At 41.5% G+C, this 135708-nt stretch overlaps 12 protein-coding genes across 14 annotated transcripts in view; 5 read left to right on the plus strand and 7 right to left on the minus strand.

Annotated features, from left to right (window-relative positions):
* The first annotated feature begins 1411 nt into the window (after positions 1–1411).
* imp3 (IMP U3 small nucleolar ribonucleoprotein 3) lies at positions 1412–4498 on the plus strand. Its single transcript, XM_085377971.1, has 7 exons — positions 1412–1588; positions 1723–1830; positions 2019–2093; positions 2967–3046; positions 3153–3204; positions 3333–3405; positions 3537–4498. The coding sequence occupies exons 1-7, from the start codon at positions 1452–1454 to the stop codon at positions 3561–3563; spliced, it is 552 nt and encodes a 183-aa protein (XP_085234097.1). The 5' UTR covers positions 1412–1451; the 3' UTR covers positions 3564–4498.
* A 1984-nt stretch (positions 4499–6482) lies between these two features.
* LOC146613711 (vesicle-trafficking protein SEC22b-B-like) lies at positions 6483–9610 on the minus strand. Of its 2 annotated transcripts, none has more exons than XM_085377879.1 (5): positions 9536–9610; positions 7283–7392; positions 7042–7202; positions 6796–6939; positions 6483–6634 (listed from the first exon to the last, which is right to left on the minus strand). In XM_085377879.1, exons 1-5 carry the CDS (start codon positions 9608–9610, stop codon positions 6483–6485), a joined length of 642 nt encoding a protein of 213 aa, XP_085234005.1. The 2 variants fall into 2 exon arrangements, with proteins under 2 accessions (XP_085234005.1, XP_085234006.1); XM_085377880.1 differs by having other exon boundaries at positions 6483–6619; positions 6781–6939.
* Positions 9611–12100: 2490 nt separating this feature from the next.
* On the minus strand, positions 12101–15849 carry LOC146613712 (vesicle-trafficking protein SEC22b-like). Its single transcript, XM_085377732.1, has 5 exons — positions 15697–15849; positions 14277–14386; positions 14015–14175; positions 12845–12991; positions 12101–12655 (listed from the first exon to the last, which is right to left on the minus strand). The coding sequence occupies exons 1-5, from the start codon at positions 15769–15771 to the stop codon at positions 12501–12503; spliced, it is 648 nt and encodes a 215-aa protein (XP_085233858.1). The 5' UTR covers positions 15772–15849; the 3' UTR covers positions 12101–12500.
* Positions 15850–15947: 98 nt separating this feature from the next.
* Positions 15948–24276, plus strand: LOC146613713 (uncharacterized protein C1orf21 homolog). Of its 2 annotated transcripts, none has more exons than XM_085378249.1 (6): positions 15948–15978; positions 17265–17409; positions 20027–20106; positions 21418–21488; positions 21565–21628; positions 23420–24276. In XM_085378249.1, exons 2-6 carry the CDS (start codon positions 17319–17321, stop codon positions 23456–23458), a joined length of 345 nt encoding a protein of 114 aa, XP_085234375.1. In that variant the 5' UTR covers positions 15948–15978; positions 17265–17318; the 3' UTR covers positions 23459–24276. The 2 variants fall into 2 exon arrangements, with proteins under 2 accessions (XP_085234375.1, XP_085234376.1); XM_085378250.1 differs by lacking the exon at positions 15948–15978 and adding an exon at positions 16250–16302.
* A 2459-nt stretch (positions 24277–26735) lies between these two features.
* On the minus strand, positions 26736–27670 carry tsen15 (TSEN15 tRNA splicing endonuclease subunit). Its single transcript, XM_085378532.1, has 4 exons — positions 27578–27670; positions 27413–27494; positions 27113–27248; positions 26736–27016 (listed from the first exon to the last, which is right to left on the minus strand). The coding sequence occupies exons 1-4, from the start codon at positions 27638–27640 to the stop codon at positions 26845–26847; spliced, it is 453 nt and encodes a 150-aa protein (XP_085234658.1). The 5' UTR covers positions 27641–27670; the 3' UTR covers positions 26736–26844.
* Positions 27671–37361: 9691 nt separating this feature from the next.
* On the minus strand, positions 37362–40434 carry LOC146613715 (Krueppel-like factor 9). Its single transcript, XM_085378322.1, has 2 exons — positions 39653–40434; positions 37362–37865 (listed from the first exon to the last, which is right to left on the minus strand). Exons 1-2 carry the CDS (start codon positions 40137–40139, stop codon positions 37621–37623), a joined length of 732 nt encoding a protein of 243 aa, XP_085234448.1. The 5' UTR covers positions 40140–40434; the 3' UTR covers positions 37362–37620.
* Positions 40435–43151: 2717 nt separating this feature from the next.
* Positions 43152–85781, plus strand: apoltp (apolipoprotein lipid transfer particle homolog). The gene is made up of 73 exons (XM_085378570.1): positions 43152–43206; positions 43364–43414; positions 43549–43715; positions 43816–43886; positions 44125–44290; positions 44401–44538; positions 44814–44988; positions 45439–45581; positions 47163–47266; positions 48912–49077; positions 49174–49359; positions 49469–49621; positions 49849–49993; positions 50690–50848; positions 51032–51150; positions 51238–51435; positions 53461–53619; positions 53716–53900; positions 54010–54192; positions 54506–54597; positions 54850–55019; positions 55125–55278; positions 55372–55448; positions 55543–55723; positions 55805–55960; positions 56551–56684; positions 56808–56966; positions 57114–57297; positions 57456–57667; positions 57891–58079; positions 58324–58466; positions 58553–58712; positions 58811–58894; positions 60007–60144; positions 60336–60452; positions 60552–60644; positions 60786–61000; positions 61137–61330; positions 61419–61673; positions 61769–61998; positions 62149–62313; positions 63294–64403; positions 65390–65758; positions 66107–66460; positions 66612–66947; positions 67022–67153; positions 67240–67392; positions 67689–67805; positions 67900–68073; positions 68194–68398; positions 68720–68874; positions 68966–69078; positions 69185–69266; positions 69431–69568; positions 69933–70095; positions 70237–70352; positions 70568–70714; positions 71215–71328; positions 71483–71599; positions 71688–71846; positions 72116–72277; positions 72732–72894; positions 72983–73170; positions 73258–73350; positions 73491–73695; positions 74065–74252; positions 77600–77697; positions 77994–78178; positions 80554–80753; positions 80827–80995; positions 81075–81184; positions 85305–85412; positions 85638–85781. The coding sequence occupies exons 1-73, from the start codon at positions 43152–43154 to the stop codon at positions 85779–85781; spliced, it is 12492 nt and encodes a 4163-aa protein (XP_085234696.1).
* Positions 84619–90314, minus strand: LOC146613717 (V-type proton ATPase subunit d 1-like). The gene is made up of 8 exons (XM_085377441.1): positions 90185–90314; positions 89756–89927; positions 89292–89470; positions 87988–88067; positions 87681–87758; positions 87400–87576; positions 87228–87305; positions 84619–86681 (listed from the first exon to the last, which is right to left on the minus strand). The coding sequence occupies exons 1-8, from the start codon at positions 90312–90314 to the stop codon at positions 86508–86510; spliced, it is 1068 nt and encodes a 355-aa protein (XP_085233567.1). The 3' UTR covers positions 84619–86507.
* A 3707-nt stretch (positions 90315–94021) lies between these two features.
* Positions 94022–102797, minus strand: asip2b (agouti signaling protein, nonagouti homolog (mouse) 2b). The gene is made up of 4 exons (XM_085377443.1): positions 102692–102797; positions 102444–102566; positions 100268–100341; positions 94022–94189 (listed from the first exon to the last, which is right to left on the minus strand). The coding sequence occupies exons 1-4, from the start codon at positions 102795–102797 to the stop codon at positions 94022–94024; spliced, it is 471 nt and encodes a 156-aa protein (XP_085233569.1).
* Positions 102798–108493: 5696 nt separating this feature from the next.
* Positions 108494–113013, minus strand: LOC146613719 (sorting nexin-16). The gene is given in 7 exon segments (XM_085378571.1): positions 108494–108697; positions 108804–108909; positions 109000–109137; positions 109215–109283; positions 109389–109537; positions 110216–110302; positions 112876–113013. Coding segments are annotated over 6 exon segments (663 nt in total). The 3' UTR covers positions 108494–108697; positions 108804–108827.
* Positions 113014–113328: 315 nt separating this feature from the next.
* ripk2 (receptor-interacting serine-threonine kinase 2) lies at positions 113329–122540 on the plus strand. Its single transcript, XM_085378472.1, has 11 exons — positions 113329–113560; positions 114376–114529; positions 115082–115237; positions 116006–116157; positions 116707–116756; positions 116852–117013; positions 117119–117204; positions 119703–119798; positions 120049–120145; positions 120307–120510; positions 121863–122540. The coding sequence occupies exons 1-11, from the start codon at positions 113367–113369 to the stop codon at positions 122240–122242; spliced, it is 1731 nt and encodes a 576-aa protein (XP_085234598.1). The 5' UTR covers positions 113329–113366; the 3' UTR covers positions 122243–122540.
* A 3579-nt stretch (positions 122541–126119) lies between these two features.
* LOC146613721 (Y+L amino acid transporter 2) overlaps positions 126120–135708 on the plus strand; it is an 11875-nt gene continuing 2286 nt past the window's right edge. The window contains exons 1-8 of the mRNA XM_085378470.1: positions 126120–126243; positions 126488–127020; positions 128553–128678; positions 128760–128904; positions 133768–133891; positions 134125–134228; positions 134340–134436; positions 134537–134686. Of these exons, the coding sequence (XP_085234596.1) occupies positions 126501–127020; positions 128553–128678; positions 128760–128904; positions 133768–133891; positions 134125–134228; positions 134340–134436; positions 134537–134686 (1266 nt within the window). The 5' untranslated portion in view covers positions 126120–126243; positions 126488–126500. The remainder of the gene's footprint in view (positions 126244–126487; positions 127021–128552; positions 128679–128759; positions 128905–133767; positions 133892–134124; positions 134229–134339; positions 134437–134536; positions 134687–135708) is intronic.

A 135708-nucleotide genomic window follows, 5' to 3' on the forward strand; every position in this document is an offset into this window, starting at 1 on the left:
GAGAATTCACTACAACAGGACAGGGTAGCACAGCACTGGCAGAACTTCCAAGTCAGTGTGAAGAAATGAAGTCTAAAGTGGAGCTTTGCTCTGCTGATATCTTGAGAAAAGGAGTAATATTACATATAGTGACGTGGAGCAGAGCTGACCTCCATCACCAGAAAACTTTGACGTATTTGTTTGGCGGTAGTTAAGCTGAGCAAACATCACACTCGTAAGGATGCGGACCTGTTGAAGGGCAAACCCACATGTGAAGGGAAGGTGTGAAAGTTAGAGTGAGTGAATGTATGTGCTGGTTATGGTTCCCCCAAATGTTGCTGATAGTGAAACACGGTGTCTCTGAAGGCATCTTCACAGATTTAAAAAGGAAGCAGAAGGTGTTCACTGTTAAAGTTAGCCACAAAAGATGTCTCCGCAGACAATCGGATGTTTAACAGGCTTTTTTAAACAGCAAATTCTTATCTCGGTGAAACTTACCTGTGGGTCTGGAGCTAAGCTTAGGGTGTAGATGACAGGATGTGGGCGCCCGCACTCTTGATGGTCCTGTCCTCGCTTTCTCTTTACTAAAGATTGACTCTCATGGCGCTAAACTAACAGTCAGCATAGCTGTCTCAGCTGTAATTCACGGCACGCTTTTGATTTTTACGCATATAGCAGACGCGGTGCCTCCTCCTCTGGAGGCTACACTCAATGAATGAACCCACGTGTAGCTGAGAAGGACTCAGTTTAGAAGTTTGGTGACACCTGCCGAAATATGACAAAGTAAACAAGAATACACCGAAGGGGGAACAGTTTCACACCAAAGGCCCCTCTTTTGTCCTCAACATATGTAACATATTTTTTAAATATACATAATAAAATGTAATAAATACCCCTAACAAAGGCTAATCACTAAAACGATATTCACATGCACAGCTTTACACCATATTTCGCTGGAATAGTTATTTAAAGCACTTCAATTCCCCTCTGATTCAAGAGCTATCTGTTAACATTTACTGGGCTGTAAAAAAAAAAAAGAATTCAGATATTATCAGTAATTTAAAAATTCATACATCGAAGGAACTTGCTTTAAAACAGATTTGCTACATAAGTACATTTATTCTTTAATTACTGTTATTTCTACAAATGGTAAATAAATGGTAAATGGTCTGTATTTATCTATAACTCTAATAATAACAACCTAGAGTGACTTTCCAATCACATTTGATATTTGTGAGTAAGCAAACGATTACGATTACATTAGTATTAAAAATTATTATTTTAAAAAACCACGAGGTTTCTGTTACAATAAAACACGGTAGCACAGATTTATCATCTGTGCTACCGTGTTTTGTTAGGTTGCGGGGTGGGGGCGCTGTTGCGGGCCACCACCTTCAGTTCTCGATGACGAAGAAGAAAAATAACAGCACGTGCTTCCTGTTTCTCCAGAAGTGGCGTGAAACGCTGTGAAAATGGTTCGTAAATTAAAGTATCACGAACAGAAGTTGTTGAAGAAGGTCGACTTCATCAACTGGGAGGTAGACAACAACCTGCACGAGGTCAAGGTGTTGCGGAAGTATCACATCGAGAAAAGGGAGGACTACACCAAGTGAGTCTGTGGCCGCTAGCTAGCTTTTAGCATCGGTTATTTACACTGTATAGACGTATAAACACATTTTTATACCATATTTCAGCTGATATTTACAAATCACACAGACACCATTTTTTCCTCCTGTGTCTCAGGTACAACAAGCTTAGTCGGAATGTCAGAGACCTGGCCAGAAAAATCAGAGACCTGGATGAGAAAGATGGCTTCAGAGCACAGAGCACACATCAATTACTGGAAAAACTGTAAGGTTTTGGATATTACAGTTATTTAATATGGATAAAATCCTCTTAATGTTAATTCAAGCTGACATCTTTTAACTCTGCGCTTGTTTCCTGTGTGGTTTTGAGCAGATTTTGATTGCTGTGTTGTTTATTGTTTTCTAAACCTTTGTTGATATTACACAGAGAATCTTTTTCTTCCTTCACCTCAGATACAGCATTGGTCTCATCCCCACCAGACAGAATTTGTCCCTCACAGAGAAAGTCACAGCTTCTTCATTCTGCAGGTACATTTATGTGTATATCTTAAACTCATAAAGTGTACTGTACTGTGGAAAAGTCTGGAGGTGCTCCTCATTTTTTATATTTTGCTTCTGAGGCGCCAGAATTTCATGTAATTTTTAAAGTGGTCTTGTGCAAAGTTCTACAGGCTTTCTGAAAGTTCGTTATTGGAGATTGGCTGCTTTTTCACTCATTCTTAGTCCAGTGCTTGTGCCTGATCATTTTGTTTTGCTAAGCCACTTAAAACTGACTTATGAACTGTTCAAGCATAAAGGCTCTTTTGTCACTCCTGGCTTTGAGGCTACATTTCAGCCAGTGGTGTTGGGGATCTTGTCAAATTTCATTTAATTATGAACACAGAAAACTACCATCAGATTTTGATCCACCATGCAGTACCACTTGGAAAACAGGTGATTGGCAATGGCTTCATTTGCCATTCAAGGCTTCTATCCATACCTGGATAGAAGAACACACTATGCAACAGTATCAGTCGTTGATTGGCCTCCCCAGAGTCTGGATCTCAGTGTGTGATCATCTTGATAGAGAACAGAACAAACGTCAGCGAACATCCAAGGAAGAGCTTTGAATGTTCTTCCAGAAGCAAGGAGAAATATTCCTGAACACAAAGAAATGACAAGCAAGCTATGTTGAAGCATGAAGGTGGTCAAATTTTGAGTTTCAAGTTTGTTAGAATTGTACAGACTGTTTATTATATACTATATTTCAATGCATGTTTGGACATGTTTCATTAAATCTCTGCATGTATTTCTCATCTTCCTAGCAAAATATAAAGAAATGAGAGGTGGCTTGAGGCTTTTATACAGTGCTGTGTATAAATGCAAGCCTCTATGTATACTTTGTCTGTGTGATTCCTGCAGGAGGCGGCTGCCCAGCATCATGTTGAATCTTCGTATGGCTCAGAACCTGAAGACGGCAATTACTTTCATCGAACAAGGGCGTATCCTTGACTGCTGTGTTACTGTAAATTGTTATGCTTAACACTTCAGATTTGTCTTCATTCAAGGATTAAAACAGATTCAGTGTTGTCCTTGACTCAGTCACAGATGTGCGTGTTGGCCCGGATATTGTTACAGACCCAGCGTTTCTAGTCACAAGGTTGGTCTCCGGGTATTTAGTCTTCTCACAATATCTTTACCAACACAGAGGGCCTTTGACACAGATGCTTCACTATACTGCACATGTGAAAATGCTGACACTATTACTGTAACTTTTTTAAATGTAAGAAATATGGAAGATTTCGTCACGTGGGTGGACTCCTCGAAGATCAAGCAGCACGTGATGAATTACAATGAAGAGGTGAGTGATTTGTCAGAGTTTGTATGTACATATTTCAGTTACGAATGATTATCTGTTACTTAAATCGACAGTTTTCAGGACTGAATCCGAATTCTGATGCCTTGAAGCTCATCACTGTGTTTCTTTTGCAGCGGGACGACTTTGATATGATGGCATAAATCTGTTCTCCCAAAGTCATTCATCACACTGAGCGATGGAAAGAAGATCTCTGCTTTTTTTACTTTGCTGAGGAAAAACTACAGTGTGGGTTCCTTTTATTATGTAAACTGGGGAAAAAGTGAAAAGTGCTCCTGCGTCCCCAGAACCCAGGACTTACTCGAGCAGTCCGGAGAACAAAGAGGAATTTTACTATTGTCACACTTTGACAGAAGCTCTTGTATTTGAACGGCAGCTGTAAAATGTGTGTCAGTGAGTGTCCAAGTATAACTGATTGTAAAAGTTGAGGTGAGTCTGTATTGTTGTCACTAAAGCTGCAGAAACGCCACTACCACAAGATTTTGTAAACTTTTTTTTAAAAAGATGGGCATACCCTAAACCTACATTTATTCTAATGACCAGCAGGGGGCGACTATGGTGTTTGCCAGTTTTATAGAAGTTTATAGGAAAATGCCTCTTAGCGCCCTCTTTTTGTAACCTCAATAAATGATTCCCTGATGCGTTCATGGACTCAATCACCAGTTCTCAGCCTTAGTTAATACAGCGTGTTTATTTTGTAAGTCATGGTCCTTGTTGGTGTCCAACATCCCTCAGTTTTATTGTGTGAAGGGCAAATGGCAATGGCGAAAAAAGCGTAGCTCGAATTTTAAAAAATAAAAAAGCTTTTCGAACTAGCAGATCATGTCACATATATACACACACACACACACGTACGTCTTTAATACAGCAGTAAGCCTTTGTCGTCTTTGTTCATTTGGGGATCATAAAGAGCAGCTTAGCCTCTGGTCTGACTCGCTTTTTTGTTTTTCTTATTTGTTCTGTGTTTGTGTAAACACGAGCTCCTTGGTTTGTCTATACAGGGATTAACAAATTTATTAGACCCTTTGTACTAAAACAAATTACAAATATTTTAGAAATTTGACAAAAACCTTTTTAGTACGACAAACAAAACATTTTTATTTATTAGGCAAATGCACTCAAACATTCAAAACAGAATTTTTTGTTCAGGAATGCAAGTAATTAACTGTAATTTGACATCTTTATCACAAAATAAAGTGCTCGTCTATTTTTTTCTGATTTTTATTTGTAAAATTGAACTGGAAAATGTGTTTAGTTATATTTATGCACCTATGCATACTGGTGGATAAAAAGTTACAACAAACATATCAAAGATGATTTTGGGAATCACCAGTACTCTTCCTGATATTCTGGGGGGGGGGTTCGTATCAAACAAATGTAAATATCAGACAAAGATAACACAAGTAAGCACAAAGTGCAGTTCCTAAATGCTTAGTGTGAAGTGGAAAAAAATCCAAACCTACATGGCCCTGTGTGAAAAGTGATTGCCCCCTAAACCTAATAACTGGTTGGCTCAGCCATAGAAGCAACAACTGCAATGAGTCTTTCACGTCGCTGTGGGGGAATTTTGGCCCACTTATCCTTGCAGAATTGTTCTAACTCAGACACACTGGAGGGTTTTCCACCATGAACTGCCTTTTTAAGGTCATCCACTCATGATCTTAAAATCGGATTCAGGTCAGGACTCTGACTGGGCCACTCCAAAGTCTTCATTTTGTTTTTCAGAGGCGGACTTACTGGTGTGTTTTGGATCATTGTCCTCTTGTAGAACCCAAGTGTGCTTCAGCTTGAGGTCACGGACACATGGCTGGATATATTTCTTCAGGATGTTTTGGTAGAAGGAAGTCATGGTTCCATTTATCACAAGTCTTCCAGTCCTGAGGCAGCAAAAAATCTGCAGACCATCACACAACTACTGCCATATTTTAATGTTGGCATGATGCTTCTTTTCGTTTGGTTTCCTGTTCTTCGTTTTCGTCTTGCAACTGTGCCATGGATGCCATTTTTGCTCAGTCTCTTTCTTATGCTTGAGTTATGAACTCAGACAAGTGAGGCCTGCAGTTCTTTGGATGTCGTTCTGTCTCTTGTGGTCTTTTGTAATCTCTTGTATGAGTTGTCGCTGTGCTCTTAGGGTAATCCCCCCACCTTCATTTAGAAACTGCATTTTGTGTTTGCTTGTGTTATCTTTGTCTAACACTTAAATTTGTTTGACAATCTGAAACATTTCAGTATGACAAACATACAAAAAAGAAAACCAGGAATGGGATAAAAGACTTTTCCACACCACTGTATAAACAGTGTGTAAAATAAGTGTTGAACATGTCACCAATTTTCTAAGTAAATACATTTCTAAAGGTGCTACTGACATGAAATTCCCACCATATGTCAGTAAAAACCTGTCCAATCCACACAAGAACATCAAACCACAGATGGTCATAAATTATGTGTAGTAATGGGAATGATAGAGGGGGAAAAGTGTTGTACATACTGAAAATAATTGAATGCTTTGTACAAAAGCCTTCGTTGGTGATTACAGCTTCAAGATGCTTCCTGTGTGGGGAAACTGAACAACACATGGTGAGAATTTCATAGCAATAGATCCGCTAGAAATATATTTACTTAGAAAATTAGTGAGGTGTTCAATACTTATTTTACCCTCTTTGTGTGTATATAGAAAGGGCCTGCAACCTTCATGATGTTCACATAAACTGTCATATATAAAACTCAAACAGATTGATTTCTTGGTAAATATTCAACATTTTTAATAACACTTTCTCACACTTGTTTAAACTTTAATTACAAACATCACAGTTTTAAGACTCTAACATCTGGACATGCTTACATGGACTCTCCATCAGTGCTGAAATGCTGCCAGAAGCTCCACCAACCTGTTTATGAGGGAAAGCCAATGTGAAGCAAGTTGGCTAAAAAGGAAACTATTCTGTAACTTTATATGTTTATCACTGGTCCGGCTCACTTCACATCAAAGTGGGCTGTATATGGCACACAATGTATGATTAGTTTAGGTGCCGGTCGAGGAGACGTCCTTGTCCCAGCGTCTATCAGAGCCACCAGAAACGCATGTAGATGATGAGTGTGATGAACACAGCCACAGCTACAGCCTTAGCATAGCCGGGGGAGGTGTTGACATCTTTGGCGTTGCTGCGACAACTTTTTGAAAAGCTGCTCAGGTTGCTGACTTTTTTGGCAATATCTGAGGGGATAAAATCGAAACATTGGGATGAACTGAACATCTCTGAATACATGTACATTGTAATTTGTAAATTGGAATAATAACAAATTGTCTACATAATTCTGAATAGAATCAGCACCTCCCATTTGATGGGATGTGTTACCAACGCCTGCTACACTTACCACAGAGAGGGTCTCTCTGCATGACTTCAGCAATATTTTCCGCCATTATTTTCTGAATATCTTCCAGCTCTTTTTTAGTACTTGCCAAGGTCTTCCGGAGTTTGGTCGACACAGATGGCTTATTCACTTTTTGGATATATGTGTCTGGAACAAGATGTAAGATGCTATAAAAATGTTCATTTTATTTGTTTACAGGGATTAGCGCCATGTCTCTGTGTGATAAAAGATGTTGGACTTCAGTCTTACCAAACTCTATGAAAGAGTAGGGCCTGGATACTGTGGGTACTTTTTTTCCATACTGGACATAAAACTCTTTGCTGAGGTCTTCGAGGTATTCAAAAGCCATCGTTTTGGGAAAAGAAGCCTCGCAGAGGATAATGTAACACACACCCTGGGATATTAAAAAACTGAAACGAGGCCTAACCATTAGTTATATTTGACTCAAGTTAAACCTCACCAAAATTATCAACAAAATGTGTGATCTTACTGAAAGTTCTTGTCCCCGGTATCAAGGGTACAACGTTCTGGACTCTGAGCGTCCAGTTTACGGCACAGCTGCTTGGCCTGGCTCTGGTACAGCAGGAGGTCCCTTTTTGACTGACAAAGGCAGATAAAAACAGATTTGAGCTCATTCTTATCTCACTTAAAGTTAAAATGATTAGTCATTTATGCATTCATCACCAAGTACCCACACAGTGTAAACAGTATAAAATTCAAGAAGCAATGCCTACAAACTCAGAAACTTTATTATACACCTTGCTAGTACCATGTTGGATCCTTTTACCTTTCAAACTGTTTTAATTCGTTATGGTGCAACGTCAGAAGGTGCCGGAAACTGTCCTCAGAGATTTTGGTCCAAGTTGACATGACAGCAACTCAGTTGGTTGCTCAACCATTATGTGACTCTTCTGTTGTATCACATCCCAAAGCTGCTCTATTGGATTAATATCTGATGTCATGTTCAAGAAACCAGTTTGATATGAAATGAGCTGGGGGACATGGTGTGTTATCCTGCTGGAAGCAGCCATCAGTAAATGTGCCAATAAAAGGGTGAATGCAGTTAGCAACAATGCTCAGGTGGTGTTTAAACGAATCAGAATCAATCAAGCTTTATTTGTCACAAGCAGGTTGCCGTGCAGTGAAAATGGGACCCCCCTCCCCTCCCCGACCTTACACACATAACACAGACATCACATGGGGTTACAAGTCGGAGATCGGTAGCGTTACAGAAAAGAACACTGAAATGTACACAACAACGGGAGGGTACAAGAGGAAAAAAAGAGACCTCCACTCATGCTGTGCTTCCATGGTAGGACAGCACGAGAACAGGAAACAAAAAAACTCCTCTGCACAAAAAAAAGCACATGAATGGCCACAGCACAACATTATGACAGACATGACAAGCCACAGGGTTGGGTAGGGGATAGGCGATGCTCAGCTGTGCCAATATTCTCAACATTACACCACCACCAGTAGAATAAACCACTGACACGAAGCAGGATAGATCTATGCCTGCATGTTTTTTATGCTAAATTCTGAGCCTACCATCTGAATGTTGCTGCAGAAACAAAGATTTATGAGACCAGACAACATTTTTCATCTTCTGTTGCATGACTTTGGGAAAGTTTTGTGTAAATTGTAGCCTCAGTTTCCTGTTCTTAGCTGGCAGAAGCAGCACCCAATGCGGTCTTCTGCTCCTGTAGCCTGTCTGCTTCAAGATATGATGTTTTGTGCATTCAGAGATGCTTTATTTCATACTATGAATTTGAAAAACTGTTATTTGAGTTTCTGTCGCCTTCCCTGTCAGCTTGAGCCAGTCTGATCATTATACTGCTCACTGGCTATTTTTCTCTTTCTCTGGTCATTCTTTATAATCCTCTCCCGTGTGGGGAAATCCCAACAAATAATCAGTTCCTACAATATTCAGAGCAGCCTGTCTGACAACAACAATCATTCAACATTCAAAGTCCCTTAAATCACCTTCCTTCCTCATTCTGATGCTCGGTTGTCATCTTAACCATGTCTAAATGCATAGAGTGCATTGAGTTGCTGTCATGTGTTTGGGTGATTAGATATTTACATTAATGAGCAGTTGAACACATGTACATAATACACTATCTGATGAGAGCATGTATACATTATTCTCATCAGAGAGTCGTTCACACGTGGAACCTGCAAAATGTCTGTGTGGAGGAAAACTGAGATACATTTCTTTTTCATGCTTTTCCTTTTAAAGCTTTTTGTGTGAAATTACAAAATATTTACAAAAATATTTGCTCTCATTCACTGGAAAATCACAGTCTGGTAGTCTCTCTATCTGGATTATTTGCATAATTAAACCTGATAATGGGGTACTTTATAAAGAGGTAACGGTGTGATCTGAACCAGCCTTGTTAATATTGCATCTGATTATTTCTTGTAATAAAATGATCCCCACAGTTACAGGCAGAGATAGACTCCTAAGTTTCGCATCATGTTATTAGCACATATTCCATCACATTAGTACTTTTGCAGGATTTTCTGGGACCAGAAAATCTTATATTCAGCTCAACTTTCAGTCGCTTCTCATTTGTAAAACATCTTACACCTAGTGCTGCTCAATAAATTACAACTTGAGCTGAAGCTGCAATAAACTCATGGATCATCCCCTAGAGCACCAAGTGTAAGAAACAAATCCTTTTCTAAGAGGAGTTTGGTGTGCAGGTATCTTCATACTGGGGTCCTCAGCCTTCATTCATACCTGTTCATCCTCCTGTACAGACGCAGCGAGCGGAAGTCCATCTGCCACACGAGTGATCATTGTCAGCAAAATCATGGTGTTTTAAGTTGAGGATCTGCCGTCAGCTAGGGGAGTTTATTATCCAGCCGGGAGAGCGTATTGACTGTCCGATGGAAATCGAGGGATGGCTCGTCTGCCTGCAGTGAGCTCTGCTGTCAGTCAGAGGCAGTGTGCAAAGTATGTGATACAACTGGTTTATCACCTGTACCGATGGTGGTCCATCACCCAGCAGCGGAGAAGAGAAAAAAGTTACACTGTGCACCAGTTATTATTGTTAGTTTTTATTGTTTAAATTCTATCTCTCTATCTACAGTTTCCTCACATTTCTTAAGAACACACAGTACACCATGCTGAGGCCAAGTTTCTAACTAATTGCTCTTTAGGAATCACCTTGTTGGTGCAAAAATACTATTTTATGTTTGTCAGTCTTGACAATCTTTGATATTTTTCACTGATTCATTTATTCATTATATTTCTTTGCAACAGGAAGCTGTAACAAAGTGCCTAAAGATATAATTTAAAGTTGGTTCCTTGGAAGCAAAATAAATACAAATGAGGAATGTCTCGAGAGTTTTGCACAGTACTGTAAACACATACCAAAGTACTCATAACTAATGACATCCTGCTACTGCAACAGGAAGTATATCAGGACGTTTTAAGTACTTTGGCACACATACAGACTCAGAAGGTGAAAGACCAACGTTGCTATCACAGCAGGCAAATAAACAGTAGATGAGACTATTTATAAATTCAAACAAATTAATGAAGCATATTAATCAAAAACATTTTCTGCAATAAAAAGAGGATATTTAAACGTCTCTACAACCGATTAACGAGGCCTTAATATTATGTTGGCACAAACTTACAACTTAGTCTAATTAAAGAACAGGAAACCAGAGGGTGATGCCACAGTGGCTGGCTGTATATCTTTTATATACAGTTTAAAAATGAACAGAGTCTTTGTTGTCTTTCTTCATTTACAGTCAGAGCTCAGTGATTTTCATAAAAGTAATCATAAAAAGCAGCTCAGCCTCGCTGGTCCGACTCGCTTTTTCTGTTTTTCTTGTTTGCTCTGAGTTTGTGTAAACACGAGCTGCTTGGTTTGTCTAAAGAGGGATTAACAAATTTATTAGACGCTCTGTACTAAAAACAAGAAAGCACAAATACTTTAGAAATTTGTTAATTGTTTAAACCAAGTTGCAAACTTGTATGTGATCAATTGAAATAGCAGTTAAAGTCTTTACAGTTCTGAAGAAATTTATTAGATGACCTGACCTAAAAATAAGAAAGTACAGTTTATGAATCTGTCAAAAACTTGTTTAAAATTAAACAGAGGAGAGAGAAATCAATCAACCACAACAATTAATCACAAAAGCACAGCTGGATTTTATCAGACTACCTCCAGAATTGGGAGTGAAGAAGATGGAACAACCTGCCCGAACTGATCGTAGTATCACCACGGGCGTGTTGTTCGTATGAGAGTGACCAACACAACCACACTGGCTGACACAGTTGGATTGATATCTGGGTAATTTGGAGGCCAAATCAACACGTCAAACTCACTGTTGTGCTTCTCAAATTCCTGCTTTGTGGCAGGGCGCATCATCCTGCTGAAAGAGGCCATAGCCATCAAGGAATGCTGTTTACATGAAGGGTGCACATGGTCTTCTACTTAAGAAGGTAGTACGTGTCAAAGTGACATCCACATGAATGACAGGTTTCCCAGCAGAGCATTGCCCAAAGCATCACACTGCCTCCACCAGCTTGCCTTCCTCCCATTGTGCATCATGCTGCCAGGTGTTCCCTGGTAAGTGATGCTCCTTGTATTCAGACACGGTTCTATCAGGACCAGCATGAACTTTTTGGGTAATTTGAGCTACAGTAGCATATCTGTTGGATTGGACCACAAGTGCATCAGTAACCCTGTCGCTGGTTCACCACCGGTCCTTCCTTGGATCACTTTTGATAGATACTAACCACTGCAGACCGAGAACACCTCACACCTGCTCATTTTTCCAGCTTTGAGGACAAAATGTTCACTAGCTCCCTAATATATCCCCACCCACTAACAGCTGCCACGATGAAGAGATAATCAGTGTTATTCACTTCATGTCAGCACTGAAGCCTTGAAGATTTTCACATAAATTGTGTCATATAAAGAAAAGTCAAGCAGATTGATTTCTTGATAAATATTTAACATTTTTAATAACACTTTCTCACGCTTGTGTAAACTTTGTAAACAAACATTCACATTTGATCACAGTTTTAAGACTCTAACCCCTGCACATGCTTACATGGATTCTCATCAGTGCTAACACGCTAACAGAATCTCCAACATCAGTGTGTAGAAACACGAACTCTTTCTGCTCTTAAAGGTGACCTGTCATGCTTGTTTTCTCTTGTATATATAACAGTGCAGATCTCTAATCTGGTCACCTCGGGCACACAGCTCTGCCTGTGAGCACAGACCCACCTGCTAATGAGCAGCAGCCAATGAGAAAAAAGTCAGCTAAAAAAGGTGAAGCTTGCATGAAATTTAATTGAGGCCCAGCGTAAGATCAAGAAGCTTCATTTGATCTTTGACTCACGCAAAACTGCTCTGAAGCTATAAATATGAAACCATAAATGAGCCTGATGGGTCCCCTTTAATGTTTCCAGTATGCACATTTACTATATATAAAAGCCTTTCTATCACACAAAAGCCCATTAAACATCCCAATAAAGACTTACAGCTCAGCTTCTATTGTATAACCCACGACTGAGTAAATCACAGAAAGAACGTCTACATTCAACACAGGTCCGTAAGACTGAAACAGTCTTTAAGACTGTTTCAAGGCACCCTGGTAATAACAGACTGTAACATGAGTTTAAGTGCTCTTCGAGGAGAAACTCCAGCTTCGTGTCGAAATCCTTGTCTGGACGTACATCAGAGCCACCAGAAACGCACGTAGAAGATGAGCGTGACAAACAACACTGCCACAGCCGCAAACTTAGCATAGGTGGAGCGAGTGTTGAGATATTTGGCATCCTTGTGGTACTTTTCTGCCATGTTGGAGAGATTGCTGGCTTTTGTGCAGATAGCTGAGAAACAAATAGGATGAAGGAAACATTAATTTTGTTCTGATTGGTAATTTTGATCAGAATCTCCCATTTGATGGCATGTGTTACCAGCACTGGCTACACTTACCACAGAGAGAGTGTCTGCAGGACTTCATCAATATTTGCCACCATTATTTTCTGAATATCATCCAGTTCTTTTTTAGTACTTACCAGAAAGAGCTTCTCCTCTCTGCAGGACCTCCTCAATATTTCCAACCATAATTCTCTGGATGTCCTGCAGCTCTGTGTTAACACTGCTCAAGGTCCTCCGAGCTCTGCTGTCCACATATGACTTCTTAACTTTCTGGATGTAGGTGTCTGGAACAACATGTAGGATACTATAAAAATTTTCTTTCTTTTTGTAGAAAGTGAGTAGTGTCACTTATTTGTTTGCGATGCATCCAGAAAGTATTCACAGCACTTCCCTTATTCTAAATTTTGTCACATTACAGCCTTATTCCAAAATAGATTAAATTCATTTTCACCTCAAAATGACATAATAGCAAAGTGAAAAAAGATTGAAAGTCCTGAAAATTTGTAACAAATAAAACAATCTAAAAATAACACACATAAATATTTGCAGGCTTTGCAATGACTCCCAATTTTGAGCTCAGGCGCATCCTGTTTCCACTGACCATCTGTTAGATGTTTGTACACCTTGATTGGAGTTCACCTGTGGTAAAGTCAGGTCATTGGATATGATTTGGAAAAGCACACATCTTTCTATATAAGGTCCCACACTTGACAGTGCATGCAAGAACACAAACCAAGCCATGCCCAACTCCAAGGAGTTGTCTGTAGACCTCCAAGACAGGATTGTGTCGAGGTACAGATCTTGTGAAGGGTGCAGAAAAACAGATAGACAAAGCTCCAGCATTGCTCTGTGGGGAGGGGGGAATCTTCCAGAAGGACAACCATTTCTGCAGCACTCCAGAAATCAGGACAGATTGGTAGAGTGACCAGAGGGAAGCCACTCAGTAAAAGGCACATGACAGCCCACCTGGAGTTTGCCAAAATGCACCTGAAGGACTTTCAAACCTTGAGAAACATAATTCTCTGGTTTGGTGAAACAAACATTGAACTCTTTGGCCTGAATGCCAAGCATCATGTCTAAGCATCACCTGGCCAATACCATCGCTACAGATTGTCGCTGCTTTAAATTTCTGTTGCAGACTTTTTTCACTTTGCCATTGTGGGGTATTGTGTAAAGAATTCTGGGGTGAAAAATAAAGTTAATCTATTCTGGAATAAGGCTGTAACATGAAAAAATGTGGAACAAGTAAAGAGCTGTGAATACTTTTCAAATGTACTGTATTAAAGGATTTTTAACACCAGTCTCACCAAACTCTATGAAAGAGTAGGGCCTGGTTACTGTGGGTATTCTCCTTCCATACTGGTCATAAAACTCATTGCTGAGGTCTTCGAGGTATGCAAAAGCCATCTTTCTGGGAAAAGAAGCCTCGCAGAGGGACAGGTAGCACACACCCTGGGATATTAAAAGGCTGAAAATGAGGCCAAACCATTAATGATTTTATGACCTTTGTGATTCAAGTTAAAGCTCACCAAAATTATCTACAAAATGTTCTATGCTGAGTGATCTTACTGAAAGTTCATGTCCCCAGCCTCGAGGGTGCAGCGTTCTGGACTCTGAGCGTCCAGTTTACGGCACAGCTGCTTGGCCTGGCTCTGGTACTGCTGGAGATCTCTTTCTGACTGACAAAGACAGATAAAAACAGACTTAAGCTCATTCTTATTCATATTTAATTACTTTAGTCGTTTGGTCATTGCATATTACCCACACAGTGTAAACAATATGTTCAAAAGGTCATTCATTGATCTGTAGTTTCATTACAGAATCACATCCACAGAAAAGCCTGTAGCTGGATACAGAGAATTAAACCTAACAACCACTGGTGATGCGGCCTGCTCTCTGCAGTAATCAGGGGACTCAATTCAGGTTCACAGTTCAGGGATATTCAATTACTGTTTGGACCTTGTCCCTTTCCTCCCTATTACTTATGTGGATCCATGAGAATGTAGGAATTTAGTTATTGTCCTGTTCTGTCGCTGTAGTCAATGTTCACACGTGCTCACGTCCAAACATTCAACAACTTGCTGAATGTTTGTTCACGGTATTGCAGCTTCACCAATGTTCATAAGTTGTCTATTGCCATAGAGTGGAGATTTCGTTTTCTCCTTAAGTAAAGCACGCTAAAGACAGAAAGAGTTTGCATTTGTGCACTTTATACTGCGTAATCCATGCCATCTTATATTGTTGCCTTGGTTTGCTGTTTTTGGCTGACAGGAGTGGTACCCAGTGGGGTCTTCTGCTGCTGTAACCTTTTTGCTTCAAAGTTTGACGTGTTGCACGTTCAGGGACGCTCTTCTGCATAACATGATTGTATTAATTATACTGTTGCCTTACCGTCAGCTTGAACCAGTCTGGACATTCTAACAGTCACTGGATATTTTATGTTTCTCTTTTAATTTCTTGTTTTAAAACCTAGAGATAGTTGTGTGGAGAAATCTCAGTAGATCAGCAGGTTTTTAAAATCCTCAGACCACCCCGTCTGGCACTCCCACGCCACGTTAAAAGTTACTTAAATCACTTTTTTTCCTCCTGCATTTGATGTTCGGTTTTTAAATACAGCTATTAAATAAAGTATCACTTTAAAGTTCAGATCCCCACAGTTGCATACAGAATAGTCCACCACATTAAAATCTAAACTAACAGGTTTCACAGTTAAATTTAAAAAGACATGACATTAGCACTTTGTAGACATTTTTCTGTCGACTGGGACCAGAACAAACTGCTCTTATGTTCAACTCAACTTTCAGTTGTTTGTATAAAATACGATACACTCAGTGTTCCTCAATAATTACAACTTTAGCTAAAGCTGAAATAAAATCGCGACATTATCTTCTAGAGCACCAAGCGTGTAAAAAAAAGCACACTATTATTGTTTAAAGAACAGTTTGATGTGCAGGTATCTCCATACGAGGGGCTCAGCTTTCATTCATACCTGTTCATCCTCCTGTACAGACGCAGCGAGCGGAAGTCCGTCTGCCACACGAGCAACCATTGTCAGTAAAATCATGGTGTTTGAGGTCGGGGATCTGCTGTCAACTGGAGAGAGTCAACTTTATAACTTTGTACGTCTTTTTTGCCTGTTCGATAACGCAGGATAAACGCTAAATGCGTTGGACGGAAGCTTACGGTGCGCCCGCGAAATAGGTCCGACTGGCAACCGGCAACATTCACAAGACCGCCCTACCCGGAGTCGTCATTTTTCAGTCGCGTAGAGGTATGCTGTGGTTCCTGGGACGCTAACTGGGTTTCTTTGTGTGTATTTCCCCTGAAAAACAAGCCCGCATGAGCCGTGTTTTGAGTCGCCGGTGTATCCCCTGCCGAGCAGGCGCTGTTGGGTCACTCTGAGCGGGTATGGGGTCACGAGCTCCAGCAGCGCGTGCAGTAGACAGCTGGCAGACGGAGCGCCTGCACCTCCACTGCTGATGCCCGTGTGTGCTGGGCTCAGACATGCAGATGCGGTCTGGCTGGCTTCTCCGTCTAGACTGAAGTCTCCCTGAACTAAAAAAAAAAAACAGAGAAGCATGGACACACCAGAGAGGTAATCTAGCTCCGAGAGCGCAGCACTTACAATCTCATTTTTTGCTTTATTTTTATTTTATCTGTCTGAGGTCGTTTTCCTGTTGGCCGTGGAATCGTAGGTCCCCCCCCCCCTATTTGTATAAGTCCCCTGGATGAGAAGATTGTGGCTATTCTGCGGCTTTAAAAGCAGTTCTTCTCTATTTGCTTGTCTACAACTAAATGTGTCGCGAGGAGATGTCGCTTTTTAATTTTTTTTATTGTATTTATTTATTTATTTATTTTTATCTGTGTAAATGTGCAAATTAAAGCCAGTCGTAAGAAGGCTTGTTTAGGGTGCGGGAACAGCTGAGTCCCCTACAGCTGGACCCCGCAGGATCATTCATAACATAAGGGGATGAAGCACTTTGTATTTTCCAGAGCCTAATGCAAAGCACTTAGCGTGCGATCAAGTGATTAGGTGTAACAGACTGTTAGCCATATTTCTGTGGCTCCTATAGCCCGGTGTAACGGTGAGGATGGGAACATTTGTGCGCAGTCGCTTTAATCCTCTGAGCGCCACAGAAAGCCCCCATTCGCTAATAAAAATGACCCGGCGGCTTGGCACAGTGGCATCCCAACACCCTGAATGGCCTTATTGTTGCGGTGCAGCTGGCACCGCCGTGCGCACGCTGTGGCTGCCAGAGCGACGTGTGCGTGATTCATAACCAGGAGAAACCATCCATTATACTGTCTCTGGTAGAATAGTTGAAGATGCCCGCGTGTTTTAATTCTAGGGTGGGGCGCTTCATGACTAATTGATTATGGAAACAGTGATTCTCATGGCTGGAGTTCGGGGACATTAAGGCTAGTTTGCATTTCTTTCCTGTGCACTGATCGTGATCCCCAGAGACAAAATCTTCAGTTTCCCCCCTCCTGTGTGATCCCTTCGCCTTATCTAAGTATGGGTCGTCACTTCCTCATAACTGTCCTCCGCTACCCCAGGTGTGCCTGTCATGCTCGGGGCTGAGGTAAAGAGCAGCTGAGGAGAAGAAGGAGATGGGCTGCACTTCGGCCAAGCAGGTGTCTGCCGTGCCCAACGGTGAGGAGGAGCAAAATAAAGCCTACAGCAACGGAGACCTCCTGTCTGGTGAGTCTGTCTATGCAAAAATTACCTTTACATTCATATTTCTCACATACCTGTTCAGGTACTTTCTGAAAATACTGTAATTTCTAAGATGACTTTAGGTCTGTTAGGAATAATAATAAGACTGTCAGCGAATGTGCCACAACATTTTACTAACAGATCTGTAAAATGTGAAAAATACATGCTATTAAGGGTTATTATAGTAACAATTTTTTTAAATGAAATGCTTAAAAGAAATAAAGATGAACTACCTTTAAGTTTATCCTTTATTGACACAGCAAGCATGAGGAAGCTTTGCCACATTTTCTGAGATTCAGGATGTTTACCTGACTGGGAGTCTTGTGTTTGTATTGTAATGTGTTCTGAACTTTAGTATGTGGCACTGACAAACAGCAGTTTGGTACAATAATAATGTAACAATAACTTAACAACAACAACAACAACAATTTATATAACAATGTCACAAGGTGCTTCAAATAAAAAGTTTAAAACAAAATCAGAGAACTAGTTAAAAACATGAAATAAAAAGGCAAGGCTAATATGAACATACTAGAGGGGGCTAACAACATTTATTAAACATTTTCAATTAAAACATTTTAAGAGGTTTTAAAGCAAATTAAGACATTTCCATTCTCATCTCAGACAGCAGACTGTTCCACACTTGGCAGCAGCCCTCTGTTCTTTATTTATTAGTTGAGGCCTTGGAATAACCAGCAGAGCCGCATTCACCGATCTAAGTAAACACTCAGGCACATAAGTGGTTAATATGTTTCTGATGTACTTTGGAGCAAAGCCATTTAAAGCTTTAAAAGTTATAAGTAAAATTTTAAAGTCAGTATGACTTTGAAAAGGCAGCCCAGCTCCAGAGTGATGTGTTCCCATTTCTTGCTTCCTGTTACGATCTGAGCAACACCGTTCTGCCTCATCTGGAGTCAGTGAAGTGAGCGCTAAATGATGGCACTGTAAAGAGCCTTGTAATAATTAATGCAAGAAAACAAATGCATGTGTAGGTAGCAGATTTTTTTCACATCAAAGCTGCCATTGTTAGCTTTAAAAAGAACATAGACAACTAGTATATGATATAATTAATGCAGATGAATAGATTTTTAAGTCTGATGGGTTATTGTACAGCAGGAAGACATAGACCTGTGTGTCATTTGCATATCAGAGTTAATGACTCTGTCACTGTGAACGATCAGGCTGAGAGGAAGCGCGTTCCTTTAAAAAAAGACGTGGGCTAAGGACCGAGCCCTGAGGAACGCCACAGTTAAAATCAGTCACAGAGGCATCTACATCACTTGCATGTAAATGCGCCTCAATAACAGTTTTTGTTGACCTGGGTTCCACAGGAGGTCTCGTCTGAGCTCCTCGTCCATGTAGACATGATTACATCACATCGCTCCTGCTGAATCCCCCCCCCCCAGTTATAGCACTGCAAACGTGGCCAGCAACAATACCCGGATAGGCTGTGGCATCCAAACTATGGCTGAGTGGGTTTTTAAGGAGCTCAAAATACGCCAAGAAAACATTCTCCACTTCATTACCCCACCAGCAGCAGCCTTTACACAAGGCAGGCCTGGTCCACTGATTCATGCTGTTGACACCAAATTGTGACCCTCCAATCTGAAGACTCAGCAGAAATCAAGATTAAACAGAGCTGTAATGGTGTCTGTGCCTGCTGCAGTTTTCACAGTAAATATTGGTTATCTGAGATTCTGTAGCCATTCAATCACAGTCTGGCCATTGTCCTTTAATCACTCTCATCAATGGAGAGTGATTAAAAGCTGGAGCGCATGGAGGATGCGCAGTGCAGGACAGCTGCTCATTGGATGGGTTTTTAATTTTCCAAAGCATGCTGGGTAAACAAAGACTTGTGTTGAAAATCCTCGAAGATCAGCCGTTTCAGAAATACAAGCCAGTCCATCTGGCACTTACAAAAATACAGCGTTTGTGAAATAAGTGAAGTGATCTGCATCAGCACGAGCTAATGTATTACACTGCAGCCACACGATCCGGCTGATTGGGTAATTACATCAAGAAGCAGGTGTACAGCTTTTCCTAATAAAAGGTGTATTGGTTATATTAAGGTGTATATATAAGTAAAGGTACAAAACATGTCACATCTGTTTTTGTAACAGTCTAAATTAAAAAATTTAAATAAAGAAGTTAGTCAAACCTGTAGTCAGGTAGCTGTATGAAACCTGTAACACGCAGGTTATCGTCTTACATCTGAATTAATGTGATTGCTTCTATAGATGAACAGTAACAGTCTATGTGCCATATCTATATTTTCATTTCTTCTTTTCCAAATGTGCAGCGTGGGAGAGGTTGAGAAGAGGGGGACTGCTCATGTGTGAGGCAGAAAATGGAGAGGAGAATCAGGCTAACAGCTCGTGTGTTTGCAGCTTGCCAGCCATTGTTAAAAGAGGATTTAGTCTAGAGTGTGAGAATTCAACCACATAATTACTTTACCAAGTACTGAACTGTGAGAACTATTAACCTCGGAGGATTGTGGTGATCGGAGCGGCCATGAGTGGGTCATCCTCTGCGTGCCTGCTGTCTGCTGCTGCTGTCGCGTATTAATCAGAGATGTGCTCCTCTGTCTCCCACTCTGTCACAGATGAGTACAAGATGAAAGGAGTGGAGAAAGTCAAGTACATCAGCGGAGAAGAGGCGGGAGAGGACGGCCAGGAAAGCACGGTGCGTGGTTTTTCTTTTGTCCTCTGTGTTTTTTATTTTGTCTTTAGTGGAGTATTTAATGGCGGCTTGTAAAAACACAGTCAGTTTGTTCGGGGTAAGTTGTGACGCGAACCTCAGGATCACACGAACTCAGCTGAGGCTTTAGAGCACCGTGCAGCATCGATTTGCATGTTAATGAGGAACTACTGTAACCCAATAATGCAGGAGGACAGAGGAGCTTCCATATATACTTGGCACCGATTATATAAAAGTGATACTTTTGGATAGAAAGTGTTTTTTGTTACATTTTTTCATTATTTGACAGGCGATATGGACATTATGAAAATTTCTTAATACAAAATAAATAAATGAAAATCAACATTAAACTGAATGAGCTGATATTTTAATTTAAATTTACTTAATCTCCCTATTTATCTTTTTATGTTAACTTCCTTATTACTCCCATTCTTTTTATGATTTTAAATGCATTTATTTCTGAGTTATGTAACCCTTTTCATTTTCTTTCGCTTTCCTAAAATACATTTATTTCTGTTTTTCTTTATGCATTTTTGCTCCATAATGTAAATGACAAGGCTACGTGTCACTTTGTTAACCTTTCACCCAGTTTTACAGTCATCCTTTGTTCCCACAACACTAACCACTCAGATGATCACAAGAACTGAGATACTGTATCTAGCCAACAGAGGAAAAACTGCATATATAAATAGGTATAATACAGTGGCCCTCATAGGTCAAGCGCACAGCAACTTAAGAAAACATCTGCAAATAGAAAAATGCTTCCAAAGCACACAAAACACAATGGAAATAGCAAAACTGCAGCAAAAGCTAAACAAGTGATAAAAATCACAAAAAATGGAAGTATTTCTGGGAACAGATGGACCAGCTGTGGAAGTGGTGAACACTTCTGGTATGTTTTGGGGGATTGAAATATATTTATTTAGTTATTGGTGGCGCTTTATTCTGTTTGCTGGTGTTTTCTTAAGTGTCAATGCGTTTGACCTTTCAGGGCTACCATAGTAGGTAAAGGAAAGTTACAAATCTGAAAGCAATAGCATAAAATTAATAAAAATGCAAACAAAAACAAAAGCAAACATTTATTTTCAGTTTCCTTCTATTGCTTTTAAGTGCATAATAATTTCATTGTTGAGTCAGTCATTTTTACATTTTAGCACACTGGGATCTCCATAATTCAAAAATGATTTAGTTTTGCATTTCTGTGTTTTTCAGGCTTCTTTATAAAAGAGCAGAGGTGAGCATTTGATGGTGTTGTTCACTGTCCTCAATCATTTATCTGTGTGTTTGATACTGCAGGAAGTAAGTGCTCTCCTTGATAAAGCTCCGCACGGAGATGAAACAGGATCAAATGGAAATGGAAAAATTCTGTAAGTGACTGACTAATGGTTTTGTTTGTGCTATCATGCTGTCAGCCTCTAACCTGGTCTCCTTCCCTCCTCGCAGGAGCATCCACTCCTCGGAAAGTCAGCAAGAATTCTTCCGGATGTTAGATGAAAAAATTGAAAAGGTAAAGAATGACAAACCTTTACTGGAGATCTATTTATGTTTTTGTGTCTTTGTAAGGAAAAAAACAGGTTAAATAACATAATGGAAGTTAATCCTATTGGTGCTGCAAATCTGTAGCAAGTGAGGACACAGCAGACGAGATAATGATACTGCAAAACAATCTCAATCTGTCACGTCCACTCTATTCTCCCACTGTGGTTATTTAAAGGGATATTGGCTGTGCTGCCAGATCCTGAAATATTATACCACTGTGTGCCACAGAGCTCAAAAATACTTTAAAAACCTATACGAGAACATTTACGTCACTCTTTTGCAAAAGAACTGTGGTTTATTTTGAGATTATCCCACTGTCCTGCTGCTGGAAAAACTCATAGAGACCAAAATAACTGTTAATGTGTAGCTGAAAGTCGTCATAAACGCCTGCTTCAGTAAGATTTTCCAAAATGTAAAGAGGCCTCTTTAAGTGCGTGCCTGAATTTCCGCTGCTTGACTCCATTTAAGCTGAAAAAAGTCATTTCCTTTCATTCATGTTTGACTGAGACCTTGCTGCAAATATTTCAACAAAATGCTGCGTTATCTTTGCACGGTGGGGCTGCAAAATAATTTAGCATTCCTCCTTGTCAACACATGCACAAATGAACCGATTAGTTGTGTGCATTAGTCATTTTTTTGCAGACTGAAAGCATAACTTTGTGGTGACTGAGTCAGACTCTAGGGAATTTGCAGTGGCATTGTTGTTACTCCAAAACTTTGTTGCTTGTTGCTAAACACTTAATTGGCTGAAAAAGCTGAGAGGAGACAGCAGCTCATACTCATAACACTAGAAAGCTAGAACAAGAAAACTAATTAAAAGGCATTGGCTTTCACATTTTTTATACCTTAAAGCAGAGGTGTCCACCTCCAGGCTTCAAGTACCAGTGTCCTGCAGGTTTTAGATCTCTCCCTGGGTCAACACACCTAAATCACATGATTAGTTCATCACCAGGCCTCTGGAGAACTTCAAGACATGTTCAGGAGGTAATTTAGCCATTTAAATCAGCTGTGTTGGATCAAGGACACATCTAAAACCTGCAGGACACTGGCCCTTGAGGCTTGGAGTTGGACATCCCTGCCTTAAAGCATGCTGGTAAATACCCATAACTAACTGGGAGCTTTTATTTTGAAAAGCAGTGACTCTTAAGATGTAAACTACATGGTTTTATTTTGAAAATACCGTAGTGTCAAAGCATCTTGATGTCTAAAGAGTAATTGGATGTTTTATGGTGAAAAGAAAAAAAGTGACTTTAAAGCACTTTATTAGATTTTATTTATTTTTTAAAATCAGATTTCATCCTAACAGAGGTGCTTTCTGCTGCCCCCCTTGTATTTCAAGGGGTTGCCACACTGGATGAATGTGCATATTAATTTGGAACAGACGTTACCAGATGCCCCTGGGACCGGCCTAGGAGTGCATTAGCTTGCGACCACTAAGGCTGGACGTGTTTCTCGATCTTTGCATGTAAGGTGAATGTGTTTACCACTACAGCTCTGAGCCACCAGCTGTGGGCACCTTGGTATTTTCCCATATATATAAGTGAGGGGTTCTGTCATTTCCACAGCTGGTCCATCATGTTATTGTCTCCCCAAAATCTCACAAATACAGTTTGTGAGATTTTGGGTGTTTTTTCTACTTCCCTTGTGCATTTTACATTTGCCCCACCACGATACATGTCGGTTTACACAAAATGTTATAACTGTAAAACTAGTTGTATCTGGCTAATACCTGAATACTCTGCGCGTGTGTCGTATCCAGGGCCGGGATTACTGCTCAGAAGAGGAGGATATGACATAATCCGGTTGTCACAAATCCACACGTCCCAGTATGAGAAACTGTCCAGCATTATGGATAGACTGTGTCCCAGAGGACTCTTTGATGTATGTGCACGCCCGAGAAGGAAGGAGTATTGAAACTAGCACTTTTTTCTTTTTGCCCTCCTGCCACTACCCACTCGTCTGACCAAGTTCCAGAAAGATCATGACGGAAATCAGCGCCGTGGTTCTCCCAAGAGTGACATGAGATTTGAAGCCATTACAGGGTAACGGAGGATCTAACACTTTTCTTTCCTTGCTGGAATTTCTCAGTATAAATAGCTGTCACCGAGACTTACTATACACATGTGAAAGACGCAGACTGCTGTCAGTGTGAATTTCCGGCAACAGGAACAACCACTGCTCTTGTGGACACTGACTCAAATAGAAAATAATGCCCTTGCATCGTTTAATCCTTGAAAGCCTCTGCGACAAGTCAACGGGTTGGAAACTTCCTGCATTCCAAGACGCAGTACAGACCTCTTTTCTACAGTATGTTGGCCACTCCAGTGTTTGTCTGCTCATATTTGTTTCTGTTCTGATGTAGAGTATTTATGTTGAATAAGGCTCAGGGTTGAAGTGTTGTAATCTTTGTCTCATGTAGTTAAGTCTTTCCCCTCATTAGAACACTGTTACACCATTAAAAGACGCACACACACACGCTGTCACACATGGGTTACAGATAGAGCCCTCTCTAGTGTCTGATTCATATAAGCCTAAGAGGTGAACACCACAACTTCACACAAGTCTCATTATGTATCTGATTCACCGGTGTTATGTTGTTGTGTTCGGTTTCTTTGTTTTGGGGGTTTTTTTTTGGTTTTCTAGGAAAAATAAAAGTGATTTAAGTAATTTATTCCCATTGTTGTGTTGTTTTTAAAACAACCTGATGGCGATAGCCATGATGAATTATTTTACGCGATGTATTCATTACCACATTACTATGTCAACCACTTGTAGTAAATACAACCGTACTATAAAAGTGCACTGTAACTAGTGAAAACACTGGAATTGGGAGATACAATCATTTGTAGACAGCTCTTTGAGATGGACTCAGTGTTGAGAGTTATTGCAGTATATAGGAGCATCAGTACTTCTCTGTAAAACCATTTTCATCCACTCGTCTTTACAACATTGCTTCAGTTCATGAAGGTTTAGTCAGGTTGAGGTCTGGACTTTGACTTGGTCATTGCAACACCTTGATTGTTTTCTTTTTCAGCCGTTCTGTTGTAAATCTGCTGCTGTGCTTGGAATCATTGTACTGCTGCGTGACCCGTTTTTTTGCTGTCGCTGAGATGGCCACGTTTTACTATAGTATACTTTGGTGGAGTTCATGGTCGACACATCAGTGGATGTAAGGTGCTCCTGTAGCTACAAAATAAGCCCAAATCATCACCCCTCCACCACCGTGCTTGACAGTTTGTAGGCGGTCTCTGTGCTGGTATGCCGTTTGGTTTTCAACGTGTGGAAAAATATCTCCACTTTGGCTTCATCTGTTCAGAGGACGTTGTTGCCCAAGTCTTGTGTTTGTTCAGATGGAGCTGGGCTGGCATGTTCTGTCAAAGTGAGCAGGTCTTCTGCCAACTTTTCCAAACAAGCTGTACTTGGTCAGTCTGTTTCTAACTTTACTGTCATGAAGTTTAACATGTTACACGCTGAGGCTGATGTAGAGTCTGAGATTGCACGGTCTGAGTTTACTGAGATGTCCACTGCTTAGATCGAATCATTATGCATCTTTCTCACAGGAGGAGGATGGACATCAAAGTGTTTGTAACTCTTCCCAGATTGATGAGCAGCAATAATTACTTATTTAATATCACTGTCGACATCTTTCATTCTTTGCGCTGACAAGATCGTCAGTGCTCTCTGGTGGACACAATATTTAATGGCCTCAATTTCAAAATCATTGCAAGCACAACTTGTGCTTGTTTTTTAATTAATGGCAAACACACTACATATACACCAATACAGGCATTTCTGCACTGCACTCCAAAATTAATAAAGGAATTTTTTTGTTACTTATAAAGTCTACAAACTGAAGCAGGAAACAATTTGCCACTTTTATCGACAAGCTGAGTTAGTTGCTAACTCAGCAGCCATTTTTGTTACTAACATTAACAAAAGCTCTGCATTTAGTAACACCTGTTTACTTACCATTTCCAGCCAAAATGCCTGCTGTGGAAAAATACCTTTAACATTCATAAAATCCCTCAAATCACACTTCAGCGTTGGCACCAAGTTTTTAAAGAATAAAACAGAATGTTTACCTTAGGTCCTTTAAAAAAAATAAATAAAAAAAATTAAGAAAGAATACATTTGAAACTATTAGTCTTTCTCACACCTGATGTTTATTTCAAAATAAGGCACAATTGTTTTAAAAAATAAATAAAACAATCACTGACATTTATAGTAGGTCTTAATAATTGTGTTTAAGGGATTATTGTCAAAAACCAATGTGCTGACATGGATTACAAACCATAGGCGTAAATTTCAAGGGGACACGTGCACCTCCCCAAAATATTAGACTTGAGACACTATGACCTTGTGTCTCCTTTTTGTGTTGTTTTTTTACACAAACAGAGACATTTCCCTCATGAACAGATGCAGAAAAGTTACAGAATGAACCAGAAAGTAATGAAATGAAGTGTCCGATCTAACCAACTGGACAGCTTTGGAAAATTCAAGGAGTGCATAGATTATGAACTTTTAGCTGTATTTTCATAAGTGTTACAGCTTTTCCATTCACACATCAAAGTAATTAACTTTCAGATAAACAATTAAACGACAAATAAGTTTCTGTTTTCCTACTATCTACTATAGAAATGTCTGTTTTTGTTTTACAACAAACAAATAAAGATCATTTTCCTTGAATTAACAAAAAATGGATATTTTATATTTGCAGGACAGTCTAGGTAATGAACTACCTTTTCAGGAACTACTTTTCCTGTAATTTATCACATATACTCACTGGCAAAGCTGTAAGCTTTGTGGATGCTGACTCATCCGGCCCCATTGAAAGGTTTCTTTGGAGGCATGGAAACGAGATATGGCATCCCTGATTTCATTGTGAAAGCTTCTAGTCAACTCTGTAGTGTGCATACACCGCAGCAAACAAACCAAACCACTCCATATATTGTAACAGGAGCTCAACTGTCATTAAAAAAGGAATGTTACTTCTAATCTCTGCACCCTTTTCTTAAGGTTAATTTTATCTCTTTTCGCCTTAACCTCTCAACATGCATCTGAGGTGAACTTCACGATGCCAGAGGTTGCCACAAGGTCATCCTAACAATCACATACTCCCCCTGAAGGGGTCCTGTGGGGCTCTTTTCCATCTTTGAGCGATTCATCACATTCTCAGTCAGCTGCTCAGCGCTGCTGCCGCCTCTTCCGGTGCTGCCGGCGTCCCATATCTTGAAAAGGTCCTACAGGAGGGTCTGGTGTCACCAGGCCATCCGTCATCCTCTGGTAGACCAGCGTGGAGTCAGCTGCTACTGCACACAGCAGCACAGGAAAGCCCCTGTCCAGGACGTGTCGTATGCTGCATAGCAGAGAAGGAAGAAGCCGTAAGATTCAGAGGTTTGGCAGGGTAACCTGTGAGGGTAAAAGTGTGGGAGCTTGACCAGTGTCTTAACACCTTTTGTGAGTCACAGACTGGTGAGCGGGCAGGGGGAGGATCGTCAGAGTGGGCGCTCCTTCCTTCTCCCTTGCTTCCAGCAAAACCACCTGCAGCTCAGAACTCTTCACGCAGGACACCTCCTTCCAGCGCCGCACTGCAGAGAGCAAGAAGCTCAGTGTGAGTGTGAGCCTAAGTTATGACATCAGGTTTTTCTTCCTGTAAGAAAGGAATTAGAGCTGGGAGATGTAAGGAGTCCAGGATACGCTACACAGGGAATCTCAAACTGACTCCCGTGTTTCAGAACCCTGCCAAACTCACCCTCAGTAAGATCCATGTATACAAGAAAAGCTGCATGCACCTGAGCGCTGTCCTCAATCTGCAGGTCCTTCATCTGCTGGTACTGACACACACACACACAGATTACTCACAGTACGTTCCTGGCAGACTCCCTGCCTGCACACACAGAGCTGCTCTCACACTCACCGCGGGATGCTGCAGGATCCAGTTCGGAGGAGGACGTTTCTCTCCGCCTGACGCTCCCGACATGTTCGTTACTAAACAAAGCTGCAAGCGATCACCGGCTCAGTTACCACTACATGACGCCATGCTGTTGTAACGGCACGCTCTCACCCAGTGCGACTGTTAAAATCGTCCGTGCGGAAACGTTTTTGTTGTCCGTGCAAAACACGTACGCAGACAGGAGACCGCTCTCCTTTCTATGGGGCGCCGTTTGTAAAGTGAAACATGCTGAAATTAACGGCAACATTTTTCCACATTTAGCTCAAAACAAGTCATTTTTTACAACATTTAGTAAACCGGAGGTTTTCGGGAAGCTTTTATTTTGGTATTTCCGTTGATCCGTACAATAAATTTGCATATTAGCCTAAACATTTAGATTTAACATTTAACATTTAGATTTAAATATAATATTTAGATTTAACATTTAGATTTAATATTTAACATTTAGATTTAATATTTAACATTTGATGAAAAGTTACAAATATTTTACTAAAATATTGTAAAAATTTACAATTTACAAATTTTTTTTTTGTAAAAAATTACTCGAAAAAACAGGTTTTGAGCTAAATGTGGAAAAAATGTTGCCGTTAATTTCAGCATGTTTCACTTTACAAACGCGCCCCATACCTTTCGGGGTCTGTATTCAAGTCGGTCATTTCTATTCATCATGCTAGTCCTAAAATTAACTTATAGGTAAATACTGGGCAAAAGTTTTGAGCCACACATCCTTTCTTTGTATTTTGCTTCCGAGGAGACTGACATTTCTGTTATTTTGAAAGTGGTCCTAACAAGACTTCCCCAGACTCTCTGAAAAAATTAGCAGTTTTAATTTAATTTTATGTATGTATGCAAAATATAAAAAGATGAGTGGTGACTCGGGACTTTTGCTCAGTACTCACTAGTTCCTGCATCGTTATAATTACTTTACGTATTACTGACATCTAATAAACTGACTTCCACCAACCGATCTTATAGAAAGAAAGAATAAAAACTGCACTTACAGCTGCCAGATGACTTTATTCATTTTAGCGAGACATTATCTCATCGAAAAATAATAAACAGTAACATTAATGGTGATATTAAATCTGCAGACTCGCAAAGCCTGGTGATCTTTAGATGTATGAGTGCCACTGCCACAAACACTATTAGAGACATTATTGTTAAATGACCTGGAGCCTCTTATCCACACACTGACAGAGACATTACGATAATTCTGCTTAATGTGGTTGATTCCGTAACCAGAGTCTTTATTCAGTCTTTGATCACTTTTTCATTGAATCATATTTTGTCATTTTTGGTTTCGCAATCAGAGCCCATGCATCGCTCCCGTGTCACTTGCTCTCTCTTCACCCTTTCCTCTTATACACAATAAATTCTCCTGAAACCAAGAACCTGTGCTTAAAAATAGATTTACTGTATTCCGGTGTTTAATGTCAGTTGTGTGTCCAGTTCACAGTTTACAGTTCTACGAATACTCCACCTTAAAAACAAAAATCCAACAACATTTATTGACATCATTTAAGGCTGGGGAAACTGGAAAGCCACTTATTCGCCTGAAATCTGAAACCAGTCTTAGACCAAAGGGAGAGGATGTCATCCATAGCATTAATGCTACACTGACAGCTGCGAATGGCAAGTGTGACATTTGAAAATCTCATAAATGTGAGCACACATTTTATCCGTAATAGTAAAAATGCCCACAAGATTTCTGGATTTCTGATAAAACTGGTACCAGTTGGAAGTTTTTTTGACAGTTTGAAACTGGGTGCTGATGAGTTAAGTTCCAGAGGAGCACAGCAGACAGACCTGGCTAAGAGAGCTCAATCACTGGCTGGAAGGTGAAGCTTGAGAAGTTCTCGTGCATATTGTCATACTGGAAAGTCCGGCCTTCTGGTAGGTAGTGAAGAGCATATGAATCTGAGAAATGCAGATTCATAGTATAAGGCTCTTTTGGGATAATTCTGTTCTGATCATTTGTGCGCTGGAAAAGCCATTAAAATATGTTTTTAAAAATGTATTTGCTTGCTCACATTTTTCACAGTCCTCCTCTCAGCTGCAGGCTGTGGCTATAGACATTCAGACGGTGACTGTGACTATAGCTGAGGTCGTCTGCTTCCTCTGACACTGCAACATCTGGAAGCACGTGCAGACTTAAACTGTGCACTGAGGACTTTCATTGTTAAAAACAGCTTCCCTATAGTCAACAGGGATGGACTTAAAATGATGATGGCTGCTGTCGCCCTCTAGGTGGTGCAGCAAGAACTGCAATAGGTGCCCCCCACCGCCCCCGCGAGCTTCTGAGGAAGTAGGATTTCGACATGTGGCTCATCATGAGTCCCAAATCCACCTCCTCTGTGATATGAACTCTGAGGATGTTTACGTGTGCCATGTTGAACTCACTGCCTGGGCTGCGGCCCCATTTAACTCTACTCATTTCCTTTCCTGTGTGGTGTGTGTGCTTTTTCTTCTGAGATGGAACGCTGTCTAGTCCCAGCTTCAGATATCAATAAAAATAATATTTGTGTACAAACCTTCCTGGAGTGTCGGTGTGAATTCTTTTTTAAAAGGGGACGAAAAAAGAAAACGTTTAAGAGCCATAATTATATAAACAGACCAGCTGATCCAGAGTCAAGTCAGAAGTTGTTTGAGGACTTCCTAGTAATCCTGGCTTCCACACCTCAAGACTGGCAAATCATAGTGTATGAGTTTTTCCAAAATAAAGTTTGCTTAGGAACAATATATTGTGTGTAGCCATGATTAAACATCCAGCCAAGTTTAAGTGATAAATGCCTGGAAGTGCTCCTCAGAGTTAACATGCAGGAACATATGGCAATGCAGAAGGGTGGCTGTCAAGAAGTCATTCTTAAGGAAGGAAAACAGGGAAAAAAGGCCGAAATATGCCAAATTGCACAATAACTGGTCTGGAAATCAGTGGGAACAGGTGCGATGGAGAGATTACTCTAAATTTACAAGTTTTGGTTGAAATCATTGTCATTGTGTATGGAGGAGGCCAGGAGAGAGCTGCAACAGTGGGTGTCTACAGCCATCTGTAAAACACGGTGGAGGCTCTGTCATGGTTTAGAGCTGCATTTAGTAGTGTTGGAGATCCTGTTAATATTGATGGAATTATGAATGCAGAAAACTTTTTAAGGTTGACGGTGACAGAAACTGAGAGACTATATATAACCTACATTCAACCTTTGTTAGAGCTATAACGGAAAATGAAACAACGGGACCTCTTTTTTTTTTTAACTATCTTTACAATAATGTACTTCACAAACTGCTTTGAGACTTACTTTGAACGCACCAAACTCTGTGTGTTCAGGTGTGACGTGTCCTCTGCTGCAAAAGTGCTGAGAGCATTGTACATAATGGAGTCAGTAACATGGCCCAACCTATATTTGTGTGGGGCTCTAATTATGGGATACTGATAATATATAGCATCATAGTTTCCTTTCGTGTTATGTAAAGATCTACTTATAGGGAGAGAAGTATCTTTATTAAAACATGAATTCCAAGTCTATTATTTTCTGTTTTATTTAATCTGGTGTGATAACTGTAGTAATGACAGTCAGTTTGTTTTATTAGATAAAGGCAAGAAACATAGCTGTTATAGATGCTGTGTTATAGAAGTCTATTATAATTATATTATAAATATAAAATCAGCAGTTAAAGGAAGCAGATGTTTTTGCGTGGCGGCGACACTATGAAAATGCATTATTGGAGTGAACTATGCCAATTCAAGAGAAAAAGCTCTCTTGGAGACAAGAAGGAGTCCTTGATCATATACTACAACTCCTCTCCTCACAGTAACACCACATTTAATACCACGTTCAAATGCCATGTTAGCTAGAGCACTGAGTCACGGGAGGTACACTGCTTTGCTTAAAGCCACCTGAACTGTGACCTTTAATTGAGGTTTCTGCTCACTGAAATAGTTGACATTTCATAAAGTATGACATGCTCTTTGAAAACCTTCAGGGAAATACTACAGTCATATACTGCTATTAACCTATGATTAGCATGCCTATTAGCATATTAAGCTATGTTTTTAAGTGTAGTTGAAAGTAGCTTTAGCATCATAGTTTTTGAGAAGTTATTGCTACATTTGAGTTGTGTTGTAGTTCATTTATAGCATAAAGATATGTTTAACAAATCTGCTGATTAACCTGGAAAAAAACATATTCTGTAACAACAAATGTGCTTGAGTTTGTATACAATACATGGACTGTATGTAGGTACGCGTATGTAGATGGAGTTATGATATATTCAAAGTGAGCATCAGAATGGGGAGGATGGTTGCTGGTGCTGGACGGTCTGAGTATTTCACAAACTGCTAATCTACTGGGATTTCCCCCACACAACCGTCTCTATGGTTTACAGAGAAGAAGAAAATATCCAGTGAGCTGCAGTTTGCTGATGCTAGAGGTCGGAATAGAATGGCTTTAAGCTGATAAGAAGGTAACAGTAACTCAAACAAGCACTTATTAAAGTCTGTGAGAGACCATCTCTGAAAGCACAGCACGTTGAACCTTGAAGCAGATGGGCCACAGCAGCAGAAGACCACAGCAGTTGTCACTCCTGTCAGCCGAGAACAAAATGAGGCTGCAAATTACACAGGCTCACCAAAATTGGATAAAAATTAGAAAAATATTCTGTTGTATGTTGAGTGTCAATTTGTGCTGTGACATTTGGATGGTAGCTTTTGGCATAAGAAACACAAAAGCATGGATGCATCACATCTTGTATCAACAACTCAGGCTGGTGATATTTTCTTGGCATACTTTGGGGTACAAACTGAGCCTTGTATGAACACCAAAGCCTACTTGCCAAAATCCATTCCTTTATGGCCACAGTCTTTCCATCTTCTGCCGGAACACAATGTCATAAATACTCTCAAACTTGTTTCTTGAACAATCTTGAGTTGAGTTCACTGCACTCAAATATCCTCCACAGTTAACAGATCTCAATCCATTAGAGCACCTTTGGGATGTGGTGAACCAGGAGATTTTCATCACGGATATGCAGCCAACAAATCTGCAGCTCAGTTCTATTCAATTCAATTCATATAGCACTAAATCACAGCAGAGGTCATTTCAAGGTGCATTACATTGTAAGGTAAAGATCCTACAATAATACAGAGAAAACCCCAACAATCAAGCCACCATCTCTGGACGAGCACTTGGCAACAGTGGGAAGGAAAAACTCTCTTAACAGAAAGAAACTGCCAGCAGAACCAAGCTGGGAGAGGGGCAGGCATCTGTCCCAAACAGCTTGGGATGAGGGGAGGAAGACTATATGGACCAAAATCTACAGGGAAGGTTTCCAACACCTTGTTGAATCCATGCTACAAATAATTAAGGGCGAATGAATGAAAAGGAGATTTGCAAAGTGCACCTATTAAAGTGGGTAGTGAGCCTGTTTATCCCTAAAGGGAGGGTTGCTCATAATATCATTTTAGTGTGAAAGGCATTAACTTAGTTAGTTGGATACTAGTTAAAATATAATATTTTAAATCTTTTTAGGCGAGTTAATAATACCCTAAATGGTCCGCAGAACAAAGCACATTAGGACCATAATTCATGTAACATATTTACTATCAACAACGAATAATTAGGAAGCTGATTTAGATCTCAAATAATGGCAAACTACTGGTCATACAGAATAAGCGCTATATAATACAGCCAATGGGCTACTAATAATTCACACTAACTAATCCACCAGTGTGTGAATGTGAGTGAATGAATAGTGGAATTGTAAAGCGCTTTGAGGGTCTCGAAAAGCACTATATAAATGCAATCCATTATTATTATTATTATTAATACTAATAATATGCAATAGCTAACAGTTATCACTTGTAGCATACAATACAGTATTGCTAAGTTATTTATATAATTTACACCGTCTTCATTAGACAGATGAAAAAAAAATGCACAAATAAAAGATGAACTTAATTTTTATTTCTTAAAAATAGCACAGGTCAAGCAAACATTGGAAACATTTAATATTAGTACTGTTCCATATCACAAAATGAGTTATGAAAAGAATAATTAAACCACACAAACCATATAAGTTTTTCGATATGTAATAAATTAATCAGCATAACATAAGAAACAAAACCATGCTTTGTACTTCTGTGTCGCACAGGAAATATTGAAACTCCAATGCCGAAAATTTAAGACACCTGAGAATATAAATATCAAAACAGCTTGCTGCAGCAATTATTTAGTTCCACGGTTCCTCCCATTTACCTTAACTAAAGCTTTGATAAGAGGACTTTTTAAAAAATTACATTAATGTAAAAATTAGCATCAATTTAAAAAAAAGAACATCCATTTCTGTACAATGTGCATATCTGAGATAGTGTGGTGACAAGAAAAAAAGAAAATGCCTTTTTGCCCCCAGCTCTTGGTGAGGCGGCGCGGCAAAAATTAAATCCGAAATGGACTCAACTCCAAGCCACATTCAGTGATGTGAGCAAACAGATTTTGGATTGAACATATTCAATCATCATTCTCAGTGAAATGACAGTCTGCAAATATTTTTACTTTGTATTTAATTGCCCCCTTTTTCAACTTCTGCTCCAGCGAGTAGTGAAGTTTAACCCTTTGTAGATCTGAGCTTTAATGACTATGGAGATTAAACTGCTACTGTCTATTCACAACAACAGGTCACTGAGGAAAAGAAGAAGCAGCTACACAGGTAGTAAAGGTGTTGCATATTGAGTCAGTAAGGACGAGGGTACGTAACAGGCCATCTGGCTGATAAAAACAACTCTTTTCTTAAAAATCCAAGGCTCGATGGTTTTATAGGAATTTCTGAAAGACTGGTTGGATGGATTTTACACAGACACTGCAGAAAAAAAAACAACTGTTTTGACTGTGAGGTATGTTCTTCTTGTGACAATATAGCTTGAGAGTCTATATCAGACGCGTTTGCTCTTCTGATAAACAGTCCACTCGTTCAAGGTCACTGCCAGCAGCAACCGAAAACTTTCAAAAGCTCGGCATTCACTTCAAAGAAAACAGCTCCAATTAAAATGAAATCGACGGGAAAACGAAGACGGCGTGACACGAATCAGCGAGACAATCGCGCCGATCTTAATGTGGAGGAAAGCGAAACAGATCTGGGGAAGCCAATCCCATCTAGACACATTACACAACAAAAGAGATGGCCTGGATGACTGAGAAAACACAAAAATAAGGAAAGGAAAAGGCAGGGTTTTTTTTGTTTTGTTTTTTTAAAAACCACTGGTTATCAACACAAAGTTCCACAGTGCCCACTTGGAGTAACACAGTAACAGTGCAAGCCATTACACTATCCAGCAAAATATACCTGTGAGAAAAAAGTGCTTATTGCATAATGAGTTTCTGTTATGCGCCTGCAAGAGGGCACACATACCTATACAATGATCCAACTGTAAACATGGTGCAAAGTAGTTATGACATAGTTTAAGGCTTTCAAAGTTTCCTGAAGAAGTGTTCACTGAGTTAAAGGAATATGTCCATAAGCGGGACAAACAGTGGAAATATTAAAAAAAGAAATAACACATGCACACACACACTCTCTATTCAGACCTGGACACTACAAGTGGGTCATAAGTACATAAAATACATTACAGGTTTGACTGATTTGGTAAATGGTGGATCTAATATTTTGGATGGGTTCATTCCTGAAATCGAAACTGATCATTTCATATAGATTTAGGTGCCAGCGTCCCTAAATCTACCGAACAGGTTCCGATCAAATCCACATTTGTGTATCACTATTCAAATCAAACACCGGTGGAACTTTTATCATCAGGGATGCACTGATATACAAGCAAAAACTGTGACTGGCCGATGACCGATATAAGACTGAATCTACCGATAGTTATCTGTTGTGTCAAATTAACTGGGATCTACTTTGTTTCCAGGGCATAAAAGAGTTCATAAACAACAACAAAAACTAAACACAAGAGTAGAAAAAATACTGGGCTTGGATATCGGGGAAATTTTGTGTTTTTCCGACATTGGAACCGACCTGGAATTTCACAATCAGTGCATCCCCAAGTATTATTAATGGCTGCTTCAGTGACACGACTGCACAGCCCACATTTATAATGTGTAGATGAGGGGAAAAAAAAACGTTCCACTGATCTAATCTTCTCAGAATTTCTTTTTGGTTTCCACATAATCAGTTACAGTAAGATTTTGCCCCACCCCTCTCCCGATGCTACTCATAAGACTCTGATTTATCTGCTGTTAAAAGAAATAACTGGCACGTGTCTATATTTTGTCATCTTTCTCCCTCGATGAGGAAGTGAATGCTTTTACTTTGAAGGCAGCAGGCTTAAAAACAAAACGAAAAAAAAAATAAATTAAAAAAAATCAACTTGCATACAAAACATTTCTCATTTCTGTCAATACAAAAAAAAAAAAAAAAAAAAAGGTAAATCTAAAATAAACCGCACACACCAACACTCACAGGCAATGCCATTCTATCAAGCATACGTACTGTATGTTACCCCTAATATAAGGACTACAATTCATCACGTGTATTATTCTGCTAGTAGCATTACCATTTTTTTTCTACATTAAAAGCTTAAAGCTTACATACATTTGCATCAGGTTTAGACATAATACTGCTGTGTATTATGTGTCAGCATTTCATTGATGATAACTGGTGGAGCCTTAATGATGGCGTGCAAACAACTCTTCTACATTGAAATTCGATCCACTTTCAGGCTAAAATGAGTATTTGATCTACACTTGAATTGGATATATGTGAAAAAATATTGACTTCAACGGAGATGGTTACTGAAGCCGTATTAAAAAAACATGAAGGAATGTGTCACCGCTAGAACTTAATATCAGCAAAGCTACAAACAAACAAAGATTTTTAACAAGCGTCTATCCATCGCCTCACTATCTAACATCCCAATATTGTGCTACTCATGGTAAATAAAGGTTACTAACAAGGTAGAAATGAACCACAAGAAAACCAGAGGATTATTTGGCTGATGATGATGATGAATGTGCAGATTTGTACAGACAATAATATAAAGAAATCCCTGCAATCTGTGAAAGTGTTTCAGTTTGAGACGATGAGGTTACCTTCAGGGTTGGGTTTGATTTTAATCGACTGAAATCTGCTTCGCGATTCTCGTTCTTATCGAATCCTGAGATCAAAATTTTACGAAAGGCAGAAAAAAGAATTCCTGTGATAAACGTATGCTGCCATCAGGTGGATATCCACAACGAGGTATTCTTGATTTGATTTTTTGGTTTAAACGAAATACAATATTTGTGCTAGCTGTGTGTGTTTCACTTCTATGGCAGTTAAAACCTACTGATTTTTATTTCAGCAGGCTATGTTGCAAAACACCGTTTAGTACTTTTCCAAGGCATGCTGGGACTTTTGCAACTTTTATGTGATATACCTGGCATTAAATTCTTGGGATCTCATCCACAAAACTCTTTTGTGGTCTAATATCACTGCTACTGATGCAGGACAGTAAAAACTACATTCTCAGATCATCCTGCAGTAAGTCTACCTTCATGCCTCTAACTTTCCTTAACTGCAGTGATTACATTTCACTCTATCATTATTGGGTTTTCTGAGGCTTAGCCTAGTCTGCCATACTGTAAACATCACACACACACGCTCATGTAACTGCCGATGCAAATGGAAGCACAGTAGGTCCAAAGTCTTGCTTTCAGGAAACGACAAGTGGAACCAAAAGCCGCATTTCTTAACGAGTCCCCGGTTCTCTTAGGTTCGTAACAATTTTCAAACCCAACCCTGGTTGTTGTTGAGTGGGTGGACAGTGTTCATGTGACTCAACTGTGTGGACACAGAGACGCATCCAGCTCTGCGTGTGTATGTTTGTGTGTACGTGCACATTTGTTTTTAGTGCAACACAGCAATGCTAAGTCCTAACTAGTGGATCTGATTGTAGTCGGTTCACTTGAAACTAACGTTGACCGTCTTGTGCTCCCGTCAGTGCACAGCAAACCCACGCCACCCTAATTGTGCACGTCCGGATCAGAAGCTGAGGACGCGACCCTGTTGCGCCCCAACATGGATGGCTTGAAGTCGGGATGACGGCGGGCGTGCTTGATCAGGTGGTCGCTGCGCATGAAGCGCTTGTTGCACAGCGGGCACTGGAAGCGTTTTTCCCCTGTGTGGGTGCGAGTGTGGCGGGCGAGCTCATCGGAGCGGGCAAACTTCTTCACACAGTTAGGCCAGACGCACGGAAAGGGCCTCTCACCTGGACACGAAGGCAACAGAGAGCAGAGAGAAATCAGTCGCCAGGTTTGCAGAGAAAGCACACAAGACGGTGTTTCATGACTAAACAGACAAACACACGGGAACAGAAATGCTACTCCCTTCTCTCTGACGAGAATCGGTTTTACAATAAACAACTGCATACATAAAAGGAAACAAAAATGCACTATTTTCACTGATCTTTGATCTATGATTGGTTAAGGTGCAAATTTCTGCAACTAACAGCCTAACTATGAAATAAAACGTCAGAAAAAGTGAACAGTTCCTGCTGCCAAAAATGCCCCACGGCCTCGGGTCATTAAACCTCCACATTATTCAATAATGTATAAAAAACAAATGTTTACATGTGAAAAGGTAAAACCATGAAGTATGGATTGAAAATGTCAAAGTAAAAGCTGACAAAATTTAAACTCATGGACTGTTTTGGATTAATTCACTTTCGTGTCATTTCAGTTCGCACGTGTGCTTTATTTTGCCTCTAATACATCACATCAAACTGATTCTTCATATCTTTTGTGTAGTCCTCAGATATAAGTCGCTGTTGAAGCCCACATTATTCTGTGCTTTCAAATGAACTAGGAAGGGAAAAACAGGTTTTGTATGCTTACAGTTTGTGTTATTGCACAATGAAGGAATCTGTTAATCTGATTACTTAAATCAGATCGACTTAAACACAGTGACACAAATGTAACACCTGCATTACCACTTTTCACGTATATTTAGATACGTGAAAAAAAGATATAGGATCTAGATGGCTAAGATTAGCCTTCCTGGGCTACTACTAGGCTTAATCTCCGGCAGGCAACACGAGTCAAACCCAGGATAAGCGAGTGGGATGCTCGGTGCCATTTGCAAGATCACAAAGCCTGGCCACGTTGTTGCTGCAGAACTCTGTGGGCGTTCCCACAACACCGTCTTTGAGCCGTTTCCTGCCCTTAATCCATTTGCGCCTGCTCAGTGACACTGGACACGCCAAATCCAATGATTTGCGAGAAAAATCACACTTAAAGTCACTAATAAAGTTACGCTATCGTTCTGACGGATGAACTATTCACAACCAATCTGCCTTTATTACATAATTAAAACACATGGGTGAGGTGTATGGTGACGTGTAATTACGTATTCACTCAGAAAACACCCCAAATGCGTTGAAAAACCTATATATGGCAAAGGGGTGGCGCATCCAGAACTGGATATCAATACATTTGATCAATAATTTACACATCGCGGAGGATTGATTTCAACTTGTCAGCATACGTGAGGGTGAGAGTGTGATGCCCAGAGAAAAACTACACAGCGCCAAGCACTTGCTGAGGCCTTTTACGTTGTCCCACTATCATTTTCAGCGCTTTCAACTTTAAGGTTTCGTCTTACGTTCATTTCATATGCAAATCCAGCCGAGAGGAAGACTTTCGTCACAGGTTTTAACGTCCAGCCCAGTTCTTTTGTTGGTTTACTTCTTTGTCAGACTCCGAGGGGAGCGTTTCCCCCTTTGTTTGGCTAAATTACTTTAACAAGTTCTAAAAAGAAAAAAAAATCATAAAGAAGCAGCCAGCAGGCACGCTTACAGTAGTTAGTGAAAGGCACAGCACTCCCACCCCTCATATAGGTCTGATTAAACGATAAAACCGTCTGCTTACATGGCACCGAGGAAAGCAGAAGTTGGGGGTACAAAGTTGAGCTATGCCAAGGGTCTAGCTAAGGCTGTGTAAATACATGACATGTGAACTGCTGACATGACCGATGTGTTGTGGTCGTTCCCCTCCATACCTGTGTGCGTCCGGATGTGTGCCTTCAGGTGGGAAGATTTCCCATAAACTCTGTCGCATCCGTTAAAAGTGCACCGGTGTCGCTTCACCCCTCCTCCTGCTCCCCCGGCCCGCTGCTGGTGCTGCTGTCCGGGGACCGGGGTGGCGGTGGGGGTCATGGTAGGGGTGGTCGGGTCGGACAACGTGGTGTAACCGCTCTCCCCACCACACGAGGAGTTGCTGTTCTCCGAATAGGCCGACATGGGGCGGAACTTGCCGTGTAGGTCGGTGAGGATACCGGCCACCGCCACCACGTTAGCTCCCTCCAGCCTCAGCGTGTCCCGCACTTCCCTGTCCTCACTCGACCCTTCGGGCTCCCCGGGGAGCAGGCCCACCGAGGCAGGCTGGTTGGCGGGGGCGACCGGGGTGGGTCTGTGTAGAACAGGACCGCTAGATATCGATACCAGACACTCGGCAGCGAAATAATCAGACGACGCAATCAGCGACATCGTTATCTACTTTGCTTTGTTGTATTTAGCTAAAAAAAAAAAAACAACAAAAAAAAACAAGAGTTAAAAAACAATCGACCAGGAGGGGCTAACGGTAACGTTCGTCTGATCCCGACCTCGTTTTCATCAAACTGGACGAACAAACCGCTTCCAGCAGAGCCTTGTTACCGCCATACAGCGTCTCAGCAGCTTGAGAATCACTGGATAAAACAAAGAAACGGCACGTTTACATGCAATAACACACTAAGACCGTGTTAATTCTCCCGGTCCAACATGCGTGCCCCTCACTGTCTGACGGTTCATTGTGTCTGAGCCTCCCAGAAGCCGGTCAAACCTACGCCCCCTGGTCCCGGACTGACGATGCGTTCGGGCTCATCGGTGAACGCCTTTTGGTGGCGTACACTGGTACAAATGTCTACAAAGCTCTGGATAATTCTCTGATTTTGTTGTTACAGATACCCACATCCGTGTCATTTAACAGATATGGCAAACTCACCCATGTACTGAAGATAAAAACTGACATAATTTGAAGATATCATCGTGTAGGTACACCTGTGAACGTGTCATTTTTTAAACGCTAAATCATACTTGTGGCTATAAAGGTAACAAGCTAAATAGTTGTGCAAAGTCATGCCTGAAATTTGCGGCAAAAGGCGGTTAATGTCTATATTTTTTTACAGGAAGTTGTAAAATACGATTTTTCAGAGTCTTGAATGCCGCGCGGACCAGAATCTCGCAGTGACTGACGTCGCAGCACGGGCGTGGACCGCGGGGTTGGGTGCATCGTGGAAAGTAGGTGGCACTGGAAGCCTGCCTGTTAAACGATGGGGGAAGGAGATGGGGATGAAAGGCGTGTTGTATAATTTAGTTTGAGCTCAGTCTGAGAATAAGGAACGTGGCCGAGTGGTGGGGGTGAAAATTATTCTGTAAAAACGCCATCATAGCTGCCAGAGCCTCTACTTCCCCACCTGCTTGTTATCCATACCACACAAACACTAGATGTCCCTATTTTCATGCGTTAACTACTCTCAGCTGTGTTTCTTTGTCTTCTGAAAAGTTTGTAGATCAGCTTTTCAGTTCACTAACAAGTGTTTAGTGTATAAGTATAAGGAAATTATTCTTCTGAAAGTCCTTTTGCCTAGGTTAGCACTCCTGTCTGATATATATGTGTCAGAAATGTGTGTGGCTAAAGGGGGGCATGGGATGGCACCACTCCCATCTAAAGTTTGATTACTCCTCCCACTAGTAGCTACGCGAGCTGTGCAAAAGTCTTCCGCCACCCCTCATTTCTTTTTATTTTGCTTCAAGTGAGCCAGACTTTCTTCTCTTGAGCAGTAGTTCTCCAGGATGCCTGAAGGTCATTCAGAGTTATTCTTTGGACAGTGGCTGCTTTTCACTCATGTTCAGTCCAGTCCTTGTACCTTTCCATTTTTAGAGGAATGTTTTTTGTTTGTTTAAAGCTACTTAACACTGACCTATGAATCATCCAAGCACGGAAAAGGCAACGAACACAAGGGATGAACCCGTGTTCTGTGTACACATAACAGGCAACTTAGCAAAGAACCAGTTTTAAATTGTATCTTTTGACACTTTGTTAGTAGCAGCCTATCACAAAAACATAATTTGTTACCATTCCATTAGTTAGATCTATAAAAAATGCCAAAGATAACAGAAAATAGTATTTTTGCACTAACAAGGTGATTCCCAAAGAGCTATTAGCTAAAAGCTTGCCCTATCTCAGGATGCATAGTGTGTTCAGGCCTAAAAACCTACAGTAGATGAACAATATCTGAAAGCATGTCCTTCAAAAATAGCAAAGTCCAGCAAAGGCCTGATGCAGGAAATGAGAGATGCAACTACTCCTTCAGTTGATCCATCTACTGTTCATTGAAGCTTCATCAGAAATGGTCTCACTGGAAGGGTGGCTGTCAAGAAGCCATTCTGAAGGACTGGAAACAAGGAAAAAATGCTGAGATATGCCAGATCACAAAATAACTAGACTGAAAATCAGTGACAACGTGTCTGATGGAGTGTTGAATCCAAATTTGAAAATGTCAGTTCGAATTATCATCAATATGTACAGAGGAGGTCAGGCGAGAGTTACAACAGTGAGTGTCTATAGTCATCTGCAAAACATGGTGGAGGCTGTGTCATGGTTTTGAGTTGCATTTCGGTCAGTGATGCTGAGATGTGGAGATCTTGCTAAACTTGCTGGACTTATAGAATGGAATTAACACAGGAAAGTACCATCAGGTATACAATCTGGAATCTGTTTGAGCACGACAATGATCCCAAAAACACTGCCAATGCAGTAAAGCATACCTGGGTAGAAAAACACACAATGGTGCACTATCAGTCATGAATTGGCCTCCGCAGAGCCCGGACCTCAACATTATTGAAGCAATGTGGGATCACATTAACAGAGAACAGAACAAAAAGCAGCCAACATCCAAAGAAGAGGCCTGGAGGACTATTCCTTAAGATTACTTAAAGAAATTACAGGAAAGCTGTGTTGAAAAATAAAGATGGTCACACCAAATATTGACTTTCAGGCTTGTTAGAGGCTTTCAAAAAATGCCATACAGAGCTTTGAACCACACCCTACCAATTTTAAGTGGTTTGGTATTTATATTTCTTACTTAGTTACCTGTGTGCCGCCCCATTTTAAAAATCCTGCAAACACCCCAGTCTCCAACTCAGTATCCGTGCAGCTGCCAGCTTTGCAAAGAAATTCTCTCTTTACGTGGTTCATGTCTTATGTCTGTCCAAGTCAACAAGGGTGTAAGAAAACTTGATGTTTTGTGAGGCCCGGTGTTCTGTCAAGTGATTGGCTCAGTGAATGTTTGTAGCTTCAGTCTTGGAAGGTATTTCCTGATTGGTTGCTGTGAGCAGTATGGGTCACAGAGGAAGCCCATGTACAAGCCTGGTCATTCAGTGGCTGTGAACAGTGCTTGGTTTTCATCTCACTCATATGTGGAGGATCGGAGGCAGCCAGACCTGTAGTGGGTTGCTATGGCAGTATTGTTGTTACTCTTCAATGGTGTACTTATTTTTCTCCTGCTACATGGTAAGTTTTATGGTTTGCTTTGTTATATTAATTCTTGAAGAGTGAATTCATTTTCCAGTCAAAACAGGGTTTGGCTGTAGTAGATGTTATGTATAGAAGTTTGACAAGGGCTGTAATGTTCTGTCGATATGCCTGAGATGTTTTTTTTCCTTTTCAGTAGGTGATTGCCTACAGGGGAAACCAAATCTCTGTGATTTAAGTTGTTCTGGTAAGATCTTTGTTACTTAGTCTAATGGATCTCAGATTTATGGATGCATGCACACTGACAAGGAGGGTTTTTTCCCTCAAAATTTCCTTTTCAATTTTTTAATTGTGTTTTATTTGCTAAATTATTTTCACTAGGATTTCCTACCTCTGAATTACTCTATCAGAAAGGGGTGAGATACACTTACAGGTATAGCACGACAATTACCAGCACCCTTCACGGCTCCACTGGTGGCAGGAATGGTCTGGCTTTGGACTGTCTGGTTGATATTGACGTGGTCTCCAAGTGTCACCTAATGATGCAGGTCAGCTTTAATAAAATAGTTTTTGCAAAAAACAACAATAAAAACGCATTATTAAATAACAAAAAATCTGATATTTAATGTGCATGTTTGATCTCTACAGATAAGGAATCCACAGATAAAACGGCTTTCCCCTCAAAAGGAGCACTCTGTGCAGCATTTAAAAAGTCTGAGGTAAAGCCAATGTATAGATTTAATACAGTCCGGTGTGTTTTCACAGATGATGGCGAGTGAATGAGTGCAGAATTCCTTCTCTTCTGTTTCCTTTTGCATGTGTGTGTATGCCATTCTGTCCGCTCATTTTGGAATGCTGCAGATGTTTTTCCTGTGAATCTGATTCCCCGTTCAGATGCTCCACTTGTCTGTGTTCCCTGGTCTTGTGGGGGCCTCATCTGGTGTTTTTGTTTCCCAGGGAGTCACTGGAGAGAACACGCCTCAAGTTCTCCCTCCAGAGGGGGAAGGTCACGGCCCTCTGTCTGCAGGAGGGGGAGCAGGTGTGGGCTCTGAACATTAAAAGGGCTCTACTGAGCATGTTCCAGACGTCCCCCATGGCTTCCAAACTGACATTAGAAAATGAGGTGGGTTAGTGGAAACCGAATTTGTTTCCATTCATTTCCTAAATATGCATGTATATGAAGAAATTCTTCCCAGGCGTATTTAACTTTCGTTCACTCTTTCTTTTCCTCAGACGGATGTGTACGGCACCTGCATCAGCAGGTACGAGAGGCGAGGACTCATACTGCTGAAGACCAGGGATCTAAAACAGTGCCATCAGTCCAGGCTGGCAAACTTCTGGCCTCATTCAGTTGCTCTGAGTGAAGACACAGTAAGATTAGGGATCTTTCTCAACAGTGTTTGGAAATGTTGATATGTCATTAATTAGTGACTGACAAAGTTGGGAATAAACATGCACATGGTGGTATTTTATGGTGTAATTCCTGTAATTTGGAATGAATACTTCTAAGGAAAAGGCAGAAAAAGGAGTGATGGTGCTAGTCCTCTGCACAGCTGAATTAGAACATATATTAAAGTGTGCATTTGAGTCATATTCTAATGATAATGAGTTTGTTTCTTCTTTGTCTTTTTGTTCTTTTTTGCTAGTCAATGCATTTGGAGCTACAGTGTGCTCAGCGCCATGGCTCTGTAATGGAAGAGGTTAACTGTACTGAGGCTGTATCCATGATGACATGGTCCAGGACTACAGGGATGGTGAAAACCCAAACAGTGTCTAAGCTACTCTTGCTCAGAGCCCAGCCAGGAAGTCCTCTAGGAGCAGGTCAGAAGACTCTGCAGTCACCTTAATCGAATCTAATCCCACTCACCACCCTATGTCCCAAACATGTCACCTGTGTGAGTTAATGAGGGTTTGATAATGGCATTCATAGGAATGGGTCAGCACTGACTGCTATACCAAGCATCTCTCTGATTTCATGAAATCTTGGGGTTCCGTTACTCCACCCATGGCTGTTTGTTTACTGTTTTATAATACACTAACCCCATGTTTGCCTCAAAATGCTGTGAACTGTGGGTCTTTCCCTCACATGAAGTCTGCAGAAGCACAAAAAGTTTGGTAAACTGGGCTCAAAATGTCTGCTAAAGAACTCTCTTGCACTTGACAATTTAACAGCGTGAGCGCATCCATGGTCTTAGCCAGTGCGCATCTCTGTGGCATTGGCTCTTACCCTTTCAGAGACCTTGATTCGTGTTCTCCTCATTGTCCCTGCAGATTCCTTAGGCACTCGTGTGCCAGCTGACCTTCAGTTTGAGGATGAAGGAGCTGCAAGGCTGGGAAAAACTAGACCAGCAACACCACAGGAAGTTGGTCAGACTGTCAGGATGTTATGCAGCCTCACCTCAGACCCACAACTGGTAGGCCATAAATGCAGCAGGTCACAATCTTTTAATTATATCAATTATACTGCAGCCCTCTTCAGCAGTGACTGTGAATAGCTTACATTGACTGCACCATGTCAGATCATTGAAGGTGTGTTTGTATATGTAATTCATGGCTGGACATCCACTGAAGGTTTTGGTGCAATAGCTCAGAGAGTGATTACTATGAATATCCTTTCTAAAGGTTAGTCTTGCTCAGCCTGGCAACTTGTTTACATGGGAGGTTTATAAAGACTTTCCCCAGACCAGCGGTTGGCAACCTGCGGCTCCGGAGCCGCATGCGGCTCTTTAGTCCTTTAAGTGCGGCTCCGCATGGTTTGGGAAAATAAATTAGAAGTATTTAGCTGAAGTGCATTTTATTTATGTTAGTTTGGAATATTTGTGATATTGAAATATAAAAATAAAAATATATTCTATTCTATTCTATTTTTTCATCGCTCAAAATAAGCGTCACACTCGCGGAAGCCGGTATACCCGCCGAAACGCCGTGCATTTATCGAGACTTTCCACTCCAGGTAGGTCAATTATGGATCTTCGGATCAACATTATGTCAGCAGCTATTCTCCACCGTGAACTATGTTAAAAACAAACACCGCTCACGCCTCACAGATGGCAGTTTACAGTCCTGCGTAAAGATGAAGGTGACTTCATACAGCCCCGATTTGCAGACGCTGTGCACAGAGGTTCAGGAGCAGAAGTCCCACTGTAAACATACCACGGCAGACCCGACGATGTCTCCATGAACATGCTTTTCAGCGTCTCTTTATTGACCACTTTTAACACACGGTTTCTGTACGCATACAGCCCGACACATACCAACACAACAGCATAGATGGTACAGACGTTAAGGCGACAAGGCGTGATTGCGGGTACCGCTTAGGTGCGTCCGCCTCCCCTGCAGTGGCGCTGCAGACCACGCCCCGCCACACACATTAACCAGGTAAAATACATATTTAGGCAGAATTTTGCAAATATCTGTTTTTAATTTTTTAGCAGCATAGTGCTTTTTTTCCAATTATTTTTTAAAAGCCAGGTCAAGGCTCCAAAAGCCCAAAGGTGATATAAGGGTGGCGGCTCACAACAGTTTTTGTTTGCTACATGGATCATTTTAGTTCAGCTGGGTGTCTTTCCTTTTGTTATATTTCTTTAAGAGTTCAAAATGTGTTAATTACATAAATAAAATGTAATTTTCTCTTTCGCACTTCATGGATTTCATAAGCAACAAACCATAGTTGTTCACACAAAGCATAAAGGTAAAAAACAATATATACAGTGTTATCTTGATTTTAGATGTCAAAAAGTATTTGCGGCTCCCAGTGTTTTCCTTTGCGTGGAAACCGGGTCCAAATGGCTCATTGGGTGTTAAAGGTTGCTGACCCCTGCCCCAGACTCATTAAAATGATAAACTTATAGTGTGAAGATCAAGTGATTGGTTCACAGTTCTATAAGGGTTCATTTTTCTACTTTAACACTTTTGAAAAGCTGATACTTGACATTCACTATATGTTAGCAGCAACTTTAGTCCATATTATATATGTTTGGTTTTTCTGCTCCAAGGTATCACAAGAGTTTATTCAACTGGTGTTCCAGCTGAAAGATCTGACTATCTCTCAGCTCAAGACACTTTGGCAAGAAGCTTCTTTCAAGTGCCGCAATGACTGGTCAGTATATCCCAGAAGTTTTATAAATGAGTATCTTTTGGTTGCTCCTTGAGTTCCCTGTCAATCTACCGCCAGTACAAAATTCTGTAAACATATGAGTATACAGAATCTATAGGCCAGGAACAACACTTTTGATACTGAAAGCTTTATGGTTCCTCTTTTCAGTCCATTTGTGGACTGAGTTCTTTTGTTCTCAGAGACTAGATCAGCAGACCACTAGCCCATGGGAGTCCAGATTGTCTCCACCATGACTATTGCACGTGTCAGTTAATAAAACATATTTCCCTTAACTGCTAGTTGGAGTAAAGCTAAAATAACAGCCAACTTAATTAGACAATATTCTGTGACTGAAATGACCCAGCGGGCCCAAGGACAGGGTCACCTCCTTGTCTATTAAACATATCAAATCTGGCCTTATCACAGTGGATTAATGATTTATTACTCACAAGAGTAACAGAAAGCAATTAGCAAGGAATTGCCAGTAAGGTGCGGCAAGAACAGATAGTGTGCAGTGTGGTTTAGTGCATGACTTCATGGCAATATAATATTATTACAATACTTTACTCAAGATATAATAATTTTGCAATTTTTTGTCATTTTCTGATATGCTGAGTATTGTAATAACATATGTGTGATTTATCACCTTTTTATGCAAATTATGTCCTCAAAGGTCAACTGTGTCCATGTCTGTTTTATATCTAATGAGATCAAATTCAGTTTGTTTGTTTTTACTGCAAAATGAGATGGTTACTAAAACCTTTCATAATTGTTGCTATAAGACACAATCAGTCTAATATCAATCTGTGTACTTTAAGGTTAACGGCCTTCCTGTTCCACAGGAATATAACCAGAAAACAATCCCCTGGCACCCAGCTGTGCTCATTTACAGTCTCATTCAGACTCATGGCAACATGCTGACAATCTGTCTGCATTTAGAAATCAGACAACAATTACAATCACTCTCAGACAACCACTCTGAGAGTGATTGCAGTAACTCCAAGTCCGACTGCAACTATTTGCAGAAAGGTTGCCTCCTATCAGGCGACCTGTGCAATAGCTTTGTAATAAAAAGTGATTCTGAGTGTGCAACACCAACAAGCTCTGGGCAACCATTTACTCACCACCCCGGAATAGGGAACACATTGAGTAGGCAACCACCGATTTTAAATGCAATGAGGTTGCTGCCCTATTTTAATCAGGGCACTCAGGCATTAGCTTGCTCTGAATTAGGAGGTAGCTTTGTCAAGCTAAGTGTTCCCAGTGCTGGATGCTTTGTTTTTGTTTTTTTGGCTGAACAGTTTACTAACTAACATAATCTCAGGATGGCATTGCATGAAATAAGCCATCTTGTTCATAGAATTCTCTGAGTATTTCAAATTATTTGATAAAATATTGATCTTTAGTGTCCCTGTACTGATACAATATCACCACAAAAAATATCACAATACTATGCTGTATTGATTTTTTTTGTCACACTCCTAATTTGTGAAATGTGAAATTTGGAACTTTGTGAGGAAGAATAATAAAAATGATGACCTAAAATATTTTGGTGCCCAGTGAAATGTCCAGTTAGTTATAGCTTAAGTTAAAATAATCAGGTATATATGAGCAGTTTGATACTGATGTTGATTAATTGTTTGGACAGGCAGCCGCTGTTGGATGCACTGCCGGCATGTGGATCTGAAAACTGCATCATATTACTGACTGACCTGATGAGGAACAAAGAGGTGGAAGAAGAGCAGGCTCTCTCTCTCCTTACCACAATAGCCCTCGTCCCTCATCCTTCGTCAAAGATCATCTCCTCCATCAATGTAGGAACCTTCTGATGACACTCATGATGACCTAAGTCTCTCATCAAAACTCACATGAAATAGGTTAGTTACCCAGATGTCTGCTCTTTGTGTTAGGCTTTAACAGAGCTCCCAGAGCTGCGGTCCAAGACTCTGTTGGCTGGATCATCTCTAGTCTATCAGTTGTGCCGGAGGTCTCAAAACTCCTGCACTGAGCTTTCTCAGGTACAGACCTTTATGCAGATCCTTGAGAAAACCCTTCAGGAGGGCTGTGAAGGAGAAGAACCCACTCAGGTGCAAGAGGTAATGCAGTGACCTAGAACTTCATCTCACTCTCCATTTAATGCACAATGAATTGTGAGAGGATTTACATAAACAATGCCCAATTTGCATTTATTATGTTGCCCACCAGGTTCTTTATGCTTTAAAATCAGTGGGAAACACTGGTGTGTCTGCTTCTGCCTTCATTCCCCTGCTAAGCCGTTGCATGCTGAGCTCCTCAGCAGCCCTGCAGCTTAGGCTTGCTGCAATCCATGCCTTCAGACGCTTTCCCTGCTCAGCTGATGTGAGTTAATTCAGAGTTAATATTTAAGCCAGCAGTTGAATAAAATTGTGCTAAAAGATCATAAGAAACCACCCTTGGTGTTCTTTATGCTCACCATATTCTTAGACAAGCCTTCATGAGCTGTATGGTTAAGTGAGGCGATAATCTGTGAGCTGAGGTGGAGATGACAAGGTGAGGAGGTGAATAGGAGCCGAACGTCAGTACTGACAGAGATTTCCTTCCCTCAGAGGTCTGTGCTGTTGCAGCTGTACAGCTCTTCCCAGGAGGATACTGAGGTCAGAATCGCCGCATACCAGCAGCTCATGCGTTGCTCTGACCTGGATGTGTTTGAAGTGGTGAAGACGACCCTGAGGAGTGAGACTTCCAGTCAAGGTGGGGTTTGTGGAAGAGATGGCCGTAACAGCTTCTGCTATCAGAAATGTTTAATGGTGGAAAACAGGAAAATAGTGAAGTGCTGGACAAACAGCAGAATATTTGGTGGTCACTAAATCTCAGAATATTTCTTAGATATTCTCTGAATATAAATATTAGATCATATTTATCAATTTCCATATATCACATTAATACTGTATTCTTGAAAAAAGCTGTTTCATGTGGGAACCAAAGAATGAAGTTTTCAGCAGTGTGATCTACTCCCATCCCGAAGCAGTAAAGTCTGGGTCTGACCATTAAATGAAGATGCAGGTTAAAGAACTGTGAAGCATCTGTTTCTGAAACCAGAGACTCCGATGCACTTATCTTCCTGCTGAGCTGGACAAGTGGCGAGGGTCACAACTTCTCTTAGAGACAGTTTTCACAGTTCTGTGAAGAAACTGTTACATATAAAAAATAATTTTTTGAACATTCTGTCAAAAAACAAAACAAAGTCATTTAGATATAACCCCAAACTCTTGAGTGATGGCACAGATTGAATTCCTTTCTGTGTATCTTAGAGGCGCATGTTTGATTTATGTTTATTTGCTAGGATTTGTTAAGGAATGTAAGGGAATGCAATAATGTTTCAGACTTTTACTCGGCTTGTCTGTGACCTGGCATGTCTTGAGCTCTTCCCTTATTCTATTTCTCTAGTGGGCTCATTCGTGTGGAGTCACCTGACTAATGTCCTGAGGAGCGAGGACCCCGCAAAGCAAGCCCTCATTGAGTCGCTGCCCGACGACATTATCAGCAGAGATTTTGAAGCCGAGTTTTTAAAATATTCCTCCTATTCAGACTATACTGTCTCATCAGGTATTTCAATTTTAAAACTGTAACTCATTTTCATATATCTGCACGATACACTTCAGATTTGGAAGCAAATAAAATGAGGTGCTGAGCAGTGTCACTATACCAGGAGGGTGATAATGCATTTAAAGGTGCACAAATATATGTCTTCTTATATTACTTTATTTTCTTCTTTTGTATTTGTTTTAGCCGTCGGAATCAAGAATGTGGAAACATCTTTAATTTTCTCCCCAAAATCATTTCTACCAAGATCTGCTTCTGCCAACTTGACCGTGTATTTTCATGGCAGAGCCCACAACCTTCTAGAGGTGAGTTTAATGCACATCTTATCTTTTACACTTTACGGTCTTGAAAAGTGATATTTCGAACGACTATATTTTGTTCCCTGACTTTAGGTGGATCTTCATGTTGAAAATGCTGAACCATTTTTAAAGAGCATCTTTGGGCAGCAGCAGACAGAGAGAGAAAACACAGCTCAAAGTGGAAAGCACGAGGCCAGGAGCACAGGGAGAAAGACGGACGATGGGCGTAGAGGAGAAAAAGAGACGTGTTTATCGAGCACGGACAGCTACCTGAACCAGGCCCGAGAAATGGTGAGGTCAAACTGTTAGTTTAGAGGTGTAAGTCATAACGTATGATCTGAGCTTGCTCAGGAAGATTTTTGTCTGAAATCCAAAGATACTCTGTTTATAAAAGCAGACCAATCAACTGTCAAACTCATCCCCTGACCCTTAATCAGTGGCAGGTCTACAGGACACTCTTCATACTCCCCGTACCTCTTTCCAGCTTTCAGTCTGTGTGTTTGCACTTGAAACGTTGTTGGTTGGTCCAACTAAAACATAAAACTTAGCACTAAAAACAAGGAAATTTGTGTTTGGTCGATTATTTCTTTGTTGTACTGATGCTTCTTAGCAATAAATCTTATATCATTGGAAAGCCTGTTTATCTGGCCTTAAATGGCGCCACATTCATAGGAAAACTTACAATTATGGGTTGAGCAACAGAGTCGAGTATGTAAACAGCTTATTCTGCTACTGGCTCTTGTTTATAGTGTTGGATGATTGAAGTATGAAGAAACAAGATATACTAGCAATTTAACAATTTATTCATTTAACAAACACGGGCCTCAGCAGCGTGTGGCCACACACTGCTGTGGTATGGCATCCATCAGCATTTGTCACAGGGCAGCCAGTACATGTCACAGATACAGATACACCACATCCAAGTGCTGTATCCCATAAGTGTTGATGTTGAGCTCAGGACTGCAGACAGGCCATTCCATCCTCTCCACTCCAAAATTCTGCAGGTAGTCTCTGATAAACCAGCTCTGTGATGGGAAGCTTTGTCATCTTGCAGGATAAAGTTCAGTCCCAAACGCTGCACTTACTGGATTGAAAGAGAGCTGTCTGTCTCTAAACCCAGACAGCTTGAGGTTGCCCTATGGCACGGAGCTCTTTGTTCCAAATGTGGCACTAGTTAAGGGGAAATAAACAGGCTCTCCAACAGTATGAGATTTAGCATTAGTACAACAAAGAAATAATCAGCCAAACGCAGATGTCCGTAGTTTTTGTGCTAAACTTAAATATAGAGTCCAATGTAAAAGCTATCAATCATTCTGTAGTCTCCAGAAAAAGTGGAAATAATGAAGTGGTAATTTTAAATGAAATAAGGTGTATTCAGTAAATAAAAAAACAAAACAAAATGCTGGATGGATGGATGGATGGATGGATGATGGATGGATAAATGGATGGATGGATGGATGGATGGATGGATGGATGGATGGATGGATGGATTGATAATGGATGATGGATGGATGGATGGATGATGGATGGATGGATGGATTGATGATGGATGGATGGATGGATGAATGGATGGATGGATGGATGGATGGATGGATTGATGATGGATGGATGGATGGATGGATGGATTGATGATGGATGATGGATGGATGGATGGATGGATGGATGGATGGATGGATGGATGGATTGATGATGGATGATGGATGGATGGATGGATGGATTGATGATGGATGGATGGATGGATGGATGGATGGATGGATGGATGGATGAATGGATGGATGGATGGATGGATGGATGGATGGATTGATGATGGATGATGGATGGATGGATGATGGATGGATTGATGATGGATGGATGGATGATGGATGGATGATGGATGGATTGATGATGGATGGATTGATGATGGATGGATGGATGGATGGATGGATGGATGGATGGATGATGGATGGATGGATGGATGGATGGATGGATGGATGGATGGATGGATGGATTGATGACGGATGGATGGATGGATGGATGGATTGATGACGGATGGATGGATGGATGGATTGATGACGGATGGATGGATGGATGGATGGATGGATTGATGATGGATGGATGGATGGATGGATGGATGGATGGATGGATGGATGGATGGATTGATGACGGATGGATGGATGGATGGATGTATGGATGGATGGATGGATTGATGACGGATGGATGGATGAATACAAAATATGAATATAAAAATTGTAGTATGAGAAAGTAATCACATTCACTGCCGGTGAGTCAGTAGCTCATATCTTTGTTACTTTATGGAGTTTTGGGGTGTTTTTGCAGTTGTCTGGAAGAAAGAAAATGGATGCGAACATGCCCAACTGCTGGGTCGGTGTGAAGGTGTTTGGGAATGAGCTCAGCATGTTCACATGTGAAGATCTCTACAATCAAATCAACCAGGTGTCGCTGAGCATGGCTGGACTGGCTGTCAGACTGCTCAAGGTGGGACCCCTGTTGTCATGTGTTATTACAGTCTGTTATCGCCGACTCTTTACCTCCCGTTATCGCCCTGATTGTCTCTTCCACTCTAACCTTCAGGGTCACGAGGTGCAGCTGAACCACAGATCCATGTTGATGACAGAGGAGCTGGCTTTGCCATCTCTGTCTGGTTTACCCATCAAACTGGGCGTCAACATGACCTCTCTTCTTTCACTGCATCTGAAAGGCAGAGTCAATTACAGGGATTATTCCCATTTCTCCCTGAATGGATACATCAAACCCAAGTACTTAAACGTTACCAAATGTCACATGGGCTCATCTTTCTTCACGGTCTGTTTTTTTTGGTTGTTTGTTTTTTAGTGTGTCAGGTGAAACTTGTCTGTTTGTTCTCAGTGCCTATGTGAGTCTCGCGGCCAGGATGGGGGTTGACGGAGCTCTGGGTCAGGCTGCGGTGGAGTGGGTGGCTGAGCTGAGGAGCTCCACGAATCTGGACGGCAGCATCCAGCTGCAGGAGGGGCAAGATTTCAGGGTCACGCTTAATACACCCGAGGACTTAATGGACATCTTCTCTCTCAGGTACACATTAAAAAATTTCCCCTAATAAATCCCCTGTTTTAATGAACGTGTGTGTTTTTGTGTGTATTTACTTAATCAAAATCCTTGTTAAGCATTAGGAGACAGTTTAGAGAGGGTTGAAGTGTATCGTGTGTATGATGCACTGTAAAATCTGTCAGAATTACAGGATGGACTCAGGATTCCAGCTGATTAATGGCATTACCGTAAAAATTATTTAAAAAACATGAAATACAACTAAAAATTTGTTATAGTTGCTTTGTTAAAATTTAAAGACGGGATTGAGAATGAGTGATGATCTTTTTATTGTTCTTAGCTCGAGAGTGTTTCAGCTCAGCGGAGACCACAGAGAGGAGATAAAGGGGCCAAAGAGTCGAGTACAGAAGACCACCTGCACACCGAAAACCTGTGAGTTCTACAAAAGCGGTGCACTTTTATACGTGTGTGTGTGTGTGTTTGTGCGTGTGTGTGTAGTTTAATTAAGGAAGTGCACTTCACTCTCCTTTGTTCACAAAATCACAATCATATATTATATGTTTATAAAATTAATCTAAAGTTGTCTGATTCAGTTCATTAACTGCCTTTCTCTGATTATTGTACGTTATAATATTTAGTAAGTAATAGTTATAGTATTATAAGTACATGTCTGGTTCCCTGCAGGGTCCAAGATGGTGGGTTGGCAGCTGTGCTCCAACACCTCTTACCCATCCCTTGCCACAGGTGTTGCTTTCCTCCCCTCTGGACCAGTGCACCTCTCCTTCAGACTGCTGAAGCTGGACAGAGGCCTCCATTACTATCTGCTTGAGGCTGCTTATTCAGTACATCATCAGGTGTCAGACAGCATTAAGATATGCATGTGAAGCCCTTCCACTGAGTTTATTTTATCTGAATAAAGCTGATTTTGTTATTTAGTCTCACAGTGGTTTGTGTTTCAGAGAGGGACCTGGCTTCCCAGGGAGGCCTCCATCCACCTCCTGCTAGCCACTCCTCAGTCCTCCATCCCAAGAGACATGTCTCTGGATCTGGCCTTCAGCCCTCGCAGACTGCTGCTGAAGATCATTCATCCTCTGAAAAGCATCCATATACATGGTCAGCCAGACGAACAAGCTAAGACCACACCCGGTGTTTGGATACATTTATGAAAATGTGTTTTGTCCTGTTTTTTTTGTGTTTTTGTTGCAGGTCAACTTGAGCAAGAGAGGAACACTAAGTCAGCAAAGCTGGAGCTCATGATTGATGGTGTTCATCATTACATCATGGTAAATATTGTTCTCAAGTTTTCAAAAATACATTCGATCAGTTTTATCTTAAATAATTTCCCAGTTCTAAAAACATGTATATCATCCACTGCAGGGTTTGATGGACACCCAGACCTTCCTGTCGGAGCAGAGGACTCGCTACCACCTTGAAGCCAAGATGGCCCCCGATCGACATCCCATGATCCTCTCTGCTAATATAACTCGTGGGCTGGGGGGCAAAACAAGCTTTTCTGCCACTGTGAAAAATGTCTTCAGAGAGCCTGCATCACTGTTGGGTACTTTTATAGTTGTCTCTAAAATCTCTGCTACAATAGACAGTAGACAGCAGAAAACATGCAAGTGATATGTGCTTTTAGTGGCCCTGGAACGCAGGCGGGATGGCAGCAGCAAGCAGTACTCTGTGGAGGCGGAGCTCCTCCTACCTGGTGTAGTCGGCAGCAAGACGCTCGGGGTGATGGAGCAGAGGGGCTCACTGTGGAGCTCTGTGCTCAGGCTCAAGTATGGTTTGGGAGGTGAGGTTTCGTTTGCAGATGGTACAGGACACTTCAAACTGTTTATACCCCAAAACACACAGTCTTTTAAAAACAGGAATATCTACTTTCATCAAAAGTTAACAAATATCGCAGATACGCCGCTTTTTAAAGCTTTGTTTTTATACTGTTTAGATTGATTTGTAATGTGTTTGGTAGCGTTCATGTGCCTGACGTTTTTTCTGCAAACACAATAGCCCAAACAGTTTTGAATGAATTGTGATCAAACTTTGTAGGTGTGCAGAGTGGAGTCATATTAACAATCCATTCAAATTTGGCTAACATCCACCCAAGCCTTCGACGTCAACTCAATGACTTATTGGTCAAAAATTGACAAAAAGCTTCTAACTTACAAACTATGATTCTTACAAGAGTAAGAAAATACCATATAAAGATTTAAAACGTCATGTCACATTTGACCTTTGACCTCTCCATCAAGCTCAATAGATTGATCTCAAGGTCAAAATGATAATAATGCTATATAGAGCTATTTAAAAGCAGGAAGTAGTTCTTATCAATACAATATGTCTGACAGGTCATCACTTTCCTATTTTATTTGGGCTTCCCTGCAGTTGATGCTCGCCACCTCCATCAGGAGTGCTACACATCTCAGAGAGTGAGGAGCGAGAGGGATGCAAACCTCACATACATCATGAGAGCCGATCATGAATTCTACTGCACCAGCACCGCTCCTATTAACCATAAGGTACCCGCAGACACATTTAATTTGAAGCCGCTCTGCTTCATGTATTACAAACAGCATAAGCTGGCGGCGCAAGTTATCTCCAGGTGATTGAAAGCATTCCGGTTGTTTGTGCGTCCTTCTCAGATCCACCTCAGGCATGAGGAAAGCTTGAGCCATGTTAAATCATCTTTGGATATTAGCTACGGCAAACACTGGGATGAGATAAACAACAAACACACGCTTCTCCTGAGCCAGTCTTTCAAAAACCAGTCCACAGAGAATCACACCCACTACACTCTGGAGGTAACCCGACCTGAATTCAGAGCTTCCCGTTCTCTCTGTTAGCCCGGGGGAGGCTTTTTATCCCAGATGACTTCCAAAGCAGCAGATTAATATTTTCTGTGGTCAGAATTAATACGGCTACCTTCCCTTTCCTTAATCTTATTCCAGTTCAATCTCCAGGCACCGGAGAAAAACATGAACTACAGGACTCAGCTGCTACACTCTCACCTGACACAGCAAGGCTCTGAGAGAAGCACTCATTTAAAAATCAATTACAACAATCTGATGCCGCTGGTGGCTGGATTACACTGGAAAAACCCTCCTAAAGATGCCCTGCACAAGATATGGGAGGGTAAAAACAACTCACAGCCATCTTACATTACAGCATGCTTAAGGTCCACTTTCTCTTTTCATATTCCTACGTTATATTTCTTTGATATACTAAATTATTTTTTAAAGTTTGCAGGAAGTTGACTATCAGGATTACTTATTTTTCTTATTATCGTTTAGGATCGTTTAATATGGACACACCATGGCTGTACATTTACACTGCACATAAGTTAAACCAGCTGCAGAGCCAAACGCTGCAGCTGACCTCTGAGCTGACAGCCAGCAAGTGGCTGACCATCCGTAACCTGGTCCTGGAGGGTTTTTACAAGGACAGGGGGAGAGAGAAGGAGGCCCGATTGGAGCTCTACACGTCAGCAATCACCTACATCCAAGTAAGGAGAGAATAAAGTGCTCTGCCTGAATATCACCATTTAGTTATTAATCAAATAAAAATAGATTTTTGAATTTGTGGGTTAAAAAAAGTGTTCAAGGCGACGCTTAAATAAAATCACTTCCACACTGGAGTGAAGTAATTATAAAGATAAAAAAAAATATTGTGTGTTTATGAAAACTCCACCTTTAAAAACACACGCCTCTTCCTCTGCCCTGCCTCAGGCGTGGGGCTGGGGTTTGCTGGGGAAGCGGAGTGTGAAGGCCTCGTGCTCCTTGAGCTCGCTGTGGACTCCTCCCCTCCAAGGAGACATTTCTCTGGAGGCCTCTAAATTCAGCCACACCCTGCAAATGGCCTCCACCTATGGCAAGCAAAATGTAACCCTCGCTGCTGCCCTGACCGCTGCTGATAAGGTGGGTGGAGACGCTGGGCTGCTTTTGTGGTTTGGGCGTGTTAAATGTGTGTTTAATTATAGAATGAAGCCATCATATTGTGTTGATTGTAAAAGTCTGAGATCACAACAAGCATGAGAGATAACCCGTAACCACCAACTGTATTTAAAAGGCCAAAATCGCACATTTTGATAGCGTAGGGCCTGAAAAGGTTAAAGGTTGTGCTGTAGTAACAAATCTGCCCTTTCATTTGGATGTGATGAAGAATTTGAAAAAGAGGCAAGGGATTCTGAAGATGACCTACACAAATCCAAAGAGTCTACCCACTGAAGTGGAGCTCGAGGGAGTAGTAGAGGAGCTGAAGAACGACAAAAGGATGTATAAGAAAACTGCCATGCTCCAGCTCAGGTCTGTGCCGTAACTTACAGATTACAGATATTTTGAGAAATGACCGCAAGAACATTGCTGACTTTAATAGTCTCCTTCTTGCACAGACAGCCCTTCCAGACCTTTCCTCCAACTCTCCTCCTCCGGGAGACTTTCACCGTCGACCTCCTCAATGGCCTCTACGTCCTAGAGTCCAAAGCTGGTTTCAGTGACAACAGAGAGGTCGTCCACACCCTGACCCTGGGCTACCGACCACCGAGCCCTTTTGTAAGTGCTGTGTAAGCTAATAATTCACCTGGGCATTTGAAAGAGTGAAGTGGGCTGTAAACAGTGATCCTCATCTTTAAATGTGATCTCATATGTAGGTTTGTTCTGCACTCATCCACCCTTTCAGCGCCGACGCTATTCCATCAGACTCGGAAATCTGTGTGACCGTAACCAGCAACCAGGTAACCTGCCAACCTTTAAAGGAAAAAAACAAGATCTAACATAGAGGGTAATCAGCTGAACCCCAAGAGAAGGCCCATTGTCTGTGACTCCAATGGGTCCATCACTGCAAGCGCTCCACACTTTAGCATAATTGGTAAATCAAGATCTGAAATGATGAGTGAAAGATTATGTGACATTTTAATTTTTCTGTCATGTGACTGTAACTGGCAATGTGAAATTTTTGCAAACACTTGATTAAGATAACTTTAGAAAGAGAACAAGAGAGCATATTACTCCCATAGTAGCCTCTCTTCATTGGCTCCCTCTTAAATCCAGAAATTGGCTTAAAATCCTCTCCTCACATAAAAGGTCTCAAATAATCAGGCCCATCTTAAAGACCTCATAGTACCACGTAACCTCAACAGAGCACTTTGTTCTCAGACTGTTGGCTGACTTGTTGTTCATAGGATATTTTAAAAGTATCCTAGCCCCTTTAGGCGCCTCTTCTATAGAGCCAGCTCTCAGTTTGGATTCGTGACACAGACGCTGTCTCTGCTTTTAAGATTAGGCTTAAAAGGTTCCTTTTTGATCTGCCTCTGAATCCTTGATTTGTTGTGCTGCAGTCTGAGACTATTGAGCATTTCTTTTTTCACTCACTATGTTTTTAAATCCCTCTTTACGTTTAATTATTAGTTACTATTAATCTCTGGGTCTCTTCAATGATGTATGTGTTGTTCTCGCTCTCTCAGCACTCTTTTTCCCCCCTCACCTGCCCCTCCCTGAGGTTTCTTACTGTTAAAAGGGAGTTTTTCCTTCCCACTCTCTCCCCATATGCTTGGTCATAAGGGGTCATCTTATTGTTGGGGTTTTCTTTCTAATACTGTAGTGTTTACCTCACAATATAAAACACCTTGAGGTAACTGTTATTGTGATTTGGCGCTGTATGAATAAACTGAACTGAACTGATTGTATTTGGTATTTTTTAACTTTATCCAGTATCTTTTGAAACACAAGTGCCTGAAATATATAAGTTTGGCAATTGTGCCAAGAATAGTGTAGATGGATAATAGTGGAACATACTGGCAACATTGACGTATTAGATGTTGTTTCGGTTTTGTGCACTCTTCTTCAGAACCAGAGAAATATACAAGGGAGGTTACGAGTTGGAAGCAAGGAGAGACTGACTTTCTCAGGGCAGCTTCAGCTGAACCCTACGCATTCAACTCACCAAGCAATAAAAGTTAAAGGCAACTTTTTCCATCAGCTCCAGGTAAGCGGGCTTCGCTCTATCCTCAGAAAAGTGTTTAGGTTAAAGAGCCGCGTTTATGTGCATGATGCACTGGATGGTGACCGCAGTCAGCAGTGCAGTAAATGATGTACGTCTGCTGCTGACAGTGAACGGTGTGGTTTACAGTAACGAGGCCAAAGTTATGACCGGTTAATCTGTTATTGCTTTTACAGCTGCAGCTCCCCTCCTCTGCTTTAATAGAGGGAGATGTACTTTGGACCCCAAAAAGCAACAATGACTTTGATTACCAGGCCAAAGGGAAACTAAGAATAGAGCGGCAAGAGTGCCAGGTGAGTAAAGCAAACACCTTGTGCATTTGATGAGCCGACATTTTTTAATTAATTTCTGGTTTCTAAGGCTTTCGTGTTTGTTTTTGAAATTCCTGTCAGCTTTCTGTGCAGCTGAATGGAACATCAGGCAGAGTTGGTCTGTATTCATCTCTTCGTCATCCCTTCAAATCAAAGATTCCCAAAACATTGGAGGTGGGCTGATTTGCATTATTTTTCCTTTAGCGTTCTAAAAATACACATGTTAAGATCTTGCAAAAAATTCAGGTTATGTGAAACATTTTCATTTTGGGGTATTAGTTCAGTCGATGTACTGTTTGACCTGTCAATATGAAGGCGTCTGCAGACATGTCCATGGTGACTGGCAAAGGGAGCAGCTCGGTGCATGTGAGGGCTGACGGGAAGGACAAGCTGAAGCTGAATGCGGACATGTCCCACTACATGCAGACGGGAGACAGAGCTGTAGGGCTGAGGCTGAACTTATCCCAGAGCCTGCTACCTACAGCCACGGATCTACATGTAAACATAGCAGGGAACGTGTCCTCAGACAGGTTTGTCTGTTATGTTATTTTAAAAAAGCCTTTAGTCTAGTCCTCAGTCACACAGTAACTAACTCTAAAAAAACCTGCTTTCTCTTATGGACCTTTGACCTCTTTTCCATGATCATCTTCCTCCTGTCTCCTCCAGTGTCTTTCTACGTGGCTCCTTCACACAGGGAATGCAGGCTCTGCTGGCCCAGCTCAAGGGGTCTTTAAAACACTCACAGGGGATCCAGATGGCTGTGACAGGGGACTTGAGGCACACGGTGACCAGCCTAGATTTCTTGCCTCCAGTCCTCGGGTTGGATGGAGCATTGGGGCAGTCTGACAGTTTAATCGAAGGTAGACCATAACTTGTGTCCTTTACTTTAAACTTGCCTTTGCCTGTAAAGCGTCACAAATGACGTGTAATGCATGCGTGTTGTTGCAGGACAGCTGAGAGTTAGATTGATGGAGACAGTGTACAGCGTGGAGCTGCGACACCAGCGAGATCCCGGAGCAGCTTTGGAAGGAGACGATGAAGAAGGGATGATGGAAAAGAGGTCCCACAGGACCCACGACTGGCTGTGTGTTTGGTCCGGGGAGGAGCATTTGTGTGTGAATGCAAGCCATCAGCAGGGGAATCAAGGCACAGGAGAGGTCTACACACGACTTTCTCACTCTTTCCATGTGCTGAGAGCCACAGGTGATCATTGCAATAGCCAAAGAATACATACGCAGCACTTTCTACACATGTATATATGTCCCTGTCTGTGAGTTTCCCTTGTCTTCTGAGTACAGGTGTACCTCCTAACAGTAGTCTTGAGGCTAAATGGGCCCAGGAAGGTGATGGATTATCAGTCCTGGGAGAGCTGCAGGTTGGACTTGAACGTCTTAGAGCGGAGTTTCATGGAGGCAGGACAGACCACACCAACCCCCAGTGGGTATTCTCCTCTAGGCTGCAGCACCAAGTCGAAGCCCTGCTTAAAAGAGGCCTGACACCCTCCTTTGAGGCTAAAGCGCATTACCAGGTGCAGGACTGTCCTTTATTTTTTAATTCTTGCCAAGAGCATAAAGTAGTCGGGAAGCAATTGCATTAATAAGTTCTCTTTCTCAGGATATACGGTGTATAGCTGTAGGCTGCTTTCCTTTATTCTTATATTTATTTTTCTCTCTCTTAGTCAGAAACAGAAGGACTGGACACAGGCTTGGTCCTTTACATGGAAGATGTGAGAGTTGCTGACATCCTTTTAAAAGTTGGATCAATAAATACAACACCTATTTTGGTAGTGTCTCTATGGCAACAGATGATGCTGCTCCAAGGACTCGTACCCACTTCCTTACAGGTATATTTATTTAACACCGTTTACACATGTACACTCACAGAATCGGGCTATCACTGTAAAAGGAAAACTGTGATTACTTCTTTGTACCTACCCATGATCTTTAAATATGTGAGCATCCAAAAGGTCGATGATCTATGAATCTATATTCAGAGAAAGATTACAGATACAATCATTTAAATTAATCTCAAAATGGATAAATGCAAAAAGGACACAGATATGGATCTGTGATCTTCACTTACATTGTTAGTTCCCTAAGATAAACAGGACCAGCTATCTGTCCATTTTCTTAACAGCTTGTCCGTGTTAGAGTAATGAAGGTGTTGGGGTGGAGCACATGCCTGATGGGTCACCGGGCCATTACAGGTTACTATAAAGAGAGAGACAGTCACAGCTAAGCCAAGTTTAGACTCACCGATTAACCCGACATGCAAATCTCCCGCTAAACGCTGCACCTCCGCTCGCTGTGTGACAACAGCACTTCTCCAGAAGCTTTTGAACCCATTAGTTCTTATTTGTTCCATGAATGAAAAAAGGTACAGTAAAACAAATCTTTGACGTGCCAGCAGACAGTTTTTGTTTCCACAGGAAAGAGCCAGACTGGCTGTCTGTAGCCCTTGTGCTGAGCTGCGCAGATGCTAGATGTATCTTTATGTGTGGAAGGATGAAAGATTGAAGGATTTTCTAGCCTCACTCTCAAAAACAAAGAGTGATTTTTTTTTTAATCAAATGGCAAATATTGTTGTATACAAGGCAAAAGTTTATTCTGTTACAACTAAGAGCACTCAGTGATCATTAGTGTCTTAAAAAACACAGAAATGCTGTTCAACACTAAACATATGTGTTCCATAACAAGGGCTCAGATTATTATGTTATGGCACTGCAATATTTTTATGTGGCTGGTCTAAAGTTCAGTGATTCCTCTTCCATCTCCTCCTTGAAACAAAAAACAAACTTTGCCAACGGGGGTTTTGTTTTCACAGATGAACTGCACAGGGGACGTCACCACAGACAGGCTCTCCGCTCACTGCTATGGAAATGTGGCAGACAGCCCGGTGGAGGTACGAGCCTTTCGCTCCTATAGACCACACAACAGGCTCTGCTATGGCCTCTCGCTTGCTCACTTAAGGCTTAGTGCTCATGCTAAAGCCTGTTACAGTTCCAGTGGCCGAAAGGAGCTCAGAGCTAACCTCACTCATTCTTCTGTGCTCTTACTTACATATTTGGGGGTTCCCACCACATCTGGTGTTAGGTTCCTCCTCCGGCCTGGCCCTGAGAGGTGGGTCCTGGGGATGGGGATAGTGGTCAGTCTGTGGAGAGCAGATTTGAATGTGGGACTGAGGTTGGAGAGACCTGGGCAGTATTGCTGGCACGGGCTTCTTGAGTATGGAACCCACAGTGCTACTCAAAAGGCTAGAGTGACAGGACGGATGAGCCTAGAAAGGTGGTGCCACATCTTGGGAGATGTTCGTGTAGTATGGGACTCTCTGAGATCCAGTCTAGTCGTGTCCCTTCGATGCACGGGGGTGGGGCGGCTGGTCTGGAGGCAGGTTAAAAGCATAGAGGGGGGTAGATCGCATAAAGCCTCTTTAACTGTGCATGCACAGGGAGGAAAAGATGGACTCAGAGGATCTCTGAGCCTTCAAAACCAGCATGACTTCCTCCAAGGTCTCTTGTCTGTATCCCTAAAGAACCATAAAGCTGAGCTGGGTTGGAGACTCCAGCACCAATGGGCCTACCTTGGAACAATCATCCCAAACAGATTGGACTGTCATGGCTCAGGTGAGCTTCTTGATACCTCCCTTGCTGGAAGCGCTCGAATCTCTGTCAACACCCGCTCTGCACAGATGAGGATCACTGCTGCCTGGGAGCCCTTCACCTCTTTCAGAGCTGTACTTCAGCAAAACCTGCTAGCTACTGCTCGTGTACCACAGGAGCTCACTGTTAGCATGGCGACCTCAGCAAGGCAAGCCCAGTTTGAGGTGGAAAGTGACGTGTGCTCCATGCTTCTCCTGACCAGTCAACACAGAGGGGGAACGAGCAGGAGGAGAGGGTGGATGCTTTTTGCCCGAGAGCGATGTGTCTTACTAAAGGTTAGAGAGGAAACAAGGAGCAGTTGAAGGAAACTTGTTTCCCACCTGAAGGAAAGCAAAAGAAACATCTTCACTTTGGAGATGACTCTTTGTTTTCCACTGCAGTGTGAGCTGCATTGAAAACACCAACAATGAATAAAAAAGCTCAGTGGCTTCAATGAATGGTAACTTTCTAAGGACTGGTCACTCACAGGGCAACATAAAGCTTTAGCTGTGAAAGTTAAATCTACCCCCATAAAATATGTTGCAGATATTTATAGTCCTCTTGGGATCTATTTTTGATTTGATCAATTTAACCTTTCCTCTAATGCTACCATCAACTGAAAAATAAAATGTAAAATTAGAGAAAAGGTGTATCCATGGGTACAATCATAGAGCAGTATATCCTGTGTATCCATTTAAAAAAACTGAAATTCCTATAGAATATAGTAAATTAAAAAAAAGACTTTTCTGTCATTTAATTTTGTAATCATTACTTAATTACATTTGGTGTGTCATGAATAGCCACTGGGAAGGCCTTATCAGCAATGATACGGATGTAAAACTTATAAAAACACAGTTAAAAGTCTGAATATCTGCCTTCCTTCACATTTTCCAAAGCTGTCCAGTGTGGCGGGATTGGAGTATTTGCCAGGCCGATTCTGGCCCCTCCGTCTTATGTTTGACACCCGTGGTCTAATCCTCTAGATATGACGTCCACCCTTCAATTAAACTCTGAGAGGCTTGCTGTACTTACACTGGGCTAATGAAATCCAGCAGATATCTGCCTTTTAGCTGAAATATTAAACCACCTAATCAAAACTTTGATGCAGCAAAGTATTTGCTCTTCTCAGTTCTGTGTCCATTTGAATATATTTAGGCTACATTGTTGGACTGAGATTTTAGGACTTTGCATACACCTCCTTGTATAATTCACATTTTTTTGTTATTAAATATTTGAACTGAAGGATTTCTATAAATGTAATCTTTTATTCCCTCCTCTGTAGGCTCTCCTGCCTCCACAGACCTCATTCAACGTCTCCATCACTCAGTCTGGCTGTTCCACAGATCTCAGCACTGTCCTGCAGGCTGAAGGAGCACAGAAAGGCAGTCTAAACCTGTCTCTAACTTGTGATCCTCAGCTTAGTCTCCGGGCATCTGTACAGCACTCAATTGAGCCAATAAAGAAGCTGCAATTTCCTACCCACGGAGAGCTATACCTAAACGTCTCAACTGCCCTTCTGCCTGGTGTGGAGGTCGGCCTGGAGGTCGGACGTTGTTTCTTTAGGGGTAACGTAGGGAAAGTCAAGGCTTCACAGACAGAGACTGAGCAGACTTCTTACACTGTTAATGTGAGCAGCTTCTGTCCTCTGCAGGTGAGTAAATCTGTCAGTTGTGTTTAATACAGCTCGTGGAAACCTAAACCAATATGTTGAAGTTGTTGAATCTCGCTGTCACCTTGTGGTGATACATACATACATGTTTCTTTCATCACAGTTAGAAGAACTGGAATTTCCTCTGTAACTCACTCATGTTTATGTTAATGTAGTCTCCATTGAAATACAGTTTCCAGCCCATTAGAAGATCAAACGCGAGCTTGTCATAGCAGCAGAGCAGAACAACTCCACTGATACAGCTACAAGCTTGTAAAGCTATAAAAACATTTTGAAGGGTATTCGTCTCTCAGAAGTAATGATTATGCTCCACCTGTGTTTGTGCCTTAGGGAATGAAACTCCCTGTGTCCCTGGCTCTGCGGGGCTTCCTCAAGGTTATTCCTTGCCAGCTGACTCTGTCCGCCTCTGTGAAGGCGGATAATCAGAACCTCTCTCTAGACATGAGCCAGTCCTGCAGGAGTCCAAACCTCTCTGGGGCCCTTACTCACTCCTTTCTCTGGCTGAGTGGTCAGGGTCTACCACAGATCATTTCTATGGATGCTAGTGCTCCTGAAGGCCCTGAACAGCCTGGAAGTCTCTTCATCAAAGTTGGGACGTGTCACATTAGAGCCACTCAAGTTGTGGAAACCAGAGGACGAACAGAGTGGCTACTGGCTCTGGAGTCTATGTGCCCTCTGTTACAGGTTGGATCTTTTGAATGATTAATAAATCATTTTTGGATTTTGAAAGCTGCATGAATTGCTTGTTTTTGATTTTTCTATCAATACAGTCAAAGACATATTAGAGAAAAAAGGAGTTTGACTGTTGCTCACAATGATTTTTTATTCATTAAAGGCTAATATAAATGGGTCAGTACAGCAGGATCCTCGGGGTATCTGGACACTCATGCTGGGCACTGATATGGAGGGCAGAAGGGGTTTTCTGAGGCTTAATGCAAGGGCCTGGCCAGAGCTCAGTGTGGATGGTGAACTCAGCCATGACCTTCCTGCTCTCAGAGATGTGCCTAGAAACAGCAGACTGAGACTAAGCACCAGGTCAGGAAAACTACGATTTGACGCCGAAGCCCTCGTTCAGATGGAGGAGTGTGCCGTCACAGCCAGTGGAGCTGTGATGTCCCAGCTGGGCCTGCAGGGGTCGTTGATGTATCACAACAACTGTACAATGATTCAGGTACATACTTAATGATGCACATAGAAAAGTATTACTCATCAGATCTTTAATTACTTCCTGTTTGTTTTTTATAGGAGTTAGGCAGTCCAGACAGGATGCAGGCCTCTGGGTCCCTGGTTGTGTCCTCAACATCTGCTGAATCCCAGCTCTCAATGGCGATCGACAACGCCAGGTTGCAAACTTTAGTGTTGATCAATAAAACCAAGGTGTGGGAATATGTCATAGAAATTCAGGAAGTCTCAGAAAGTTCATGGGACATAAAGATGTCTAATTACTTTTTCTTATGTTGAAGGACGAAAATGAAGCGACTCTTAATCTAAACCACTCTGTGCCCCTGTTGAAGAAGCTGGGTCTCCCGCTAAACGCTGCAGTGACAATGAATTCTGGGAGTCACAGGAATGGTTCACACTTTTACACATTCAACAGCAGTGCAGGAAATCAAATGGTGAGTCCAGAATGAACGCACAAAAACTGTTATTCAGGTGAAATCAAGGACAGCCATAGTGGCTCAAAGCTGCCAAAGACCCAACATATAGATTAATATACCTTTACTCGAAACATAAATAATATAAAACATATATATGGAGACAAAAACAACAGATTAAAGAAAATCAGAGAGCTCAGATGTTTATCTGTGTGTGGTGCTCAGGTGTTAGTGGAAGACAAATGATGAATTAAAATGTGGTATTTCTTTGAATTTTTATAAAAAGTGTTGCTGTTCACATTCTGAATTCTCTGCAGGTAAGTCATGCTGTGTCTGTGGCAAAGACGTCTGACACAGTGAGAGTAAACAGTCATTTTAGACACACAGTGAATTGTCTGAAGAAGCTGGGAGTCTCCGTCAACAACAGCATCCAGGTAGGAGACTAAAAAGGATACATGACCGTATATCACGGCACCTGATTTAACCGAGATGAGCGTGCACTAAACCCTGGATGGTGACTGTGTCCAGGTGGAGTTTGGTTCTGCTGAGGGGAAAGGCATGAGCTTACAGTCCCAGTTTGGTGGTCAGCTGGCAGGACTGAGGCTTAAGATGAAAAATGTTCCCATGACCAAAGAAATAAGAGGAACCATGTGGCACAGCTGGTCATGGCTACACGACAGAGGCCTGCCATCTAATATAGAGGTACCTACCTAATGGTTCTACAAACAGACACAATGTTAACCAGAATCAGAACATCCTATTAATTCATGAGATGAATGACAAAAACAAGTTGCTTTCTTCTTTTACTTTCTTCTCTGCTAGGGTCTTTGCTCCATCCAAGGAACCTTCTCTCAGCATCGGTCCAGGGCTCAGCTCACTGTGGAGGGACACAAGCTGCTCACATCTGGCTTGAATTTCAGTGGCACCAATGGACATTTGTCTGTTCTCCTCTCCTACTCTCCTCCAGCTTTCAATCAAACAAGAACTCAATGCCATCTGGACGCCGTCCTCACTGCTCAGTTCAAAGGTCAGACAAAAAGTCGGGTTTAACGTTGTTCTTTTACTTTAGTCATCTATTTTATTTTAATCTTCATCCCAGTTTCATAATTTCATGCACTTCTTGCTTCGTATTTTCCCCGTTTGGCTGCTGACCGCTTTTGTCTTAAATCCTATCCATGAAGTGCAATACTGCACAGTGACCAGCAGATGTCAATCTTTTACTTCATAAATTGTTTTATGGCCGTACCTCCTCTCCTGCAGGAGCAAAAAGATGCTTTGGCTAAATGTTATTCTCATGAAGGTGTGAGGACTCAACCCTGAGGCAGTGATGCTCTGATATCCTCCGCAGGTCCTCTGAGGAGCGCCTTATTAGACATTCGAAGCCAGGATTGGAGGGTCAGAGCGGTGGGGGATGTTGGTGGTTGGGGCGCACATGGAGGAACTAAGGAGGCCAGAATCACACTGAAACAGACAGTACAGGGACAAGCCACTCCTGCTTTTCAGGTAAGGTCAGCACGCACCTTTAATCCCAACATCTTCGTTCTTCTGTGCTCGCAGTCTACTCTCATATTGTTATCGCTGAATGTTGTTGCAGGTGGAGGCCTGGGGAAGACTTACTGAGTCACAGCTGAGGTGCTCCATGGCTGTAAACCCTGAACTCAGCACCTCACTTGCACTCATTGTCCAGGGACACCATGTCCCTCATAGGTACTGTTAATACACATCAGTCACTCACTAATTAAAAAAAATTATTGTAAGTTGTCTTTGTGCACATTGTGCACACACTGAAAGTGATAGATGTCCTTTTGTTTAGCAAGGACCTGATGGTGAAGGTGGTCCAGAATATCCCCACAATGCTGGTCTACCTGCCTTCTCAGATCAATGTCCGAACGCAGGCGAGTTTTTCAGTTCTCAGAGGAGCTCCTTTTGCATTTAACTGGAGCTCAAATAGACACACACTCTGCAAAACACAATCTGTGCATCACTGTCCAAATCCTCTGTCAAATTACAAATGCACTGCTTTTGTTTGGCTAGCCTTCTTCTCTCTTTCCGCCTCCAGTTGAACCACTCTCAGTCCACTGTGGTGGGATTGGTGGAGGTGATGTCAGGCAGGAGGAAGCTGTGGGCTGTTGGAGAGCTGGCAGCGATAGAGAGCGGATACAGGCAACTTCTAGAGGTCAAAAACTCGTACCCACAGGTATTTCTGAGCTTAAATGCCTCTTCACTAGGAATACAGTGTGTGCACAAGTTTACTTAAGAGTTTTATCAAGTCACTGGTTACAGACACTTTTCACTGGCAGTGATGGATGGTTGTGCTAGAGGGTTATCATATATTTGCGTCCTATTGTTTATAGACAATAATAATAAAAATAATAATGCAATGGCCTCTACGTTATCAGTGGATGCATTTCGCCTGATTTTGGGAACCATTAAAAAATAAAACTAATGAAAAAATTGACTTTCTGGGTCAAAATCTGAATGTTGTTTCAGTCCACACCCTCAACATGAACCCTCATGTGGAACATGAATGTTCCACATCCTAAATATGATTTGTTGTGTAGTTGAAGCCACTCCCCAGGACTGCTGCAGTGAGGACAGTGTACGAGGCTCGGAAATGGAGCTACCAAGTTCAGCAAGCTGCTGTGTGGGGAAGCCAGGAGTTCAGCTTGTCTGGTCTGTACTCTGCTCCACCAGCACTGGAGATGGGAAACCAGACAATCAGGGGTAACATTTAGTTTTTCAGCAATGCTTGATCTTCGTTGTTTTATCTGCAAAGGCCACGTTAGAACTTAAAGGGGAAAAAGTAAAAGATAAATCATGAAGCTAACTTAAGATGCTGAGTCTTTCTCTCGTCCCTGATGTTAGTTCAGATCACCTGCATCCCCCGTTTGACTAATTTGGATGTGAAGCTGGAGCGTTCGCTAAATGCAGGACTGGATAGTGTTTTGCTGGACTGGATGAGGCATGGACAACTGGAGCAGGTCAGACTGTACAAGCTGTGTCATTACGCGAAAAACGAAATTAAAACAACGTTGATTTCTCTCTGCTATTAGCTTTCCTTCCTCTTTAAACTCTAAAACTGTAACATAACCAAATGGAAATGTGTATGAAATGTATATGGTTATGACAGTAAAACACAGATCATTCAGGCATTAATAAACTGGATTTCTTTTCTGCATTATGGGGTCGTCTAAAGGTCAGAGTTCTGAGCTCGTGGAGTCGCTCGGAGGACATAAATACAACCAAACTGGAGCTGAAACATCCATTCACCTCTGCGCTCAGACACCTGTCGCTGCACACACTGACGCAAAGCTCACGCAGAGACCGACGCAGCAGCCACCAGGTACAACCGGAGCTTCACACAGTTGTCTTATATTTCGTCTGCGATATTGATTTCAATTCAATTTATTTTTATTTAGATAGCGCTGAATAACATAAACAGTCACCTCAAGGTGCTTTATAGTTTAAGGTAAAGACCCCACAATAATAGAGCGAAACCCCCATCATACAACCCCCTATGAGCAAATAATTGGCAACAGTGGGAAGAAAAAACTCCTTTTTAACAAAAACCTCCAGTAGAACCAGGGTGAAGGAGGGGCAGCAAACTGCTGCGACCAGTTAGGAGTGAGGGGAGAAAGACGGGACAGAAAACAAACTGTGGAAGAGAATCAGAGGTCAATAAAATGACGGATAAACACATAGACAGAATTGCAGTTACCCCTTCAGACTACAGATAAAAGATTTTTACCTAAAGTACTAATAAATGCCAATAAATGTATAAAAACTAACAATGATAGGGGTATAATGTTTGTGTGTGTGTGTGGGGGGGTTATCTGTATACAGGCCCATTTGTCATGGGACGGTGTGGTCCCTGTCAACGTTTCTCTCAGCCTGAACAAACAGTGGCAAACCAACTCCAGCAGGGGGCAGGCATGCGCTCTGTTTACAGCCCAACAGGTTGGTAAATACTCCGCAAACCTCTCATGAGTCACCAGTCATGTGTGCAGAATAGTCAGGAAGTTTGTGCAGCATCAACTTACTTAATGTGTGTGTGTGTGTGTGTGTGTGTGTGTGTGTGTGTGTGTGTGTGTGTGTGTGTATACGTGCACAGATGGCCGTGTCATCTGTAAAAGGATGTGTCTCAATGGCACATGAGGGGAACTCATTTTTCCAAAATGCAGAATTAAGATGGGACAGCAGGAGCCTGAAGCAAGGCATAAAGTACCAGGTAGTCAGTTTTATGCGCTGAAAGACGTTGACCTTATATGATAAAAGATCAATAAGAACATCTGTTTATGTTTTCTTGATGTTTCCAGAAAGCTCACCGGGGAATGCACAGCCTTCAGGTTAACGTTGGCCTGGACAGAGTCTCTCCAGCTCCCTGTCCCTCACACACACTACTGGCCAAAGTTCAAACCAACCTCAGGGACCGCTTAGAGCACATTGTGCTGCTGGGCCTCTGTCCTCTACAGCCTGTGAGTCCACACATCAGTTCTCACTGCTTTCTTTCTTTCCTCTTCATATTTGGAGACATTATAAATTGTTAAGAATAAGACTTGATGCGGCGATACTGCCGCACCTCATCACTTCTTGTGTTAAACTGGCCGTCTTTGGTCTCGTCGGGTCAAACAGTTTTGTGTTGAGCACTATATATATTCTTTGTTTCCCTTGAATGACCTGCAGAGTTTTTCACTTTCCTCATCTCCTTTCTTGAGCTCTTGTTAATTATCTCTTTGCCTCTCAGACTCTGTCGTGGTCAGGATCCCACAGAGTGAACTCAGGCGAGGAGCTGCTTTACACTCAGTCCCAGCTGGCAGTGACAGGGCGACCGTACCACTGCAGCTTCACCCTCGCCCTTACCAACTCCTCCACTCTTCACGGGACCAACATGTCTCTGTTCTCTGAGGTAAACAACTACAAGGACTTGGTGGGAAATTTAAAATAGTTCAAGTATTGTTAATTTCAACAAAGTTGGAAATTAAAAATACTTTTGTAAAATTGTTGCTGAATACATGACACGATTCACCTGCAGGACCTTTACAGCCCACTCTTGATATTTAATATTGTGAGAAATGGGCTTTTGTGCATATTTCTTTGAGAAGGCAAGAAAGGGCAAGTTGCTACACACACGCATACCGATTTCACTAAGCAAAATTTTGTATTACGACTGCTAAATTTGTACAAAAAAAGAAACGTGTTTCTTCTGTGGAGTTTGGAATCACTTCCTGCAGTCACTGCTGGTTCCTAACAGGGATTCCAGGAAATGATCGAAACATAGTGAGATATTCGACTAGCCTTCTTTTTGTAAGTCGGGGTCCTACTAATTCTAAACATGCCTACATTTGTTTCACGCTTTACAGTCTAGGATGGGTAATTGTAGTGTGGAAGTGAGGGGAAGTGCCCTGTCTCAAATCAAGGGGTCAGGTCTCCAGGTACAGGCCAGACTGGACGGCAGAGAGAAGATCTGGCTGAACGGTACAGTCGAGGGACGATGCCTGCAGACTACAGCCGGTCATATGAATGGTAAATGCAGAAGAACCTTAGCCATGCATTAATGCCAAAATATATCAAAATGAAATCAAATAAAATGAAATTGTCTCTGGCTGTGCAGGTCTAGGCCTCAGTGAGGATCTCACTGTAGCGGTATGTGTGGGTGTAAACCACAGTTTGACGCTAGATGTGCAGAAAAGAAGCGGCAGTGGCACATCCGAAACTCTGGGCAGAGTGTTTCTGGGAACAGCCAATCAGACGCTAATGCTGAGAGCAAGTGGCTGTTTGGAGAGTCTGACTGCAGCAGAGGTGTCGCTAATGGCATGAACACATCCCAGTGTTTGCTTTCATGTGAATGGCCTTTTTAAAAATTGGTTGTTTTCATTCGGTTCACAGCAACGGGCGGACTATTTGAGCTCTCAGATACAGATTAAACTTACGGAGAGAATCAGGGCTTTGCAGCGTCTCCTCGTAGACTTTAGAAGACAGGTAACCACACACACACACACACACACACACACACACACACACACACACACACACACACACACTGGAATTCTTAATGTAATAACAGGAGCTTTCTTGGATTTAACTGCTGTGCTGTTTCTGTTAATCCCCCACCACTCCAGTCCAGAGACAGTCAGCTGCTGCAGGAGTTGAGCGCTCTGCCTCTCCATGTTTCACAGCAAGCAGAGGCTCTGCTGGGGAAGAAAGAAAAAGGCGTGCTGGCTCTGTGGCAGAGGAGCCCGCTGCGTCACTTCTTGACCGACAGCCTGCCACGCTTTCTGAATCTGCTGCAGCACGCCTCGCTGCTGGGTCAGCAGGAACTTAGGAGTGAGTGCGGAAAGACAGAAAGCTAACCAGAGCTTCAGGAATGATGCATTCCAGTTGTGTGTTCATGATTAATTTAGTTCTGGTGAATAAAGAGATGGCCTTTAGTTTTTGAGCGATTTTGTGCCGTCACCAATTGAATTTCCTTAAGGAACTCCAAACATAAACTAATCTTCTCTCCCTTAACTTATTTACCGGAAGGAAGCATGAAAAGCATCTCTTCTGTCTCTCAAGGCATTATTTAGAAAATTTCTCTTCATCGATGTTCACATCTCTTTTTGTGGTCCCTCACAGTTTCCTGTGAGAGGTTCTGAAATATGTATGCTCATGTGAAACTGAAAACGTGTACCTCCATCCCTCGTTCGGCCTCAGGGCCGCTTACCACTCTGGCAGGTGTGTACCAGGATGTGAAGGGCCAGAGGCTGGAGGCGATGTGGAGGGAGGCTGTTCTGCAGTGGAATGACAAGCTGGTGGAGGTCCATCCTGCTCTGCTGGAGAACCCTCAGCTCAGACTGCTGTCAGAGGCCGGTGTCACCACGCTCAGCATCGCCCTGGATGTGGTGAGAAACTGCACTCTGGTGCCTTTTTAAATGTGCTCGATGTGGTCTTTGACTGGGTTAGACAAACTAAAAACCTTATCAAGGCTGTTGATAAGTGTCTGCCTTCAAATTAGATCAGACAGTTAGTTCCATAAGTTTTTGGACAGTGACAAATTAATTGTCCGCAATTGTAGATTTTGCTTCTGTGCACCACGACAGTGGATTTTAAACCAAACGATTGAAGTGCAGATTTTAGGTTTTTAAGGGGTTTAACGAAAGCATTCACTGTATAGGAGTTACAGCTATTTTTATACTACAGGTTTTCATTTTCAGAAGTTCCAAATTAATTGGACAAAACGAATATGATTTCAAATATAAAGATAGTTTTTAATATTTGGATATTCATCCTTCATACTGCCTGAGGTCTACAACCCATGGACATCATCAAATGTCGTGTTTCCTCCTCCCAAAATGCTCTGGCGGGCCTTTACTGCAGTTGCTGTTTGTTTGTTGGTCTCTGTGCATTCAGTTTGTATTTAAGAACTGAAAAGCAAACATTGAAGCATTGAGGTGAGTTGCCTGATTTGGCCACTGAAGAATATCTGAGCAGAGAGTGTAGCCCTGCACTATTCATCATTCATTTATCCTGTTTCTTCCATCAGCAGTCACATCATCAATAAACACCAGCGATCCATATCCACTGGCTACGGCGGTGTTTCTCTATCCATATGCTTCACATCATTAACTGTTTCTCTCCTTCTCCAGACTTTTCTCTTCACATCATTCTGGTACAAATTAAACTTGGTTTCAACTATCAATTTTCTTTTATTTTTCCCATAAGTTGCCAGCTCACTTAGACATTTTCTGGCTGAAAACCCAAAGTCTGATCTGGCCTTCCCGTTCTTGAGTTTGTGTTGAGTGTAACCCCGCCGCATGATTCATGTGTCAGGTGTCTCTTGTTTGAAGGCTTTGACAATGATACATCCGCCTCCTCCAGAGTTTTCTTGAATTGCTGTGATGGTTTTCCCGAGCCAAAAAAAGAATTCTGCAATCATCCACTTTAGTTGTCGTCTGCGGTCTCTCAGACCGTTTGGTGTCCAGTGCATTCCTTCTTTTAAAAAATGGACCAGATTTCATATTTGGCTATTCCCAAAGTCTTTTTTTCTCTTTGACAGGTTGATTTTGGGTTTTTGGTCTAATGATGGCCTGAATTATATCACTTTGAGCCTAATATTGAGAGTTCCAGTAAAAAAAATACCAAATGTAAGTTCAACACTTGGATTCTTCAACCATCCATCTTCTTCCACTTATCCAACTCAGAATCATGGCAGGGCTGGAGTCTATCCCAGCTGTCACAGGGTGAGATGGGAAGTACATACTGGACAGGCTGCAAGTCTGTTATAGGGCTCGTACAGAGAGAAAGACAGCCATTTATGCCTACAGACAGTTTAGAATCACAGATTAACCTGGCATGCATGTGAACTGTGGGAGGAAGCTGGAATATTTGGAGAAAAACCACACAAGCATACGGAGATCATACAAACTACAAAAAAAGGTCCCAGCCAGTCAGAGGATTTGAACCCAGAAGCCTCTTGCTTTGAGGTACCAGTACTAACCACTGCACCGCTGTGCCACCCTCACTTGGTATCAGCTCCAGATACCCTGTCTTTGTTTGTCATGGGATCATAACGGAGCAGGCCTCACCTGGCCTTGAAACCGCCTGCCTGTCAAATGCCCAATTGGATTTGAGCCTTGAAATATTGGGGATAATGTATGAAACACGATGTAATTCCTAAACACTTGATGCAGCACTTTTGCTAAACACCCTGAATTAAATGTCTGAGTGAAAGTTTGCACTTCAATCACATCTTGATTGTTCGGTTTAGAATACACTTACATAAAACTCTGACTAAATACTTTCTCACCAAAATAAAATATGGTGAGAAATTTGTTAAATGCATGTACACATATATGTACATATACATATACATATACATATACATATATATATGTATATATATGTATATGTATATGTACATGCATTTGTTAAATGCATATACACATATATGTACATATACATATACATATATATATATATATATATATATATATATATATATATATATATATATATATATATATATATACATATATATATATATATGTATATATATATATGTATATATATATATATATATATATGTATATATATGTACATATACATATACATATATATACATATATATATGTATATGTATATGTACATGCATTTGTTAAATGCATATACACATATATGTACATATACATATACATATATATATGTACATATATATATATATATATATATATATATATATATATATATATATATATATATATATATATATATATAGAGAGAGAGAGAGAGAGAGAGAGAGAGAGAGAGAGAGAGAGAGAGAGAGAGAGAGAGAGAGAGAGAGATATAGATAGATAGATAATATGTTATAAAACAGCAAAGTCATTTATATTGGCAAAGTGAGATACGGAAAACATCTGCGTAGTGTCCAGTCTGCTGGGATTCTTCTTCCCTCGCTCCCGTGTGGAAAAAGACAGCTTGTAGTGATGAGTTGTTTATGCTTTAGGCTGGCCCATATCACATTTTTATCCTACTACATAATGTTTATTTGATTCATACTTATTTCTTAGAATGTTTTCACATCATAATAAAAGAGAAAGGGCATAATTTCATACATACATTATTAGTATGAAACATCCCAGCTGGCAGTGACAGGGCGACCGTACCACTGCAGCTTCACCCTCGCCCTTACCAACTCCTCCACTCTTCACGGGACCAACATGTCTCTGTTCTCTGAGGTAAACAACTACAAGGACTTGGTGGGAAATTTAAAATAGTTCAAGTATTGTTAATTTCAACAAAGTTGGAAATTAAAAATACTTTTGTAAAATTGTTGCTGAATACATGACACGATTCACCTGCAGGACCTTTACAGCCCACTCTTGATATTTAATATTGTGGAAAAAGACAGCTTGTAGTGATGAGTTGTTTATGCTTTAGGCTGGCCCATATCACATTTTTATCCTACTACATAATGTTTATTTGATTCATACTTATTTCTTAGAATGTTTTCACATCATAATAAAAGAGAAAGGGCATAATTTCATACATACATTATTAGTATGAAACATAGCAGCTGTATATGTAAAACATAGAGAGGGATAGATTGTTTTGATGTACAACAGTTGCTCAAGTGTCACGATCTCTTACACCCACTCTTCCTCCTGTGCTTTTCACATTGTTCCCATCCATTGTTTCAGCCTTTGCTAAAAGACCTATTTGAACCTGATGAATGTGTCAATGTGTCAATCAGGCAGGCCAGCATGCCTACCACTGGATTGAGACCAGGCTGGCGATGGCTCTGTCTGGAGTCAGAAAACGGCTTGCATCAGTCTACAAATTCTTCCCCAGGTACTACACATATCAGAGTTAAGACAGCTATATCACTGTTTTGTTTTGGGGGGTTTTGTTTTTGAAAATGGTCAGTTTATTTGGGTTCACTGCAGGTACAAACTACACGTTGAATTATAGTCACCGAAATGCTCTCGAAGCTATGTGCACCTAGATGTTCGTAGCTAAAGCTGGACCTGTTTAAACTTAAACAATAACTCGATCAAGAAGTTTAAAGATCAAGTTTTGATCCAGAGTACAACTGATGGATAAAAATGATTCCAGTTGGATTTTTTTCCCTTTGTTTTTCCTTTCAGTGAATGTTCAGTGATTGTGTCGGTGCCGCTGCCACAGCTGCCCCGGTCAAGGACGGCCAACGCTGGGCTGATGGAGATCCTCCTGGAGGAGTGGATCCTGAGACCTCTGCTGACCCTCGCCGCTGTCAGACCCACTGCCGAACTCTACCGCCTCAAAAGGAAGATCATGGACAGCCCCTTCACACGTAAGGCACCGTTTTAATTACTCCGTTTTACACGTTTATGACAGTGCTGTTGATCAATTTTACTGAGACTGCATTGACACAAAGTGTCGAGGTGTCATAAACGCTGATGTTTATTACGGGTGTACAAGTCGTGCTGTTCTCTTTTTTTCCTTTTTTTTCTTGGATCTTTTGTGATTTCCTGGATATTTTTCTTTGCTTAGATGACTTTTGGAAGGCACACTACTTCTGGAAAAGTTCACTCAGTTTTTAACCTTCTCCATTTGTACTTCATGAGTCCCAGAACCTCAAAAAGAACTTGTCACTGTTCCCAGGCTGGTGTATTTCAACTGTACTCTTCTTCTGTCTTTTCTCAGATCTCGTTTGAAATGTTTTATGTGAGGATTTAACTGACAGGTCTGGCAGAGCGAGCCTCAGTATCTGCATGGAAACCAGCTGTAGCAATACCAGCCTGGTAATTGTTGCAAATAGGACCTCAGGAGGTGCTTTTTAGGCACGCTCAGTTGGTATTCGATAACCTCTTCACTTCAGTCCATATAAATATTATTTAAAAGTCAGTAAAGTGTTATGTGCTGTAGGGTGAGAAACAATACCCAGGACAGACTGAATGGGGAAAAGTGAGCATTTATTTTGATTGATGAAGTCTAAAGGACACAGAAATCCAGAGGCAAAAGGGAAGCACAATCCAGAGCTGTCAGAGAACGCACTGGGAGACTAAACAGATGCTCAAAAACTGCAGAGAAAGGCAGAGCTGGAGTACTCATACATGAGGTAAACAAGGGGGGGTGGACAGACGAGGGTAACGAGATACAGATGAAACCAATAAGGACACAAATGACTAACAAAATAAAACAGGAAGTAACTAACAAGTGCAGAGGTTAGACCATGGATACATGCAGCAGCTTTACACACAGTGAAAGACCAGGATAAACTAATAAAGAGGGAATCGAATTGTAAACAATAAAAAAACAAAGAAAACTGAATAATCAACAAAAATCTAAAGATCAAAGAACTAAAACATCTGTGTCAGCACGCAGGACCATAACTGTTAGCTTTGTTTTGTATTATCTTAGATTATTAGATTAAACATCATAGAGGGGTTTTTGTTTTGTTTTGTTCATATTTAATACATCATTCAAAACACTTTAGGTCATGGCTGGAACACATCTGCAACAAATAACACAAGATAGCTGATCTAACCAACATAACACTTCTAAGTAAATCAGTACTGGAGGCACTTGTCTAAAAACAAATAATGACTTGTACGTTGTAAACATGTAGTAATGAGCATGGAGTAACTAAATATGGAGTTAGACCAGCTATGAGTGGAGGCGTAGGTAAAAAGGGCACTGCATGTCAACATGAAGTATTTATTATTATTATTTCAGCTTCACATTCCTTCCCTTTAGTTTCCATGATGAACGGAACAAATAACATATTTCTGATGACTTCACGCGACTGTTAGCGTGTACACGTGTGCCTTCGGGTGTGTTTTGTCTTTTTGAGCTTATGTTTTGCATTGTCAGGACTTTGTGTGTCGCTCAATGCTGCAGCCAGACTCCTAACGCACTCTAGCGAGCGAGCTCACATCACCCCTACTTTACTCTGTTTTTATTGGCTGCCAGTGGAGTTTAGAATTTCTTTTAAAATTCTCACAGTCGTGTAGGAAGCTAAACGGACACACTCCAGATTACTTCGTGTTAAACACAGTGGTGCTCGCTGTTTTCACTAATATGCTAGTTGGCTCATACAAGACTGAAGACGACGGGGGGTCAGAGCCTTTCGTCCTGCGGCACCGAGGCTCTGGAACAGTTTAACACTCCAGCTCAGTTTAACTGATTAACAGTTCAAAACATTTCTTTTAATCAGGCCTTCTGCTGACATCCTTTTCTTATTCATGTCTTTATTTATGTTTATTGTTTTAATATGATTTTCTTTTTACATTAATCGTGATTTAAGTGTTGTTAACAGCACATTGAACTTTTACGTGGCAACGCGGCTCGCTACTGGATGTAGAATGAGATGAGGAATATTTGAGCAGATGTGGCTCCCATAAGACTGAGGGTGAATGTGGGACAGAGATTTTTTTAAGCATTACAAACATCCAGGCGCAATGATACAAACGCAGCAATTTTCTCTAGCTTAGAAATGTTCCCTGAATGAAAGAAACGGGAGCATGAGATAGATTTTATATGTGAGTCAAGTTAAAAAAAAATAAGACAAAATAATACAAAAAGACACCGATCATAAAATGGTTTAGATTTTTGATTTAATAACCCTGTAAAACAGTGAGTCCACCAGACCTGCCAACATCGCATGAGTAACACCACATGAGGGTTCAATGAATTCTTCGTTTTTCCCTTCTTATCTCGCCAAAGACCAAGCTCTGTTGGTGGCAGATCAGTTCGTAGTGACGTTTGACGGTCACTTGTATGAGCTGCCAGGTTCGTGTCCACTGCTCCTGGCCCGAGACGTCGGCCGCGATCCGTCGTTCACGCTGCTGCTCGGCACAGACACGCAGAACCTCCTCCTGATACAAATGAATAACCACACCATCAGCGTTCAGCGCAACGGGCAGGTATGTGTTACTCTCGACGAATAAAGAGCGTTCAGGCCATGAGGAATAAGACGGGTAAATGCTTGTGTCACAGGTGAGGACCGACTGCAGCGGCGCCGTCAGCCACACGTTTCTCACTGATGATGGAGTGACAGTCAGGAAAGCATCAAACGTGGTGCAGGTGTCCAGTCAGCGTGGGATGTTTGTGTCATGTGACCTGTCGCTTGAATTGTGCAGCTTCACTCTGGATGGATGGTTACATGGTGGGAAAGATTCAGCATGGCCCGTTATAAATATCTGTCTTCATATTCTCACACATATACACCTTTCTCGCCTGCACAGGTGTCTCCACCGGTCTGTTTGGGACCAACGATAACGACGCAGGAAATGATTTTCCTATGTTTGACGGATCTCAGGCTAAAAACTTGGAGGATTTTCTCTACACCTGGCAGGTAGGATCAGTGAGATTAATCAACACATGGTCCAGTTCTCAAAAAGATGTGCAATATGAAATAAAGCCTAGATTTCAAGGATTTGTAAATCATTTAAACTCTACTTAAACTCTACATTTGATCGAAAATACAACAAAAAGGTTTTAAAGTGAAAAAGGACTGGGTAAAGACTGAATAATCGAGGAATGTTCTCAGGATTAAAATAATCATGAACGGTTATGGTCTTCAGGCCCTCAAGTGAATTCATTAAAAAATATAAACCACTCCGTAGCACATGTTAAAGCTCTGACATTGAAAGAAAAAGCAGACAGAAACAAGATGCAGAAACTTCACTGGGCATAGCAATATTCTGGGCTTGGGTCCATTTATGTACTAAGATCAGTGGAAAGCTGTTTGCTTGTATGACTGATAAAAGTCAATTTTTTGGCAGGGGGCAAATAGAAAGGGACAAAGAAAGGCTTGTTAGTGGTACACACTTCAACTCCAGCATCCATTATAGCATAAGTTTGGAATTGCATGAAGTGGAATGTGTTCCTCGGTCATCTGTTGATGTCATCACCCTGTTAGTGATGAAAGATATAAAAATAAATAAATAAAATCCTCTTTCAGCTCTAAGGTTTTACATAAAAATGATTTGGTCCTCAGCAAGTCTTAAAATTATTAAATGTGACTTCAGATGAACAACAACTCTCACTTCACTGCGGAGGAATTTTGGCCCTGTTGTCTTTACAACATTGCTTCAGCTCATGCACGGCTCTCTGAAGGGCCCGCCACATCATTTCTGTCAGATTGAGATCTGGACTTTGAGTGCGCCATGGCAACACGTCAAATGATATGTTTTTCAGTCGTTCCATCAGCTGTTCCATGACCCAGTTGATGCCAAACTTTAGCTGTCAGACCGATGATCTCATATTTGAGTAGAAAACTTTGGTATACGGAGGAGTTCATGGTCGACTCAGTGACTTAGGCTACGTTCACACTGCAGGTCTTAATGCTCAATTCCGATTTTTTTGTCTAATTTGTTTCTGCTGCCTTTCCCGTGCCTTCACTTCCTCTCACCACCCTCTTGTGTACATATTGTCCCGCTGTCCTGTGCCGGAACGCCCGTTCTTCTTCCATGTGTCTTGCTCATGTTCCTTGTTACCAGTTTTTCCCCATTTAGTTTTCTGTTAGTGAAAGTCTTTGTCCACTTTTTCCCTTTTATTTTGTATTTTTGCAAAGTTTTGATCAGCCTTAATAAACGGCTCGCTTTTGTTAGGATTAGTCCAAGCGTCTGCATTTGGATCGTCTAGAAAACGTGACCTGCCTCCCACAGATCGTGACAGTTTTTTGAGGGAAGAGGCTTTCTCCTGGCAGTCCTTCCAAATAAGCCACACTTATTCAATCATTTTATAAATGTACTGTCTCGAACGTTAAGATCTTACGTGCCAGGAGTCTGAGATGTAGCTCTTGGGTTTTTAGCAGTTTCTCTGAGCACTTTGTGGTAACACACAGCTGAATTCTCCAGAGCAGCAAACTGCCAAAAATCTGCTTTCATAGAGATGCTCACACTCACTAATGATCAGTTAATCTCATGCATTTGATCTGCTAATTAGTCTCTTAATTCCTTTGGAAGCAGTGAGGGTGTCGTTAGACTTTATGCGCAGCGTTTTTGCATGTTAGATTATTTGCGTTGAATAAATAATGACATGCTGTAATAAGTAGAGCAGGGCAATATGACCAAAATATTTATCACGATATACATTTGAAAATGTACGATAAGATATAACTGACGATATAATTGACACTAGACAAAATACTTTACGACTCCACAACTTTATTAGTGCAAAAAAAAACATCAATGTATTTTCACTTAAACAAGCAGCTGTTTTTTATCTGCATTAAAGTTATATAAAAATTTAACAGTGTAAATGCAAATTCCTTGCTGACAGTTTAACCAAAAGGCATTTCCAGTGGAAATTGTCCGACATGTCCTCAGCATAACCATGTATAATATCCACAAAACTTAAAAAGAGGTTATACACACACAACACGGTAATATTATGTTGAAGCACAGTACGTATCACTCCGCGAGGCTCCTGCCTACGATAGCCGTAATAATCCGACAATCCATCAAGCTGTGCGGCTTCGTAGCTTAGCAAAGTCGTACTAAAACATTTGACAGATTTTTTGAGCGCCGTGTACCACATAACATCGTTTCGAGCTCAGTAAACACAACCAGAATTCATACATAAGGCACACAGGATTATAAGGGGCACTGTCGATTTTCAGAAAAATCAAAGGATTGATTTTAAGTGTGCAGTATTTCCAAAAAACACGGTAATAATGACGGCCTGCTAGCATGCTCTACCAAAAATAGTGCTTTGTTGTGTATCTGACGGACGAAAGCTAAACCAGTTCCACACCACTGAAGTTGCAGCATTTATACAAACCAGTTCTGGTTCATCCGTTTCATTCAACGATCCGCTTTCGCCCTTCTCATTCTCTGTCGCTGCCACGCTTTTTCCGCCATGTGTCTATGAAAACAAAGGCACTGCGCATGCGCGTTTTACCCGTATTCTATCGCGATATTTAATTTTGCTGCCCAACATTATACCGGTATTACGTGAACGGTATCATATGGTCCAGCCCTAGTAATAAGTCATTTATTGTTGCTCATTTGAGGTTGTATTCACCTGATTGTATTGTAGGACCTGCTTGGAATCGAACCTTCAGAACTGAAAGAGGGTTTACGTCTTACAATGACTTCAAAGTCACTTTAAATCTCAATTGTAAGTTTTACCTCAAAGTGTATATTTACTCCCTTACCTCAGTCTCAAAGTGTATATATATTTATTCTTCTTATTCTTACTCTTCCTATATTTCAAGGATTCAAGGAGCTTTATTGTCATTCGCATGACACGGTCCCGGATTTATTGTTGTTCTTTTGCACTGTATGGACCTCGAGCCTCGTCGTCTCCTGTCTCTATATACTGAACTGTATATAGCAGAGATGACAATCAACTGTCACGGTCCTGGGTCTCCTGACCCAGCGTTTTTAGTTCTTTGTGATTTTTGTATTATTGTACTTGTGTGTGATTTATTCTATGGCTTCTAGTTTTGATCCCTTGCCCTTCATGTCTCTCTGTGTCCCCTCTGTTCTGTGTAATTGTGTGTCTTTGCATGTTTGAGTTTCTTGTTTTCTGTCACTCTGCATTGTGCATTATGTTCTCATGGTTGGTTTTTTGTTACTCTCTCTAGTCTAGTCTCTTGTGTTCCCAGCTGAGTATTTCCCTGTGTATTTTGGTTCTTAGACCTCTGCCTTATGGTTTATGTCTCTGTATTTCTTACTTGCTGTCTCCACTGTGTCAAGTTCGCGTCTCTGTGTGATACTTCCTGTTTTACTTTGATGGTCCGTGTCTCAGGTGAATGCGTCCTGCTTTGCTTGTCTCGTCAGTCCTGATTTCTCCCAGCTGTGCCCTCCTTCTGTGTCTCATTCCCCTCGTTACTTCCCAGTGTATTTAAACCCTGTGTTTCTCTGAGTCAGTGTCGCGTCGTCCCTCATGCTGTGTGGATCTCCCTGTGTGTCTCTCTGTGAGTTTTCCAAGTTCCCAGTTTAGATTAGTTTGTATGTTTTTTCCCTGCCAGCAAATAAAGCTGAGTTTTGAGTTCACCTCCCTGAGTCTGTGAGTCCTGCACTTTGGGTCCAACTCCTGCCTGCCGCACAGCGATTCATGACATCAAGTTTACTTTGAACTTTTGTATGCAAACAGGAATTATGAAAACAGTTTGCGTTCCAAGCGAGAGCCATTAATTTCATCTACCAAACATTTGGAAAGTATTAAAAATGATACACGATAATGGGAAACATACTCCCGCATAAATATTTTGGGGGGAACGTTTTGCTGGGATCAAATACAGAATGAACAGCATCAACATTTGATTTGTGGTTTTGGTTCTCGGTGGTTAAATCATTTTCAAATCACTGCGTTCTGCTTTAATTTGTATTTCAGACAACATCCCAATATTTCCTGAAATCGAGTTTCAATGAAATTGTGAAATCTTGTGTCTACAAATGTTTGCAGAGTTTTTGTCAGCCTCGAGGTTCTCCTTAGCTTTGCCCACTTGTTTGTGACTTTAGATGAAACCTACATGCATCAAACCTTCTGCGACAGCAGCCGTCAGTCCAGCGAGCTGTGACGCTTTGTTCTCTTCTCCCGATTCTCCCCTCAGCTCTTGTTTCAGGGTGGTGAGTAACAAAAAAACCCACACAGCAGGCATGTCCTGGTGGTTTCTTCACCAGAACATTTTTATTAATATCCCATTTATGTTTGGAAAGCTCGTCGTGGAGGGAAGTTTAAACAGATAAATATGAAAACCTTTCTGTTTTCCCCATCTCCATCTTTTTTCCTTTTTTTTCTCTTTTTGGTTGATCACATGTGATTTTTTCACAAACCTGCGTTTGTGTTGTCAGGTGGATCCCAGTCAGTTCATGTCTGTGTGTAAACTCAGCTCATCGAGAGCACCCTGCAGATTAGCATTTGCTTTCGCTCACCTCTGCCAGCAGAACTACATACCCATGGAGGTCCCCGTTCACTGCAGTGAGTTAGGCCACTGAATAAGACATGCATGATTATTCTTGTATTAATGTGTATTTGTGGCAAGTTTTTTTAATTCAGACATGCAAAATGTATATTTTGCATGTAGTTTTAACTTGTTTTGTGTGTGTGTGTGTGTGTGTGTGTGTTTCTGTTTTAGTGAAAGTGTAAAGGAAGGACAAGCTAATGAAGAGCAAAAATGGCCAGTTTCTGACCTCTGTGAGCTGCTATAACGGACAGCTTTACTCTTTATACCACTGTTTGTGCCATATTGCCTTCGTACTTTTATGTTGTACTCCACTGTGTAGTCACACATTCTTGTACCTCCTGTGACGCTTTTGTCCTGTTTAGACGTGCGTTGATTATCCCATTAATGTGAATGTAAACACATTCACTGTAGCAAGTAATAAAAACATTTTTTTTAAAGATTTGTGTCAGTGCATTGTGAGGAGGGAGCGGCTGAAACCAGCTTTTTATTGAATATCATTCCTTTCAGACTTTGTTTTGTGACCAGGACAATTATTAACACAAAGTCTGGAATTAAAAAGAGTAATTTCTTTCAAACAATTTGAGGCGTAAGCGATCAGGTCTTGAAACTCAATACACATGAGGAACAGATGTGCTATAACAGTGTAACACCAAGGCTGTGGTTTGTAGTGCAAACAGTGAAGATGCTGAAGACTCACTTTGGTCCACCACATTTACTAATCCGTACTAAAACGTAGTAAAACATCCTTGTTTCTTAGTTAACTGGTCTTTTGGAAGATGGGTATGTAGTTGTGTATCTTTGACTTCTGTCTTTGTGTGACACATTCGGCAATCCACACAATGTTCCGACTCTCCTGCTCCTTAAGTTTGATGTAAGAGTAAAATACTCCAAAGTGGAACTGCTGCAGGAAAGAAAGTATGTTCAGCTTCACCTGGAAAAATGATAGATGTGTAAGCTGCAAGAATCTACAGTCAGGGCAGCCTAACAAGAAAAGTACATACTAATACTAAATTTAAATTAATCACCTGTACTTTCTTACAAATATATATACTTTCAGCAGGTGATTAACGTGATTTTAAACATGATAGAGTCATCTCTGGGGTTTACAGAGGCCTAAAACATGAAAATATCCAGTGAGCTGCAGTTCTCATAGAAGCTAGAAGTCATGGGACAATGGCCAGGCTGCTTTAAACTAGGAATGCAACAGTCTGATAACCAAGTTACAACCAAGGTGTGCAGAAGAGCATCTTCTAGGAGAGCACATCTGTGAATCTGAATCTGTGCTACTAAAAATTCAAGTAGCTCTGAAGACAAAAGGAGCTCCAACTAGGTGGGGTGTACCTAATAAAGTGGCTGGTGACTGTATGTCAGATTTTCATATTTGAAAGTCTGAATGGTCAGCTTGGTTCAAATGTTATATAAAAGGTTGAAAAGTGGGAAAGAAATCCGTGACAGTTCAAAACAAAGCTGTTATTACCTCTTGTTCGAAGAATCGGTCCTCAAGAGTCTTAAAATCTGATCCAGGCTCAGGGTCATCAAAAACCATTTTATAGTCCTGCAGGGAAATTTGAGTTTACACTGACCACATGTCTGACTCAATGTGCAATAACAACCGTGCAGCATCTTAAAGGACATGAGGTCAAACTCACTGGGTAGCAGTCAGCCACAGCCTTGACCTGCTCATGGTCCTCTGCCTGGGCCAGGAGTTTCAGTCCTCCAGGGTAAAGTTTGCCACAGGATGGATACAGCGCACTCCTGTCTGCACTGCTGAGATCCGTCCCAAAGGAGTTCACGGTGATGATGAAGGCCCGCCGGTCCGCTTCAAACTGCAGCACGCATAAAAGCGCACGGCATTTACAGCAAAACAAATCTCAAGTAGTTTGTAAGACTTCAGTTAAACAAACTCATGCATCATAGAAAGCCAGAGTACCTCCAGGACAGGGCACATTACGTCCTTTGTGGCACCGCCCACACTCTTGCAGAAAGAGTGGAAAGACTGCAAATATGCCTGTGCGGTAGAACAAAAGGCACCGAGATCAGCACAAATTTCATGAAAAACAGATCGCGTTCAGACACGGCAGTAAAACTTAAGTGCAGCTGTTAAGCATGTTTATCACAGTAGTATAAACTACAGTAAAGAATTTATTGCATATTTATAGCATGTCCACAAATACTATAACACAGGTGTCAAAGCTGAGATAGGTTAGTCATGCCATCTTATGCCATGCTCTGCTCACCTTATACAGTTTGTTTCTCAGGATCTCAGCCTCCATCTCATCCAGGCTGCACTCAGATACGGCATCCTGGAAAAACTGACCTGTGGTGAGAATAAAACAACACAGTAACCCTCAGTATGTTGTAAATATTTTTATAAAGTAGACCTTAAAAATGGAAGCCCACTCCTGACATGAAGAATAATAACATATGGTCACAACTGTGTTTACTATATCCCTGCTCACACCCATTACTTCATGCTTAGCTTTGGTAAACTATGACTCTGAAATTTTTAGCACTGACTAATTTTTAGCTGTGCTGAGGGAACAGAGAGCCAGAGAAGTCTAAAATAAGAAGAAGTAGCTTATTAGGCTTGTTGCTAACTAACAGTCCACAAACTTGCTTGGAAGGTATTATGAACACATTAGGAGGATTTAACAGCCAAGGAGGAAAAAATAAAAGAAAACAGAAACGTGCATTGCCTTTTAATGACTAGTGCTAATCTGGCTTTGACATTTGACACCTAAAACGTTAGGCTACAAAAATTTACCAAAAAGATGCCACAGTTGTATTTTCTAAAACACCTAAAGAAAGAAATGACTTTTTAGTTTTACATTTTTATAAGTAAAAATCTTGATTTCTCACTTTGAGAACCTCTAAAAGGACACAAAAAAGTTAAAACCAATTCTAATTTGGGGAGTCATCGAACTATGAAGTGGGCACAGCCTGAACAAGTTGAATCCAAAACACATATTCATCACTGCTTTTGTTGCATTAAGATTATATGAAACTACTGTCACTCCCACCACTACTCCTAATACTTCTACTACAACTAATATAACAACATTATTGTTTCCTTTTGGTGTTATTTGGTTTTTGGAATAGCACTTTAATACTTTGAGTAATAACAATATAACACATTTCAGTGTTGACAGAGCTCCACATAATGCTATGCATTAGAAATAAACGTTATATCACTGTAATAAACTGATAAAAAGATCCAGTCTGATGAGGTCATGTGAGGCATTTAATATTGTATCTGTACTCAGAAAGGTTCATAATGCTCTAATGACTAAATTAATAGCTTGTGTGTGCAAACCACTTCCAGTAAGCTGTGGTTAATGAAGCAGGATGAGTGAGCAGGACCTGTTTTCTTTTTGCATGCATCAGTGCAAAGTGTTTAAACTAAAGTGTTTTTAGTGACTCATTGATATTTAAGTCAATGATGGTCTTTCACAAGTGTATTAGAGCTAAAAGATAATTAAATATTAATAATATACATCTTTGCCGCCATTAGAAATTTTAAAAAACAAAAAACAGAGATTACCTAGTGGTGTGTCCACCAGGATGGCTGAGTACAGTTCAGCTGGAGTGCGGGCAATACCCACGGCTGCCATTTGGTCAAACGCTCCCAGTGGGTGACACCGTGGGAGCAGCTCTGACACATCTTTGTTCTTCAGGGCCCCCGTGATCAGCATCACCACATTGTCGATCATGTAGCTGTAACTATGGCAACACAGAGACCACATGAATTGAATATCCCTTTTACCCTGTAAAATGTTTCCTGCTCATCCCATTTTTATAAACCACAAAGAGTGTTGCAGAAGGAAGGTTTTCATCACATAAAGATGACCTCGCCACGTTTGCCACAAGGTCTCCACTGTCTGCGTAAACACTGTCCTCTTTAGCTGAAAATCTCAGCAGCAGCCAACCTGCAGGATGCTGTTCAAGTGCGTCTGCTTATCCTGTGACACAAGCTATAAATAAAGCACATGCAGTGACTAGGCGCACCTTATATAGTCAAGGAAGGTAGACAGGGGTGGCAGGGCATTAGAGCGCAGGCAGCTGAATTCAGTCACCAGATTCTCCCTCAGCTTGCTGTCCAGCAGCGACACAGTCAAATCGCCCTCAGACGAGGACAGCAGTTTACCGTAGTCTGTGCTCTGAAGGTGTAGCTTCATATCTGAGCAGAGGACATGGCAAATCAAATGTTTTATACTCCACTGCTTGTTAGTTTGCCATTTCCAAATAAGCAGGAAAAGGTTAAACAAGGTACTGATCACCGATAGATAGATAGATAGATAGATAGATAGATAGATAGATAGATAGATAGATAGATTGCTTCCAACACCCCCTCACATGTGCATAATATTTTTTAGACTGCAGGTATTGCACATTTGCATATTATGACACATTACATGGGTGATACAAAAGGCTTACCCTCTAGTGTGTCACACTGGGCCAGATTATGATAATCAGTCTGACACAGAATCCCAGCTTTCATTCCTCGAACCAAACCCTCCAGATAGCCGTGATCCACGTTAAAGCTGAGCTCCTCGCATGTTGCCATAATGCCAAATGAGTTATTGAGTAGAACTGCCGCAGTCACAGCGTGATTTTAGCTTTTCTTTATATATATCAGCTTCTGCATAATTCCCTCTCTGACTAACGTTCATGCTGTTATTTTTCCTTCCTCTTTGACAGCAAGAAATTCCATGGCTAAAAGTGTTTGCTGTCTCAGCTCCTGCTTTTAGCACATTCATTCTGACTCGTGTGTATTCACCCACTCTGTTTGAACCACTGTGTAGCAGGAATTTCAAAAATGAAATGAAATAAAGACCCTGATGTTTTTCTTTTGTTTGTTTGTTTTGCTCTGTTCACACAGCACGGGTGAAAAAAGTAAAAAACAAAACAAAAAGCTAAACAAGCACGGATTAAAAAGTCCGCTTCACTGCTCTTCTGTTCTAAATAGTTCAAAATACACACTAGACTAATGACTACTAGTGATGACATCTGCATTGTTTTCATAGATCATTTTTGCTGATGGCAGCAAATGTAACGTGATTGTGAAATCATATAAAAATGTTTTAAAGAGCTCAAACAGGATTTCCTGAAATCTTTGGCTTCTGTAAGCTGTAAAAACTCACTGCTTTTTACACACAGAGAAATGTTGGTGTGTAGCATGCAGATATTATGCAGACGGCAGGCAGTGAGCATGAGCCTGTGGATTTTAAATGTGTTTCATTCACTAACATATCCAACAGAATTGACCTTTGTGCACATTTCATGACTCTAACAGTGATTTTATGTGTAAACACTTATTAGTGAATGAGCCCATTGTCAGTTTGAGATGATCTCAGCTTTGTGAGATGGTGCGTTATATTATTGGAAGCCATCATCAGAAGATGGGTGTAAGCGATGATCACGGATTCAACATGCATCAACAATATATCCTCCACCACTAGCAGCCTGAACAACTGATTCAAGAGAGGGTGGAGCTGTCCTTTCATGTTGTTTATGCCAGATTCTGACTCTGCTATCTGAATGTTGCAGCAGAAAATCGAGATTCATCAGGCTAAGTATTTCTCCTGATGTGGTCTTCTGCTGCTGTAGAAGACGCTCTTTTGCATACATTGATTCAATGAAGCTTATTGCTTTTGCCTTCCTGTCAACTCAGAGAAGTCCCGTTTTTCTCGTCTGACCATTTCTTCTTTAATCTTTTTTAACCTTCCTTAATCCTTTTTCTTCTATGTAAACTAGAGATGGTTATACAGAATAATCTCAGTAGATCGTTTCTGAAATAGTTTCTGAAATAGTTTCTGAAATACTCAGACCTGCCTGTCTGGCACCAGCAACCTTGCCACATCTTAAATTATGTTTCTTTCCCATCCTGATACTCAGTTTAAAACTCAGCAGATCCTTTTGACCATGTCTATCTCAGTTTGTAATAAAAACCTGGAATTTTCTTTTCACCAGAAGCCCACATAGCAAAATTGGTATGGCCCAGATCTGGCCCACACAGAGTGCTTACACATGGCCCACATACCGCAAAGAATGACGGCTCTTTGGTGGCCCAGATCTGGTTTGCCAGAGGTGACCCACACATGGGCCAGCACAAGGCCAGTTGCAGACACACTGGTGGCCCAGAACAGTTTCAGTTCTGGCCCCAGATGTCAGCCTAATGTGTACCTTAATCAAGCCATGTAATATTAACATGTGCCAGAAAATACTAGTGCAAAAGTAACATGACGTAATTCTGTTAAGTCAGTGAATGGACTGATTCTGATATTATGCTTTTCTGCTCTCCCGGATTACTCAAGTTTCTATACAACATGCCACATTCACCCACTTTCTCTAAACTGAGTGTTTCCTAACTACATTCACACTCTTGACACGCAGACTGGAGAAGCCAGGGATCAAACCACTAACCTGCTGATTAGTAGGTGACCTGCTCTACCTCCTGAGCTACAGCCACCCACTGGTAAAGGTGAGTAAACCCTCACTAGGTTTTGGATAAAGTGAACACTCGCAAACCTGTCAAACCTGCATTTGAAACGTTGGCTACCATAGCAGTATAGTATTGCAACATGGCATTTGGCCTTCTAACTAAAATAGGAAAATAGGAACATAAATACTGCCATCATTGCCAGACCTGGCCCACATCTGGTTGACATACACTCTGCCATGACACCAGTCAGTCAGAAGTGCCAGCTTGATGCCGGATCCCGGCCAGACCTGTTTTCTATGAGCCTGGGCCACATAAACCAAACCACAATCGAGCCAGATACGGCATGCCATCACATAAACAGTGGCATCTGTGCCAGGCCTGGCCCATATCTGGATGACATACGTCTTATTTGTATGTCATCCAGTGTGTGAATGTGTGTGTGAATGGGTGAATGACTGAATGTAGTGTAAAGCGCTTTGGGATCCTTAGGGACTAAATAAAGCGCTATACAAATACAGGTCATTTACCATTTTGCCATTTATCATGCCAGAAGTCAGCCAGCAGTGCCGGCTTGATACTGGATCCGGGCCAGACCTGCTTGCTATGTGGGAACTTTTGGAGCTATAAAAGATCTTCTTCTGTCTTCTGTTGTTAGGGTTAGGGCTAACTGTAAGGCCTTTTTCTGTAACACTGGCTCTTTCCTGTCTTAAACTCCTTCATGCTCATGGACATAATGGACATATAAGGATCTCCATGAAAGGGATAATCATTCATAACATAACTACTACTGACAAATGGCGTTCAGTTTGCCCATTTGCCATTTTTCAAAGCAGAAGCAGACAGTGTCCCAGACAAGATAATATATTATGTGGACCACACATTTCCTGGATAGGATTTATAACCACTTTCCTTTGGAATTTACACAGAAGTCTCTGTGCATCTCCTCGGGATACTGAGCTGAGCCTCCAAAAGAAGGTCTAATATTTATTATCTTTCTGCTATTCACATAATTGTCCTGGAAAACCTCAAAATGCTGGTTAAGTCACTGTTTAACTACGAGAGACAGGTCGGCCTGCAGTAACGTATTCTTTACTCTCTTGTTTTTAATCCTGTGTACCGCATTTACTCTAAAATCAACATTAAAGTAGCAAATCATTAAAAATGTTTTTTAGCATCTTAATAGGTTCCACATGGAGCAATGCAAGGAGAATGTAGGCTTACAGCGTGTTTATTCAATAGCAAAAATATAAACTCCTTAATCCACAAGAGGCAGGCAAGTCCAAACATATATATCTGATTTTCAAGGCGTGGGGTACATAAGTAAATGCCATTTGGTCCTCATTAAGTCTAAAAGCAACAACACATTTATGTTCCAAAGTAAATTTACTTGCAGGTATCCCCAGCAGCAGGATATTCAAAAGCAGCAAAAATGTGGGAAATACCCATAATGCAACACACAGTTAATATCAGATTGTTTACATACATGAAAAAGCACGTCACCCATCTCTTTTTATGCATACATATAATGTTTTAAGATATTTTAACACTGTGCAAAGATCTCTGTGAGTATTTTTTTTCATACTTTTTGCCGCTGAAGACAGAAGAACTCTTGAATAAATACAAACAAATACAAACAAATGCCTCACATAATATCAGAAGCATTTTTCAAAATGCTTCGATTTTATTTTGAAGTTTAATCGCTTAACTGCATTTGTGCAGACAAACCCACAGAGCACATGTGAATCTTTCCGTGCTCTTTTGTCAACCACAATATATGTTCAGGCGTTGTGATGTGTTTGCGTGCATGTGCATGCATGTGCGTGCTGCATCTAGGTCCTCTTTAAGCAGAGGGGGTTCATCCTCCAGCAGTGACAGATGGTGTTGAAGAGTCGACAGCGGCAGGAGGCGCAGGGGTCGCAGCACAGCAGGTGAGGGGAGCAGCTTTCCATCAAGCGTCCGCAGCGACGCGCCGGAGTTACGAGGTTCGACTTGTGCTTCTAAAGCAATTCCAACAGAGACAGAATATGTGGAAAAAGCACGAGTCAGTGGAAGAAGTGGAAAAGTCTTTTAAATACATGTGAACTATTTGACCCCCCGACTCATGGCAGCTCTACAAAGCGTTTTAGTGTTGTTTCGGTTTTACAGCCATTAACTTCACTGTTATTACTAAACGATTTTTTTTAAATCAGCCTTTTGGCAAAAGCTTCAACAGTTTGTTTTGTTGTTATTTTTTAAATTTAGGCACAACTCCTGTTTACTCTTTTAAGAAAAATCTCACTCACTGAAACACGTTTTGTTGCGAGAGTTCTGACAGGGACTATAAGAGGGAGTCAAATTCATCCTACATCATAGGACAACACATACAGTGCACTTGATCTAAAGTGGGCCAGACCACTTAAGATGGAAATTCACTTTTCTAACAATATGATAACATTTAATTACACATTCATTTTTTCCTGAATTTAGGCCCTTAACCCTGGAGAACCCATGGGGTCAAATTTAACCCTATAGGTTCTCCAGGGTTAAGTTTGACACCCATGGACTAGAAAGATCGAGCGTATTTCTTGCATAGTTGCTTTTCTTCTGTGACTTTAATGGTAAATCTTCTCACATACAAGGTCTTAAATAATCAGACCTCATCTTATCCTAAACACCTCATAGTACTGCATGTGTCATGGTCCTGAGTCTGACGACTCAGTGTTTTGTTTTTCCTAATATTCTATGTTCTTGTTTATTCTGATTATGTCTTTTGTTAAGGTTTGCCATTTGTTAGGTTTCTGTTCTGTGCCTGCCTGCTCCCACGTCTCTGTGTTCCCTCTGTCTGGCCTGCAGTAACGTATTCTTTACTCTCTTGTTTTTAATCCTGTGTACCGCATTTACTCTAAAATCAACATTAAAGTAGCAAATCATTAAAAATGATTTTTAGCATCTTAATAGGTTCCACATGGAGCAATGCAAGGAGAATGTAGGCTTACAGTGTGTTTATTCAATAGCAAAAATATAAACTCCTTAATCCACAAGAGGCAGGCAAGTCCAAACATATATATCTGATTTTCAAGGCGTGGGGTACATAAGTAAATGCCATTTGGTCCTCATTAAGTCTAAAAGCAACAACACATTTATGTTCCAAAGTAAATTTACTTGCAGGTATCCCCAGCAGCAAGATATTCAAAAGCAGCAAAAATGTGGGAAATACCCATAATGCAACACACAGTTAATATCAGATTGTCTACATACATGAAAAAGCACGTCACCCATCTCTTTTTATGCATACATATAATGTTTTAAGATATTTTAACACTGTGCAAAGATTTCTGTGAGTATTTTTTTTCCGCTGAAGACAGAAGAACTCTTGAATAAATACAAACAAATACAAACAAATGCCTCACATAATATCAGAAGCATTTTTCAAAATGCTTCGATTTTATTTTGAAGTTTAATCGCTTAACCGCATTTGTGCAGACAAACCCACAGAGCACATGTGAATCTTTCCGTGCTCTTTTGTCAACCACAATATATGTTCAGGCGTTGTGATGTGTTTGCGTGCATGTGCATGCATGTGCGTGCTGCATCTAGGTCCTCTTTAAGCAGAGGGGGTTCATCCTCCAGCAGTGACAGATGGTGTTGAAGAGTCGACAGCGGCAGGAGGTTCAGGGGTCGCAGCACAGCAGGTGAGGGGAGCAGCTTTCCACACTAAGTTTGAAGTTTTACGAACGTTGTCCCTGTAGGATGGATTACTATAAAATTTCCAACCATCCATCCATCAGTCAATAAATTTCTTAACCACTTGTCCAATTCAATTCAATTCAATTCAATTCAATTCAATTTTATTTATATAGCGCCAAATCACAACATAAGTCGCCTCAAGGCGCTTCATAGATACAGAGAAAAACCCAACAATCATATGACCCCCTATGAGCAAGCACTTTGGCAACAGTGGGAAGGAAAAACTCCCTTTTAACAGGAAGAAACCTCCGGCAGAACCAGGCTCAGGTAGGGGCGGCCATCTGCTGCGACCGGTTGGGGTGAGAGAAGGAAGTCAGGATAAAAGACATGCTGTGGAAGAGAGACAGAGATTAATGACAGATATAATTCAACGCAGAGAGGTCTGTTAACACATAGTGAGTGAGAAAGGTGACTGGAAAGGAAAAACTCAATGCATCATGGGAATCCCCCGGCAGCCTACGTCTATTGCAGCATAACTAAGGGAGGATTCAGGGTCACCTGGTCCAGCCCTAACTATATGCTTTAGCAAAAAGGAAAGTTTTAAGCCTAATCTTAAAAGTAGAGATAGTGTCTGTCTCCTGAATCCAAACTGGAAGCTGGTTCCACAGAAGAGGGGCCTGAAAACTGAAGGCTCTGCCTCCCATTCTACTTTTAAATACTCTAGGAACAACAAGTAGGCCTGCAGAGCGAGAGCGAAGTGCTCTAATAGGGTGATATGGTACTACAAGGTCCTTATGATAAGATGGGGCCTGATTATTTAAGACCTTGTATGTGAGGAGCAGGATTTTGAATTCAATTCTGGATTTAACAGGAAGCCAATGAAGGGAAGCCAAAACAGGAGAAATATGCTCTCTTTCTAGTCCATGTCAGGACTCTTGCTGCAGCATTTTGGATTAGCTGAAGGCTTTTCAGTGAGTTTTTAGGACATCCTGATAATAATGAATTACAGTAGTCCAGGCTGGAAGTAATAAATGCATGAACTAGTTTTTCAGCGTCACTCTGAGACAGGATATTTCTAACCTTAGAGATGTTGCGCAAATGGAAGAACGCAGTCTTACATATTTGTTTAATATGTGCATTGAAGGACATGTCCTGGTCAAAAATGACTCCAAGGTTCCTCACAGTGTTACTGGAGGCCAAGGTAATGCCATCCAGAGTAAGAATCTGCTTAGATACCATATTTCTAAGATTTTCAGGGCCGAGTACAATAACCTCAGTTTTATCTGAATTCAGAAGCAGAAAGTTAGCGGCCATCCAGGTCTTTATGTCTTTAAGACATTCCTGCAGTTTAACTAATTGGTGTGTGTTATCTGGCTTCATGGACAGATAGAGCTGGGTGTCATCTGCATAGCAGTGAAAATGTATGCTATGTCTTCTAATGATGCTGCCTAAGAGAAGCATGTATAGTGTAAACAGAATTGGTCCCAGCACTGAACCCTGTGGAACTCCATAATTAACCTCAGTGTGTGAAGAGGACTCTCCATTTACCGTACATGAACAAATTGGAGTCTATTAGATAGATATGATACAAACCACTGCGGTGCAGTACCTGTAATACCTACAGCATGTTCTAATCGCTCTAATAGGATATTATGGTCAACAGTATCGAACGCTGCACTGAGGTCTAGCAGGGCAAGCACAGAGATGAGTCCACTGTCAGAGGCCATAAGAAGATCATTTGTAACCGTCACTAAAGCTGTTTCTGTGCTGTGATGAGCTCTAAAACCTGACTGAAACTCTTCAAAGAAGCCATTCCTCTGCAGATGATCAGTTATCTGTTTGACAACTACTCTTTCAAGGATTTTTGATATGAAAGGAAGGTTGGAGATTGGCCTATAATTAGCTAAGACTGCTGGGTCTAGCTCATGGTTCTGAGTCTGACGACTCAGTGTTTTGTGTTTCCTTATAATATTCTATGTTCTTGTTTATTCTGATTATGTCTTTTGTTAAAGTTTGCCATTTGTTAGGTTTCTGTTCTGTGCCTGCCTGCCTGCTCCCACTTCTCTGTGTTCCCTCTGTCTGTCCATGGTGTCACAGTGTCTGCTCGTGAATCTGTCTGTTAAGTTCAGTGTCTTGTCCGGTTCTCTGTGTCTGTGAGTTTCCTGTTTTATTCTGAAGGTCGGTGTCTCATGTGAGTGTTCTCAGCCTGACGTCTGTGTCTCGTCAGCCCTGATTTCTCCCAGGTGTGTTCCCCTCCTGTGTCCCATCCCATGATTACTCCTGTGAGTATTTAAGCCCTGTGTGTTCTCCTGCCTGTTGCTGGTTTGTCTGTTTGGGTCCCCTGCGTTTGTCTGTGTCTCCCTGTGGGTCTGTTTTTGTCTCTAGGTTTCAGGTTTGTTATATTCTTAGTTTTCCCAGTTTAGGCTTTGTCAGTTCTGTTCTCGCCACCCTCGCCTTTTGTTGTATGTCATCCTCCTCAATAAAAGCCCACACATCAGTAGTGCCTGCATCTTGGGTCCTTTAATAATTCCCACACGGTTTGCCGTGCTGACAGTATGTTTACTGTTGCTTTACTGATGGTTCCTAGGATATTTAAAAGTAAGGGAGGGTGAGCCTTCATCTTCAAGACTCCTCTTCTATGAACCAGCTCCCAGTTTGTGGAGACAGACACTGTCTCTACTTTGAAGATTAGAGTAAGCGCTTTCCTTTTTGATAAAGCTTATAGTTATGGCTGGATCAGGTCACCCTAAATCCTCACTTAGTTATGCTACAAAAGGTCTAGACTGCTGCAGGCTCCATGATGCACTGTGCGCTTCTTCTTGATTCACCTTGTTTCACTCACTATGTGTTTATACACCAGTCTGCATTTAATGATTTGTTATTATTAATCTCTGGCTCTTGTCCACAGTGGGTCATTTGCCCTGTTTCCATCCCTTCACCCTCAGTCAGTCACTGCAGATGACCACTGTGCCATCCTCTACAAATTATTTCTCATGCTGTAATTCATTCACAAGTGTCCTCTTTCTACAGTTTTCTTAATACTGGGTCGTTTAGATACCTGATTTATAATTATGTGGCACAAAAAACTGTGAAAGTCATGTGACTCAATCCGAGTCTTATAAGACAAAAAGCAGTTGTAAAAAAAAAAACAACTAACGCAGGTTGATACACTTTCCACAATTGCCAGAGCAAAGCTGTTTAACTGTCCACCCTTTTCTCCAGCCTCTAACCCCACCCGTAAAACCCAGTTTTATCCGTCCATAAAAACCACACATTTTTTTCCAGTTCATTTCAACCAAGTAGAAATAAGACTTCTGAGCCCTCGTTACGCTACATCAACAGCGTGGTATTCCTAACGGGTAGCTCCAAAAAACAATGTCCACTTTTTTGTGGTTGTCTAATTAATCTACAAAAATTTCAAAACAGACGATGAAAGCAGGACTTAAACTTCAAGTGACTCGTTGACAGCCGGGATAAGCTCAACACAGGAATTTATTATGAATGAATCAAAACTTTTTTGTTAATGAACGTAAATGTGACACATGCAAGTCATTTGGTTCTCCGTTTCTTTTTCATCTGGTTTGGAACTCCACGAACACAAACGTATTTAAACAGCTGGTAAATTTCATCTGAGTTTCCTGATCTTTCTCTCATCATCCTCTTACACAGACACTTCCTCCTCTGCCTTTCTTGTTGCCATCAATTGTTGGTGTCAGTCTCTATCTCACCCGTGAGCTAACTTTCATGCTAAAACACAGTCTCAAGAGCTAAAACAGCTAAAAGTTAAAGAGCTCCTTGATTGTTAGGCTGATGTGAAAACACTGATCTGAGCACATTTCAAACTTTGCATAGATAATTGTTCGGTTTCACTGGAGGTTTTCTGCATGGAGTTTTCAAGAGATAGCTTGAAGATTGATTTGTTTGTATTGTTTTAACAAAATGGTTTCAAGAAATATGTCTTAGCAATATAAAAAACTACAACAAGTGAGTTCACGACACTGAGGGCAGGATTAAGGTCACACTGAATTTCTATCATCACTGTTAAATTATTGTGATGTGCTACGTTTTCATTGGTGGGAAATTTGATCCTTGTGGAAAACTGGGTTGTGTTGCTGTCACCACATTTTGCTGCATGTCACATGTGTTCACTGCTGTCTGGCGTTTTCCTGCCAATGGAAAGCAAGCAGCAAATTTTCAAATCCAATAAACAGGATTATAAATTCGCCTCACAATAAAAAAATTGCCTAACAAACCGAAAAAGGCATTTTCAGGAACATCTTTACAAAGACTAATGGCGTGTCACTGAAACATGTCAGCAACTACCTCTGAATACTTTTAAAAGGAGCAATTTTAGTGTTACTACTAAATCAGTGAGTTTATGACAAATAGAGTCGACAGTAAAAACTTACGGGAGTGACACTTTGGCGTGGTGGAGAAATCTTTTGCCTTGCAAACAGCCGCCTATTCTTCGCTTGGCTCCAAACTGGGAATGGAAATAAAAGCAGAGTCAAAAGATCAATTCAGTGTTTCAACAATGCAGCCCCTTGTGCACAATACATGATTAAAAATTGTAAATATGTACAATAGTAAATATTTTAAGACTCTAATACTAAATACTACAAGAATCGGCCCTTAGATTATGAAATAAGGAAACCAGGATCTCCTGTTGGAGGGAGTGTCTGGGCACCAGCCATGGTTAACCAACAGCGAGAGCAGAGTTGAAGCCACACAGGAGGGGGAGGGGTTAAAGCTGACAGCTGGCAAAGTCGGAGAACTTGGAGCACGGGCTTGTTTTACAGTAACTGGGGTCCAGAGCAGGAAATTTATACAATATGCATATTTTTCCTCAAAACAAGCCAAAGAAAACCCAGCTTTACTGACTAGAAAATGTGGGCATCATATTTGTGGAGGGCTTTAAAAACAATAATACGTTTTATTCAATTGTATTATAGTCTGTGCTTGCATGGATGCAAGGAAAAAAAAGGTTATTTTTGCTAATGTTTTTTTATATGCATCATTAAGTAAATACTAAAAAGGTTTTCTCAAAGTCTGCTCATTTGTTGTCTTTGAGATCTCCATCGTCTTTTCTTTCTGGATCATCTATAGTCTAGTAGGAGGAAAGATTTATGACCGATCAGCTGAACATCTACAACTCCTTTTCCTCAGCAGGGGAGTTTCTGTCAATCGTGACTGATTTTTTCTTCTTGGCTGTGAAGCAAGAGAAAATTTTTACACATTTAGAGCTAAATCATTTATTTTGCTTTATAAGAAGTCCAGTCAAAACAGCACAGCAGGTTTCTTTTCTTCCTCCAAATTATTTTGCCATGCCAAGCCTACAAATGGACATAAAATGGCCTGCATTTGTATAGCGCTTTACTCAGTCCCTAAGGACCCCAAAGCGCTTTACACTACATTCAGTCATTCACACACACATTCACACACTGGCAATGGCAAGCTACATTATAGCCACAGCTGCCCTGGGGCACACTGACAAAGAGATGTTTGCTTTAAAGCGTGTTGGTATGTGATACGCATCCAAGACTCCAAGACACTGAGGTGTTTTGTTTTGGGGTTTTTTTTCACAGACAGAAATGGCAGAGAAGGTAGCCAACGTTCCACTGGAAATCAGAATTATTTGACTCTCGGCCAGCCTGGACATTCTTTTGATCATAATCGAAACAACGTTTTCAAACCACTCACCTCACATACTGGCACCAGCAACACACTCACCCTCCCATACCAGATGCTGCAGAAGTTCAACAAATCAAAAAGCCTCTCTTTTGGCTATGACTTCTTTCCTTCTGCCCCGTGACTGATAGCTGCAGCACCTTTTCTTACCATCCAGCACAACACAGATATAGTCTAAACATCTGCTCAAAAATAAAAATCGCCCCAAGGTGTTGTGCTGGATGGTAAGAAAAGGTGCAGCGCAACACCTTGGGGCGATTTTCTTTTTTTGACCAGATGTTTAGACTATATCAGCCACATTTGTGGAAAACGCCCTTTCTTGTTCCTCCTGCTGTTCCCGAGGTTCTCGTGTGCGCTTTGAGGGTCTCAAAGAGCCCTATATGAATGCAATCCATTATTATTTAAACCAACTGTTAACTGTATATTTCACAATGATAAATTTACAAAATGTGACAAATATGTGACATATACCCCCCCTCCCCCCATAACGATTGTAAACCAATGCTATGCATTAACAATGCTGAAATAAATCCTGCTGTTATCAAAGCTTTAGCGTGTGTGCTGCCTGGACTGGGAGTTCGTTAAGTTTTACTATTTTCGGGTCGTAAAGGAGATCCCTCCTCTCAGATGGATTTAGTTATGTAATTATTTATTTAATTATTGGGGGGTTTTTAATGATTTTTTTAGTCTGCTTAGAATAACGCATCTGTTTATACTAAGTGCTCAGTCCTCAGACACACAGACCCACAGTCCCTCATCACTCTGTGTCATTATCTATCCAGCACTGTAAGCAGCGGTATTGTCGGTGAGGCTCCAGCCTCACGACTCTTTTCAATAATAATAATCATAAATAAATAAAAACTACATCAAATCAGGTTTGTGCTCATCGATCCTTACCTGTCACATTCTCCCTTTTCCGCACATCCTTCTTGGTGTCCTCTGCCCAGGACATCGGCAAGGCAAGCAGGAAGAAGCACAACAAGTGTTTGCCGGTGATCTTCCTCATGATGATGATGAGATCTGTTGATGACAATGGTGCAAAAAAACAACAACAACAACAACAACAAAAACAATCAGTCTAACGTTTAGAAGATAAATATCGGACTTTAAGGGGCTAAAGGAGGAGAAATCTGTGAGTGACGTACGCCTTGGCTGGTTGGTTCCCTCAGGTTTCTCTCTGGCTGTGAAAGAGGAGGTGGGCTGCGAACGAGGACTGAAACACGCACTCGCGACGTGATGGGCTCGATGCATAGCAGAAGCTGGTTGAAGACCAGTCAGTCTACACTGAGAAATTACGGGAGAAATTACTAAATTGAAAAAGACAGGGGCGGATTTATTGGTCTTGTGGAGCCCCAAAGCAACCCCCCCCCCTCCTCCCCACCACCACCACCACTAAATAGGTTATGATCTTCACAGGTGTATTTTCTCACCCTTGCAGACACAGACTTGGAGCAGACAGTGTTGAAATACAACAAATAACAAGAAACTACACTTGCTTTGTGGTATTGCACAGTCCATACAAAGAATCAAACATAAAGGAATATTTAGCTTTGCATGATTATGATGGTGCAAAACAAACCCAATTTTGCAATCTGCACTTATGTAACTCTTGTGAAACTGCACAAATGTAACAACTGACCATGAAAAATGAGAGGAAATGATTTCTTGGAGTGTTCGGGACTGTGAAAAGATCCGTTAGAGAAACCTGGAAATTATATTAAAGAATGGTCTAGATTTTTTTTTTCCAACGGAGCCCCTGCTTTGCTGTTGGCATTGCAAAAATATTCACTAAACATTAGCATCTGCACGGCAAGAACAACAGCTTCTTTTTTTTAAAACCACACTGATGCTGGATTTCAAACTTGCCCTGAGGGCCCCAGATCCTGTGGTTTTCATGTGTTACTGTTAGTTTGTGGTAAGTGGAGGATTTTTATTTTTATTTTTTTTAAATTTTATTAGTTTTTCATGTTTGTGCAAGTGGAATAAAAACTGAGAAGAACTTCATAGAGGCCCTGCTTTTGTACCTAATCCCTTGGCCCAGAGACAACCTGTGTCAAAAACAATTTTTGAAACATTTATTCTTTGAGATTAAGTCGTGCTTTCTGGGAACATATTTCTAAATAGTTTTGCTTAATCAAATTACCTGAAGATAACACAGCAAACCAGGAGCATGGTGGGCTTCCAAAGTACAAAAACTCATTGTCTTGGGGTCTTTTGGCAAAATATGCCATGTATAGTAACTTAAAGGCACATTAGGATTTACCCAAATAATAAAAAGAGTGTGGGAACATAAACACGGGTCAGCAGCAGCCCACCTCATTGGGATTCTCACATAAAACCTTAGAATCCAACTCATTTCTGAACTGCTGAAAGAAAAAAATATACCCATATATCAAAAGTCAGAAAGATTGAAAACCTCTCCAGTATAGCTGGTCTGTGTCTCGTGTATACAATATAAAGAGCCTTTCTGTCCCATCACGTTGACAAATAGCTTTAAGATTAAGATTAAGATCGATCGAAGCCTGTTTTTAATATGATATATGATATGATATGTAATACCAGAACGTTTTTGAGTCATTTGTGATGAAAGTGGATCAACTGTATAGAGTCAGTCATTTACAAATGGGAGTAATCACAGGGGGAAAGTGAAATTACTCCTTTTTTTGCATTTCTCATATATGTTTCACTTGTCTTGTTTTTCTTGTGGAGCGTGTGCCAAGTTTTTGATTCTACAAACAGATGTAGCGAGCAATAACCGGAGGTTTAACGTGATAAATGAATCTCTATGGTGTTCCATCGTCTCCTCATACACTGATGCACACGTGGCAGGTAAGTTTACAAAGTTTCTCTGTGCTCTGGCTTTGAATGCAGACTTCGAGTCACGCATTTCTGAGATAAACAAAAATAAGCTGCAGTTCTCTGTCAAGTAAATTTGAATTCCCTGCAATCCTGAATTGGATAAGAATTACTATCTAATATGATATTAATTACTACATCCAAAAATGTTGGGATGCTTTTTAAACTGCAAATAAAAACAGAATGCAATGATATGTAAATGCCATAAACCTGTATTTTATTTAAAATAAGACACAGAAAACATGTCAAATGGGTAAGCTGAGGAAGTTCCCAGATGTCCTTAAACATCTGGGAGCTCAGGAGAGCATCTGCTGGACTTCTGGCAGAGGAATGTTGTCTGATAGTTGTGTGATAGCTGCACAGCAGTCCTGGGTCTTCTTTACTGTATTTTCCATTTCATGGTGCTCCAAATGTTGTCAGTTGGTGAAATATCTGGATTGCAGGCAGCCAGTTCAGCACCTTCTACGGTGAAGTCGTGCTGTTGTAACAGATGCAGTTTAGCGTTGCCTTACTGAAATATGCAAGACCTTCCCTTCTGTATTGGAGCACATATTGCTCTAAAACCTGCATAAACTTCTCAGCACCGATGGTGCCTTTCCAGGTGTGCACACTATGATTTTCATAGGCACTAATGCACCTCAATACCATCAGAGATAAAGGCTGAAGACAAGTTGATAACAAATTTCAGATTTCAGTTTTCCAGGTTGCGTCAACCCATTTAAAGGAGCTTTGATGGCGATGTTACTGGATAGTTGTCACATTTGGCTTCTTTGCATTTTAGAGCTTTAACCTGTATTTATGGATGCCCCTGTGGGCTGTGTTCACAGACAGAGATTTCTGGAAGTGTTCCTGCTGTGATTTCCCTGTTATTACTGAAGTGCTCTCTGAGCCCAAACATCACGGGCATCCAATATTTCACCCGTGTCCCTTGCACACAGAGATTTCTCCAGATTATCTGAACATTTTGACAATATTATGCTCTGTAGATGAGATTATTGCTGTCTTTACAAATGTACATTGAGGAACATCATCGTGGTAAACTTCTGCACATTTTTACTTCTGAGAAGCTCTGCCTCTCTAAGATGCTCTTTTTATACCCAGTCATGTTACTGACCTGCTGTCAGTTAACTTGCATAGTTACATAATATTCCTCAATGCCTCTTTTTAGCAGCACTTACTTTTCCAGCTTTTTCCCAACTTTTTTGGACGTGTTGCTGACATCACAGTCAAAATAAGCATTTTTTCATGAAATAGTGAAACATCTCAGTTTAAACATTTAACATGGTTTCTGGTTCTATTGTTCTATTTAGTTCTGTTTTCTATCTGAAAACTGTTGTATTTGGTTTTAATTGACATTTTATACAACATCCCAACCTTTTTAGAAATGGAGTTGTATATAACTCTCACTGCAAGTGGCCATTTCTTACAAGTGTAGTGAGACAGTCAAGGCCAAAATTTGATTTGGCTGCTTGTAATAGGCATCTTTAAAAAGAGCGGTCAAAGTTTAATTCAATTTAACTTTTATTTAAGTCTGGATGAGCTGTTTTCTTCTATACATGCTTTATAATAATATAATGATAATATCTTAAAAACTCAACTCAATGAACTAAATACTAAGAGGAAAAATTAATCAGGTTCAAAACCTTAGTTTAGACATTTTCTCATTAGTATAACGGTACTTTCAGTCAGTCTTTTATTTTCCAAGGGGTCGCCACAGCAAATCAATCCACATAGTGGGTTTAACATTGGAAGCCTTCCTGACATAGACCTCAGTGCTTGGAAGGAGCACTGGGAGTGCACTAACTTGTGGCTCCCTGATGCTGGGTTCATGTCATCTCCCTGTTTCCAACTTGTGATCTTTCATGTGCAAGTCACACATGTTAACCACTGCAATGTTAAGTATATAACACTTAACCTGCTGATGGTGGCGAAGGAAAAAGACGGTCCTGGATACGAATCCACCAGCCGGCTGGGATCTTCCTGTGCAGTTTGAATGTTCTCCTTCTGAATGTGAGCGGGAATAATTGTCTGTGTCTCTGAGTTAGCCTCGTGACAGACGAGTGACCTGTCCAGGCATCTCGCCCCATGACAGCTGGGATAGGTTCCAGCTCCCCTCCAGCCTTCAATTGAATTCAAAATCCTGCTCCTCACATACAGGGTCTTAAATAATCAGGCCCCGTCATATCGTAATGACCTTGTAGTACCATATCACCCTATTAGAGCACTTCGCTCTCGCTCTGCAGGCCTACTTGTTGTTCCTAGAGTATTTAAAAGTAGAATGGGAGGGAGAGCCTTCAGTTTTCAGGCCCCTCTTCTGTGGAACCAGCTTCCAGTTTGGATTCTGGAGACAGACACTATCTCTACTTTTAAGATTAGGCTTAAAACTTTCCTTTTTGCTAAAGCATATAGTTAGGGCTGGACCAGGTGACCCTTAATCCTCCCTTAGTTATGCTGCAATAGATGTAGGCTACTGGGGGATTCCCATGATGCATTGAGTTTTTCCTTTCCAGTCACCTTTCTCGCTCACTATGTATTAACACACCTCTCTGCATTGAATCATATCTGTTATTAACCTCTGTCTCTCTTCCACAGCATGTCTTTATCCTGTCTTCCTTCTCTCACCCCAACCGGTCGCAGCAGATGGCCCCGCCCCTCCCTGAGCCTGGTTCTACTGGAGGTTTCTTCCTGTTAAAAGGGAGTTTTTCCTTCCCACTGTTGCCAAAGTGCTTGCTCATAGGGGGTCATATGATTGTTGGGTTTTTCTCTGTATCTATGAAGCGCCTTGAGGCGACTTATGTTGTGATTTGGCGCTATATAAATAAAATTGAATTGAATTGAATTGAATTGAATTGAATTGAATTGAATTGGACAAGTGGTTAAGAAATTTATTGACTGATGGATGGATGGTTGGAAATTTTATAGTAATCCATCCTACAGGGACAACGTTCGTAAAACTTCAAACTTAGTGTCAGTGCCAGAGAAAGTCTTGGGAGGCCACAAATGCCTGTACTAAACAGTGACCATTTAACCACCACCCTCACACTCCACCGCCTCCCTCCCACGGCCCTGATAACCTTAAGCAAATGGACTGATAATAAACAATCAGAGAAATGATAAAAACTATAAAATAAATCATTAAATCTTTGTTTTTTGCCACCTGATTTGTCCTTCATAATTAAACAAACGGGTTTAATTATGAAGCCGCCTGCATCTCTTCATGCAGTAACACTGTGAAATACATAATTCTTTCTGCCCACCTCAAAAGAATATTTCACAGCTGCTGGGTAAGCTGTGGCCAGACTCACTGGATCCTGTAAAGAGTATGAACGTTTTTCTGCAGCCAAGCAAGCTGTAAGTGTGTTTATATATCTGACTATGGACAACCAGTTTTTCACAGTGAATGTTTTATTATTATTATTATTATTATTAATTTGCTCACCGATTGTTTTTTTATACAACCCACTCACATCCAGTCGAATGTTTTCATTGTACAAATCTAATAATTAAGCACCAACCTGCTCACAGCGGCAGCATAAAAGTAGCCTTCATGACCTCGGATAAGCCACACATATCTGGTTTATTCAGCGACTCAAACAGAATGAGTGAAAGGAAACAACATGGCCATTCAGTGTGATAACGGGGGCACATGAATGAGGCTTTACTTGGATGGATGTGGAGCTCTCTCTCTCACACACACACACATTCACACAGGCTTCCTTCATTGATTGCGAGCTGTTATTCACTACTGAAGAGGAAAACATCTCTCCCCTGCTTTTGTGCTTCTCTGCACTTAAATCTTACAGAGATTTCCCCGTGCGAGATAAGAACAGAACATCAAGTTCCCAGTGTCCCTCTCACTCAGATCTTTGCTGTCTCAAACTGTTATTGTGTTACAGTGCCCCCTTGTGGTCGTTCTGTTTTTTCAAATTTCCTATGCTTCAAAAAGAGCTTGTGTTCACTAAAATTCAAGATCAATGAAACATTGTCATCGATATGAATTGAATACATTACTTTGAAATAAAAAAAATAAATAGGGATTTTTTTCCCCTCATTAGGCAGCATAATATGCTGTAAATACACATTATGGGACTTCTATGTGCTTGGTATTTTGAGGTAGTACTCTTAGTGACACCCTGAAAAGAATCAAATAAACATATGCATGGCAGGGGTTGGATTAAACTGCATCTGATGATTGTTTCGGCACTGCGGTGGTCACATCATAGACTTTCTTGTGCACTTGGGTTTAAGAGGAACCAGCAGGATGTCTGATGACCACTTGCACATGTTACTGTCACCTAGAGAAGAAGATACAGAAAACATTATTGATCATTAACACCGACATTTAAAAAAAACAGTGTTAGGTGACTGAGATTACATTTGTTGGTTCGATATGTTATTTACAGTTTGTTTCTTTGTCCATGTCAGTCACTGCATGTCCTCTGTGTCACTGTCTGTGGGGGTGGTGATTGTTGAAGCTTCAGAGCTCTCAGCAGAAAGTGACGGGGATCTGTGTGAGACGGGGGAAATGAACAGTTTCAGCACAGCATGCAGCTCCTGCTTTACTGTGTTTCCAGCTGTGCAACAGAAACATAATTACTTGGCTTCTTTTAGCAGCAGGTTGAGACAGTTCTCTCTCTCCTCCAAAGTCTCCTTCAGCCTGTCGGCTTCTCTCTGCTTGTCCGCGAGTTCGCTCTGAAGACGAAGGTGAGTTTCCTCGAGACTCTCACAAAAGGCCAGAGGGTGTTTGAGATACACAACGTTCCTTACATTCAACCCCTGAGACAATATCTTTGAGAGCAACGTGTCCTCACCCTGCTTTCCTCCAGGCTGTCAAACGGACTCGGTGCTTCAACCAAACACAGAAAGCGTCTTGCAGCTTCACTGGGGAACCAAAGGGGTTTATGTACAGGTCAAAATTAAACACGATTCAGGTCACCCACTAGAGTAGTACTGAAAAAAAGTCACAACACATGCACACACACACACCTTCTGAGGACTTCTTTGTGTAACACTAGGTTCTCCAAAAAGGTCTGCAGTCCAGCTTTCCTCCCTTCTAGAAACTCCTCGTCATAGCTGTTTTTGAGTCAGCGCTTAGGAGGCAGGGCTGGATGAAAGCTGGGGAAAAGCTCTTGAAGCTGCGTCAAGGCGACGAGCAAAAAGGGCAAAAACGGGAAACCAGAATCACTATGGCAACAATATTACATCAATGAGAGCCGAAAGCGTCGCTGAATCACGGTGCCGCAAATGAAAGAACAGTTGCAGCAAGGTCTGCATGTGTATCGGACAAATGCATGAGGTAAAATGTCACTTTATAGGTTTTTCATTAGTCTGACTAATTTACTTTATGGGGGTGAGTTTGATAGCTTCACAGTATCACTCCACCTACAACATACACCTGTAGGGGGAGTGCTGGTTCTATCCCTGTCATTAAATATACTGGCTGTGAGCTGAACAGTCGCTGTGTTGTCCTTAATTCAAGTTATATTCTCCCCGATTCAAGGGTGCAACATGTGTGCCCAGCAAAGAGAGCGTACTGAACAAATCAGGCAGCAGATTGTTGCAGCCCTCAAACCAATCCACATGCACATCCACATGCAGCTAAACCATCCTTTTACTGCATGTGGAAAAATGTTGTTGGTTAAGACTGGCCGAGCAAAGTAATAGTCACTGATACTCAAGTGCTGAAGCATTTGCCATATATAATCTACCCCCTCCAGCCTCTCCGGGCTCCTCACGGCACGTCATTTCACCACCATGAATGTATAGGCTGCTTTACTAATATGTAGCTGCTGAGGTGCACGATATCTTCTAACCTTGTCACTGAGCCTGCAGAAGTCCGTGTATCTTCTGAAGATCACCCAGCTGTCTCCCTGACTCCCCGCCACCAGGATTTTATAAACCTACAGAACACAGACGACTATATGACAAATAACAGACACACGTATTGGTTTGCACTGAGTGCCTTGGCAAGTTGACACTGTACGCGTGTATTTCAGGTGCACATAAGAGCAAGAGCAGCAGGATAGTACAACATGTATAAGGAACATTGTAAATGCATCCTTTAAAAACAGCTGTAATGTCAATAAGATGATCTGTAATAAAGCATTTATAACACATTAAGAAAGTCTGGGTGGCGTATTTCACCCCTCTTCTCACAACAAACTGTAAACTGCAATATTATTCCTGTCACCGTTGTTCAGGTTTTCTCAGAGTGAGTGGATTGGTCTTGCTGTCTGGGTGTACGTCAGCATAGAACTGAATGAGATGTCATTACAAGCAATGCTGCTCAGGCAGCCGCATGCATATTATAAAATTAAACCTGAATCATTGATGACAAGTTCTTTATTTAGAAAGCCAACAGCTGCTCTCTCTTACTAGTTGTTTTATTTCTTCAGTTCCTTGATGACGACTTTCATCCGTGGTGCTAAGACAAAACCACGTCAGTCCAGTGTGGAATTCCCAAAGGTAGAGCGCCAACACAAAACTCCGGTAGCTGACAAATCTCGAATGAACCAATTTATTCTAACAGACATGCTGAAACAATCAGAGGATTGTTTTATTGTTTTATTTCCTGTTCCAGCCCTTTCTTTCTCTTTTGCTAGACAAATTTTAAAATGATACGAGTTCCTCTGGTTCCACAGTGTAACGGTTTGCACATCTGCCTAATCTGACTGATCCTGAAAGGAGATGCAAAACCCAAATCCGATAAAAAGAAATGTTCCAAACACGTGGCGTGGCCTGCTTTGGTGTTCCTTTGTGAAGGCAGCGTGTTCAACTCACACCCTCAGCATCAGCAATTACAACTTTTGTAATTCACTCATTTTTTGCCCACACAGCTAAATCCTTTCCAAAAAACCAAATATTGTTTGAAATTTAGCCAACAGTGATGTTATTTATAAAGGTAAAAATCCAACAAGCTTTTATTGCAGGCTTTTAAGGTCCTGCCCTTGTTAATGCAGTTTGCACAGTTTGTTCTTGGCTCTCTTGACTTGAACATGCGACTTTTACTTGTTTTATTATGCAGCTAACACACACACACATATAATATATATATGTGTGTGTAAGAATGTGCTTACTTAAAAATACATGATTGCACAATTTTGGAAACCCCTAAATCTGAGATCCTTTTTTTCTTTGGTTTTTCTTTTTTTTGTTTGGGTTTTTTTACATCAGGCCTGTTGTCTGCAGGAAAAGAAGAGCCCTCCCTTTAAATTCCTACTGTGAACTTTGTCCTCTCCTCCATATATATATATATATATATATATATATATATATATATATATATATATATATATATATATATATATATATATTGGGTGAATGTGCAGTAGTAGCAGCAAGCAGGTGAATTCTGTACATTAATAAGAATAGACATCTGACTATTTTACAGGATAGACAATATAAACATATTTAAAATTAAAGGAATTTGAAATGTACATTGTTCCAACAAGGCCTGCTCACGCTGACCCAGTCCACTGGAAAAGGTACTGGAGTAAATGGAATAGCTATCCGTGGTGGTCTTAGTGACGTACTGTGAACAAGGACACATGGTGAATTAGAATAAACACAGGGGGAACCACATGTACATGCACAGAGAGCATGGTAGTGTACTTACAGCGGATCAGTGCAAACACTTCCAGTGAGTCAGAGCGGGTGAAGGAACTACAGCACAGGGTTTTATAGAATCAAGCTTTGTTTCCCACCTGATCTGTGTAGGGATTGTCTCACTCCATACTCTTGCTGGCTCATCAAAAACACAGGGCAGTTTGTGTGACATTCACGTAAGCAGTATCATAGTACCTGATTTGTTGAAAGTCTGTTCTCGGTTTCAGATTACAGAGGGACACAGAGTCATGTGCTTTATGGTGTGTCTCATCCAACAGCACAAAAAGGGCGCATCCTGTTTCAGTAAATCCTAACAACGCACTTGTAAAAGGTCAAATTTATTACAAAAAATACCTATAATTTCAATAAATTAACACTAACTGTGACTTACCAAAAGGCCCAATTATCACGTAAACTCAAATTTGGAGCGATCAAATTATAAACACATAAAAAAATCAATAATAATAATAAATTTATTGAGACATCATGCATTTAACTGTCTTATTTGAAGAGTTTGTATAAGATCCTATCAGGATGTCTAAACTAAACTAGGATGTCTAAACCGAAGTTCTCTCAACTAAAACTAAAACCTATACTGCTACTGAAAAGAGAAAGTGCTACTTATGATCACATGAGACGAACATCGTATTTTGACATGTCTTTATAGCGTCGACACATCTGTAGGAAAGCCCCTGTTTTTTGGTGGGGGGATTCCCGCTGCTAAAAATCCCAATATTACCAATTGGGTTCATGCCGCAGGAGGAGGAGCTTTGTATCAGCGAAACTGAAACTAAAGTTGAGGTAAAGGCTCATTTATGATTTATGGTATTTTAACAGCGTGCCTCCTCAGTGTTTTTCCTAGACTTACCTCGCTGTTATCCATATTTGTACTGGGATTCTGAATGCGCTCAGAGGGCTGCTTGGAAAACTTCAGACAGTTGAGTCTGAAGTTCTCCAAACCTACCCTCGTGAACGCATCTCGTAAAAGCCGGAAGCGTGTCGTCATTAGCAACAACAAACGCACCTGCTTAAATGAGCGCGGAGCTCAGCTGCGCTCTTCTTGTTGTTGTTTCGCTTTGGGTCCTGCGCACATTTAACTGTAGTCGCTGGGTGAAGGACAGCTGTCGCCGGTCAGCGGGTTCGCTGTTTATCGGCTGCTCTGTTTTGTCTGCTCGCCTCCTCCTCTGCAACATTAATGGTAGCTTAGCCTGCTAGCAGCCGGCTACGTTGTGGAATGCATGTGAATGGGAGCGCAGTTCCTCTTTGCGTTTATACCAAAAGAGGTAGTTCTGCCTTTATTGGCCAACCCCGTGAGAGATAAATCCTGAGAGACTTCGCGTAAGGGATTCAGAAACTGCTATGGAGCCAACTGCGGGCTGTTTGGATATCGGCAGCCTGACCAGCACCTTGCCGGTGATCCCCCAGAATAAACTGACGGACCTGTACTATCTGAGCGGAGGGGGCTTCGGCACCGTGTTCAAGGGGAAGCACTCCGACTGGAGGACCACTGTGGCCGTCAAGTGCCTGAAGCTCGACTCTCCAGTTATAGAAAGGTACTCAACACCGATCAGGCAACTTCGCGTAACAAGGTCTAGGTCACGGAGACACATTTCAGCCATTTATCGATGAATTGCACTACTACAGAAAAACTTTGTGCTGTTTCAGGATGATGCAGTAAAGTCTGCCTGTACTTACTCCACAGTAACAGCTGCAGCACTTGACCTAATTTGAGTCAAATGTGAGGCCTTCTTGTACATTTCAATGAAATGTGTTCAGAGTGCTCGAGCAGGTTTTTCATTCCTCTGGCAGGAAAAAGGCTAAAGAGTCTCTGTGGCTTACGTGTCCAGTGACTTCCAGCTGGAGGGCTAGTTTGCTCAGACTGACACAAATCTGAACTGCACAATATAAATATATATATAATTATATATATATATTTTAAATCCTACACTCATTCTTTATTTCTGGAAGCATGCAAATATACCACTCTGTTATAAAATTAAGTCCACCTTTTAATGTGAAATTCTTAAGCTTGTTTCACAAAACTGTTCACAACAACAGTGAACCAGGCCAACTGGATTTCAGTCAAATGTCCAGACATCATGACTCAGTTTGGTATTTATTGGTCACCTAGTAATGGGTCATTCTAAACATCTCTGCACAAATTCACAAGTGAGAAAATCTCAGATTTCTGCGTGTAACATTTTTACTCCTCTGTGTAATCAAGAGTTTCAGCAAGATTGTATACGGCATTTTTGGTCTGTGTTTCTAGAAGGATTTTATCTTAAATATTCATTTACCTCACTATCACAAAAGTGCTGTCAGTGCTGTTTTGTTTTTGTTATTTATTCTGTGTCTGGCTATGTTTCAGAGAGAGGAACTGCCTGCTGAAGGAGGCCGAGGTACTCCACAAAGCCAGGTTCAACTACATCATCCAGATCTTTGGTGTCTGCAATGAGCCTCGTATCTTCTGCATAGTCACGGAGTTCATGAGCAATGGATCTCTGGACCGGTTACTCCATGAGGTAGCTCATCAAGTTCACTTCCTATCACTAGGAACTCTTCTAGTCTGAGCAATGCACCCTTAAATAAACCATTTAGATTGCCACTGAGTGGCACCAGTTTTCTCTGGTTTAGATTGTTAGCTGTGAGAGTTGCCCAGACTACACACTGGAAAAAATGAAGGTTTTATAGTTGTTGCATTTGGATTTTTGTTGCCAAAAGAGGTCAGCTGATGGAGTTGCATTGGTCTGTTGTTTTTCTCTCTTGTGCGTCACTCATCATGTGAGTGTATGACTCTTTTTCCTTTCAGCGGGACTATAAACAAAAGCGAAAGCTCGAAGTAATTAGTATCTGATGAAACATAAAAGAAAGTAGGGAAAGAGAAGCCGAGCACTGAGGGAAGCAGACAGCTATGCACAAGGGAAATTCCCACTGGGCTGAGTGTAGTAATTTTTTCAGTCTTTATTTCAAGCTCTTGCATTGTTTTGTACTTTCACTGTAGTAAAACCCACATTTCCCTCTTTTATTTACATTTATGATATCTTTAGCCCATCTTTGTAATCTCTGCCTTACAGAAGGACGTGTACCCTGTTCTTGCCTGGCCTTTGCGTTTGAGGATTCTGTATGAGATCGCCCTTGGGGTTAACTTCCTTCACAACATGAACCCACCCCTCGTACATCACGACCTAAAGACCCAAAACATTCTGCTGGATGGTGAATTTCATGTTAAGGTATGCGATAAGTATGAGGTGCGTGCAGAACAGGAAAATCTATGACATCACCTTCAACCGTGTCAGTGTGTTTGTTGGAGCTGTAACAAAAGGTTACAGCTGCTTAGGTGGTTACAGTTATAGTCACATGTATTGTGTACGTTACCAGACTAACTTAGACATAGTGGATAAGCTGCACATACCCTATGTACTGCTTATCTGCTACTCTTTATGAAACATACAATTTTTATTAGCATAAAAAGTATAAACTATATTTTTCAGGTTGTTCAGACTGATTTCTTTTTCTTTCATGGCCTAATTAAAGTGAATATATTATACTCATATCAACTCCATATTTAAGCTTTTGGACTGTAAAACAAACTCCTCTCCTTTAAACTTTCTTCTGATTGGCTGCCCCTCACAAACAGAAGGTTCAAACAGCAGGTGGGTGGTGCTAGTCTGCTGACACTCAGCGCTGTGTGCCTAAGATGAGCACATAAAGATAATACAGTATCAGTAAGAGGGGATAGAGATAACAGTAGAAGAGAAAAAACCTCCCTGAAACTGACTATTTAGGGCAGTTTCAGTATCCACCATTGTAACAGGAAATAAGAAAGGCATAATAACTTCCCCTTAAAGATCCGTTATTATACAAAAGGCTGTCCTCCCGCTGCAGTTATCAACCTTATTTGACTTTTTGTCACGAATTAATTTAAGACTCGTAAAATGTAAAACTGGCTTTGTATAACTTTGTCTGTCTGCGGTTGCTAACTTTCTGCTTCTCTCCAGATTGCAGACTTTGGCCTATCGAAGTGGCGACAGCTGTCAGTGAGTAGAGGCTCGGGGTCCAAGCCAGCTGAGGGTACAGTGATCTACATGCCCCCTGAGGAGTACGAACCATCCAAGAGCCGCCGGGCCGACGTGAAGCACGATATGTACAGGTAAGACACCAGAACCCAGTAACTATTATGTAGAAGTCAGTCTCAAAATGTACATCCTTCCCTGAAGATTTAGCAGAAAAAGTCTCTATGACTTATCTGTGTTACTATAAACTCTGATAACTTCCGTGTTTGTTGAGCACAATAAGCAGTTAAGGGAAATGAGGCTTTCCTTCCTGTAAAGATGAAACGGAGTTCCTGCCTCAGCTTGCATTGCTTGCATACCACTGCAGGGCCCAGTGTCAAAGGCTAAATCAGTCGTGCCAGACAAAAAAATCAGACCTAACTGTTGAGATCCACGAGTCTGTCAGAAAAGGAATTCAGATTATTTTTCTGCTTTGATAAGAGAGCTCTACTTTCCGCTGATGCAGTCTTTGTAAATTTTGCGCAAGAGGTTACGCTCGCTGCAACGGGTCAATCAGTCATGGCTTTGAGAGTCATCCCTGAAGCTGGCTTGTGGTAGAGTCCCTCAACTATAAGGGGAAATGCCAATATCTGGCAACTTAGTAACTCTTCCCTTAACTGTTTTCCTCTTTGATAATTGGATTCTAGCTATGCCATCATCATGTGGGAGGTGCTGTCCAGGCAGATCCCGTTTAAAGGTAACTGCTCGTTTTGGGGTTTGTTTTTTTTCACATCATACTTTGTTCCTACTTGACCCTTTTTGAGTCACTAATATGTGTGTGTTTATGTTCAGAGGTGACCAATGGCATTCAGATCATGTTCAGCGTGCTGCGTGGTCTGCGTCCTGACACCAGCCTGGAGAGCCTGTCCGCAGACATCCCCAGCAGAGAAACGCTCATCAATCTTATGACAGCCGGCTGGAACGCTAATCCAGATGAACGGCCTTCCTTCCAAAGTATGCTCATACAAATGACTAAAGTGCGCACTGCTAATGGGACGGTAGTTCTGCGTTACGTCTTTGGCAGGATTTAGCAGTGTGATGCGTTTCCTACCATTTCAGATTGTTTGATAGAGCTGGAGCCTATGGTGAGGGTGTTTGACGAAATAGAGTTCCTGGAAGCTGTGCTGCAGATCAAAAAGAAAAAGGTCAGTTTTTATATTTCTTCTTTATGTACCTGTAGGGAAATCTGTGTAGCACTTTTTTTTTTTTCTTTTGAAAACTACTTTTGATTTATTTCAAAATTAAATTTGCATTTCCTCTGATCCACAAAGAGTGTATTGTGGGATGGTATCGTGTGTCTGTCTGTCAGCATGCGCTCAGGTGTGTCAGCTTACAGTAAGAGAAATCTGGTGAAACTAGTTTGAGACAGACTGTGGCTCAGAGTATGACTTTAGTTTCATGATGATGTCTCACAGCCATGCATATGAAAAATAAATGCACAGGCTTTGATGCAGCTATAGCTACAGTGGTGTGCGTGTGCCCGTGCGTGTGCGTGTGTGTGTGTGAACTGTTAATGGCCAGATTTTTACAGCTAGTGCATCACCTAAAGTGTCATAAAACCTTTCCTTTCCTTAGTAATTGCACAGGGGTTCCCTGAATTGGCAGTTTATCACAGGTCTACTGGATCAGCTTGTCACCTTTTCAAATTGATTAGAAGGAAAATGATAAAGGAAAAAAAGATAAATGTGATCTAGAAAAAAAAAAAACAGGAAACCAATAAACAGCGGCGAAATGCAGCAGGGGCCTCTGACAGACTCAGTCTGGGGACATTGTGGCTCATAGTTGGGGAATTACTCATTTAATTAGTTCATTATTTTATTTTGTTTACTATGCAAACGGCAAAACAGGGAGATGTGTTGATAAATTGAAAGCTGCCACTAATTTGTGCACATCAAGCTATGATCCTGTAATTACCAGTATCTTCGACGAGGTACTGAACCACTTGCATATAACACCCCCATACCAGCATAGTTTTGCTGACGTTAATGGTAGGGTGGGTTTGGAGCTCTGCAGTTACTGAGCAGAGCATTGGCAACTTTTCCACACTCTGCAGCTCACTCTGTAGTTTTGTAGTTCACTTCAGTTCTGAGTTCCTAAATACGTCCACCTTACAGTAATACCACGTATAGCAGTTAATATCAGTTGTGGAATAGATGGGAAAGGGGAAAGAACTATCAAACTGACTTGTTACAATGGTGGGATCCTATTACAGCAGCATGCTCAAATTCAATGAGCTCTTTAAAATTACCCATTCTTTCGCAAATGTTTGTAAAGGCAGAACACATGGCTTGGTGCTTGATTTCATACACCTGTGGTAATGGGACAGAAAACATCTGAATTGAAGGATTAAGAGGTATGGCCTCCAGCTGGCTGGAAGTTAGCTAACAACTGGACACCCGTGCCCCCGATTTACAGTTTTGTCCAAAGTAGTTAAGTGTTCAAAAACCCAAAATGGTAAAGGAAGAAAAAAGGCAGTCTACCTGAAATGTCAGACTAAAGGATTCAAAGTAAAAACCAATTGGTGATGCCATCTTTTATATACAGTTTTTGTTTGGTGATCATTAAAAGAACTCTTCTTCAAAAGACTGTCACAGGTTAGTGTTTTTGCTTAGCAGACATAGATGGTTAATTATTAACATTAGATACATTTTTTTATTTATAGTTGGCTGTGTATGGACACACACATTTACGCAAGTATAAATGTTGAATGTGCAATTTGGGGCAGTTTAAATTGCACTGTGACTCAGTGAGAGAGATTAAAAACTGACATCATAATTTCCCTTCAGCATATCCTTCCTCTTTATATTTTCAGTGTATATGTGACTTTGCAGTCACATGTCTGTTTCTAATCCGTACTTTCAACAAGCACAAAATTGAACTACATGCAGTTAAAGGCAGCAGGGAACTAACTGTGCTAAAGAACAATCTATAGTGTTATTATTGTCTGTTAGCTGCAGAGTACTGAAGAAAAAAGTTAACAGCGTGTATTTTTAGTACTCCTTTTTTTCCCTCCTCTAAATATCCTCACTTGCATAAGTCACAGAAGTTATGAAAACATCAGTGACCTTTAGTTTTGTTCAGTGTATTGTTATATATGTTAAACATGTTGGTTATACATTATCTTAGCTGGTAATGTACAAACTTGATTCCAACAAAGTTGTCACTCTTTAAAATGTAAATAAAAAGTAGAATAAAGTCATTTCCAAAACTCCTTTTATTTAAAGAAAATTTGTCATTTTAATAGTTAGATGACAGAAACTCGTCTCTAAAAGTTAGGACATGGTCATGTTTACTACTGTGTAGCATCACATCAGCTACGTTAGCAAAGAGCATCACTAGAATGAATGGGTGGATCAGCAGGTTGATGTATACTGTATATTTGTTTTTTTTATCAACACCAGAACCTGCTGCTTTGTTGGGCAAGTCAATATTTGACTGTGTGGTCAGATACTGCAACATTCTCCTTACACTGTCCGATATAGTTTTATGGGATTTTTTTGTAAATGTAATCCTTTCTTTCAGTGTTAGTGGAATTTTTTTGGTCTCTGTACTTTTTTTTTAAGTAAGGGATTGACAGTTAAAGTATTTTGAAGTTGACCTTTTTGTTGGTGGTTGTGCCGTATCTCTTTTGCTCCTCACACAGCTGAGGTCACAGTGTTGTTCAGCCCCAGCAGCCTGTCAGAAGGGGAGTGAGGAGGAAACTCCAAGTATGCCAAAGGACAGGCCCAGCCAGTGGACGGTCAGTATCTACTCGTCACCTACACTGAGAATAAAGATGACGTGTGTGAAGCGTGGTTTTTTTTGTTTTGTTTTGTTTTTTTGTTGTTGTTTTTTTAATTTATGCATGTTGTCAGCCGGTAACTGAACCTGAATAATTTACTTGGCTTATAATGAAAACGGTGACATGGAGGGATGCAGTTCAACATGAAGGTGTGTCGTTGTGGTCATGTATGAACATAAATGAAACCTCACCGTTTCCTCTGTCGCAGGAGGGCACTACATCAGGCTCGGGGTCTTGTTCCTCTCAGGACACGGACATATCTCTACCGGGCGCCCTCTCCAGCAGCAATGCTGCATCCGCTAAACGTAATGACACCAACACCTTTACCAAGTATCACCACTGATAATCTTTAAAGGAAGTGGTGTGACTTGATGTCATAGAGTTCAAAAATAATACTTTAGTCTCCGTTTCAGTGTATGCTCTGTTTGGCTGCTGGGCACATCACTTTTCTTGTTCTGTTTTTCAGCTGTAGATTGCCTTCCATCGTCATTCATGCCTCACAGTCTGGAGTCTCCACAGTCATTGAAGGATGTCTATGATAAACTAGGATGTGGGGATAAACTGAACGGCTGGACGAATGATTTAAACATACTCAGCAAGCCTGAACCAATCGCCGAATGTGAGACAAAGCTGGTTAATGTCTCCCTCAAAGCACAGCCTCAGCCTCAAGGTACAAGAAGCTCCATCGTGCATCTGTTGGTGTGTGAATGCGTGGACCTGTGTCCCATTTTTAAGTCTTTATGATAGACGAGTGCATGTGAAAAACAGTGCAGCTCATGATTCAGTAGGCTGTAAAACTACGTTTGGCAGCAGTAATGATTCTCTGTACCACTTTATCAGTCTCTCACACGCTCTTCTTTACAGCATTACTTCAGTTCACTGAAGTTTGTGGGCTTTCATTTGTGGACAGCTCTTTGACTGGACCATTTTAACAATTTGATATTTTCTTTTTCTCAGCTGTTCTGTGTTTGGGATCATTGTCCTGTTACATGACTCCGTTTCGGCCACACTTTAGCTGTCAGACAAAGGAGTTCATGTTTGATTCAATGACTGCAACCTGCCTGGGTCATGTGGCTGCAAAACAAGCCTAAATTATCGCCCTTCCGCCAGCATGCTTAACATTTGGTATGAGGTGATTGTGCTGATATGCTGTTTGGTTTGCACCACACATGGTGTTGTACGTTATGGCCAAACATCTCCGCTTTGGTCTCATCTGTCCAGAGGACATTATTCCTGAGATTTGATCAGATGCAACTTTGCAAACTTAAACAATACATGTTTTTAGAGACTTTCTCCTGATAAGATCTTCAAACAAGAACTTGTTCAATGTTTTTCTGAGTGTTTGTCATGAACTTTAGCATATAGGCCTGTAGAGTCTGAGACGTAGCTTTTGGGTTTTTCCCAGTATTGCTCATTCTGTCCATCAAGTACATTTGCTGGGATGTCCAGTCCTGGGAAGATTGTGGCATTGTGTTAGCACAGCTGAATGCTCCAGACGAGAAAATTGTCAAAACTTCTGCTTTTTTTTTTTTTTTTGAGGTGCTCACACTTGCTGATGATCAGTTAACCAAGTGAATTAAATTAGTAACACCCAGCTGCCGCTTAGCTTCTTAATTCCTATGGGAGCAGTAGAGATGCACTTTGTTTTTCACAGGACCTGCCTGTTCTAGTTGCACTTTTCTTTTTGTTTTCCTGGACACATGGTACCGATAAGCTATCAACCTCATAATTCATGTTTCTGTGTTTTGCTGGCTCTGTCTAGTACAGGGCATTCAAGCGCACTTCGATCATTTTAGTGTAACTTTTATTTCTTCCTTAAGAAGATACAAATTAGAATCATAGTGATGCTGTTATCGTTCCTTTGTTCTTGACTAGTAGGCCCTGATAGCAAGTTACACTCCTATTCAGCTGATTGGTGTAACGTAACTTTGATTTGTAACACTTTACACTTTTGGTATAAAGAGTATATTTCACCCTTGCAGCAATGTTCAGCAAATAAGGCATAACTTTTTCTTGTTGCAGGTTACTCTCCTCCACCGCGGCACTCTCCTCCTCTGCAAGGTCCCATCTCCCAGTGGATTGCAATCCGGCGTGAGGAAATTGTCTCCCAGATGACGGAGGCTTGTCTGAACCAGAGCTTGGACGCCCTGCTGTCCCACTCCATGCTGATGAAAGAGGATTACGAACTGGTGATCAACCAGCCCACACGCACCGCTAAGGTCCGCCGACTTCTGGACACCTGCGACAAACACAACGAAGACTTCTCCCGCATCGTTGTCCGCAAGCTGCACGACAACAAGCAGATGAGCCTGCAGCCGTACCCGCCTGAAATCAGCTCGCCTATGGTGGCACCAAGCGCACCGTCACTGTCCATGTCCTACAATATCCCCAGGAAGATGTAGCAGCACTCACGGCCAAGACTTCCACATAAAGACTGTGCCAACTTGACACTACAACTAACTCTTTCTTGTTCCGTGTCATCCAGACACTCGCCACGGTTTAGACGGAAGAACAGCTGGTTGAGCAACTAAAGTTACAGGTACAAAAACGTCATGTGTTACTATGGACACATCAACTCAAGATTTAAGGTTTTATTCTGTATGTTTAGAATCAAAAAGACTTTAACTGAAGCAGTGATTATTTTTTTAATGTTACGGATTTGATGTGAATATTTATTTGTAGTCCCTAAGTGGCTATATTGAGTGGTTTTCACTCTTTTTGGTATCTAATGCTTTTTGTCTGAAGACTATTACCGTAGATTAATGTTGGCCTGTTTGTGCGATCGTGTATCAGTATTTGCAGAATGCAAACGTCCTCATTTATTTGATGCAACTAAAGACAGGAGGACTGTTAACTGGAAAACCTGCTGTAAAAATAAGGTTTAACTCTTCTAGCAATCTTTATTCAAGTATCATGTATTTATGGGTTCTGGTCATGTTTACGGCCTGAGTGAGCGAGTGTATTGTTGTTCTATTTAAGCACAAGGTCTACAGAAAGTTTGAATAAGTGTTACTTTAAATAAGCGTTCCTGAACTTTAGCAGCTTTGCCAAACTAAGAGGAAAAGTTGGACTGAGTTGTGACCCAGTGGCAGACTGCATGGAAAGTTTTTACTCTTCCTCTATTTATCGCCAAGCTAAAGAGAGTCACAGGGTCACAAACTAAAGAGGAAGCTGAGAGGGTAATACAACACCCAGAAAGAGGGGTGTGGGTATGTGTGTGTGTGTGTCTGCATATAGTGGGTCATTAAAATTGGACCAAGTATGTGCTCTCATTTCTTTCGGTCGGTTCAGTAGCGACCTCACCTCAGAGACTTCAGGCTTATCTGGATCTTTCCAGACTTGACCCATCTTCCACAGACTCTAAACTGAGATTACAAATAAATGTATTCCAACTGAGCTTCTCTGCAGTAGCATAAGAAAAAAAATCGAATACATGAAAATCCAGCTTTGCTTGTAGCAGATCTTTAGTTTACCTGTTCAGCGTATTTTTCTTGAACGTTGCAACTTTTTTTGCTGTTGCTACGCAGTCTGCTCAAAACAGCAGCAACATGTTTATTAAATCTGTCAGTCACTGACCTGCAAGGCAGAAAACTGTTGCATAAGTATACAATAAGCAAGTACTGGTTTATCTGTTAAACTATACCTTTGTCTGCCACAGGGCTCTTTGTTAGCTCCTTGACATAATAAGCATATATTGTACGTTCTTTCTGCCAGAATATGCTGTAGTTACACAACAGATATTTTCTGTTTTATTAGCATGTGTGCTCCTGCAGTTAACATATATATTCAGTCAATTAGCAAACAAACTGCCTATTTCATTCCCCATTTGGCATCTTTTAATGTGCCAAACATATGTTGTTGTTGTTGTTGTTGTTGTTTAACCCTTCAGTGTCTCAAATAATCAAACATGCAAACCTATTCACAAACTGTCCTACACTGATTCTTAATAACTCCATTGCTTTTGCCTGTCAACACTTTCATCAGTAAGTAATTGTTTTGGTGGGTATGTTATGTGTATGCATGTGAGCTTTTCTTTTTTCTTTTTAAATACACACGGGCCTTGCCGCCCTCAACACTGCCTTCACTTCCTCAAATGGGTGCTTGCAATGACAATATTAAGCCGTGGCTCTGGATTTCAGTACCACCTACAACACATTCATCACAGGACAGTCAGTGTGATTAATTAATGTTTTTTTTCATACACATGTTCTGCATCATTCAGTCCAAAGTGACCACAGTTCAATGAAGACCTGAATCACACAGTGGGGAATGAGTCACAGCACACCAGACTTTGTAAAACACTGTTAGAGCAAATTATGCTCGAATGACAAAATGTCATTTAGATTAGAAAGGCCGAGCAGGGTCGATCTGCTTCCGTATGTTGGACTGGTATTGTTTTTGAAATCTGTGCCTCATATTCTGCTTCTGGTCCCACCTCAAGTTACAGGCAAATGCCTTCTACGTGCATATCAAGCAAAGGTGAGTGAAAATGCTGTAGATTTGATAGTGGTGTGTATATGTTGTAACATATTTTTTTACTGTTTTTCTGTGATGTGTTTATTTGATACTTGTAGAAATACCAACTGAAAAATACGGAGCTAATTTAGAGCCCTTGTATTCAGTAGTGTCAGCCGATTGAGCAGTTCTGTCAGAGGTTTAACATGTGTAGCTGTGGTTTCAACTAGGATTTTCTTTTTTTATATTGTGTCAAACTCTTCATTAAAATGGCTACTCTGTTTTTAATTTAATTTGGTCTAATTTCTGCTTCTTGTTTTTGTAACAGTAATTTTAAAGGAACACTTTGCTCCTTTAATTGAGCTTCACTGAAAAATACACTTATCTGCCACTTTATTATGTACAGGTTGCTAATACTGAGTTGGACCCATTTTTGCCCTAATTCTTGGCAAAATAAATTCAACAAGTTGCTGGAAACATTCCTCTGAGATTTTGGACCATATCGACATGACTGCATCACACAGTTGCTGCAGATTTATCAACTGCATGTCTGTAATATGACTGTGCATTTGTGAAATATCCCAAAGGAACGCGTTGACATGACACATTATCCTGAAGGGTACACAGTGGTCATAATGATATGGACATGGTCAACAATAATACTCTGGTAGTCTGAGGTGATCAGCTGGTGCTAAGTGAAGTGTGCCAAGAACCACACTCTTACACCACTACAGTCATCTATACAGGGCAGGATATGCCAATACCTTTGTTTATGCCAAAGTGTCACTTAAATCACCTTTCCTATGATGTTTGGTTGAACTTGAGCAGCTTTCTTCGACTACATTAACATGCCTAAATGCATAGAGTTGCTACTATGTGTTTGGCTACCAATAACTAGATATTTGAGTTTACAAGCAGTTCAACTGGTGTACATGCCTATTAAGTGCACATGAAAGATGTATGAAGCCACATTGACATCACCTACTGGTTTGTGAATTTTTGGAGCTAGAAGGTATTTGGATTATTTAGCTAGCGCTAATAGCTTGGCTAGCAAGGTGGATTAACAGCCAAAAACTAGCTAATTGATGCTAACTGCAGTAGAAAAGTGCACACTCTTTCTCAAATACTGAAGATGTCACCAACAACACAGAAATATTCAAGATATTCAGTGACTCGGACAAGCTGAAGTAAAGGTTAACATACAACTAGAGGCTTCATTTGCCTATGTTGGCATACACCTGTTAGCTTCACAATCCATGACTTTAATGTTGAGTACAATTTAAACAGTCGAGTCTTCATCCTCATGGGCTAAATTACCAAAATAATTTTTGTAGCAGGCTATAAACATGTATATTGCTCCTGTAAAGCTGGGCATTTTAACATATCATGTGAGGACTGACTTACTTTTGAGCCGACCTCAAGTGGAAGTTGCACTTTTAGCCTTGGAGTTGGCTGCTTGGCAAGAAATAGTTTATTCAAGTTTGTACTTCACTTATAGATCGTTCAACAAACAAGCTGCTGGACATAGCTTTCTAGTCATTTTCCTGGCCTGCAGATGTCTACAAGGAGGCACAAAAACTCATAGTAGTAGAGTCTTCCTTCTGTATACCAGGGATGAGGTGGGTTATGACACTTTTCATCACAGTATAAATAACTATCCTGTATGTCGGGTCAATTGGAGCTTGGCTCCCTCTGTCTCAGCTGTTGAAGGCTCTGTGTGGGCAAGAACGTCTGCTTGTCTCTGAAAATAGCACAGGGGGCAACATGAGAGTGTGGCCCAAGAAAAACACACGTTATGGAAGGGCTGACCTGCAGAGATTGCAACATCAACCATCCTGTTGGTGCCTCTCAGATGTGATCTCCCCCGGTGCCAGACTGGTGTTTCAGACCTGAGTGGTGGCCTGAGACAGATTGCATGTTCAGAGGAACAGACAGACTTGAAAACAAGGTAAGTTAGTCTTTTGTTATTTACATGCCTGTATTATATGTCATGAGTCACTCGTGCTGTTCATTTATATCTATAATTATAAACAAAGGGGAGTGATCTGTGTTGGGGATTTGCATGCTTGTATTCTTAAGTTTGAACATGTGTCATGGAGAATTTTTTTATTTTTTTTAATACATTGTGTGCTAGGTAAGTCTGTTAAATTTGAATAATCCCATCTAATTTTTCCCTATCATCTCCATCTCAGCTCTGCTGGAATAATGGGGGATCTGAGACAGACCATTGGGGTCATGTCACAGACGATATGTCCGAGCTCACGAGTTCCATCTGAGGAGGACCTAAAGGCTCCAAATGGTGTTAAAGAAGAGAAAATGCAGATGAAGAGGGAGATTTCTCTCCTGAATGGGATCTGCCTCATTGTGGGCAACATGATCGGCTCTGGGATTTTTGTTTCACCAAAGGGCGTACTCATGTACAGCGCTTCTTATGGACTGTCGCTGCTCATCTGGGCTCTTGGCGGGATCTTCTCAGTGTTTGGGGCTTTGTGCTACGCAGAGCTCGGCACCACCATCACCAAATCTGGAGCCAGCTACGCCTACATCCTGGAGTCTTTTGGTGGCTTCTTGGCTTTCATTCGTCTGTGGACGTCCATCCTCCTGATCGAGCCAGCCAGCCAGGCTGTGATTTCGCTGACATTCGCCAACTACCTGGTGGAGGCTTTCTACCCCACCTGCCAGCCGCCGTATGCTGCTGTCCGCCTCCTTGCTGCAGCCTGTCTCTGTAAGAAACACAGCTGTGTCTGAATGAGTGTGCCCACTGGGTTTTGTATTGAGCTGTAAATGTGGATTTTTAAATGAAACAAAATGTGCTGTTGCAGTTTGCTGCAGAAAAAGCTTAAATTTACTAACTACTCACATTTGACTCTAGCATGCTTTTGGTATACCTACGAGTTCATGGTCGACTCAATGACAGCAAGGACATTGTTCCTTAAGTCTTGTAGTTTGTTTAGATGCAACTTTGCAAAGTTAAGCTATGCTGCCATGTCCTTTTTAGAGAGAAGAGGCTTTCTCCTCCCAACCTTTCCAAACAAAGCTATAGTCATTCAGTCTTTCTTTCTAAGTGCACTCTTGTAAACTGTAACATTTAACATGTTTACTGAGGCCTGTAGGGTCTGAGATGTAGCTCTTGGGGGTTTTTGCAGTTTCTCTTAATGTTGCAGTGTGACCTTGGGGTGATTTTGTTGGAACATCCACTCCTGGGATGATTGCGACATGTGTTAACACACACTTGAAACTCTAAACCACCAAACCGCTAAAACTTCAGCTTGATTTCTGTGGAAGGAGTGAGAATGCACTTATTTTCTCAATGCCAAGTCTAAATTTGTATCAATTAAAGCCATTTCATTTCTTTTTAACCTCTACAAACAATTATTAAATTAATTAATAAAGCATCTACTTGGTAAACCTTGGTTAAACACATTCCTGCACTGGGTTTTAATTACATAATTATGGTGATACAATCCAATATTGCTACTTGTAATTTATAGCCACAGCTTATATTAAGTTACTACTGATGAACACCTACCCTTATCCACTCCTGCCAGTTCGAAAACACAGCCCAGGGGCTCAGTGGTTAGTGCTCTTGCTTCACTGTTTTCTGTTTCAAGCTTGGGCCTGAATTTTCTGTGTGGAGGTCTAGTTTGTCACTGGAGCTGCCCACTGCTAATGCTTCGAATGACTCAAATTAATTTCCTTACAGTCCCTAAACATGTATATCTTGCAGAATACAGTGTGGCTTTTATTGTGAGGCAGTCAGGAGAAATGTAAAATGTTTTGTTTCGTTTCGAATAGTTGAGTAAAACCAGATTAAAAGAGCTTTAGTGCTGCCCACAGTCACATCTGATCTATTCATGCCAGTACCAAACCCGATAGCCCTTTGTAGTACTGGCATAAGCTAAAGTTAGGCTGCCAGTCCCATGTCACAGAGTTTTGCAGTGATTGGATTGCAGACTGTAGCAAGCAGAAGTGTTATTTACGTGAGAGAGCAGCGATGCTGTGAATCACCCATCGCTCTACCAAGAAGTGTGATTCTGTTTTGGTATCCTCGAGCCATTTGCAGCCCACGTGACAGAAAGAAAGGAGCAGTGTGAGAGAGTCAGGTTTCTGTTTGCTACAAACTGCTTTAGTTTCACAAACTGCTGGCTAAACTGCTGTGTCATGCAGGATTCCTTAATGTACATCGTAGAAAGCAGAAGCAGTGTTTCTGTGTTTGGTCATGTTTGTTCATTGCCTTCATCCTCTACTTTGTACCAGGTATCCTCATCTTCATTAACTGTGCTTATGTGAAGTGGGGGACTCTAGTGCAGGACATCTTCACTTATGCCAAACTGATGTCACTTTTCCTCATCATTATTATAGGAATCCTGAAGATATCCAGTGGTAAGTAAAAGTAAGAATTCGTGTGGGAAAGCTAAATAAAATGTTACACTCAAAGTAAAACTCGATCTTGTCTTTGTGTAGGAGAAACGAAGAGCTTTGAGAACCCGATGGAGGGCTCCACGGCAGACCCCGGCGCCATCGCTTTGGCCCTCTACTCAGCTCTCTTCTCCTACTCTGGCTGGGACACGCTCAACTATGTAACTGAGGAGATTTGTAACCCAGAGAGGTGACTGAGGCAGTGAAATGAAAAAGAAAATGCACTCAGACTCGTACGCTCGAGGCTCCATGGCAACTTCTGACTAGATTGTATTTCCTGCTTTTAGCTTAGTGATGAGAAATCCACTAAAAGTTAATTTTTGACAGTCCTGATCAATCAGAGTAGAAGGGTTAACATGCCTTTGAGCAGATTAGCTGAGATAGTACAGACAATAAAAATGAGCCACTGGACTCCTGCACTAAAACACAGCACTGACTATATTTTTAATGTCCACTCACAGCATTATACATCTGTGTAACGAGAACAAACAAAAAACATGACGGAGAATCATCTTAATGAAAGATTCGTGCAAAGCTGCTTATTTTGGAACACCATTAGGAAATCACAAATATACAGTGGCCCAATAAGAAAAACGCTGCAAAAGCACACAAAACAAAACGGAAATAGGAAAAAAACACAAGGGAAGTGTTTTTGGAGAGACAATAACCCGACGGACCAGTTGCAGGAACCCAAAACATGCTACGTATAATACTGATGATGGATTTTTATGCTAATAGTTAGGCTAACACACTTACCTCTCATCTTTTCTTTCCTCACAAAACCGATAGATCCTCCACTACTTTTAAGTGTCTCCCAGCGCAATTCTTAGCATATTTTGGTTCCTGCAACTGGTCCGTGGAGTTATTGTGTCCCCAGAAACACTTCCCTTGTGCTTTTGGAAATCTGTTTTTTCCTATTTCCGTTGTCGTTTTTCCTATTTCTGTTTTCTTATTGCTGGTGTTTTCTTAAGTTGCAGTCCGTTTGGCCTCTCTGGGCCACCATACAAATAGCTATTTGTACGTAGATTATCAGATATCACCGACATTGAAGTCAAATAAATTCTCTCTAGATAACTTAAAGGAAAGCCCCCAAAACTCTGAAAGAGTGACTGTTTAATAGCCCTGATAAAATAAGTAAATTTCTCTACAGCCAGTGTTGTAGCTAAGGTAGAAAACCAATCCTATGAGTCATTTTCCGTGTTACAGCAACAACTCTTCTTACCAATAACAAACACATTTCTAAAAAGCTCTTTTGATTCTGTGAAATGTTAAAATTAGCAGGATGCAAACCTAATATAAAAGCTTAGGGTCAGAAGGTATTTGTTTGAAAATTTTGTGTTTTGCATTGAATGTTTCACACATTTTCTTTAAATCCACAATATTGTAATTATTGTGCTTTTCACCTTCCAAAAGGCAGGTCATTGTTTTGTTTGCTCTTAGAAGCAGCAGATATTTTAAGCAAAAAAGTATTTTAAAAAAACTACACTACACTACATCCACGCTCTTTGGGTCTGTCCACCAGTTCAGAAATTTTGGCGTGAGATATGGGAAGACTTATCAAAGTGTCTGAAATGTAACATTCCAGCCTCCCCTTTAGTATGCTTGCTGGGCGACTTGGATGAGGTCACTGCAGAAATAAACACAGCCCACGTTGTTTTTACTGCCCTATGCATTGCCAAGAAAATGGTCCTCATTAACTGGAAAAATAAAAATAATCTTAATTCTAACCAATATAGAAACCATCTAATAGATCACATTAGTCTTGATACAACATCTGCCATCACATTTGATCATTTGGGCTCCTTTGATCGGCTTCATCACCTAGTGGGGGTGGGGGGTCATGGTTTGGTCCTGCCTTCGCTATTGTGGTTGATATGGGGGTAGGGACGGCCTTAGGGCGTCTGGGGAGTCCCTAGGGACGTTTCCCTAGAGGGACTAACCTGGGGGATGTGGCCATGACCTGGTTAGGAGCTCTGGGGCTCTTGGATGGTGTTTTCCTTGTGGCTGCGTACAGTGGAGATGGGGAGGGTCTGTGCTGGCGGACGTTGGTTACTGGCCTGGTAGCCTGGCTGCCCCTGGGAGGCTTGGGGGTCTGGTGGGTGCTCCGCCCCCCGGTCTGGGGTGCTGGCCGGGCCTTGGGGGCTTGGGTCCTGGCTGTTGTGTCGCCGGAGCAGTGGGCGGGTGGGTGCAGGGGGGCTCAGCCCCAGTGCAGGGGACCTCTGGTGTATCGGCCCTACTAGGGGGCTCTCTAACTGGTGGGGAGGTTGTTATATCTTTGCAGGTGGTCTCCTCACTACAGGACCTCACTCTGCAGGTGGGGGGAGAGATATAGGAGAGGTGGAGAATGAACTCAACCTGGGTGTCTATTGTCTTGTGTAGTTTGGGAGTTGATTGGATGATGGGGTGGGTGCAGTTTTCTCTGGGGTGGAGTCGGGTGGGCTGCCCCGGACTCTGTGGGGCTGGGCGGTGCTGCTGCTGCGGGCCCCGGTCCGGATGGGTCTGGGCCCCCTTGCCCTGGTGGGTTCCAGAGTGTGGGGGTGCCTACTGGGGTCAGCGGGGGAGCTGGCCCCAGGGAGGGGCCACTTGCCCCTCCCTTTCTTCCCTCCCCATCCTCAGCTGCCTCCCTATTCCCGCTCTACCACACCCACCCACACACGCAGGGCTTGGGGTGCAGGTATGTCACCAGGGTGCAGGGGAGGCACTCCCCCTCTGTCCCCTTCTGGCCGCCTGTGCCTCAATTTTATTCTGCAACCTAGACATCCACATTACTCACACTCTCACATAACACATACATATAGGGCCTTGGGGGTGGGCACGTTTTACAGCATCCAGAGGATGGTCGGTGTACTCCAACCCACCTCTGGCGCTGGTGCCCTACCCTCAATTTTAAATGCATTTAGACACTAAGGGTTTTCGGGAAGAGCCGTGCTGCTCTCTGAGAGGAAGCTAGTACCATGCTCTCCTGAGTTTTAAATGCAGTTTAGAACAGCACACAGCAACACTACATATGAGCGGGCGTAGGGAGGTTTGAGGTCTTCACTCACCCCGGTTCTGTTAGCCGTCAGGGCTTGGGGGCTGGGAGGAGGTGCTGGCCGTCAGACTGGGGTCTGGGATGCGGGGCCTCCCTGCTACTGCAGATAAGGAGGTGGTCCGCTTGCCTCCACCCCAGAGAGAAGGGTTACATCTCCTGGGTCTAGGTGCGGCTTGCCCCTCTGGGGGCGGGGGTACCTGGACCTGGGATATAGAGTATGTTTGGGGAGTGTGACTGTCTGTGCAGTGTCTATTTGTGTCTGTCTACACTTTGGGCGAGTGCCGAGTATTTGGTTGTGCATATGGGGTGGGAATGCACGTTTGTGTCTGCGTGCGCCTGTTCGTCTGTGTCTATATGTCAGGTTGGGTCTTAGACTCCACCTCTCTGGGAACATCTCAGGCCCTCTAAAGTACGGAGGCCTATCTCCCCTCACCACACTCCCTGCCGGTGGCTGATGCCCTCAGACGTTGCTGTGTTGGTGGTCCTTGTCATCTGGGGCTGGGCGCTCATGTATGTACCGGCTCACTCCTGGTGGCCGATTGGCGGGGCCGGGCGCCTGTGGCCCAGCTGGGCTCCTTCCGGGGGACGGGATGCCCTCAGGCCTCTGGCCTCTGGGCCTGAAGCTCGGTCCTCTCTGGCACAGCTGGCTGCCGGCAGAGCCCGCGGGCACGCCACTGCAACCCCCTCTGGCCTCTGCTCTGTAGCTGCGGGGTGACCTCTCCTTTGGGGCTCTACTCAGCTCTTCCCAGGAGGGTGGCACGGTTCCCCCCCCCTTTGGTGGTCCTCCTCGGGTCCTCGTACTCTGGGGCCTCTGGATGTCTGGGGCCTGGATCTCCTCCATACCTGCTTCATGCCCTGGGGGACGGGGCTGTGGCTCCCCACACTCCCTAGCAGATCGTTACATGGAGAAACCTTTGGAATACAAGCGTGCTGATCCACACAGGTGTGCACACAGGTGTACACACGGGTGTTCACGCGGACTACACCTTTCTTGGCTGCTGCCTCAAAGCACATTGTGCGCTGTCTATCTTGCGTGCTGCACAATATCATTTATTATTTAGTATCTACTGATATCTACTGCTAGCTAGTTTATTGTGATGGTGCTGTTTTTTTTTTTATTATGTTGCTCTTTGTTGTTTGCTTTCTCTTCTGTTTTTTTTTTTTTTTCTCCATACAGGTGACCCAGGTGTTTTGTTTGTTTGTTTGTTTTTCTTTCTTTTTTTTTTTCTTTCTTCTCCCCCTTCTCACCGTCTCTTCTCCCCTTTGGTTTTCTTTCTCTCCCTCTCTTTCTTTCATTCTTTCTCCCTGTCCTATCCCCCAGTCATGTCTGTCCCGTTTGTAGCAACTGCAAATAAAATAAATACATAATTATAATAAAGGTCAATCAAATGGACCAATATGGCAAGGCCATGATGATCCACTTGGTAAAATAAATCCGCTTGGCATCTTTCTTGGCCTTAAGACAACAATTCTGATGGCTAAAGATCCAAACGGGACACAAAAAAAACAAAACAAAAAAAAAACAAAAAAGAAAACTACACTACAGAGGCATTACACACTACCTGCCCATCACCAGACTGTGTGCAGACCCATTTGGACACCAGCTGGGAACGACAGCGAAGCATGCAGTAGCTACAGAGTCCTTCAAAAACTGGTGGAGACCAAAACAAGAGCTAAAAGACAGCGAATAGTGGACATTTATAAGACAGAAAAATGCTTGACTCCCAAAGAAGAGCTACTAAAGCAACCTAAATGGTGATAATACGCCTAATTTCATTATCACAGGTTTAACTGCAGATGATTTCAGTTACTTTCACGAGTCTTATTGTAGCACAGCGTCCCATAACTGTCTTTTAATCACTATCTGAACACTTTTAAATTGTATATTGTTGGCATGAAACCAGCTGCTATTCTTTGTCCCAGCTCTGTGTAAAACATATTCCTGAACAAAAGGAAATGAAGTGTAGGAGCTGAAGTCAGATTCTTCTGTAATCGCCGTGTGTGATTATGCTTTTGTTGCAGAAATCTGCCCCTGGCCATCGCCATTTCCATGCCCATAGTGACCATCATCTACCTACTGACCAACGTGGCGTACTATGTGGTTCTAGACATGTCCTCTCTGCTTGCCAGTGACGCTGTCGCTGTGGTGAGACACCTGAGAGTTTCGTTCCTGCTAAATATAGGTCTGTTCAGCTTAGACCAGGACATTTTGTTCTCTGAGATGAAAACAGGACTTGAGAAAATAAAGTAATGTAACATCTACGTCAGCTGCAGAAAATATAAGGGTTTAAGGCCGCGACAGACCCTTAGGAAAACTGCTCAGATCTCTTCATCGTCAATATGTAGTGTGAATTAACCAATGCAAATGTGACCCCACAGACATTTGGAAATGCGGTCCTGGGGCCGTTCAGCTGGATCATCCCTGTTTCTGTAGCCATGTCCTGCTATGGAGGACTCAATGCTTCCGTCATTGCTGCTTCACGGTAATGAGAAAATACAGAGTGTGTCCCAACTTACGCTGTGATGGCACTTGTGATGGAAGTATGACTGATGAAGTATGTTCCCACTAACCTTCCACCTCGCTGATCACACAGGCTGTTTTTTGTTGGAGCCAGAGAGGGTCACCTCCCCAAAAGTCTGAGTCTGATTCACCTGAAGCGCTACACGCCCATACCTGCTCTGCTATTCAACGTTAGAAACAAAACTGCCTTGTAAAACACAAATGAACGTGTTTCATCATACCACGATCCCATGGGGATTCTTTACTTGTCCTTGTGCTGTGTGGCTACAGGGCTTAATGGGCCTGATTTTCCTGTGTGTGAGGGACGTGTTTCAGCTCATCAACTACTTCAGCTTCAGCTACTGGCTCTATGTGGGTCTCTCTGTGGCTGGCCTCATCTACCTACGCATCACCCAGCCGGAAAGATACAGACCTGTCAAGGTGACCCTTCTTTTTTTTTTAAGTTCGACCTTTTTTGAAGAAAAGGTCAGAGATCCAAATAACATGATATTTAGGATCCACATACATCATTCCCTATATGCCTCTATGCTGTCAACACCAACAATGCCAGCAGGAAACCTAGCTTTAAATAGCTATATAGCATTAATATCATATCATTCTGACATTCAGAACAATCTACTATCCTTGATAGAGAGGTCAGAGGTCAAATATGGCATGATATTTTATCATATACAGGACTTTCTAAATGTTACCAACACACACCACAGCTGTAAGAGGTTATAAGAGGCAGTCAGCAAAGCGTTGGCTTTGGTGTGATATCTAGCGCTCAGTAGGTTTACATACAAACATTTGAAAACAGGAAAGCTGGCATGAACGGTGCCAAAGAGAGGAACCGAAACTGATAAGGGTGCGTGGCAGTCTGGGATCTCAACTTAAAACAGGAAGTCACGAGCACATTAAGAAAGGTCAGATATGTATTTTGTTTGACGTGACATCATTTCTGTATGCTAGCTTGCCAACTTCTTTGACCTTCACAATTAACGTCACCGAGTTTATTTACACTAGATTAACAATTCATGGTTTAAAGATTATACCCATTCAGCTGTAGCGCTGCTGAAACACTAGCATGAATGAGGAGAAAATGCGTGACTTGCCCCTCGTTATCTACAACACAAAAGCAACAAATACACATTTAAGAGCGAATTAAGCTGTCGAGTGGTTGTAAGAAAATATAAAAACATTTTCAGATTCTGCTAAAGTGCTGTCCCCAAATCTGACCTCTCCCATCACAACAAACTGTTTTCACTTCCTGCTACTGCCATCTGTTCCTTGTTTATACATCAGCTTCCATATGATGAAATAAAATCAGGAATTGTGTAAAGAAAGAAAGAAATATAAATAGTTACCATAGTTGCATGCACTCAGAATTAAAGTGTGGTGTTGTTTTGTGCACACTGAGTGATTATGAACATAAAAAGGTGGTGAACACTGTGTTTTGAACC

Source organism: Diplotaxodon limnothrissa, linkage group LG18 (genome assembly GCF_057381915.1).
Source record: "Diplotaxodon limnothrissa isolate DT_005_m linkage group LG18, D_limnothrissa_male_GT1.1, whole genome shotgun sequence".
NCBI classification, from domain to species: domain Eukaryota; kingdom Metazoa; phylum Chordata; class Actinopteri; order Cichliformes; family Cichlidae; genus Diplotaxodon; species Diplotaxodon limnothrissa.

Coding starts and splice junctions, on each gene's coding strand:
- imp3 (XM_085377971.1), top strand. CDS start 1,452: ATGGTTCGTAAATTAAAGTATCACGAACAGAAGTTGTTGAAGAAGGTC. Junction 1,589..1,722: donor AAAAGGGAGGACTACACCAA/GTGAGTCTGTGG, acceptor CCTGTGTCTCAG/GTACAACAAGCTTAGTCGGA. Junction 1,831..2,018: donor CATCAATTACTGGAAAAACT/GTAAGGTTTTGG, acceptor CCTTCACCTCAG/ATACAGCATTGGTCTCATCC.
- LOC146613711 (XM_085377879.1), bottom strand. CDS start 9,610: ATGATTTTGCTGACAATGATCACTCGTGTGGCAGATGGACTTCCGCTC. Junction 7,393..9,535: donor CTGTACAGGAGGATGAACAG/GTATGAATGAAG, acceptor TGCCTTTGTCAG/TCAAAAAGGGACCTCCTGCT. Junction 7,203..7,282: donor ACCGGGGACAAGAACTTTCA/GTAAGATCACAC, acceptor GCCTCGTTTCAG/TTTTTTAATATCCCAGGGTG.
- LOC146613712 (XM_085377732.1), bottom strand. CDS start 15,771: ATGATTTTACTGACAATGGTTGCTCGTGTGGCAGACGGACTTCCGCTC. Junction 12,992..14,014: donor CTACTCTTTCATAGAGTTTG/GTGAGACTGGTG, acceptor ATGTTGTTCCAG/ACACCTACATCCAGAAAGTT. Junction 12,656..12,844: donor GAGAGGAGAAGCTCTTTCTG/GTAAGTACTAAA, acceptor TTTGTTTCTCAG/CTATCTGCACAAAAGCCAGC.
- LOC146613713 (XM_085378249.1), top strand. CDS start 17,319: ATGGGCTGCACTTCGGCCAAGCAGGTGTCTGCCGTGCCCAACGGTGAG. Junction 17,410..20,026: donor CAACGGAGACCTCCTGTCTG/GTGAGTCTGTCT, acceptor ACTCTGTCACAG/ATGAGTACAAGATGAAAGGA. Junction 21,489..21,564: donor AATGGAAATGGAAAAATTCT/GTAAGTGACTGA, acceptor CCCTCCTCGCAG/GAGCATCCACTCCTCGGAAA.
- tsen15 (XM_085378532.1), bottom strand. CDS start 27,640: ATGTCGGGAGCGTCAGGCGGAGAGAAACGTCCTCCTCCGAACTGGATC. Junction 27,495..27,577: donor GGATCCTGCAGCATCCCGCG/GTGAGTGTGAGA, acceptor TGTGTGTGTCAG/TACCAGCAGATGAAGGACCT. Junction 27,249..27,412: donor ATACATGGATCTTACTGAGG/GTGAGTTTGGCA, acceptor TGCTCTCTGCAG/TGCGGCGCTGGAAGGAGGTG.
- LOC146613715 (XM_085378322.1), bottom strand. CDS start 40,139: ATGTCGCTGATTGCGTCGTCTGATTATTTCGCTGCCGAGTGTCTGGTA. Junction 37,866..39,652: donor ACACATCCGGACGCACACAG/GTATGGAGGGGA, acceptor CTTCGTGTCCAG/GTGAGAGGCCCTTTCCGTGC.
- apoltp (XM_085378570.1), top strand. CDS start 43,152: ATGGCAGTATTGTTGTTACTCTTCAATGGTGTACTTATTTTTCTCCTG. Junction 61,331..61,418: donor GTCTGACAGTTTAATCGAAG/GTAGACCATAAC, acceptor GTGTTGTTGCAG/GACAGCTGAGAGTTAGATTG. Junction 68,074..68,193: donor GCCTGCCATCTAATATAGAG/GTACCTACCTAA, acceptor CTTCTCTGCTAG/GGTCTTTGCTCCATCCAAGG.
- LOC146613717 (XM_085377441.1), bottom strand. CDS start 90,314: ATGGCAACATGCGAGGAGCTCAGCTTTAACGTGGATCACGGCTATCTG. Junction 89,471..89,755: donor ACCTTCCTTGACTATATAAG/GTGCGCCTAGTC, acceptor GTGTTGCCATAG/TTACAGCTACATGATCGACA. Junction 88,068..89,291: donor CCTGGTGGACACACCACTAG/GTAATCTCTGTT, acceptor TTCTCACCACAG/GTCAGTTTTTCCAGGATGCC.
- asip2b (XM_085377443.1), bottom strand. CDS start 102,797: ATGCATCGAGCCCATCACGTCGCGAGTGCGTGTTTCAGTCCTCGTTCG. Junction 102,567..102,691: donor GGGAACCAACCAGCCAAGGC/GTACGTCACTCA, acceptor TGTCATCAACAG/ATCTCATCATCATCATGAGG. Junction 100,342..102,443: donor GAAAAGGGAGAATGTGACAG/GTAAGGATCGAT, acceptor TTCCATTCCCAG/TTTGGAGCCAAGCGAAGAAT.
- ripk2 (XM_085378472.1), top strand. CDS start 113,367: ATGGAGCCAACTGCGGGCTGTTTGGATATCGGCAGCCTGACCAGCACC. Junction 113,561..114,375: donor GACTCTCCAGTTATAGAAAG/GTACTCAACACC, acceptor GCTATGTTTCAG/AGAGAGGAACTGCCTGCTGA. Junction 115,238..116,005: donor ATGGTGAATTTCATGTTAAG/GTATGCGATAAG, acceptor GCTTCTCTCCAG/ATTGCAGACTTTGGCCTATC.